Here is a 120,940-nt window from a genome sequence, read left to right as displayed (position 1 = left end):
TTAAAAATTAATAATAAATTAAAATAATAACGTGAAGTATATGAATATACATGAAGTTGAGGGATAAGTAATCTCAACTTGGGTGGTGCTAACCGTCAAACAAAGAATGATAACTTGAGAAAGAGAGAGGCGATGGTAGGAGACAACGCCGAGCACCACTGTCCTAGGAGAGGTCACCATAGGCACATAGATCTATCAACGTTTCTCTTTGCAATCACAACCATGATTATGCTTTATGGCATCATTCGTTGCATCACAACATGATTGGTGGCTATCGAAGTACAATTGCTTCTATTTTTTTCTATATTTTTTTCGTTTCTTTACTTGCAAATTCAGGTATTGATGGTTCCAATGCAAATTGTCCCTGTCGAGATTACCTGCAACCTAAACACTTGACCCTCTCATTAACTCGAATAGGTTCATATTTTGCTTTTATTATTGTAGTTTATTTTAAAAATATTTTATTTCTAAAATGTTGTGTGAGCATTTTTATGAAAAATTAAGCGGTAAAATTATAAGAATGAAACGTCTAATATTAAGAAAAGATGAACTAAAAAAAGAATTAGGATAAAAAGGTAGTTACAAAAGGTTAAGGACCAAAATTAAAAATTTCTCCAATAAAAAAATTTGATAAAATGATGAAAATAGAAAAATAAGCAAAGGAATCATATGAAAATGAATCAAGAAAAAAGAAAATGACTATAACAAAAAAGCATAAAAAATTATAAGATGTAAACGATAAACAAAATAGAAAAATGACTAAAATAGAAAAGGAACCAAATATAGATGACCAAATATATATATATATATATATTTATGGAAGCTGGAATATAAAAAAAGGGTGAGATTTGGGAGGAAATATATGTGGTAAATTTACAAATTCAACTTTACCATCATATTAGTATGTTTGACTCATAATAATACTAGATGCAAGACCTGCGCATATGCGGGCATAATTATGAGACATGTTGAAAAGAATGTACCACTTTTGTAATACATTATAGGCAAATAAAATGTCCATGACAACTTTAAGAGAGGTTCTTGCGCATATATTTTTCCTTCAGAAAATTAATTTTTTTATTTTTATTTTATGACAACATATTTGGTTAAAGTTTATCTCTTATCAATCATATTTTGATTAAAATATTTAGTTATTTTTCATACTTGTTAATAATGTCTTGCAAAATTTCTACTTTTGTATTTTCAACAAAAATTGAAATTTCCCGCGACTTTTAAGGAAAATAAAAAAGCTTCTGTTTTGGTCTTCTAAAGACTATGAGAGTGCACAATTGTTGGGATTTTCTACCTCTTAAAGACCTTTTGTAGTTGACTCTTCCACTTTCATTATTGAATGATATTCGGACTCATAGTACAATAATTTAGGTGGCATTTATCGCGTTGTAATTTGTTTAAATTTCAAAAGCTACTCAACAACGGATACATATGTCTTACGTGGCATTGTCCGAGGGTTTGCTTCAACTTTTCTAGTTGTATATAGGCTAGACTACTTTAGAGTTCATTATTCATAATATTTATATAATTAGTTTTTAATGAAAAGTCGGTGCCATTTATAGGAAATTCAGCGTAAGCACGCAGGGTGGAATGAGAATGTAGTCGAAGAAAGGGGAGGAAAGGAGAAGAGAAAGTTGAAATGATCGATGAATTAAGAGAGATATTAGGAAGCGGTGGGCAATTTATTTACGTTTATTTCTATACAAGTACATAATTATCTTTTATCTAATATTTCTCATATCAGCATTTTTGAACAATTAAAAATGAGACAAAAGGAGCCCTTATGCCTTTATAATTGTAGAGATTCGTATACAGCAGACTTTATGCCTGGACGTAGTGCATATACGATAAATAACTTACACAGGTTTATATTGCCAATAACGACGTGAAACAATTTTACTTTCATTAACATATATGTATATGATGACTAAACCATAAAAATTCGAAACTCATTAGGAGTTTTTTTTCCCCCCTATGTTATCTTACAAATTTATCAGAAATTACGGGGTGGACAGCCTGCCCCGAACTACAAATTTTGGAGGCGTCTGAAAATTCAAACGCTGTCATCATATGTATTAGCATGGTACAATTTATAGCCGCCTACTTGAATTGAAAAATAATTTCATTCTACTCTTTTTTGTAATATAATAAGTTGAAGTTGATTAAAAAAACCTCAATAATGAGGGAGCCCTAACGCGAATCTCTTGAAAACTGCCACGTCTATTGAAAAGACACGTGTAATCAAATGTCGACATGTCAGCGATGTTCCTCTCATAATTTAATCTCGCACACGACTCACACACAGTTCCGTCACCGTCAACTGTCGTTTTTGGCGCTGAAAAGGTGCAATAATCTTCTCCTTTGTCTTTTTCTAAAAAAAATTTTAAAATATTTTCGATGTATAAATAAATAGCGCAATAAAGAGGTTCAATTAGTAACTTTTCCCTCTACGTTCTCAATGAGTATATATTTTTAACTTGTAAGGTCTTGATGAATTTAAAATATTCGTATAAGTCACACAATGCTTCATCGGTATTCTTAAAATCAAAATCTTGACAGACTCAACTAATTGGTTGATAGTTTTAAAACACATGATACGTCTAGAATAAAACTAGCAGATGTATGACACATCTGTCCCAAACGGCCTTTAAAGACCTTTAAAGTTGCATGTCCATCACGAACATGTTCTAAGAAATCTATAGAACACATCTGATTTCACATGTTACAAACAAATATACATGGTTAACAAGAATAATGTACAATGAAAGAGCATGGAACTCGGATCCACAATTTTAACTATTGCATGTACATACATAATGTTAGAGGATCTCATTGCAAATGCAGACCGAAAATTGTGTCGAATAATAGAGTTGATGATATAGAAACTTTTGGATGCAAATCTTCTGGTGGAATTAGGCCAGTCTTTACTTGTATAAGAAGTGCAAATTTGGAGATGCTAGCTTGAAACAAATAGGAATGGAAAAATAGCACCTCATAACACAAAATTTAGGCTATTTTCATATCTTAACACGGTTTTTGAAATTGGCACGCCATAGTACAAATTACCATTCTCCTTCCAAATTTAGCACATCGTTTAAATTCCGTCGAAAACAATAATGGCGAGCTGAGGTGGATTTCAAGGTGGGCCCTCCCTGCACACATAGACACACCACGTGCAAATTATAACATCAAAAAACTATTCAACAAAAACACTAAAAAGTAAAATAATAGTTTTTTTTTTAAAGTTGTTTGGGGGGGGGGGGTGAAGGTGCAGGTCGGAGGAGGAGACTCACCTCATGTGTGGTCGCGCGGAGACCTATAGGGTCTTGACGACCTCCCATGAAAGGGGCAACTGATAGGAGGAGCACCCTCCCCCGATTCACCCTACCCCTATCTCTTCTGAAAGCGATAGAAGGAAAGCCGGTAAGGGGGGTCCCCTCCTCGAATCTGCCCCACTTTGTCTCTCTAAAAAAATAGAGTGGGGCAGATCAAGGGAGGGTTCTCCCCCTCGTCGATAGCCCTCGCTCAAGGCTAAAGGCCTAACTGTTATGTGGCGACCTTTCTTGAGAGGACGGTTGGTGGAGGGATGCCCCCTCCTCTTCTGTCCTCCTCTAGCCTTTTTGTTGAATAATTTTTTTTGTTTCTAATGTTGTATTTTTCACATGACACGCCACGTGTGCAGAGGGGGCTCACCTTGAATATCAGCTCAACTCTTCATTAGTTTTTTGAATGGAATTTAAACGGCATGCTATACTTGAAAAGAGAGTTGTGATTTGTGTTATGGCATGTCAATTTTAAAAACCATACAAGGAGATGAAAATTGCCTAAATTTTGTGCTAAGGAGTGCTATTTTCCGAATAGGAAACTTTGGGGTGAATTTGGAAGACAAAGAAAATTAGGGGCAGAACTGAAATAAGGGTTGAGAAATAGAGGGAAAAAACGGAGGATTGTGAAAGAGCATGAGGGAATCCGTGAATTGCGGATCTGGTGGCGGTGATTAATGGGATCCATGGTGGCGTAAAATCCTGCGGTAAAAAACATGGCCACGTGGACAGATACTATTAACTTGGTCAGAGTCAGACATAGAGCGGGTGGTGGTTTCCTGGTTCCGTACTCCCGCCTGGGGACATCCGCTGCCAGTGGAATCTGCTCAGTGCCTTGTTGACGAAAATACCCTCACGTTGCCCTATGATTGCATCAACGTCATTTGTTTTATCTGGTTTTATCTGGATCAAATAATTTTTTTAATAAATTTGGACTCCTTAAAATTTATAAAATAACAGGCCACACCTCTTAATTTCAAAATTAGTCACATGTCACTTTTCATTTTGCTGATTTCTATTTTTTTTTTAAATTTAGTCAAATTTGATTTAAATAAAGAAATCAAGTAACTGATCGTTTTGTGCAATTTTTTGATATAAGATTTACATGACGAACTGATATTCTTTTTATATCATGTCAGCAAAAAGAGACGTAATATGTGACTAATTTAGAATGTAGTATGTAGCTAATTTGAAAATGAAGAATTTCGCCGATCGTTAAAATTTATTTATTTATATTTTTTTACAGCCTGAAGTGGACTGGCTCACAGCAGTCTATTCGTTGCCTTGTCTCTTTTTTTTTTTTCTAGAAATATGCCAGAAAAGTACTTTAAATTTCTTTTGTCAGCAATTATTCAAACTCTGGCAAAACCGTCCTTCTACGTTTGCCTAATGTTTATTTTCCTGCCTTTTTTTTTCCTTTTATCTTTCAATATTCTCAGTAAACACCACAGGTATTATTGTATAAGTTATGGTGTGCCCTTGGCTGAGGAAGTTACATCTTGTTGTGTTAGCTTTGTATATTTGCAGTTTATCGATGGAATAGAATATGTAATTATATATGCATGGCATCACGATCAGTTTTGAACTTAAGAAATGGCACTAAAAATATTGAAGTATAAGTGCAAGAAAAATTAATTTATTAGAAACACTTCAAATAAATGTTGTTGACGTACGGTAAATGAAATTCAATATTAAAAGTTAATATTTGAATGTACCTTTTATAAATTCTCAGAAAACATGTTGTTTGCCGAGATCGGGTATGAGTAGTAAAAGAATCTTAAATAATTATTTGCATGAATTTAAACATCTCAAGAGTTTCTGATCGCTTGTACACCGCACACCTATATAATGCCCCATGCCTTATTCTATAGATGCAAATTTTTTTCCTTTCGATTATAAAGAAGGCCATGGACATAGTACAATTCTACAGATGTAAATTAACTTCTATTCACACCGTAATATGTAAAAGAAAAGGAGATTTTCATTCAATTCATTTATTAATTTAAATATGCAAAGCGAATATGATAATTTATCAACAAAATCTCATAGATCGTACAGTAGTTGAAAGTTTAATTTCAACATAGACAGCAAATGAAAATTTTGCATCTCAAAAAGATCATGGACTTCATTTCTCAACTTTATAATGGACGTCCCCATTTTATCAAGAAAATAGTTAAATACTCGTGGTGCCTTTCTCTCTCCCCCAATCATCTGATCTGATGATATCCTCATGAGAAGGGATTAACTTAATACCTTTTTAATTACGAAAGTGAGAAGGGCATGATTGTCAATTGAAATGTATTAATGACAGATCTGCTAGCCGACAAACGTGGAGGTCGGCAAGTGTCGGCCGGTCACCGGGGAGACAAAAGTGGCGGAATTTTGCATTCCCCCCTCTTCCCCGCAAAAATCCATTTTTTTTATTTCCTAAATTTTAAAATTATCGATCAAATTCAACAGCAATTTTCAATTTTTCGCACTCACCCATCAGTAATTTTCCGTTTTTCCACCAACGTGATTGATTTTGAATGATTCGAATTTATTTCTTTTAAATAAAGTTTAAAATTTAAATCTTTTAAATTAAAAAAAATTCAGCCGAGAAAATTTTATCATTTAGTTAAACGATTCGTCCTCAAATTGAGAGAAAATTTTAAATGATCCTATCTCATATTGAAGTGACGAAAAAGAATTAATAAAAATTATTTAATGAAAAATAGTTATAGTAATTATTCGAATGATTAGCATCAAATTTTTTATTTCATGCAATTTAAATGGTATTTTTTCACATCGGAGTTAGGGTTACTCAATAAATTCTCACGAGCTGAATTAGTCCCGGCCTATTCTATTTTCAGATATTATAACATACGAACGAAAAAAATTTCACATTTTTCCATCTCAATTATTAAATTCACAATTTTAATTTAAAAAATTCATATATTCCTCTGCCATTTATTGCCCCACTTACAAGGAAAAACAAAAGCTCCATAGCTCTCTGAGCTCCATCCCACATCTTCCCTCTGTCCCTCCACCAGCATGAACCAATCCCACCGAGCGGAGCAACTGATTTGACGCTCTGAATCCACGAAAAGCTTAAGCTTTGATCGGGTTGGCCATCTGGGTGCTCCTGTAAATGCTCTTTTATGAAGCCTCCGTGGCCATTTCCGCATTTCCCGGTACTGATCCACCTCCAAACCCTAGCTTACTGCTCAGAGATTCACTCCATTTCCGGGGGAGAGGATCTCTGTCGAAAATGGGAGCTCCTTAATTTAGTTGTCTTTCCTTTGCCGCGTTTGAGGTTGTTTCTGCTCACGTGGCCGATTCACCTGTTCACGGTTGGATTTGGCTCTCGGGGATCCGATTTTTGTGGATAAATTTTTTGGTTTTTTTTTTTTTTTGGTAATGAGGAATTCAAATGCTCAAACAGGGTGTGATTCCCGTGTTTGCGTCTCAGTTAAGATCTCAGCAGCTGGGGACGTCGTTTTCAAATTCCTCATTTTTAATTAGGAAGCTCCTTAGTTTTTTCTAATCTGCCTAATTTGGATGTGGAACTTTGAATGGTATGTTCCTGTTTTTATGTCCTTTTCGGGAGATTAGAGCTCAACCTGTTTGATGAAATGTTTAAATCAGCATCTCAATTTTCCAATTGTTTATTTATGTAGCATGACGTTTTAGATGCATCGGATTTCTCCCGATGTGATCTTGGAACAGCTGTAGACATCTTCCCTGTTTGTTTGTTTATATTGGTCTTTCTCTGGTTTTAAATTCTCGGTGTCTCCATTTGTCAGATAATTCCATAGCCTGCTGCTTTCTGGGTTGCTTGGAAAGAAAAATATCCAATTTGATATTGCCTTTACCAGAAAATTAGACCCTTTTATTTCCCCCCCCCCTTTTTATGGGGTTGTAGATTGGCAATGGAGCCGAAAGGGTATTGAACTCAGATCAATTAGACTTGACGGGCTTGTTCTCTCCTTTGTGTATGTGGATATGAGTTTTTTGTGGAATTAGTGTTTCTAATCGGTTGACGCAGTTGTTGTTTTCTTGAAATTTGTTGGGTTCTCATAATTGCAAGCCTCTGTTTTGTCATAATAATGTTAGTGCTCCCTCTTCGTTGCAGACTGCATAAGCTCATTAGTAGGGTGCAACGTGAGCGCAAAACATGGACATTGTTGAAGTTGAAGAAAGTCTCTTTGCAGCGAGTGATGCCAAGGTATGGTTGAGAATAATTTGAGTAGATGCAGTGAAGGAAATTTTCCAAGAACATGCCAAAATAAACTCATGAGTCTGGACTAAAAACATGTGAGCAAGACAACAATTGAATAGATTCACCCGATTGTTGGAGATTTTTGAAATGCCATATTTCTGGCTGAATATTAATTTTCTGAGGACCAGGACTTGTGCTCTTGGAAAATAAAAAAATCCCCATTGCATATCAAAGATATGGTGAACTCTATGGCTGCAGTTTATCATTTCTCTTCCTAGTAAAAACTGAGATATAGTGTGTATGTTGCTGGATTGCATGTCAAAACTGTGGGAAGTTTTGATCTACTTTTCGATAGGATGATTTTGCCAATCTTCCATGTGCTGTTTTAGATTTAGGATGTTAATTTATGGAAGTTGTCGCCTTTTCAGTTACATGGAGAGATGTGCAAAACCCTCTCGATAAGATATTGCAAGATACTGGCAATATTCCCTGAGTTGGAAGCGGCAAGACCTAGAAGTAAATCAGGTATTCAAGCTTTGTGTTTATTGCACGTGGCGCTGGAGAAAGCCAAGAATGTCCTTCAGCATTGCGCAGAATGTAGTAAACTCTACTTGGTATGTGTTCTTCCATTTGGTTCATAATCACAATTCAATTTGCTCCACAATGAGAACTAATTTGAATCTTTACTACCTAATGCAGGCTGTAACTGGGGATTCTGTTCTTCTAAAATTCGAGAAGGCTCGGTCTGCTCTAGTGGATAGTCTCAAAAGGGTGGAAGATATTGTGCCACAATCCATTGGTTGTCAGGTAGAATCACCAAAAAAAAAAGAGCGAGCGTCATGTGTGATTTTCTGTTCTCGATATATGATATTTACTATTTTCTTTCAATTATGTGCCTTCAGATCTCCGAGATTGTAAATGAGCTTGAATCTGCTGTGTTTTCGCTGGAGCCATCGGAAAAGCAAATTGGGGAGGATATAATTGCTCTGCTCCAGCAGGGACGAAAGTTGAACGAGTGCAATGATAATAATGAGCTTGAGTCTTTCCATCAGGCTGCTACTAGGCTAGGCATCACATCATCTCGGGCAGCTCTCGCAGAGAGACGGGCTTTGAAGAAACTTATTGAAAGGGCTCGGGCAGAGGAGGACAAGCGCAAGGAATCGATCGTGGCATATCTGTTACATCTCATGAGGAAATACTCTAAACTTTTTAGAAATGAGTTCTCTGATGATAACGACTCTCAGGGTTCTACTCCCTGTTCTCCCACGGTTCAGGGAGCCTTTGAAGAGGGTGGGCCTGGGGGGATTCACGCTTTTGATAGGCAGCTGTCGAAGCTCAGCTCCTTCAACTTCAGGCCTAGTATCAGGAGATCGGGCCCCATCCCACCAGTTCCTCCTGAGGAGCTGAGGTGTCCAATATCATTGCAACTTATGTATGATCCTGTGATTATCTCTTCAGGGCAGACTTATGAGAGGGTCTGCATTGAGAAATGGCTGAGTGACGGACATAATACCTGTCCGAAAACCCAGCAGAACCTGGCCCACTTAGGTTTGACTCCGAATTACTGCGTGAAGGGCCTAATTACCAGCTGGTGTGATCAACACAGGGTTCCAATGCCCGATGGCCCTCCTGAATCACTCGACCTTAACTATTGGAGGCTTGCTCTATCTGATTCCGAGTCTGTGAACTCGAGGTCAATTGATAGTGTCAGGTCTTGCAAGTTGAAGGGCGTGAAGGTGGTCCCGCTGGAGGAGAGCGGGACCATCGAGGAGGAAGGGAATGAGATCGAGATCGAGAACGAGAACGAGAAGGAGAATCTGTATGAAGAAGAGGAGGACCTGGGGCTTAATGGCTTAGAGAGTCACGAGGACCTTCTTGCGGTTCTTAATGGAGAGGGGGATATGGTGAAGAAGTGCAAAGTGGCCGAGCAGGTACGGCGAATGCTGAAGGACGATGAGGAGGCGAGGATTTTTATGGGAGCAAATGGGTTTGTTGAGGCCCTCTTGAAGTTCCTAGAGTTGGCGGTCCATGGTCGGGACCTCGTGGCTCAAGAAGTTGGGGCTATGGCGCTGTTTAATCTTGCTGTTAACAACAACAGGTTTGTCTCTTCATTCCTAGAATCACCAGAAATTTTTCAATTTGACTTCGCCAATTGTATGTTGGTTTTGATTCAATAATCATACTAATGACATCGAAATTAATTTGATTTTCTAGGATTCACTTTTTTCTTAATGAGCTGAAGATGGCTAGTCTTTTATGGAAAGATAACTAATTGATCGATATTTTTCTTGATAAATGTGTCAAAGTTTTAAACTAATTCTTATCTTTTATGTAATTGTTTTCCTTCAGAAACAAGGAATTGATGTTATCAGCCCAAGTGATCCCTCTGCTCGAGGAAATGATCTCGAACCGGAACTCTCAGGGGCCTGCAACGGCCCTGTACCTTAATCTCTCCTGCCTCGAAGATGCCAAACCCATAATCGGGTCTAGCCAGGCCATTCCGTTCTTAGTCCGTCTTCTGAGGGACAAAACTGATCCGCAGTGCAAGCTTGATGCTCTCCACACCCTCTACAACCTTTCCACCTACAATGGAAATATCCCCAGCATACTGAAATCAGGCATTATCCCTGCCCTCCAGTCCCTCCTGGCGACGTCTGAGGACCACAACTGGGCTGAGAAGTCCATCGCTGTCCTTGTCAACCTGGTGTCAAATCAACCGGGGAGGGACGAGATGAGGTCTAGCTCAGAGCTCATCGCCACGCTCGCCACCGTCCTTGATACGGGGAGCCCTGCTGAGCAAGAGCAGGCCGTCCTCTGCCTCCTGGTTCTCTGCAGCGGGAACAACAAGTGCATACAGATGGTCCTGCAAGAAGGGGTCATCCCTGCCTTGGTGTCGGTCTCGGTGAACGGGACGACAAGGGGGAGGGAGAAGGCCCAGAAGCTGCTGATGATCTTCCGGGAGCAGAGGCAGAGAGAGCACTCCCCTCCTCAGGTGTCATCCCAGCGAAATAACCACCAGCCACAGCAGCAGCAGCAGCCGCCGCCGCCACCACTGCCCGAGACAAGCTATAACAAGGCGATGGCGGCCTCAGAGGGGAAGCCGTACTGCAAGTCGACTTCGAGGAGGAAGATGGGCAAAGGGTGGAGCTTTCTGTGGAAGACCAAGAGCTACTCTGTGTACCAGTGCTGAGGATCGTTGTAAATTTTCCCTTTTTTCCTTTTTTTTTGGCTCCTTCCGGCTGTCATATTACCTTTTCCCTCTTCTTCCTCTCAAAGGGCACTGTCAGGTGGTAATAGATATAAGCTCGTAGCTGCCTTTCTATTTGACTGAGGTTTTTGGTTCCTAAGAGAAGTGTACAGTACATACAGAGCTCCCCCCTTCCATGTATGTAATCAAATGCATTTTTGTTCCCCCTTCATCTTTGTCAATTTTTTGGTCTAAGAAACTCGCTGGAAACGCTTAATGCATGAATGGGGATTAATTGTAGCTAGTAGTCACTAGGTTGAGTTGAGGACGCTTGCGTTATTGTCAAAAAAACAAATTTAATTTTTTTTTTTTGGTTAGAATTTGTGGAGAGGTTTATTGGTGTATGCCATTGGGTGCATTTATACTTATAAAGTTGGTTGGGTACATCAACAAAAAGCCCGTCTAGCTCAGTCGGTAGAGCGCAAGGCTCTTAACATTGTGGTCGTGGGTTCGAGCCCCACGGTGGGCGCTTCATTTTTTGCGCGCACACATTTTTTTTTAATACTTATTTCTGGATAAGTTACGTTATTTTTTTTTTTTTATTTTTTGTTAATTTTATTTCTCTTATTGATTTATCATTAGTTATTATTAGACTTTATGTGCACGCCCCTCTATTTATATAATCAAAGTTAGTAATTGGACTGACCCCATCCATTGAATTTCCCATTCTGAAAAGCCAATCCCAACCAATTATATTTGATTTGAAGCCATTCCTCTACTCATCTGGGGTCCATATCCCTCTCTTCAAACTTGACACAAGTAAAAGACCAATACAAGAAACATTAAAAGAAACTCGTCTTTGTTTCGAATATGTACACGCGCATTATTTTCCCCACGGGACTCTGCACTAGAAGATCTGATACTCGCCAACCAAGGTCATGTCTGAGGCGAGTTCGCCAATTACATCTAAAAGATCATGCCAAAAACTATATGCTAATAATGTAACCCGATATAATAAACAGCAGACTTTCCTAGCTAGACCAGTGTATGGAGCAGCTCGAACCATCGGGCTCCTTTTCCCCCCGTTTCACACCGGCTTCTTCATGTGCCATCCCGATTCAAACAAATCCAATATCTGGTCGTCCTTGGTTGAACCCTCCTCGGTCGTCAGAGAGACGACCTTCTCCTGCTCCTCCTCCTTGCCCTCTTCCTTACTGCTGGCGTCTTCTAGTAATGTTATCTGCTCCCCATCATCACCTTCCTTTATTAGTTCGACCTTATGATCTTCTGTGTTGCCTTCATCCAGCAGCACTTCCTTGTACGTGCCTTTCGGGGAGATGTTCGCACAGTTATCGCTGGTCTTAGGTTTGATCAGCAGAGGTTCGACCGACGGGAAGAGCTCTTTTCCCGCCTCCTTGTCGTGTGCTGACCCTGGGCAATATTTATCAGAAACAATTCCTTCATTGGCATCTGCTGATCTCGAGTCCATTGGGATATCCTTTTCTCGTGCGGCGGTATCCCACCCCCATTTAGAGAGCCAACAATCCAACCGTGATGTGATATGGGATGATGCCAAGTTCAGGAATGGGACCTTGTGGATCAATGAGAGCAGTCTGCTGACCATCTGCTCGGCCGTTTCCGGGAAAGTTTCCATGGCCCTGACAAGTTCGTCGACTCTATCAAACACGAAGGTTGATGCAGGGAAGTTTTTCTCAATCCCGCACTCGACAGCCAGGATCTGATCATCCACGCAGGTGAGGATGGACAGGCACCAGTTCTTGATTTCGCGAGCATACGGGTCCACAGAAGTGGTGAGTCGCGCCGACTTTCTGAATAACAAACCCGACAGGCCGTTATATTCCTGGGCTCTGGTGTAGACCCGGTGGGTCGATGAGAGGATGGACACCGCACATGTGTGCAGAGGGAGCTTCCTTGCTCTCATTTGCGAAGCCGGCTGCACGGGTTCCTACAATATCCGAACACGTTAGAAAAGAATCCGAGGAAAATAATTCAGCGTAGGTTTACGTTTATTATCTCGCGCATACACAAAACGAGTAGCTTCGCGCGAGATTACGTACCTTATAGAAGAAAGATGCCGCAAAGTTTAGAATGAACCAGAAAGTCCTCATGATGAAATTGACAACTCTCATGGCAATGGTGAGGAAGACGAATGGGCAGAGGTGAATGAACTTCGAAAGTTTTGTGGTGGCAGAAAAGCTAATCAGAATATCCAAAAGTATTACTGGAAATTAAAAAAAAATAAAAAAAAAAATCTGTTTTTTATTTTAGCAGAATTTGCGGTTCTTTTTGCGGTTTTGGCTCTGTTACCACGTTTATTCGAGTTTGCCATATACATAGGACACGTGGCAACCAGAATTGTCAGACTATTTTTTTTGGGTTGTTGGCTTTTTTTTTTTAGCGATAAAATCCTTTCAATCCATTTGGTTCAAAAGGCTCGACGTTTGTTCTACTTAAGTAAGGTCTCGGATTCGAGTCATTGTGAATACAAAAAATTCACGCTGGATGAGGTTTACCGATTGGATTGGATTAGTCACGGTTCAATTAGATTTCCGAACACCAGAGTTCAGATCAAAAAAAAAAAAAAATCTTTTCAAATCCTTTCCTTGATTGTCTACTGCCACTGGGTAACTTCATCATCCTTTCAGGAGCAGATCGAAGTGAAACGGTTTCGGTGAATGACTATTGTTGATTCATGCTTTCGATTTGTTATTATCTCGGTAATCTTTTTGTTGGTTTGCGCGTGCCTCCGGTTTTTCTACTTGTTTTCATGAATTACATCGAACAAAATTCATCAAGCCTAAGGTTTGGCCTTGTGTAATATATGTGTAGACACGAAAAATTTCATGTGTATTATAAATTGCCACCATATTATTACTAATATATTAGTGCCTAATCAAATAAGGTACTAATATTTCGGGATTCGATGATAGACAAATAAAGCGTCACGTGCCCGAATGATTTGACACATTAATATGTGGATGTGTCATCCACGTAAGAATTCGGTCCTCTCGAAGCCTTGCCGAACCAAAGGACCCCAAGTGGGACACATCGGATTCTAGCCCAAAGGCCCCGGTGGTTCCACGAAGCTCGCTCCCTCGACGAGACCAAGCTACACCAGCCCTCGCTCGAGTCTCTACATCGGATCAAGCCCCAAGGCCACGGTGGTTCCATGATGAACATCCCTTGACGAGACCAAGCTACGCAGCCCTCGCTTGAGACCTCTCATCGGATCCAAGCCCAAAAGCCCCGGTGTAAAAAAACATCATTTGACGAGAACAAGTTACGAAGCCCTCGTTCAACATGTGAAGGAGAATCAGAGGATTTCTATTTACTTGTATTTTCATTTGTAAATTTCCAATTAGAGATTGTACCCACAAAATTAAACATATAAATATTTGTCGGATTATTTATTGTCTTTTGCAGTGACTCAAAATTAGCCGCGCACAATATGTTTTGGTTTTATGTCGAGTGTCTCTGTAGACTAAAAGAGGCAACGGATATTAAGATCAATAAACCAATTCTGCAGTCGCACTTAGATATCAAAGACATTTACTGATAAAACAATCAGTGGAAATAAAACAATACAATGCTTTAGCAGCAAACTCGGTTCCGGACGAGATTCCTCGTCCCATGCCCTTTCTCTATGGACTCGAAGCTATCATAGCAGCACTGCTATCAGCTCTTTCTTCGATCTTTCTTGTTAAATGTCTAGAGTACTTAAGACATCAAGATCGCGTAAAAGTAAAAGAAATCTTTTATTGCCGGTAAAGATGAACTTGGGCTGATGATAGAACCGGTGTTTTGATCATCGAACCCACCTAGGAACTATGACCGGCTTCTGCCTCCGACTCCGCTCTCCATATGCAGCCACAGGTACTTCAGTTCTTCAGCGACCAAAGGCAGAGTCATGTAATCTGCGGCGCCGAGCCTCAAGAAGTTGTAGACCAACGAGGAATGGTAGCCTGTCCACAGCACTGAACCAAGATAATAAAGAGTTTTTAGTATCTTCTTAATGCATTGGATACATCTGCATAAAGCTTCAGTGTTACATCAGTGACCCTATATACTTTGGATCCCATGAAGCAATCGTGCCTCCAGCATTTCTCGTAGCTATCTGAGTAAGGGAATTTAAAGATAGCGCCCCCAAAGTAAATTAGTTATCCATCCTACCCACATACTTTCTATTTATTACATTTTAACCCTTTCTTATAGTCGGCCCATGACAACATCTGACGTATAGGAACCTTAAGAAAGTTCGAGGTGCCGACTACATCGAAAAAAATCGCGTCATTCATCGAATAAATAACTCTCAATCTGCTCAATAACTTTCGACTTATTCGCTTATCTACATCTCTCGTACGTCATCAGCTCTTCCCTCCTTCCCTCCCTCGAGGTCTCCCGTTCAACCTTCTTCTTCAACTGATTCGTAACTAACCTTTAAAATAGTCGACCTATTAAGAGGAGTTTTGAGTAATTAGATGCGCCCGGCACCAAAAACACTCAACTGATGACCGGGATGTGCTGGTTGTCCTTTCGGCTTTGGTCCATAACGTAGTCTAGGATCTTGATGCTCGAATCCAAGGGGCGACCGGCATTGGCGAGCACGATGTTTATGTTGGACCCTTCGGCACTGAGGGCTTCCACTGCCTCCGTCGCTGAGCTTACTACGGCCACTATGAAGCTCAAAGATATGCAGAAAGATTAATGCAGTTAGGAACCATTTCACCCTATTGAACGGCATGGTGGTATATATGCGGTTCAAAAACACGCGTCGGACCCACCTCGCGTGCAAGCGGAGGGCCAAAGTAAGCGAGAAAAAATTGTTCGGAATGTTCACACCCAGAAAAGTTTGATGCTTATGAAGTGCACGAAAATTTTCATCCCAAAAGCTATATATGTGCTCTTATGATGATAGTGTGTGTTCCATCCGATGTGCGTGTTATTATCTTACTATATGCCGACGGTAATCTAATGAAAATCCGAAGTTTTTATATCTGTTAAATAGAAAAATGCTTCCTTATAATCGAAAAAAAAAAGAAGAGAGAGAGAACATAAATAGAGGCGTATCTTGATATTGACAAGTAAGCAGTTGCGCCTTGGTGTTTTGGCGCGTGACAGGGTTGTAGTCGCACAACATGATCTTGATCTTGCTTCGATCGACTGCCGGAGTGACCCAATTGCTTTGATTGCTCATAATCTTCTCATCGGTATTGTCCTCCTCCTCCATCCTTTCAAGCTTAGATTTTCTTTCGCCCGAGTTGGATAATAATCGGAGCAGAAAGGAAGTAGGAGAAAGGATTCGGTAGGCCAGAAACATGGGGCCCACCTGCCAAACATCTTGGAATTGGAACTGATATAATTTCTCAAGAAAACGGCCCAACCAACGGAGTACAGTGCACTAACACGAATTCTCATGTGATATAGATTTAGTTCTTGTTAGTAAAACTTTTACGATCATATTTAATTCTTGTCAGTAGAACTTTTCATATTTGTTGATTTTCATTTTACTAAGTCTATGGGAAGACTTGCAGTTGCAGTTAGCCAGCAATCCGGACTTACTATTCTGCCCATGCCAAATATCTAGCAAGCACAGCTGACTGTGCTTTGCCTAACAATCGGTATGCTGTCATAATCAGCACACAAGAGCATGTAGAAAGGGCAAGCCCAAAGCGGCCTGCTATTTTTCATCCCGAACCCAACATTCCACTCTCTATCGACCGTTCCATTAATCGATCAACATACTGAAACAGATAGAACGTTGCTATGAATCTTTTACAGATTCGGAAAGATTCGGCACGAAAATTAGTTAAAATTGGACGGTGACAGATACAAAAGAGAGATCCTCATCATTAAGTTAATATCCATCCTCATATACCGATAATACCGACCAAAGTGATTAATAATTACAAGGGGACATAAAATTAAAAAAGATAAAGTAAATTATACAAAACTAAGAATATCAGACAGAAGTGGTGGCGAAGTTCAAATGAGACTATTTTCCATCTTTCCATACTTCTCTAAGGAGCTGATACCTCACAACCTTTCGACCTCCCTTTCCCTTCAGCATCCAATCGGGTGGGTCTGAGGCAGGAGAAACCCGGCCATTGTCAAGGACGATCGAGGCTATCGGTGAGTCCAATTCATCGAGCTCGTCGTCGCTCGTGTATGATTTTCGCAGCACTGAGGACTCGCTTTGAGAAAGACTCTGACTACTTCCGATGGTGCTGTAAAGCGTAGCAGCAGGAGGTGGAGTGTACTGAGTCGGGGACGCTATGTATGGGATATTTGATATCGACTCATTATCAGCATCAGGATCGTCCTAATAGATAAGAAAAGAGGACAGATGAGTTGAAAGTAGTTCGAGAAGACAAGGCAATGAACTGATTCTGATATAATTTCTAAGACCGCATCCAATAGGAAGCAATAGAAAGAAAATAGAATGTGCATAGCGAATCCCACTCCGAGTTCTCTCCTGTCCTCAGCATCAAACGAAGCATAAATAGTGCAGTGGCAGTGAAAGGTGACAGGAAAACATTCATATGGTCGGGTCAGGTTGTATATTTATGTGATTGGACTGATTATCGAACCAGTCCAATTTGAGTTTCTTGGTGTCCAATTATTCATGTAAACTACCTGGAAACCGTAAAAATCATTTTTTTTTAGCATGGAAAGGATATTTTTCTAAATCCACAGCTGGTTCCATAGTTGAATAAGCCAGTGGAATTGGGTCGAGATGGTTAATGTGCATAACTATATGCGGTCCCATAGAGCCAGTATTATCAGGGATGGACTTACCTCAGCGTCAAGGGCCTCGAGAACTTGCTGTGGGACTGGTTCAGGGCAAAAATCGTCAGGGACAAAATTATAAAGAACCCTCTTGATCAATGGTACACCAAATGCAGGGCAAACCTTCAAAAGACGATGCACATGTCAATTGAAAGGAAAAAAAAAAAAGGATCATGAAACTAGCGAGAGACAAGCTAGATAATCAGTTGATGTTGTAAGAAATGGAACCTCTCTCCGTGTGCTTCTATCTGCAAGCATTTCAAATGGAAGCATCATGAGATCACTCAGTGCATTAAGCAGGTGAAAAGCTTTAGAAGATGAATCAGAGTCCTGGTTTCTGTTATCGCCATTTGGTTCTACATGAGAGTCGTCTTCATCTATACCGAAAAGATCACCAAGCCATCTGGACCAACTCCCAATCTGGAATCACAGAGACGATAGACTTATCAAACTTTTATGCTGTGACCCCAAAAAATAAATAAATAAGGCCAAGATAGTGATCGAGAAAAATGGATAAAAATGTCATATTACTTGAAAGTTGTATAAACAACTCTCATCCCGAAAAAAGCACATCTTTCAGGCAAAGTACTTTTAGATTTAACAGAGGTATTAAACTTCAGGTTGTTCCTTTCTGAGAAGCTCTCAGGCCCAAGTGCATGTCTTATTTTTTATGACGAGCAACAGCAATAGCACAACAGCAAAATTCCTTTGGCAATAGAAGTATGAGTTAATAAGCACAAGAGATACCAGAAGGTGTATGCCAAGAGAGCTTGGAAAATTATAGGAATGAAAGAAGAAATGGAATTGCTTACTGCATTTTTCAGCTGCGCACCAGCCCCAAAACCCGATTTTCCAGCAGGGATTGGGAGAACTTTAGAATCGGTTATTGGATCAGAAACAGGATCTGTTGGCATCTCATCAGCGGATTCACGAAGTATAGCATTGAACATGGCCACATCTAGCCTACTCACCAACTGCTCCATCACCTATGAAGGCCAAAAAAAGGGGACACCATAGCGTCAGTTTTGCAGGCTTTGGATAGGAATACCAGATTCCAGAATGTTTCCAAATGGTGAGTTAAACATGCTTCTGTAAGCCTTCATGCCCCTAACCATGAATTTATATTTCTAGCAATCTAATTGCTCGCATTACACCAAGTCCAACTCATCCATTAAAAACTGACATGGAATCAATCAGGATTGGCTACTGAATAGATTTGAAACACATGAGAGAGTGCATGGGTCTTGTTTGATAATCTTTTTCAGAGAAGAGGGCCAGGCAGGAAGATGGCAGGGGCATATGCTTACCAGTCGAGCGAGTAAAGACAAGCAAGCGCAGTCATGACCTCCTGCACGAACAGGGCAAAGCCTCTCACAAGCATCCTTGAAAGCTTTCTTCCATAGCTCAATGGAATGGGAACCCTGTTCAGCGTCACCCAATATGTGCTTCTTACCATGAGATTTCCTCGAGTTTGAGCCTTTCGCAGCAGAGCTTTGCATGTGTGGAGTCATTGTCTGGAGGGAGGAGGTAGGGGAACGGAGAGTGAATAATGGTTTTTGAATTTCAAGCTATCCTCTTTATTGGAAAGTAGCTAATCAGGAGAAGAGATATTGACAGTGAATTTGTCTCACCTGCCACCAAACAGACTCTACTATACGGGAAAACATCCAAGCTTCGACCCTCTCCAGTGCAAGAGTGAAAATTTGGGGATTCTCCCAATCATCAGCACGTCCAGACTTACCAGGAGAAGACTTGGTATGGAGTTCTCCATTGCCATTAAATTTGGATTTTTTGGCAGCAGAGGTGGCTATAGCTCTCAGCACAATTGCATTCGATAACCAAAAGGTTAACCTACATAAAAAAGTAAATCTTTTAAGCCCAGACAAGTAATAGATCAGACTGCAAAAAGATTTGACTCTTTAAGATTTCTACAATTTAAACCAAACGTACATTCACATTTTTGAATAAATGAGCAAAATTCTAGGCAACGACCTCCACAAATAGTGAATAAGATTATAGGTGAATCAATCCAAAGAATTAATATTCAAATGACATCAGGGACATTCACTCAGTAATGTCCAGTTAATCCTTGATCTGAGATGGCAGCAAGATGTTAAAGAGACAATTGATTCTCAAAGGAGCTTAATTGTACCTGGGCACATCGTTCCCACATGCCTTGGAGACCAAAGCTAATCCCGAGACCACAGCTCTAGCAGCACTTGCCCTCTTAGCGGGGGAATTGGTTTGGCAAGCATGGAAATAAAATCTAGAAAGACGCCTAGCAGGAGAGTGGATCTTATTTGAGGAGCTTCCATGTTCAGCAACAACTGAATAGAGGCTAACCTCAAGGGCAGCAGCTTCTCTCAGCTCTTCCTCGAGCATAGCAACTTTAGATTCCAATTTTGCTTCATTGTTAGATGCTCTGCTGCTTGTTACTGAACTCGAAGCAGCTTTTCGACCAACTGGTTGAAGAAGGGTGTGGCTATTTATGAGTTCAGCATTTTCAGATGTTGCAGATGGCAAAAACGTGGATTTCGCACGTTTTAGTGCATTGCTCTTGGCAATGTTGCTCTGGTCACCAAGGGCACCTTTCCTTAAGGTAAGCTGCTTACTTGCAGCACGTCTTGAAGTATCCAGGATTAACAATTCATCTTCTGAGAGATGTTTCACTGCCTTTGATGTCTGTGATGAATGTCCATTTTCTTGATGCCCATTTTCATCCTTTTCACTCGAGTGACCACCAGTTAACTCATCACTGCTTGCAGCCTCCTGTGGGCTAATCCTGTTCGGCATCCATGTATTCTTGTAATTTTGAGATGTGCTTCTTGCATATGTGTCATGTAACTCTGGGGTACTTTTTTTTCTTGCATCTTCACTAGCAATACTCTCATTGGCTGCTGTGTGCTGCTCAAGGCTTCTCCTGTAATTAGTGGAGAACTCCTGCTGACCTTGCATACCTGTGAGCGAGGATGGACAAGGTGAATTCCTTGTACAGAGCTTCATATCAAATGGAAAATTTCTACAGGACAAGGCCAAAAAAAAAAAATTAACCTTTTAGGGAGGTGTCACTTTTATGGTTGTGTATTTTTCGGTCTAAAGACTCGGTGCTTGAGAGTGGTAGATCTTCCCTATTTGTCGTTGCTTTGCCCTTTTTAAGTTTTTCAGCGTCTTCCTGCAGGCCAATTTGAGCAGCTCATTTAATATCAAATCAGTGATTTGAGAAATAGAAGGAACTTCCATGGAATAAAATTAGCCAGTTTGACGTGTTTCCATGGAGATAACTATGCAAATCTGTTGATGGTCAAATAGCTCTTTCGACAAAAGCCAAACGGCATTTGCAAAGGCTACAAACTTTTGAAAATAGCAAAGACACCAGCAGCATACAAACTAAAGAATCTCAGAAGACTAAGCACTGCTGTCTGCTCCTTTTGGAAACTAAACTGATATAGCATAAATGAATTTGATTACCTCATCCTTTTGAGGCAGGGAGGCCCCAGCAGTATCAGAAGCAGCAGAAGAAACCACTTGAGATGAATGTGTGGAAACATCATCATCATCGGTGAATGATGAGATCTCAACCTCATCATCACCATCATGACCTAGAGCTGAAACCGATCCACTTTCACCCTTTTCAAGCGAGCCCTCCTTGGATAATCCAACGTTGGGTGAAGAGCTGGAGCTATCTCTATGCAATGGCTCAATGCTAACATAAAGCAGAGGCGGTTGTCCAGCATTCCTCAAGCTCTTCTTGCAGTTCACAGAAGTGCTTATGTTAACGGTTTCTCTACTAACCCCATATTCAGCCAGGTTTATTGCTGCAGATCCCCACAGTTGACCTTTCACCGTCCTGTCCCTTAGAGATTCATACAACTGAAACTCCAAGATATTCTTCTGGTAACTTTCATGGGTGCTTCTTTTCTTCGAAGCTTCCCGGTACAAAGTAACAGGAAGCTTGAAGGATTCCCCCATTTCAATCTTTCCTTCCCCGACACTGCATCTAAAGGATCCCGAACTCTGATCCCCGTTCTCCCATTGGATCAACAAGAACTGAGGCGATTTGGACTGGCCCGAGGGCCAGGGCTTGATCTGTTGGACACAGACAAGATACTCAACCTGGACCGAAACACATTTTCGGCTCTTCGATCGCAAACCAAGAACCATTTTTTTTCCCTGAAAAGGAAAAAAAGTAGGTCGGCAGACACTTCAGTCAATCTAAGTACCCCTCATTGCAGAACTTCTGCATGGACAATTCAATCCTGCAGATCACCCACTGAAATGTCAATATGCAAATACACATATAATGAAGAAAAATAAATTCAAGATGCTCTGTATGGACTCAAAAGCAAAAGTGGATGCAGATAAGCAACCCCAGAAGAAGCTAATTCAGATATGGGTCCCTCTACATAAGAATAGAGGACTATTGAAGAGGCATTTGGGGATAATTGGATTAGCTCATCATAATGATTTATATATGCAAGAAAGAACCCAAAAAAAAAAAATCCAACACTTTTAGATGCACAGGGAAGCAAGATCACCCTCACAAGTTAAGAACCCAACGAGGATAAGAATTAGGAATTAAGAAATCACCTACCATCCCCCCATTCACTCTACCTTGATAGAGAGAGAGAGAGATGTGGAGCTTACAGTGAGGTATTTCAAAAGAAAATGAAGAGTCAAAAGGGAAGAAAAAGTGAACTTGACCAACTCAGCTAATCGAACCCACGGTTTTTCTACGCCAGAAAATATGATAAGGAGACATGGATTGGAGGTAACGAAATATAGAGATATATATATACACATACATACATATACGTATAGAAAACAAAGAATTCAGTAAAGATCGATAAGCCGATTAAAGAAAAGGCCTGACGATCAGTGAATCCAAGAACAGAGAGCAAAAGGACAAGCCACCCACTTTAGCAAAACCATTTAAAAGATGGGAATCCGCAAGCGACGCCTGATCCCGCAGGAAGCTCAAGAACAGAGTCCGAGAGAGAGAGAGAGAGTAGGAAGCAGGGAGAGACGTGCATTATGTTCCTTTCAAGTGAATCGGTGAAGGGCAAAACAGCTGCATCATCGACTATGGCAGATGAGGAGACAGCGAAAGAAAGGAATGAACTTTTTCTTCTTCTTTCTCTCTCCTGATTTTTTTTTTTTTTGGGGTCGGAATCTTCGGGGCTGACAGACAATTCCTTTCACCGTGTCATGTTCTTTTCTTTTCTACAGGTCGCGATGAGTTTTTTAAGAATGAAAAAAGGAAAATCTGAAAAAGGAAAGAAAATGTTGCAATGATGAGGATATTGCGCCAAACGTCGTTGACAAATAATAATCCCATTCATTATCGATACGGCGAACTTTGGGTAAGTTCTAATCCGATTAGATAACTTTGGGTGTGTTTAAATCCGATACGATTCTTAAGGGTCGACTCTACTGCTAAGGCCCGGTTTTGAATCGGGTCTCGTCTCGGGCGATTGATATCATTGCGGAAAACCTTCAATATGTGAATTTATCATGCACTTGAGATTTCACAAAATGAATATATTATTATTGAAGCTTTTTGAAAAAATTATACTTCCGATTTTTTACCTTTACTTATTTTTTTATTTTCATAATTTTTTAAATTTTTTTTTATTTTCGTCTCATATACTCTTCTATTTTTTATTCTACCATGAACTTTTTCATCAAGTGTATAAAGTTGGATCTAGATGATCCGTGTCAAGAAAAATTATCACATTTATATTTTCCTCTTCGTTGGGTTTGCTACAATTCTTCAAAGCAAAAATACTGATTTTATTTATTAATTCGAAAAATCTTCTGTTCTTACTTGATTTCCCAACACATTTTTCTCAACTCCCCTCCGATTAGAACTCCACACAGCTCAACATAGAGAAGTTTTAATCTTTCAATCCTCAATGACTCTTAGCTCAGAGGATTCAAATGTCATTGGTTGGTGATTTTGCAACACTATGGGAGTCTTCTTCTAACTCCCAAATTCGAACAGGTGTTCCCCTTGTCCTGATTACTATTCCCCAATCCCAGTTGAAATGGCACTTGATCGAGGTTTCAATGTTGTTGACTCGAAAAAGGGGAATCTTTATGTTATTACAATTCAAAATTTTTAATCGAATTCACAATCGAGATTTATTCATGCCGAGTGATTTCCGTTTGGCTGTAATCTTTCCATAATCATAAAACTCTCGTTACTTATAAAAAAAAAAAAAAACTCTCGTTATTTAGATGTTTTTTTCACGATAATGGCTTAGCAAATTCTTTTATATACATTTTTTATGTAATTGATCTTGATAATATGAAATAGAAGTTTGGTTGGTGGTATTGTTAATCGGCTTCTTTGATAAGTCAGGGATTATATTTGTTTGGATTAGTATTTGCTTAAATCTTTTTTGAATTGGACAAATTGATTATACATCTCTACATAAGAGAAGAGAAGGAAGCCCTTCACGTTTATGTTCTCTCTATTATTCAATGTTCATCGTCTTCTTCTGTCTTCATTGTCTTCTCTTAAGTGTTCATTAATTATTTTCATTCTTTTGATTTAATTTATTTTTTCACTAACAAATTAATTAAACCAACTAATGAGAGAAAGATGAAGATTTGAGAGACATGTTGAAAAGAAAAAAGAAAAAAAAAAGAGGATTTTGAACAAAATCAATAAAAGGGCCAACTTTGTTCTATTCAATAAGAAAAAATTAATCCAGGTGAATCTTTTTTATGGCGTAGAAAAAATTAATCCAGATGGATCTTTTTTATGGCATAGGTTGCCAACGAGGATCCAACTCATAATACTTAACGGAAAAGTTAACGGTACAACGAAAATAGAAAAAAATTTTAAAAAATGATGAAAATAGAAAAGTAGGCAAAAGTAAATCATCAAGAGTATATTTTTCCTAAGCTTTTTCAAGGAAAACGCGTGTCCCATGATATTTGGTGAAAACATATAATTATGGCAATGGCATAAACAAAAAAAATCTCCCAACATACACATTTCAGAAGAGATCACAAGCTCCTCCCTCGACTGCAAAGCTGAAGTCCATTTGTTTGGTCGGGGTACACATTTAAGGAATTGAAGTGCTACAAAAGGATCCAGAAGCTCGAGTCGCTTCTCCACCCGACAATTCCGGGTTGTTCTCATTCTTATTCCAACAGCATCAGTGCAACAGCTCTGCCTGCTTCAAGAAAAACCAAGTTAGGAGAGGTCCGCTTTGGATTAATCATGTCGTTATGAAAATAAACACTAAAATGCAAGTTTTTGCAAACCAGAATCAAGTGTTGCTATAATGACCGGACATCAAATAGCTTCAGCTAATATAAAGCCAGATGAGAACAATATCGTGTTTTTGTTTCTTTTGACAATTAGTTCGTCATTGGTTGCACTGGCAAGTTTAAAGCCGTTGAACATTAAATTTCAGGATGAATCCAAATTAAAGGCAACATAAGAGAGACACTAAATCCAAATAGCATTTCTACTATGCATCAGGAAAATCAAAAACCAGCAGACTCATTAGAAACCCAACAATCGAAGGCCCCATTAATGACTACATCAGAGCATCGGCTTTATGCATTATTTGAAGCACCGGGCAAAAGATTTAACAGGAAAGATGTAAGAAGCAACCTGAACATAAATCTTAAGCAGCAGCTTCCAGGAGCTCCCTCTCTGCACGCTCCCTGATTCGCCTCTCTAGCTCGGGCCTGAAATGCCGAATGAGACCTTGAACAGGCCAAGCAGCAGCATCACCCAAAGCACAGATGGTATGCCCTTCGATTTGCTTGGTCACCTCCTGCAACATATCGATCTCTTCCAACTTTGCATTCCCGACCTTCAACCTCTCCATGATCGTCCAAAGCCACCCTGTGCCCTCTCTGCAGGGCGTGCACTGCCCACAACTCTCATGCTTGTAGAAGTAAGAGAGTCTTGCGATTGCATCGACAACATCAGTAGATTTATCCATCACAATTACAGCAGCTGTCCCAAGTCCTGACTGGACAGCCTTGAGGGCATCATAATCCATCAATACATCATCACAAATGTTCTTGGGGATAAGTGGGACGGACGAACCTCCTGGGATTACGGCAAGTAAGTTGTCCCATCCACCTCTAACACCACCACAGTGCCTCTCTATCAGCTCTTTCAGAGGAATACTCATCTCCTCCTCAACTGTGCAAGGCTTGTTCACGTGGCCCGAAATGCAGAACAACTTTGTGCCCGAATTGTTTTTCCTACCAAAACTAGCAAACCATTCGGGTCCACGCCTCAAAATGGTGGGGGAAACGGCAACTGTCTCCACATTGGTAACAGTTGTGGGACATCCATATAGTCCTGCATTAGCTGGGAAGGGTGGCTTCAATCGTGGCTTCCCTTGTTTTCCCTCAAGGCTCTCCAAAAGCGCCGTCTCCTCACCACAAATATATGCACCGGCGCCATAATGGATATGTACATCAAAGTCATAGCCAGAGCCACAGGCATTCTTTCCCAACAGTCCAGCTTCGTAAGCCTCCTTCCTGGCTCTTTCTAGGTTCTTACGCTCGTTGACATACTCTCCCCTAATGTAAATGTAAGCAGCAGAGGCACGCATTCCGACACCAGCAATCAAACATCCTTCTAGCAGCTTGTGAGGATCATGGCGCATAATTTCCCTGTCTTTGCAAGTTCCAGGTTCACTCTCATCAGCATTAACAACGAGGTAGGAAGGACGGCCATCGGATACTTTGGGCATGAAAGACCATTTAAGGCCTGAGGGGAAACCGGCACCACCACGTCCCCTTAGTCCAGACTTCTTCATCTCGTTTACGATCCAATCTGCGCCTTTCAGTACCAAATCCTTGGTCCTGTACCAGTCCCCACGTTTCATAGCACCTTTGAGGAAAGGGTCGTGCAACCTGTACAAGTTGGTGAATATCCTGTCCTCATCTTTTAGGCCACCAAAATGGGTTTTCTCCGGAGGAGGAGGAGGAGGCGGCGGAGGCTGAGCCTGAGCCTGAGGACCTGCAGCAGGTTTTGCACCTTCAGTGCTAAATGACCTAAGGGCCACACCCCACCTCTCACCATGCCCCCGAAGCAAGCTTGTCCTCTTCAAGGACAGTAAGCCCCTCATGGTTGCCTGTTGAGAATTTATGCATTAAAATTAATGTCATATAAACAAAAAGGAATTCCATTTCCCATCATGCAACTCAGTGATATCCTATATATGCTCAATCAGCAGTTCCAGATATTGTTATCGTAGATATAATCAGAGGAGTTCTATGCACCAATGACTATATGCGTATATTATCTCATACTGAAACCCGAAAAAAGCATACAACCCAGGTGACCAAAATGGAAGAATGCTTCGACTATAAGGCTTAAATAAGTTATCATTAGACTAAGCATTTCTCATCGCAAAAACTGAACTTGGAATTTCACAACTAAATGAGTGCCGATTGAAGTCTTTAACCCCCACCCTGTAAAATAATATTTTAAGAAAAAGGTCCTTTTTCCAGTACAGTATCCCTAGTCCCATAAGCAAAGGAAGAAAATGTCAACTCCAAGCAAAAACCTATCAATTTCCTTTCAAGCAATCCCCAGGTGACCAGAAATTGCAGACAATTTCAACATCAGAATCAACAATGCCTCATTTCTTCCTCAAACGATCAAAAGAACAGCCACTGACATCTTACATACACTCAGATCCACCAAAACCACAGCTTACGAGCTAGCAACGATCGCTAACACAGCAATTTGCAATCAGCCACGACACAGTGAAATCAGACACGGGAAACAAAACGGGAGCTGAATCAAACCCCAGAAGAGCAAGAGACACAGTTAGGGTCGCGTACCATTGCATGAAACGACGGAGGAATAAGCTCCGATGTGTCCGGCAATTTAGGGAAAGCAGCGCAGAGAAGAAGAATCGAGCGAGCGAGAGAGAGATGACTGATGAAGGAAAGCTACAGAGAAGAAGGGAGGGGATCTCCTGTTCCTCGTGAGCTCCGAGGGCCTCACGATGACGGTCAGGATGCCTTGGTCGGGTTCGAGCTCGGTACAGTCGGTGATCGGACGGTGAATGTTTATCGGATGTTTTAGTGATAATCTCATTGGACACGTTGAAAGGGGCTCATGAAACCTCATGGTCGTACTGGGCTTTTGATTCGACTGACCCATTATCTTAAAGAGCAAGAGCCCATATGATAAATTGGGCTGGGCCCAAATTCAATTCAGGTCCATCATCCTGCCGCTCAGCCTCTTGTGTCTGTGTGATTATGTATAGTAGATAATGACCGATAACAGCCCAAAAGCATGAGACTAATTTAACCATTTACTACAATGTTATTGATGCCTCCCTCGCGATAAATCGTGGCAAGGATCACCCGGGAAAGTTGCTTGTGTGCTTCGCTCTGATCCGTCATGCAATGCCCGAGCGATTTGTCAAACAAAAGCAAATCGAGGCGGGAGTAATTAAAGTTCGTGTTGACATGCACGTCCAGTAATAGAACTAGATGGACACCAGATGGAAAAAAGAGTTTGAAGAACACAGTTGAATGATTCTGACTCCATGACACGATCGGATTCCGATGAAATGGTCAATCATCCAAAGCTATTCCTAAAACATTTTCGCCGAGTTTCTTGAAGGCATGACTGTTGGATTATACCACATATGAACCTAAAGATGCCCTTATTGGTTCTGAATTATTCAAATGTCCACGCATTAGTCTTGGTTTGATATAAAATGAGACAAAAACTTTGTCGAGGACTCTGCCATTGCAGGCCAAGTCCGGCCGTGGTTGAGTGGGCCATGTCTTTATGTATGGCCAATTGCACTGCTTAGTCTATTATTATAACCTTAAAATGTTATTATAGGAAAATAGCATTATTGAAAAGTATTTATAAAACTCATATGAGTGAACCATGACGAGAATTGCCATAAAGACATGTTTTAAAAAAAATTCGATTACAAGGGAGGCCCATCATATTTTAAAATTTATTTTAAAATGTTTGAAGCATCATGTACCCAAAGTCAAAATCACAATTAAATGAGATTAATCTCTTTTTGACAAGTTAAATGGGATTAATAGGAAGAGTATAAGGTGATTGTATCGAAAGAAATTAATTTTTTCGGTATGTATTATATTTTTTGAATATTTTCTAATTAATTTAGTTCAAATTGCGTATGTCATCAAATGATATAATTTTTTCAATCGAGAATTTTCTCCATTTACAATACTCGAATCGAAATTTTATTTAAGAAAATAAGCGTCGTACTATTTCAAGTTCAACCTACTGAAAAACAGATTTAAAAGCTTTTTTGTGAAACTAAAAGCATTTTTTTTTAAATTTTAGAAAAGAAATGAGTTTCCCGCAAATTTTGGAAAGGCCAATCTAAGTGCAGTGGACCCCACATACCAGACCAGAAAATGATGGACTAGCTCCGGCAGCCGGGTTTACGCATGCCCACAATTTGCTTAGTATTTCCAGCTGGCGCCCGCTCGGTTAAAGAAACGGGCTTTCGTACTCCCGGCGTATGCAACATCCACTTTGGCAAAATGACCCTGTCAGGTAGCTACCTTGTCTTCTTACAGATAAATGCACGCCCAGAAGGCATTTCAGCTCCAGCCATGGCGGCACCGGACGTATGCATGCTCCCTCTCCCCTGACCAAATCCCCTCTCTCACGCCATAAACGCCCGTTCCCTCCCCGGAAGCCCTCCATAGACTGAGAACGCGAGATCTCCGGCTTCGGGGTTTTGCCTCCTCAGTTCAGTCAAAACCCATTCAGCTCAACTGCGTAGAGAAATGTCTCTGTTGATCGCCAACTCTGCCCCTGCCGCTGCCGGATACTTCGCCGGGAAGCAGGTGGTCCCGATCGACTACCAGGCGGAGGTGTCGCAGCGCCTCGTCGACGCGGCCCACGCCGGGGACCTGCCCGCCGCGCAGGACTGCATGAGCGATCCGTTCGTGGACGTGAACTTCGTCGGGACCGTGAGCCTGAGGTCGAAGAGGACGGAGATTGTCCTGCGCGGCGAGTCCTCGCACGAGGTGAGGGCCGAGTACGAGGAGTTCAGGACAGAGGTGACGGCTCTGTTCCTCTCTGCTCACGCCGGCAATCTGACGCTCGTGAGAAAGCTGCTGGTAATACCTCCGTTCTCCATCTCCGTCGTCGCTGGATTTGCGTTTGCTGTTATGCCCGTTATTGACTTTCGTATGCCGTTTTCTGTTGGTCGGGATTGTGCGTATGACAGAGTGCAGGGGCCAGTGTGAATCAGAAACTATTTAGGGGCTATGCCATAACAGCGGCCGTGAGGGAGGGGCATGTCGAGATCGTGGAGGTTCTGATCAACGCGGGCGCGTGCCAGAAGGCGTGCGAGGAAGCTCTGTTGGAGGCGAGCTATGTAGGAAAGTCGAGGTGCTCGGAGTTGCTCGTGCAATCCGAAATGATCCGTCCTCAATTTGCCGTACGTGCCCTCATCGTTGCAAGCTCCAGAGGTTTCCTGGATGTGGTTCGGGGACTCGTTGCGGTAAGGCGTGTTATAATGTGTTGTCTTCATCGGAGAACTTACGAATTCTGCCATGGCTTTTCTGTACACTCCTATTGCTTAATACCATAGATTGTCAAAGCTGACCTAAAATACAAGCACCATCGTCGATTGTGATTGATAATGAGCATTTGTGAATAACAGAAATATGATTCATATTAGCTTCCTGTTTAACAAGTCAGCGCTTTGAATGCCACCCTCTGTTTTCTCCCGTCATTGCGACGCGAAAGTTGTTTTCTTTCATATTTTTGTCAATTAGTTGAGTTACATCCCTTCATCGAAAGTGATTTGGCACCATTGTCTCGATTTCTATTAGTTGTAAGTCTAAGTTTTTCGTAAGAACATATATGCGATATGGGATTAAGTTGCTATATCTTTCTCCCGATTGGTGCAGTGTGGAGTTGATGCTAATGCAACTGACAGGGTTTTACTTCAATCTTCCAAGCCTTCTCTGCACATAAACATGGACTGCAGTGCCCTTGTTGCTGCCGTCATCGGCAGGCAGGTTGCCGTGGTTAGATTGCTGTTACAGGTAAACATTAGGCAGATGACTTCTTTAAATTGGATGACATGTTCATTGCTGAGCCAAAGAAAGTTTTGTCTGTTGTGCAGCTTCTCTGGTGAAGCAATCAATTTGGGAAACAAGAACGTTTTTGATATCTTCATAGCATGTTTTCTTCATCTTGCTTCAAGAACGAAGCATTTGTCATATACTTTAATGCGTTCTCTCAGATTTTCACATGCACAAGGACCAACCATCCCAACATTCGGCTTCATCTCCATAGTGTGCTGCCGATTTACCTTTTGGCCTTTCTGCAGGCAGGTGTTAGAACAGACATCAAGGTGAGACTAGGGGCCTGGTCTTGGGATGTAAATACAGGCGAAGAGTTCCGCGTGGGGGCTGGCCTCGCCGAACCTTACCCTGTTGCTTGGTGTGCTGTGGAGTACTTCGAAAGCAGTGGTGCAATCTTGCAGATGCTCCTTCGAAGCCTCTCCTCCGAGTCCCCTCACTATGGGAGGTCCCTCGTTCACCATGCAATCTTATGCCAAAATGGACGTGCACTGAACATCCTCCTAAAGTCCGGTGGTGACGTGGAATGCCCAATTAAAACTGCCTCAAGAACTGAACATCCCATACATGTGGCCACTCGACTCGGAGTCCCTGAGGTGCTTCGGTGCTTGATCTCTGCGGGCTGTGACGTGAATTCCCGATCAGACTCAGATGAAACTGCATTGATGGTCTGTGCAAGGAGCAAGCAGGAGGAATGCCTAAAAATTCTGGCTTCAGCTGGGGCAGATTTAAGTTTGGTCAATTCCGCTGGGCAGTCGGCGAGCTCAATAGCAGAGTCAGCTGAGTGGAGTCTTTATTTCCACAAGGCAGTTTTAGTAGGTTTAGGGGCTCGAAAGGTTGGCCACTCGAGCAATGCGCACCAGAATTTCTCTACTTTGATGCCTCTAAATGAAGCGAATGGTTCCAAGGCTATCAAAGAATCTGCCGCGAAGTGTGTCGATATTTATGTCTGTTCGGAGTCTGATGACAAGTCACACAGTGGACCTAGCTGCACATCAAGCAGCTTACTATCGGAGCCAGACCACAACAGTGAAGTGTTTAACAAGACTGTCCTAGAAGACAAGATCGACGATAAGGACAATGATTCTTTGGCTGTGAAGTCTCTTCATCGTGCAGCCAGGGACGGTGACATAGATCTGCTTCGTGCTCTACTCACTGGGGGCTCTGAAGTGGATACTCTCGATCCTGATGGATACACACCGTTGATGTTAGCTGCAAAGGGAGGCCACCGAAGCGTGTGCGAGCTCCTGATCTCATGCGGTGCGAACTGTGAGATTGAGAATGATAGACATGAGACAGCTCTTACGATTGCAAGGAGATCCGGAACAGTAAAAAATGAGGTGGTGAGGGTCATATTCGATCAGCTTGCCCGGAAACTCGTGCTTAGGGGGGGTCAGGTGAAGAAGCACACAAAATGCGGGAAGGGATCTCCTCACGTCAAAACACTACGGATGGTGGGAGGATCCGGTGTGTTGAGGTGGGGGAAGTCGAGCAAGAGGAATGTGATATGCAAGCGGGCAGAAGTGGGGCCTAGCGCGGGTTTCAGATGGAACCGGAGAAAGAAGCTCGACTTGGATGAGCCTGGTTTGTTTCGGGTCGTGACCACGAGGAACAAGGAGGTGCATTTTGTGTGTGAGGGGGGCGACGAGATGGCCCAGTTGTGGGTGAGAGGGATCGAGATCATGACTCGGGAGGCTATCTTCGGGAACAAGTAAGACGGAGGCTGCTTTGTTTTTGCCATTCCTAGGGATTCTTTCAAGCACTGTAGCTTCATGAGCAGCACTAGGTGGTCTGCGGATGAGCACTGAGGAGGGGAAAGACTGCTCAGTGTTGATCTTACCAACTATTCTTTGTAGCTCTGTTCTTCATGTATAAGATACGAAAATAGTGATTAGAATCGGAGTTAAACTTAATTTAATTTAATTTAGTTTAATTTGATGAGATAAAGAAAAACGTAATTTGGAAAAGTATGTGAAAGAATTTGAAGCAGTGTTATCAGAACCGGACCGGATGATGAACCGGAAGGGGTACGGGGTCATGGGTTTATGGGTCCAACCGGGGGTTCGATGGGTCGGACCGCTCGTTTATTTAAAATAAAATAAATATTCATATTATTAAAAAAATTATGATAATTAAGATAAAAGTATGATGATTTTAAAGAAATATAACAATAGTATAAGAAAGTATCTATATTTAATATTTCTTACTTCAAAATAAATATTTTATTTTAATAAGTACTTAAAAGTAGAGTTAAAAGAACAAAAAAGTGGTGGTGGCTTGGTTGGTAGTATGCTAATATGAAAAGCAAGAGGTCATGAGTTCAAATCCTTATACAACCAACCAATTTTTACATTAAATAGGAAACCCATAAAAACCCATAGAACCGGCCGGTTTAATGAAATTTTGCTTAAAACCGGCCGGTTCAATGGGTCCGGCGGTTCAAAGCTGCCATTTCGGTTTTTAGGCGAACCGGACCGGACTTGGTGTCGGTTCCCGGTCCGACCGGTCGAACCGGCCGGTCCGGTCCGGTTCTGATAACAATGATTTGAAGAATAAGATACAAAAATGATGATTGTATTGTTGAATTGAATAAAAAATGTTGAAATTGATGAAAAAATGTTGAATAGTTGAGAGAATTTAATATTAAAAAATTAATTTAAATAATGAATAAGAAAATGTATGAGTGAGATATTTAAAAAATAAAAAAAAGTAATGATTGTATTGTTAAATTGAGGGAAAAATTAAGTTAAGTTTAATTTTTTGAAAAAACAAACTAAAAATCTCTTATAGTAATTACATAAAGACCTGATTGGCTAATAATATCGGATGGAAATCATATCGTGATTTTCGTATGACCTAAGATTATCAGTAGTCATATTATTTCATTTTAGAGTTTCTATAGTAATAGTGTCACTTGCTACGGCTTCGAAATAGAAAAATTCTAGCACGATAGTGTATCACTGTAACATGCGGTTCCTCTCATTTGGATGCAGGTGGGGCCAACGGGGTGCTGTGGCATTCGACGGTGGAGAGTGTGGTGTCTCAGTAACGCGCTGTCCTGCTAGACTTTGCCTATTTCATTCGATCGGTCTCTTCAACCCACATCAGAGAGGCAGTTTCACTCGTGGTCCATGTTTTCTCAATAAATGATCAGTCATATTATTGATCGAGATTAATCTTGTTGATTTGTTCTTCCGGTCAGGTGAACATCAAATCACCCATATAAAGTTCTCTCTTCGAGTTCCAAACCACCCGAACAATTTTTCAATGTAGAACTCGAATGTGCTTAAACAAAGTTCATAATAATATAAAGGGAAAAAGACAAAAACCTTCCATCGTGATTTAGAATCGGGACAAATCGCACAATGTTATTTTGTTTGGGACAATTAACGTTTGCTCCGTTGAACATAAGGGTTACAGCGTTATTTTTTTCATTTTCAATCCTCAATCTTTAGCCTTTTAAGTATTTTGATCATAATTTTTTTATCATTTATATCATCAACTTTTTATTTTGTTTCATTTTAGTTCTATAAAGAAAAATCGAAAAGAGAAGGGGTTGGGGCCGCCAATCGGTGACCCCAAACCCTCCACCAAGGGCGCCGGCACCCACAGAGGACGCCGACGACCTCGGTGGAGGGGTCGAGGTCGCTGATTGGCGGCCCCGACCGCGAATCAATCGGGGACCTCGAGTCGAAGCCTCCGGTCGATTCGGGGTTGGGGACGCCAATTGGCGACCTCGACCCATCCACCCAAGGCGCCGGCGTTCTCTGTGGGTGCCAACGCCCTCAATGGAAGGGAATCGGCGACCCGACCCCCTTCCCTTTCGATTTTTCTTTATAGGACTAAAATGAAATAAAATAGAAAGTTTAGAATATGAATAATAAAATAAAAAGATTTAGGACCAAAATAATTAAAAGATTAAAGATTGAGAATTAAAAATGAAAAAAATTAACGCCGTAACTCTATGTCTAACGGAGCAAATCATATGAGATTAATTGTCCCAAATAAAAAAAATAATGTGTGATTTATCCCGATTTAAACAAGAGAGTTTTTGTCTTTTTTCCCAATGTAAATAATTTTACGATTTTAGTGGGCCGGTCTAATTCAAACATAATTAGTCAGTGTTTATTAGAGTTCTGGATGTGATATCACATTAAAATAATAATAATAATAATATCCTAAAATTTTCAATAAAGCAACCCATACATATCTATTGGAAAAGAGTTTTAATCAGTTGTCCCGCTCAATGGCGAGCCTACCAATTCTCCAGTTCGAGGAGAAGATCGTTGAGACGGTGGAGCAGAACCCCGTTGTGGTGATCATCGGAGAAACCGGTTCCGGTAAAAGTACCCAGCTTTCCCAAATCTTGCACCGCCGGGGCTACACCAAGTCCGGAGTCGTCGCCGTCACCCAGCCCCGCCGAGTCGCCGCGGTCTCCGTCGCCAGGTAGCTGCTTTGTTCTCTAACTGCTGTTTGTTGAATTCGAAGCCGATGTTACAGAATCCACTCTGCATCATCCCTGTTAGTGAATATTTGCTCGGTGTGCCACAGGCGAGTTGCCCAAGAGCTTGATGTAAACCTTGGAGATGAAGTGGGCTATGCCATCAGGTTTGAGGACAGAACTTCGGGAAGAACCAGAATCAAGTAAAGTTCCCAAGACATTCTCGTGGAAGCTCAGTCTCAATCTTATGCACGTACATATGACAAGGTTGTGTTTTCAGGATTGCTTTTCCCTAAAGGTTATGGCTTTGGTTGCTTAGGTATCTCACTGATGGTGTCCTGCTGCGCGAAAGTTTGTCTAACCCGGAGCTCAGCGAATACTCGGTGATTATATTAGATGAAGCTCATGAAAGGAGTTTGAATACGTAAGGAGCATATGTAGTTACTGGCTTGTATCCAACCTTCCTAGAGTGCTTCTCGATGTTCTATCCTCTGTACTTGGCAGTACTCTTTTTCATTTTTCCGAACCTTATGTACTTCTGACATGGTGCTCTTCATCAACTCGTTTTTGCCCCTTTTAGGGACATATTGCTGGGCCTGATGAAGCGATTAGTCAAGTTGCGTCCATCCAACTTAAGGGTTCTAATCACTTCAGCTACCCTCGATGGCAACAAAGTATCAAACTTTTTCTCAAATTGTCCCATGCTAACTGTCCCAGGGAAGTTATACCCTGTAGAGATATTGTACAGCAAGGAGCGTCCGACGAGCTATATTGAATCTTCTTTAAAAACAGCTATTGGTATATCAGAATCCCTCCTTTACATTTCCGAACAGCTTGAATGATTTACTTTCCTATTATGATTTTGAATTTTTTTTGAGTTTCAAGCGTTATGAGCCCACTAATCCAATCTTATCATAGATATACATGTTCGACAACCAGAAGGTGATGTTCTAATATTCATGACTGGACAGGTTAGCATTCTGATATGTTGAATATGCTATACAGGCATGGCTTAAGAAGCTAGTGGTTAATAATGGTTCTGCATTAAATGTTTTGATGGTTGAAGATATTGACTTAATGTTTTATAGGATGACATAGAGAAGTTGGTGTCTAAGTTGGAGGATAAAATTCAAACCTTGGAAGAAGGGTCTTGCATGGATGCCATAGTCCTTCCCCTTCATGGTTCTTTGCCACCTGAAATGCAGGCGAGTCTCTTTCATTGATCATCATTGCACATATCAATGTGTCTGTGTGGTTATGTATTCTACCCAGTTTGAATTTTGGAACTGTCCCTAACGCCTTTTAATAATGTTTACATGACATTAATTATATGAAAAATTGTACCTGATCCCTGATCTATAAGTGAAACTTTTGTGAACTGAATGGTACCATAATATATTCTATGAGTTTCAGACCTCTCCATGGTGGTTGTAACATAGATTGATTTGCATGATTCGCACATGTCGAATCTTTGAAAAAAAATATTGGATCAACATTCCAGTACTGCATTGGAATGCTAATATATGTTATTATGTTGTTGAGAAAATGCTTCTGACATTTATATCATTTATCCAGATTCTGCCAAAGAGTAGCTTTTCCCCTCTTTCCAAAATTGGAATTCTCTGTAATGTTTACAGTATTTAAGTCTGAAAACAATTTCCAGTTACTAATGGTCTGAAAAACTTGCAGGTGCGCGTTTTTAGTCCTCCTCCTCCAAATTGTAGGCGATTCATTGTGGCCACCAATATTGCTGAAACTTCCTTAACCGTCGATGGAGTTGTGTAAGGAATCCCAATTAATCACTTTTGCTTGCTACTTTCAGTTACTGAGTTATCTATTTCTGAAATAATGACTGGCATGTGTAGTTAATTCACTCATCGTCAGCTTCTATAAGATTAGGAGCCAGTGGATTGCATGATATAATTGACACTTTTAAGAGCTTATGAGCGATGAAAGGCTAGCATTGTGGAATTTAAAATTCACTGGAGGACTGTTTAGAACTCGTGGAACTTGTTTGACCTTGCCATGAGGTGGAATCTGTAGAGGTGCTGCAACACGTGTAATTTGTGATCAATGATGAATATAATAGCTGATTTTTATCCCTTATGAAGTCCATACAATATAACCTTTTGGCTGGGGGAAAAAAAAAAGTTAGAGAAAAATGACACCCTATGGTGCTCAATGATCATATTTCATTGGAATCAGGTCAGTATAGATAGAGGCTTACCATTTGACAAGATTCTTAAAAGGTGCTGAACTGTACACAACCTTGAATAAGGATATCCAGAATTCCACGCCCTGGCAACTTGTAACAGGCCTCCAGTCATTCATGCACTGTCCTAAATTTTCCCGACTTCTTTCCCTATGGGTTCCTATCTCTATTTCTTTCCCTATAGGTGCCTATCTAGTTATTTGGATCTCATGACTAAGATTTTACCGGTGAGTTTCTGACTGTTAATTCTCATTGGTGCTATTGCTTCAACCGTCCTATGTGCATTTAGTTATATTATGTCCTACGTGGCTACGTAAATTCCCTGTTATTGGTGTGCATGTTCTAACACCATCTCATGAAATGTGCATTTTACTTTTGATATTCCTATTGTAATACATGCATTTGATTTCCAATGACAGGTACGTGATAGATTCAGGCTATGTAAAACAACGTCAATACAACCCCACCTCTGGAATGTACTCCCTTGATGTTGTTCAAATAAGCAAGTAAGAATTAACAATATTATATTTATTTTGGATCTGCATTTAAAAAAGCATTCCTAGTACTTCCTGGTCATAATCTGTGCTGGAATTATTACATATTAAGTTTCTAGAGTCTGCAAAGTTCTAGCTTAACATCTCATGATACAGAGACAAATCATTTTGATGCAAAAAGAACCTAAACTGGGATCACTTCCCTCGTTACTTATTGGAGGGTACTTTTGCAGAGTCCAAGCTGATCAAAGAGCTGGACGAGCTGGAAGAACACGGCCGGGGAAGTGCTATCGCTTGTACCCATCCAAAATTTATCAAGATGAATTCCTAGATGCAACAATTCCTGAAATTCAGAGATCTTCTCTTGCTGGCAGTGTTCTTTATCTGAAGTCTATGGACCTTCCTGACATCGATATTCTCAAGTTTGACTTTCTCGACCGTCCATCATGTAACAAGGCATTTGCTTTATTGTTTTGATTTTTCCTTTTCTTTTTCTTTTTGATAAGAAGGCATTTGTTTTATATTTCATCAATTTTTTTAACATTCTTTGAATTCCAAGTTTCCTGGTTCTTTTCATGATTTAAACTTATAACTTGACTTTCTCAATATTCTTGTATTCATGTTCTTAAATTTATTCATCTCCCCACCCCCCCCCCCCTCCCAAAAAAAAAAAAATGATGTTCTTAAATTTAATCTACTTGATATAATCCAGACCCTTTGGTGATCAGCGTCTTTGAATATGCTGCAGCTGATTCCTTAGAAGATGCTTTAAAACAGTTGTACCTCATTGATGCAATTGATGAAGAAGGATCAATTACCAGTATTGGAAGAGTTATGGCAGGTAATATTTCCCATCCATATAATATACATGTTATGAGATACAGTATACTCAGCCCCATCAATATAATGCCATGATTGGTGAATCTAAGAGCTTTTATACATCATTAGGATAAAATAGCTAAGGTTATTATATGCATGCAATCATAGCAATGCCTTGAGATTTTGGCCCATAACTACTGAACAGTGAACAGCAGACACCCTCACTCTGGGAGTTCTCTTCAAGGGGTTGCGTACATTAAGCCTTTTCTTTTGGGCTAAATATATGCAGAACTTCCATTGGAACCATCACTCTCAAGAACCTTACTGGAGGCTAATGACTACGGCTGCCTATCCCAGGCTTTGACTATTGCTGCCATGTTATCTGCGGAGACTTCTCTTCTTCCAGGTCGAAGGTTAATAGAAATGGTTACTTTCTTTTTTTTTTTCCCCTTTTTTTTGGGACTGGCCCTCATTATGCGTGTTTTGATTAATCAATAAATGTTGGCGCTGGACTTAAAAGTGACATTGTTATACATCCTTCAATCTTTGAGATAATAATAGTTTTATTAATGACAAACTGTTGGAAACTGGTTAATTTCTTGAAAATAATAATAATAATAATAATAAATAGCAAAGTGAATGAACTACTTTCAGTAGATAGGAATATTCAGGTCTCTTTGAAGTGAATTCATGACTCGAATCCTGATGCATAATCTGTCTATCTTTGCTATAGCTGAAACCTACTTTATTCATCCGGTGATGTACAAGTATGGGCTATATGGGGGACAATGTGCTAAGGAAAAGTATTTTCTGGTGCTTTAAGAAAGAAAAGAGGAGAGTTTGAATTAGATACCTCTTCCATCCGTTGCATGAGCTAAAGTGAGGGGAAGGAAAAGGACTTTGCAGTGAAAGGCAGACAATCTTATTTCCTGGAATTTGTAGATTTTGTTTTTAAGTTATTATGTTTGATCTTATGCAGCAAAAATACTGAAAAGAAGAGAAAACCTCCTCCAGATCTTCCTGATGGTTCTGGATTAGGTGATCACATTCAACTGCTGCAGATTTATGAATACTGGCATGAAATGGACTATGATATTGGTTGGTGCAAAGAAAATGACTTGCAGGTATTTTTTTGTCTATTTGGTTGAATACGTCTTAGATCCACTCTCTGATAGAATCAACATGTTGACATAATGTTATTCTGTATCATTAAGACAATTAGTTTGTATTAGCAAGCTTTTCTGCTAGCAGTTGGAAAATTTATTCCCTGGAAAGAAGACTTGGTGATTGAGTGTGTAAGCTAGTATTGAAGTGTAGAATTTTTGGTACTGCAGGTTCGAGGGATGCGATTTGTCAGAGATGTTCGAAAACAGCTGTCTCAGATAATGCAGAAAATAGCGAGAGGTTAGTAGTCAGTATTTCATGTTTGTATTCTGATTCCTGTGTCAGCAGATGGTGATTACACTGGCATTGAATATATATAATGCGAGACAAACATGGAACAGGATCTTTAGATGTGCGGCTAAATGAAAGCGAGAGAGAGAGGCGGAGAGATTACAAGAATTTGAGGAATGCCTTGTGTGCGGGCTACGCTGGTCAGCTCGCTGAAAGAATGTCGCTTCATAATGGCTATCGTACTATGGGATTCAAATCTCAACTAGTTCAGGTACTCTCTAATCCTTTGTTGTTAATAGATGGAATCTTCAATCTGGACCATGTTAAACTTGAGTGAGATTTGAAATCATAAGTTTTTTAGGTGCATCCATCGTCCGTGCTGGGAACAGATGACCAGGGAATGTTTCCAGAGTTTGTTGTTTACCATGAGCTCATCTCTACCTCTCGACCATACATGAGAAATGTATGTGCCATCGAGGGGTCATGGGTCATGCCAATCATGAAGAAGCTCGGGAACTTGAATGTTAGTAAGCTCAGGTAATTACAGCTTACTGCCTGAACGATTTTCTGTTTATGCTTCGTACCTTGCATAATTGGGTTGAAAAATGAAATCTTTCTTCTCATGAAAAAACAGTGGAGGGTCAGGTCGCATTGCTGATGGGGAGGAAAAAGCTTCGGACTTGCTCGAGCAAAAAAATGCAGGGACAATCCAAAATGATCAGGAAAGTAGAATCCAGGCTGCAAGAGAGCGCTTTCTTGCCCGTAAAGCAAACAAATAAAGTCATGCATCGCATTTCCTTTTGGAGAACAACCCTGAAATTAAGCCCTTGGGCGTGTCTACTGTCTTTCCGAACTGGCTGGTCTAATGTGAACAACAGACAAACTCTTCCATGGGATTCCAACTGAACAGGCTCTGGGGTGTCTCTGCTCAGCTTTAACAAAATATAGTATCGAGCAACAGCCTCTCGGGGATCCATCTACCATATAGTATTCCATAAGAGAACAAAGTGTAAGGCTCCCGTTAGCAGGATGATCAGAATGAGGCCTTCTTGAAGAGGGATTTGGTTGCCGGTGAATCGAATTTTGTTAGCTGCACACGTCAATTCAAATTTGAACTATTTTGAGTTATATTTGTTTGTCGAAATTCAATTGTTCGCCGCCTTCTGTCCCCTTAAATTGAATAGTTTTACTTGTCGATAAACATGTTGCAATCTTGATTGGAATTGGAGTTGAAATATGCCCTCTGGCGACATAAGATTAAATTGTACACATGGATTAATTAATCCAAATACCTGATCATATTGCATAGTATCGACAAAACTATAATGTCAATACAGTAAAAGTCATAACGGCTCCGAAACTCGTATATGAAAATCACTTGAACTAAGATTTGTGTGGGCCTTCACCAAGAGGCAAGAGACCCTCCAAAAATAGGCGTATGCCGTTATGAGCGGCGAGCACACGGTATTCTTTAGTAAAAGGCGAAAGAATAGTTCGCTCTGTGCTCACCGCACGGCTGCGTGCTTCGTCATTTCCCATCCCCTCGCCTTTTGTAAGCTGCTGCAGAGGCCTTGCCTTCCTCAGCTGAGCGATGTGGGATTCCATTCCACCAGATGGAAATCATAAAACTTACAGAACGATGTCGTATTGGCATCACGTGCCTTTTCCCCTTCCCTGCCTACGCATCGCGTGACCCCGAGGCCCCATAAGAGGTCTCTTGATCGAATCTCCACTCTGCGTTTTCGGCGTATTCCTTCCCATCCATTGATGTCCTTGTTATTACCTCGGTACCGCAAACCTCACTGGTGACCGGAGCAAATTGGCTGGAAGGAAAGCTTGAGCTACATAGCAGATGATCGAATCTGATCGTAGACCGGCCGGCTTAAAATATTTACGCATCACGAATATATAATTGCTATGACTCACGAATTTATGGAGCCATACGCTATCTTATGGAATACCATGTGCTAGTCATGGTATTTAATTATAACGTGAAAAGCACCTCGGTTGACTGATGAGATGCACTAAGAGAGAGAAATTACATCAGCACTCAAATCTGTAACAGTCCATTACTGTATAGCCCTTTAACCGATTTCATCGGACCTTCACATCTGGTGCATCTTTACACCATCCGTCAAGCCGTCATCATCATCTTCCAGAGTTCGCTTAGTGGGAGGAAAAAAGAAAACACAAAGGAAGTGGTCCCCGAGTTCTTTCCTTTCCTAGGGCCATCGTGCGGATGATATTATCCTAAGCCTTTTGATTGCGATTTGTGTGAAGATGAGATCCATGATGAAGTAAAGGCACAAGCATTCCCCAACGTACGTCCCACGTCTGTGGACCTTCTATATATATATATATCATGGACCATACGCGCACGTAGGCGCCCCCGCTTGTTTTCTGATATATAGCAGCCATAATTTCTGTCCTTTGTCCACAATAACCACATCTTTTGCTTAAAATGTGCTCGTGATTTAATATCCCGGCAAGAACTTCATGTTACACGTGCTCGCTCCCCCCCTTCCTTCTCTCTCATTTGCGATAAAGTTAAGTTATTGGGAGGGGAAGATCAAAGGTTGTCTTCGTTTCTCATCCATGTACAGTTGATCTCGAGACCGTATGACGATATTATGGCGATTCCATAGATGGCACGGGAGTATATCTAGTACCTTAGTGGAGTGCGATATGGAGATTCCAGTTCTTGAGCGTTGACCCTTCATTTTATATTGATGATGGGTGTCATCAGTTTCCTAATAAAAAATGATTCAGACCTGACTAAATTGCAGAAAGAGAGGAACGAGGAAAACGCAATGTATAAAATGTATATATATTATATGCGGAGTGAGATCTCAAGGACATGGTCGATGATGCTGGTCCAAGATTCGCAGTTAATGCAGCTAGTCCACCGAAGGGGTGTCATCTGTTCTTGGGAGGGATCTAATTTGGGATTTTGGCCTTGGCACGGGCAGGTGCTTATATCGGCAATTGGTGCGATCCGTCCATGCTTCTATGTCTGGAGTATGGGAGGTTGGGGTTTGGCTTTCGGTTCTGAATATTGTAAAGACCCACGAGACACGACACACTCCGAGAGCAGACTGTAATGGAACACTGAACTTCTACCCCTTCACAAGAAGTCAAAGTGCAACTGTTAGGTGAAATAGTAATCCTAGGATGTCTCAGGGCCCCCCATGTTCGTTCTCATTAACAGCTACATCTGTCCACCATTTCATTAACAGCTAATCCCTCCCGAGAAGAAAGCCATGGCCAAGTCTTTTTCTGAGAACAAACGCATGCTCTTCTTTATCATGCAAATCTGACTTAATTGAAATAAAAATAAAAATCATGGTAACCCCCATTGTGATTGGACTTTTGGATTGGGACGCTGCTTCCGCATGTTCTTTTTCACCATTGAAGACTTCTCCTTCTCTCCCTCTCAGCTCAAGGGCCATGACAGCTTCCGGTTCTTGAGCAATCTCATCAAGTCCCTTTCCCAAAACAAGACAAACCCATCAGTGTACTGTCATCTTTTCACGAGAGCAAACAAGCCCCCACGCATTTCACATTCGACCACTCATCTCTTCCCTGCAACAATTTAGTGGCTTATCTCTGCCCCACGGCTAAGTAGGAGGAGGAAGAGGAAAACCTTGTTCTTCGCTTAGTTTTAGTTTATAGTGCCGAGTTCTTGATCTTGAGGAGATGTTTGCAGTCAAGCCACTCTCCTCCTTGCAGTCAGACCTCTCCCGGGCCGTCTTCCTGAGGCCACCGGCCATCGGGATCCGGCAGGCCCGAGTATCAGGTCGGCAGGGGAGGGTCAATGGTGGTGCGGTAAAGGCGGCAATCAGCAGCGGGGACAAGACCATGGAGGCTGAGAAGGGGAAGGTCCCATACTCGGACACCGATTCTTCTTCTTCTTCTTCTTCTGCTTCTCCTGCTGCTGCTTCATCGGGGATGATCGAGTTAAGGGCAGTGCTTACTGTTAGGAAGAAGATGAGGCAGAGGCTAGTGGACAAGATGGAGGATCAGTTGGAGTCCTTCATAAATGGGATCGGTCAGGGGATCTCGCTTCGGCTTGTAAGTGAGGAGGTTGATCCTGGTCAGTGTCCTTTTTAACTTTAATAAGAGACTTGTCTTTGTTTCCGGGACTTTCTTAAGTTCATCTGTGGCTTCCACTTCATATTGCTTGCTTCAGTTCGAAACAGCTCGACAGGTCTTCAGTTCCCAAGTTGGCTTTACTGATCGGTTCGGAACTTCTTGTGCTTACATGGTGATTATAATATAAGAACTATACTGCTTAATTCAACGGATTACTAATTAGTTCTTCAAACCAGACCTTTTCATGTCGTGCGGACGAACAGTCGGTTTTCTATACAGCTTCATCCATAGGAACTTTCATCCGTAGGAACTTCTGAGCCACAGAAAGAAGAAGAAAGTTGCATAACAGAACTAGCTCAATTATTGAAGTTAAACGTTGTCTGCTTTCGAAAAGCAGAATTCGTCCTGTTCCTTCCTAAGTTGTTTCTTCCCTTTCTGTGTTCTTGAACTGAATCGACCGGTCCTTGCAGTTACAAAGTCGGGAAAGAGTGTGGAATCCACCGTAAGAGGGTGGCTACCGCAGCAATCTGAGCATCCGTACATAGCAGAATATGCAGCGGATTTTTCTGTCCCTGGAGACTTCGGGTGTCCCGGGGCTGTTCTTGTCACCAATCTTCACGGGAAGGAGTTCCACCTATCGGAGATTGTCATTCACGGGTTCAGTGAGGGTCCCGTCTACTTCTCTACTAACACTTGGATCCATGCTCGTAAAGATAATCCCGAGAGTCGAATTATCTTCAGGAATCAAGTAAGTACTGCAGAGTTCTGAGTTACCTAGTTTCTCAAGGACTATCTTTATCTTTACTTACAAAATGAAACCCCAACAGGCCTACTTGCCATCAGAAACACCGCCGGGGCTTAAAGATCTCCGGCACGAGGACTTGCTGGGCATTCGTGGAAATGGGAAAGGTGAGAGGAAGGCACATGAAAGAATATACGATTATGCGCCCTATAACGACTTGGGCAATCCCGATAAGGACGATGAGCTTGCAAGGCCAGTATTGGGATGTGATGACAGACCTTATCCCCGAAGATGTCGAACTGGTCGACCCCCAATGAGAACTGGTAAATCCTAGAAACAGTTGTTCTCTGGAACCAGATGGAAATGTTTCTGCCTTCGAATTTGGTTGTTGACATGTAGCTATTTTTTATTTTTTTTTGGTTCCAAAAAGACCCTCTTTCGGAGAGCAGAATTGAGAAGCCTAATCCTGTATACGTGCCTCGGGATGAAACCTTCGAGGAGATCAAACAGAACACTTTTGCTGCCGGAAGAATGAAGGCTCTGCTCCATAACCTTGTACCTTCCATCGCCGCCTCCTTGTCGAGCTCAGACATACCCTTCAAGTGCTTCTCGGAGATCGATAGGCTCTACATTAATGGTCTTATCTTGAAAGAGGGAGACCAGATGGAAGCTGCGGCAAATCTGTTAATTCCCAATGTGATGAAGGAGGTCTTGACTGTTGGCCAGAAGTTACTGAAGTACGAAGTCCCGGCAATCATATCCAGTGCGTACTCTCTTTTCTCCACTCTTACGGAACCCCATGATGACATTGAACTTAATAGGATTCTTTCCATAAGTTATGAACTCTCGGCATTGAAGGCAGCCATCTTGTTCTTAATATCAGGGGATAGATTTGCGTGGTTGCGGGACAATGAGTTCGCTCGCCAAGCCTTGGCAGGGGTGAATCCTGTTAGCATCGAGCTTCTTAAGGCATGTGCTCGATACTTTCTTGTTTCTGTCTACTTATTTGTTACCTTCCGGCTTTTGAATGAGGTTCAGTTTTCCTGCAGGAATTTCCTATTGTCAGCAAACTGGACCCGGCCATCTATGGTCGACCAGAGTCAGCACTCACAAGGGAACTGATCGAGAAAGAAATTGACGGCATGAGCGTAGAAAAGGTAAATCTTTTTTCACAGTTCTTTTGCTATTACGGTGGCCCTTTTTCTTTGGAAAGGTTTTAACTCTTCTAAAATAATGCAGGCTATAGAGGAGAAAAGACTGTTCATTATTGATTACCATGACATGCTTCTGCCATTTATCGACAAGATCAACTCCTTGCCGAACCGGAAAGCTTACGCCTCCAGAACCCTTTTTTTCTATAACCAATCTGCCTTTCTGAGGCCCATAGCAATTGAGCTCACCCTTCCTGCAACACCGACTTCGCCTCAGAATAAACGGGTCTATACTCATGGGCATGATTCCACGTCTCATTGGATATGGAAGCAGGCCAAAGCCCACGTCTGCTCTGTCGATGCTGGAGTTCATCAACTTGTAAACCACTGGTAAGAGTCGGAATAATGAAAACCTTCTGGACAAAATCTGTAGCTTTAATGGCTCATGATGTGAATTTTCACAGGTTGAGGACTCATGCTTCGATGGAACCATACATCATTGCCACTTACAGGCAGCTCAGCTCGATGCATCCAATTTATAAGCTCCTTCACCCTCACATGCGATACACATTAGAGATCAACGCGCTCGCTCGGCAGAGCTTGATTAATGGAGGAGGGATCATAGAGGCCTGTTTCAGTCCAGGGAGGTATGCCATGGAGCTGAGCTCTGCAGCATACAAGAGCATGTGGAGATTCGATATGGAGGCATTACCGGCAGATCTCATTCGGAGGTAGGAGTATGAACCTAGCAAATTCCATATCTCAGATACATTTTGCTAGAAAAGATCTGTTAATTTTGATTAAGCCGAATGGAATTAATTGAATGGTGTCATGAGATTCTCAGGGGAATGGCGGTGGAAGACCCTTCAATGCCCCATGGGCTGAAGCTTGTGATCGAGGACTACCCTTATGCTGCTGATGGTCTCCTCATATGGTCTGCCATCAAAGACTGGGTCGAGTCCTATGTGGCCCACTTCTACCCGGACCCGAACTCCACTGCCTCAGATGTGGAGCTCCAGTCCTGGTGGGATGAGATCAAGAACAAGGGCCACCAGGACAAGCGGAACGAGCCCTGGTGGCCCGGTCTAGCCACCAAGGAGGACCTCTGCAAGATCCTGACCACGATCATCTGGGTGGCCTCGGGCCAGCATGCCGCCATAAACTTCGGACAGTACCCTTTTGGAGGGTACGTGCCCAACAGGCCGACCATGATGAGGAGGCTCATCCCTCAGGAGGACGAGCCCGAGTACCAGAAGTTCATCCTCAACCCGCAGGCGACTTTCCTGTCCTCCCTCCCAACCCAACTCCAGGCCACGAAGGTTATGGCCGTTCAGGACACGCTATCCACCCACTCTCCCGATGAGGAGTACCTTGGCGAGGCGAGTCAGCTGCAGAGGAACTGGATCAACGACCAGGAAGTCCTCGAGATGTTCAAGAAGTTCTCCGCGAGGCTGGAGGAGATAGAGATGGTGATCAACGAGAGGAACAGCGATCCCCAGCTGAAGAACAGAAGTGGAGCAGGGATACCGCCCTATGAGCTCTTGCTTCCATCATCGGGACCCGGTGTGACGGGCCGAGGTATCCCCAACAGCATATCGATTTAATAAAGAGCACTCCAACAGTTTGATCAGTTAACCACTACTTGTCCGATTTTGTATGTTCTTATTAGAGCACCCGAGTTGCTTCATGAATAAGCCTCGCAAACATGTAAGCAACATCTGAAAAGCAAAATTAACACACGCATGATGGCTGCAATAGGTTACGAGATCGGATGTATCGCGAGGAAACTTGCAGTGCTTCTCGGTGCATATGAAACAGGGATGAACGTGCTACTCATAATAATTTCCTAATGCATATCTTGATCGGTCTGATTTTCACGCGTAGATCTTGGGAGCTCTGATTTTCATAGCGTGTAACACCTTGCGATGATGGGAGCTCTGAACATCTCACCCTCTCCCTTGATAGGCGAACTCATTGCTCCAAACTTTTCTTCACCTGATTCAATTTAATGAAGAATACTCCCAACAGGGCTACGTGCACAACCTGTTTGGCTAGACTTATCTATTTCATGCGTTTGTAGGATGTTTGCATAAGCCGGGATGTTTTTTTGTGTGAACACTAGTATGCGAAAGCCTAATTAGGCCATGACTAATTCAGTCGAGGCAAGTCGGTGCACTAAGAGTAAAGCTCTCATACAGTCCTAGCATGAATTTTCTGTATTCACAATAGTTAGAATTCTAAACTTTATTTAAGCGGAACAAACGTCAAATCATTTGAATCAACCCATGTAGGTCAGGAGCCGGGATTAGTCGGGGGTGAAAAATCATTAATTTAACTGTCCCAAGTGAATCAAATGGACCAAAAGTGGTGGTAATTTTTAGGACCAATTAACTGAAAAATCAGTTATACGAAAAATTTTCGTACTTGATGAATGGCGTTTTGCACAAAGAGACTAATGATTCATACAAAACAATCGATCAATTGATTTGAAGAATAACGTTTTGTATAAGGAGAATAATGTTCCGTAAAAAAATAATCATGTACGAATCAGTTCACTAGTTCTTTTGTAATAAACATTAATCTCCTTGTACAAAATATTACTCTTCAAATATGAAAACTTTTCATACGATTTTTCAATCAACTCGTCCTAAGAATTTCTCCCAAAAGTGAATCGAATGGAGAAGCTTTTAGGATCAAACCGAAAAAGTTTTAAAGGCTGGATCAAAATAAACCTTTTCCAAAAAGGATAAAAAAAAACAAAAAACAAAAACCAGTTCGACTGTCCCAAGCCATAAAAAAGCGGCCGCCGACTCCAAAATTCTTTCCGCCCTCTTCAGTCCATTGTCTCGAGGTTGCTGGTTATGGGGGTTTTTGCTTCCGTTAGGGCTTCCAATGGCGTCTTCAGAGGTGCAGGCAGAAGCAAATTACCCTCATTCGGGTACATTCGAAGACGAGACCTGTCACTCTCTGTTGGCAAACGGTACGGCGACGGTTCGGTGCTTCCAGTCCTGATCGTCGGCGCCGGTCCCGTTGGTTTGGTTCTCTCCATTTTGCTCACGAAACTAGGTATTCTCCGAACCCCATTCTGTCCCTCCTTTTGTTTGTTCTTATCTCTTATTTGTTGGTAGTCGGTCTTCAATTAGCTGCACGAAACGGAAAGACATGAAATTGCAGTCTGCTTTAGCTTATCTGCGGCTTGGAAATGGGTTCGAGTCATTTCTTTGTGTAATGGACTTCTGTAGGGGTGCAATGTGCCGTATTGGAGAAGAACAGGACATTTTCTCGGCACCCACAAGCGCACTTCATCAACAACCGTTCCATGGAGGTTGTTTTTCTTTCTTCTTTAGAGATGTGTTTCAGTGGGCTCTTTTTTGAACCGGGTTAATGTATAGTCTGTGTCGATCTCGAAAACCATCTCAGGTGTTCCGGAAGTTGGATGGTTTGGCGGATGAAATCGAAAGACTGCAACCACCAGTGGATTTGTGGAGGAAGTTCATATATTGCACTTCGCTCACTGGGTCAGTTCTCGGGACAGTGGATCATATGCAACCCCAAGGTGTGAATGTCTATTATTTTTCCAGCTATAGAGTAGAGGAACTTCCAGGTCTATGCATGGAGTTAAAAGTTTCGAGATTGATTGTTGTATCCTTATGAGTGATGTTAATTTGATCGGTTATGTTTGTTGGTTGTATATGACCAGATTTTGAGAAAATTGTTAGTCCAGTCTCTGTGGCTCACTTCTCCCAGTACAAGCTGACAAGACTACTAGTTGAGCATGCGAAAAAACTCGACTTCCAGATCTGTACAACGGAAAGTTTGAAGGGTGTTACTGATGGTGGAGCCATCAGGGGAAGAGAAATCCTAATGGGGCATGAGTGTGTTTCCATAGATACTAGTTCGGATAACTTCGTTGGTGTCACTGTTTCTTCTCTCGTGGAAGGGGAATACAAGCAAAGGGACTTCAGATGCAAAGTACTTGTAGGTGCAGATGGTGCAGGAAGTACTGTTAGAAAGCTCATGGGGATTGACTTGAGGGGTGAAAAAGACTTGCAGAAGCTTGTTAGTGTCCATTTCTTGAGCAGGGACCTCGGGAAGTATATTCTCAGTGAGAGGCCTGGAATGTTGTATTTTATATTTAATACTGGGGCTATCGGTGTTTTAGTTGCCCACGATCTTGAGCAAGGGGAGTTTGTCTTACAGGTATTGCATCATTTGACAACTTCTTAGATTATATCTATTTGATTATTTAATTGTGATCTCATGAGACTCCAATCTTTACTTGGTTTGTTTTAATAGATTCCATTCTACCCACCGCAGCAGGATATCAATGATTTCAGCCCAAAGGTTATGCATATGATGATCGCCTTATAAGTTACTTTCTTAATTCAAAGTTAATTTAGCCTAGTTGGACAAGATATTGCTGTTCATACAGGATACTACATTGATATCATCTTCGAAATTAGCGATGCAAAGTTTGACAAGCCAGTAAAGATTACTTTTTTCTTATGTAGACAATAGGTTTTCTGAAGGATTCAACCTGTTGTAGATATGTGAGGAGATAATATTCAAGTTGGTTGGTCGAGAACTCTTGGACATAGATGTGATTGATGTGAAACCATGGGTGATGCATGCTGAAGTTGCTGAGAAGTACGTTTGCTGTGACAGTAGAATCTTAGTTGCCGGTGATGCTGCTCATCGTTTTCCTCCTGCTGGTGGTTTTGGTAAGCTGCACTACTGTTTTCTCTCACCTTAGGCCTAGTTTTATTCAGCAAAACTGGTCTCCAATTTGAGGTATTAAATGCCTTATTCCATAATCACTGCCTCCGAGCTGACATATCTGAAAATTGCCTTTACCAGCAGTAGATTCATTTGTGCAATTTAAATCAATTTTACATATATATTTGAAAATTTTGTGCATCTTTTTGTGCTTTTGGCAGAGCCACACTTAAGTTTTGTAATTTCCAATACTGCCTGAGAACTATGAGACATGATTTCTTGATTTCATGAGGATGAAAAGTGATCTTAATTTCTAGCATAAAGAAAGGAAGTTGACATAGGAGTCATTTGATAAAAAAGTTGTGCTGCCTTATCTGTTTCTTTGATGTTTTTGAAGGTTGCTTGAGTTTGCCGAACATTAACGACATGCACTTCTTGCTGGCTATAGTTTCATATGAACTTTCAGATTCCAAATCTTCAACTTATCAAATTCACATATTCGGTGCAGGTATGAATACTGGAATTCAAGATGCACATAATCTTGCCTGGAAGTTGGCTTCTGTCTTGGACGGTACTTCATCTTCTTCACTTCTTGAGACTTATGAAGCCGAACGTAGACCGGTACAATATTTTTACCTCTTTTTTGCCTTTTTTGGGTATTGGCCATCCTACTCTTATTTTAAGGCGAATGAGTTCTTGATCGCGTTTTACAATCTCTCAGATTGCTCTTTTGAATACTGCCCTAAGTGTTAAGAACTTCAGGGCAGCCATGTCAGTTCCCTCTGCACTGGGCCTCGATCCAAAGATTGCAAACTCAGGTATGATGAATGAACTACCTTCTGTGAAGCTAAGGCTTGCTTTTATTTTTATTTTTCCTTTTCCTTTTGCTCTTCTTTTCTTATTTTCAGTATTTGGAATGAATTGTTTTTCTTGTTTCTATGTTGGTTTTTCAGTACATCGAGCCGTCAATGTTCTGCCTTCAGGTATTCAGAAGGCAGCGTTGGATGGGATTTTCTCTATTGGCCGCATGCAGCTTTCGAATTTCTTTCTAAATGAAAGTAACCCTCTGGTTTCACCAAGGCTTGAGAAACTGAAGCAAATATTTCGTGAGGGAAAGAGCCTTCAACTGCAGTTCCCTGCTGAGGATCTTGGCTTTAGGTAATACTATACCTGCTTAGGAAAGTCACTCTCTTAGAGGAAAACAATAATGGACCTCTAATCTAAGCAGTCAAACATTAGGTACTTCAAAGGTGCACTTATTCCTGACAAAATTGGTGGGATGGCTCCATTAGAACCTCCCACAGGTCGCCGCAGAGACTATGTTCCATCTGCAGACCCGGGATCACGGCTCCCCCACATGAATATGAGGGTATTATCGAATTCCCCAGAAGAGGTATTTTCCCCTGACCCGATTCTAGTTTTCCACATGACCAGAATCTGAGGTTGTGTAATGAGGCATCCACTTCTGTCTTCCTAGTGGTAATTATGTGTTGTTTTTTCAATAATTTTTCCTTACCATCAACTGAGCGGAAAGGTTCTTTTCAGTTCTAAGAAACAGGAAGATGTTTTATGCTTTTATAAATTTTCCAATTATGAGCAGTGAAAGAATAAGAGGAAAATGTGTTGAATTATCAAAATGGTCGGATTATATGATAATTTTTCTTCATTTCTCAGAAAGAGAACTGAGAACAATCTTCCACGGTTAAAGAAAATTTTAAAGCATTTGCTTCAGTTTTTATAGTTTTGACCTTCTTTTTCCATGTGTTAATATGCAGGAGATTGTTTCTACATTAGATCTTGTACGTGCGGACAAGATCGAGTTCCTTCTCATTGTAGCACCAGTAGAGGCTTCCTACCATCTTGCTCATGTTGCGTTTAAGGTAGCCAAAGAATTTAAAGTCTCTGCAAGAGTATGTGTAGTTTGGCCTTATGATGCTGTTGGGGGGGTGGAAGCATCGAGCAAGGCGGCATTGGCACCTTGGGAGAATTTCATAGATGTTCAAGAAGTTAAAAGGAGCCTTACAAATTCATTATCCTCATCCTGGTGGAGCATCTGTCAGATGAGTGACAGAGGAGCGATCTTGGTGAGGCCCGATGAGCACATTGCATGGCGTGTGAAATCGGGGATTGCTGGAGATCCAGTTCAGGAGATGAAGAGGGTGTTTTCTGCAGTCTTAGGTGTGAAATAGGACAATCATTTCAATACCCATGGGTTTCTCGTCTTTTTCGACTTCATCGTGAAAATAGAAGGAAATTATTCTTAAAAGTGAATAATCTAGCATCCATGATGTTACCAAACTGAGATCAATCTCATAATGTACCAAAGTGGTCTCATGCACTGGGGGAGATTCTCATCTTAGGTAAGTTAGATCGGGTGTAAAAAGATCTTTTTGTTGGATACCATTGCGAAATGAAGGGATTCCTTCTATTGCAAGTACTCTGTGAATTACATTTGCTTGCGTAAAGGAAGTCGAATTCGTATCAAGAAATCAAAACCATCATACTGAGACTTGAATCCCATCAAAAGAAGCCACTTCATACTATGTAATTTATTTTACATGAATCATGCAAGGTCAGGCTCAACTTCTTGCAAACCTCGCATATGAATGTAAAGACACTTTTGAGCTGTTCCACTGTTTACAAGAATGAATCAATATCAGAAGAATGTGACTATGACCTGATTTTAGCACCATCACGACGTTCCAAAACGAGGAAAAGTAATTGATGTCGAAATCTAAAACTATCTTTTGGTTGCACTTTTGTCTTCTGGTGTTATCAGTGGTATGAAAGGGTTTGTCAGCTACAAGCTAGAATGATCAAATGACCGACGACGGCAGTAATAATCCCAAGCAATCCACCAGCGACGACCTGTCATCAGTAATCATCTATAACTAAGACAGATGCAAAAGCTCTGTGACCAAAATAATGTATCGCAAACAAGATAACCTTTAATTGGACACGCGGAAGCATCACATCAAACTATACTGAAGCTTGAAATAAAAATATCGAATCAGAGGCAGTTAAATTGGACATCTCCTCTAAACTTTTTGCTGATCACTTGAAGAAATGTCGTATAATTATACCAGAAAGTTAGTTTTCACCAGTAAGGAGATAAACGGAGCTTGAAAAACTCTTCAAGGACGAGTCTAACCATGTAAGAATCACCCAAAATTCCTTTTTAACCAACCTGAGGAGGAGTATGGCCAAGGAGTTCACGCAATGGCCTGCTTTCAGCAAGAGGATGTTCAGCAGGGAGCTCATACACGATCTGATTCAGTACCTGCAAATAAATTGGTAATACATAATTAAGAGCCATAAGACATACTATGACGCCAGTAAAGGTACATCCTTGATATCGTGATCTGGCACTAAAAAGCTGTCAAATAGGAGTAAAGGCGCGATACCTCTGCCTGCCTTCCAGCTTGCAGTCTTACACCAGTGGCATCATACATCACCTGCAGCAAAATTAATAAGAGAAGGCATAAGCATATCAATTTGCATCAAACATCATAGTCCGGTGCTGAATTGGCCTGTTTCAAACTTGAAAGAAAAAAGGAGTGGAGGACTTCCAGATTCATAGAGTTAATGAAAGAATGTCTTTTTGTGCTAAATTAAAATTCAAAAATCAGTCTAAATTACGGAGGAAGCAGGACATACAACGGCTGCTAAGACAAGCGCAGTGGCAAAGAGAGTCCCCCCGAAGCCTTCTTGGAACCCAATGGCGGCTGCAAGAGCAGTGACCGTCGCAGAGTGGGAGGAAGGCATACCGCCTGATCCGACAAGCTGCTTGAGATCCCATCGCTGTTCCTTATACCTGCAAATCTATGAAAGCTTAAGAATCTGAGTGTATAAGAAGCATAAAGCAGCAAATAACATCAGACACGATACGATAACACACAGAACTGTACATTTACCGGAAATATACTCACGATCTCGAATAACAAGAAGAGTAAGCAATGAAATGATCAATCATATCAGACACAGGATCAATTGCTCAAATCCCCACATAAACATGGGAGTGCCCGAAAGATCAAGAATCAAGAACAGCCCCGGAAGCAGATCCACCGCATCGAGAAATACATCATGAGAGGATAAGAGGGTACCAGGCGGTGAAGAACTTGATGAATTGGGCAATGGCGAACGCGACGAAGGCTGACAGAAGAGGGTAATTCGTGAAAAAGGAGGGCGAGGACGGCGAAGGCGGCGGCGAGGACGTGGCGGGAGGGTTCTGAACCATCAGCATTCCCCCGTTCATCTCTTCCCCGACTATCTCCCGTCTGCCTTCTCCGCAGCTCTAAGCTCCCAATTTGACGGCGGCCAGGCCTCTCAATGGCCAAGTCTCCCGTGCCCTTTAACACGAACCTTCGATTGATTGATCCGTCAACGAGGAGGTAGAACGAGAAGAAGAAGATGATGAATATTCTTGAATAATAATCAACCTTCCGGGTTCCTAATTTTGTCAAAAAAGAACTTTTTTCTTAATTAAATCGAAGGTTTGATCTTGTCTTCCTGATTGGCTCCTCAATTTATATTAACTAACGGTCTTTGGTCCATTCTCTGTCTCTCTCTCTCTCTCTCTGCCTATTTGCGTCATTGTAAGTTGGAAGACATGAATCAACTTTCATGAATATGCCTTCCCAACATATCAGAATATGCCCACCCAATTATTTTATATTCCCTTAATTCCTCCTCCTTTGCTTTTACCCCTGAAATTCTACTTGCTTCTTCTCATTTCTTTCCTCTTCTGCCCCTCCATATGCTCGATAAATCAGTTTACGGCATCTTTAACGTGCTCCTCTGACTGTTCTCTCGGGTTTGTATGAAATCCCGTATCGGGCGCAGGTGCTGTTGTTTCACTAGTCATAATTTTATTCGAAGAGATGAAGCGGACGGTCGCTTTTGGAAATGGATGGTTCTGCTTGGAGGATCGGTGAGACTGTAGTCCTGTATAGGAGGACAATTGAATAGGACTAAATGGAAAGCAATGGGAATTGTTTGAGTGGAATGGGGGAAATTCGGCAATACACGACACAGCATGTGCCGGAGCTCATTTATCTGTCATTACCCACTTGACATGCTTCCGATCATCTTCGCCAAAAGATCTCTGAAGCAGTTAGAACGCCGATATCTGCATCCGAATTTACGGGGCATGTAAGTCGACTGAATCACACACAACTTTCATGCTGCTAAGTTTAAAGTGATTGGTGAAAAGTAGAATCCATCCTTTAATCACCTCCTGATCATTGCATTTCGACCGATGAAAGTGACTTAGTTCTTTTTCTATTGTGGTACTCAGTTTTTCTTGGAGACTTTCATATGCCAAAGTCTGAATAATCATCCGCTTTTGTTTTGCTTTCTCCTCTGGTTGTAAGATGAGTATCGGGTACGTATTTCGCACGGTTTCATGCACTCATTGAAGCCTACTATATTGAGCTGAAATGTGTTCCAGTACCCAGCAGTTTTTTATTGAACTTTCATAAATTAAAGTGGGCAAAAGGTTTCTGCAAATGCAGCTTTTCATTAGAAATTTACATTACAGTGTGTTCATTGATACAGTATCTGATGGAATTGATACAGTGAAGTTGAAAAGAATCAGCGTTACTTCTTCTAGAACATATGTGCACGTCAATAACTAAAGATTACTAGCACCACCATCAGTTTTTCGCTCATTTCCATCTCGAGTTGTACCACCGAAGCAGGCAATGGCCTTGTCTTTCCAGGCACAGACGCTTAAGCGAAGAACCGGTAGTTCTTCGATTGGATGATCATCTGCCTCAGCCCACCGATGGGTCCTATAATCACCAGCATAATGCCGATTACGATACAAGCCTGAAACGAACACGGAGAAAGAACGAGTTAGTTGCAGGAAGAGGGTGTAACTGTCGAGAGTTTGGAGCTGTAAATGATTCTAAAGCATACCCAGTTTGTGAACCAGGACAAGCTGAACTTCTTGGGCTTGCAGATGGCGAGCCACATAATGCATGGTAGCTGTTCAAACGGAAAAAGAGACAAGTTTCAGCTTTCAAGCAACACTGATCAAGTACATAACCTTATCAGAACAAGGCAACGTTTCGCTTACGAAGTAAGTGGTTGGGGCCAGAGCGAATCCTCCAAAGAATCCCAGAAGGCTGCCGAAGAAGGGAACTGCTATAGCCATGACCATCGTGAATGCTGTGAAATAGATTTTAGTGAACAGATTATTTTAGTCATGCATGAACGCCAGCTAACAGTAATACCAAAAATAGTGAGAACTGAGATCGCTTACCAACATATACAGTTCGGGTGATGAAACGGAGCTGGAAACAAGGTTTGAAGTGCATTTTCTTGACAAGGAACGTCTCCATCATGTCAAACACCGGCATTGCATATACCTGATCTCACAGAGCATGGAAACAGAATCTGAATCAGATCATTGCAATTGAATTCCTATAAGGGAAAAGGCAGAAAATGGGTAAAGAAATTATGTCAACGTGAAGCAGCTCAGTACTCATTCCAGGAATTCCAGGGGGAAAAAAAATCACGTATCAGTTGGATTCAGAAGAGGTGTTGGATGATCCTACAGAACATGACCATGCCTTTTCCTCAATTTCTTTGTTTCTAAAGAAGTGGGAAATGTAGAACCGGAAAGTTTTTCCAGGGTTGTAATTTTACCTGGTAGCTCCCGATGACATGGACGACAACAAACATGTTCGCAGTGGCGATGAGCCATTCAGGCTTATTGAGGGTGATGAGAATGTTATCATCCACAGCATTACCGAATATCCAGTACCCAATGAGGGCCACAGGGAAGTAGCAGATGGCCACAACTACGTAAGCAACCACGACTCCCCTCCACATGGCCTTCTTGGACGGGTTCTCGGGAGTCGAAGGGATCGTTGCTTGGATCTCAAGCACCACATTGTGGCCAGCATATGCGAAGGCCACATCTCCGAGGGCGCTGAAGAAGTTGAACATCACGCCAGTGCTGGTCGAGGCCTTGTAGCTGTAGTCCACATCAGGGAGGACACCCTTCTTGAGAGAAGCTGCCCAAGCAATTATTGAGTAACTGCAGAGAACACAATAAAAAAGTATAAGCAGCGGTGATTAGAAATCCAGTAGAGTATGTGCTCATTTCAATGAAAGATTCTTTACTTTAGAAGCAAGTCTATGAAGATTAATGTGGAAGAAGAGTGTTTCTGGATGTTTTCTTGAACATGGAAAACTTCATCACATAATCGATGTTCATACCTCAAGGACATGACAGCAGCGGCCAATGATACGATGGAAATGGAGTTGAAGTTGGGAAGGTGGGAGAGGACAAAGTTGACAGACGCAAATATGATAATGAAGTACGTGGTCTTGATAGGGGTGCAGCTCGGACAGACCGTGTCATGGAACTTCTTAAGGGTCTTGCCGCCTGTGACCATGTACACGATACAGACTCCGACCTCCACGATCAGCTGCTGGGGAACCACGATCCACAGCCCGAGCTTCTCCCCGAATGCATGCTGCCCAAGCTCGTGATACCTGTCGAACCTTTTTCCAGGCACCATCTCGTGCATCTCCACCATTTGCCACAACGTGTACAGCGTAATGATCCATGATAGTAGGAGGGCCGCTACTCCAGGACCCCTGCATACATTACATTTGTTAGATTGCGAAAACTTCAGACTCCTTCCTTATCTTTATGGAGACATAGATAATGTTCGGGAAAAGCATTTGCAAAGCAAGTATGCCACGAAAGAACCAGACATTATTCTGGAAAATGCAAAGAGAACAATCTTCATGGCATAGATATTCGAAAGGTACCATCCAAGTTCAGCCATGGCATAGGGAAGGCTGAGGACCCCGGCCCCAACCATGGCAGTGACATTGTGGAAGGCGGAGTACCACCACTTGGCATTCCTCGAAGAGGTGATAGGGAGCCAATCCTCGATCGACTGTTCCCCCTTTGTGTTGCTCCGAGTCTCTTCTTGAGCCATTATTATTTTCTTCTTCCTATTTAACTCTTAAAAACTCGAAGAAGGAGAAGAGAGCGAAAAAAACATCAACAAGAGAGACTCGGGACCTCCTAACCCCGAGATGTGGTGGGTGCTTGTAGGAATGGGAAGTCGTGAGAGTCATATAGTGATGGAACTCAAGAGAGGCAGGCTATAATTAGCAAAGGAGGATTCAATTCTTTTCTATGTATGTAGACATTGAGAACTGAATCTGTGCAAAACCATCCACTGACTGAACAAATTAGCTGGTTCTCAATGCTTGGGAACTATGCTTCTTTGACGCAGATTCAATTGCTATTCTTGGCATGGATTCTAAAATGAGTGGTGAATCTTGGCCCCATTTCTCCGGAGGGACTTCAAATGTCATGAGAACACCATGTATCTGGACATGCCAGAAATGATTAATTTGAAAGCTATGAGACAGATCAATATCTCGATCTCTCTTTTCTGGAGACAGATCTCTTTTTGAAAAAAGATCAGACTAATTACACCTCCCATGTTCGATATGTGGCGAATGTAAATGTACTTGGGTGCTCTGTCTCTTACATTCTGCTTGAGTCATGCAACACATTCCTGGGGCACTTGCAAATTATGGGCAAAGGCCTAGTCAGCACAATTCCCGTTATTTCATTATGAGGACCATAAACCAAACATCTTGAATCACCTTAACCGAAAATGCATGAAGAGAAGTTCCTATGGATTCCATCATCTACTAAAAGGATTGCATGTAAGCCTAATGCACTAGTAGTAACCAGGTGATATTAAGCAATATCTATTAACCAGAGTGCGAAGCAGCATCCCAGAGACATTTGGCGATCCACATTCAGCGCGGGAGTGGGCGTCTTTCCCCAGGTTCTCCTGAGCGTGATGCTAGCGGTTACTTATACGAGGGCGGAATAGCTTTTTGTCCGGGGCCAAAGCAATTTTTTCTTTGTACCTCCAATGAAGGCAACACCGTTTAGATGCAAATGAGTTATAAACGTATGGAACAATACCGATAAGGACTGCCACTTATCAGCAAGAGACTCAAGGTGAGTCGAAAGACGCCCTCACCTGACTCGGGAGAAAAAGACTTGGGTGCCAAGGAGATTCGTCGAAGGAGATAGTAGAAACTGACTTCTCTATATATCATGTTTGCATTAATACACGGCAGACAGTAGTGTCCTCCGTTGAAATTACTCATCCCTGGAATCTAACACTGTCCTATATGTTGAAATCACTCAGTACTGTATTTCGTTAAAGCCCTGAACCAAAGCAAGAAATTCAAATCTTGAACTGAACAAGAATCGATCTTCACATCTTTACATTCTGCATAACTCACGGTCAGTTTTTTTTTTTTTTTTTTAAAGTTATACATTCATACTACTATACACGCAACAAAAAGCTCCATAGAGATACTTCAAGCTCAAAACATTAGAGGAAAGACCGGAAAAGATTTTACTCAGTTAGTTTGGGGTGGATCGAACATCTACTCAAGATTGAAAAACTAATGCACACTCGCACGCATTGCTCTCTACGGCGCCCGCCTGAACAAGGATGTCCAGAGTTCCTCGTCAATGGGCTGCCCGGCCGCCAGCACGCTAGTGCTAGGCTCGTCAAATGGTCGTGGTATTATATTCAGGCCATGTCTTGCTTGCTAAATGATTCTCCGTGCTCCGATCAAATTTCGATTCAAACATCGCAGCTCCGGCCAATCACGATCGTGGGGCAGAAAACATAATATATTTCCAGGGCAGCGATTGTCACCAAACTGGAGGAGTGCAGCAACCACGTCCGACAACCCAGCCCCTCACAGAACTATCAAAAAAAAGACAACCCAGCCGACACAGTCTTCATTTTCGCCGGCCCAGACAGACTTTTCATCTCCTCGACCTCGTTCAGGCCAGACAAACTGGAGGCCCCAAACATCCATTTCAGCCAATCACAGCCCACAGTTCAGAGGCCCAAACGTGTGGGCTGATGTAGAAGGGGCGGACGTAAAACTATCTGGGCTTTCTGAGGCCCAATTCCGGCGCCTCCTGAGTCTGATGGACCCGGACAATGGCCAATCCGAGCCGTCATCTGGTAAGACCTTTGATACCGGTAAATTCATCCATCGACTGGGTAATAGATTCAGGCACATGACAGGACGCGTTGACCAATTAATTGATGTTGTTCCTGTCTCGGGAGGTCCACTCATACATGTTCCGCATGGAGTCACTCGACCCTCTCATCATCACCCGTTTGGTTTTATAATCGATTTTTAAAATTTTAATTATACTTATTACATAATAAAAATCAACAATACAATTATTACTTTTTTTCTTTAATTTTTTTAATCAATTAATTTAATTTATAATACTAAATTCTCTCAACTATTCATTACTTTTCCACACTTTTTTTTCATAATTCAACAGCACAATCATTACAATCCAATTACATTAAAACTCAACTCTACTTAACTCTAAAACCAAACACACTGTCATATTGGCTAGGCCGACTTTGGTGGTGGTTTTATTCTCAATGGAGTGCTTAGTGCACCTGATTTTAATTGTAATCTCATTTCGTTGGGCCAGTTATATTCGGATTTCTGCTATAGTGTTCACTCTATTTTCCGCTGTTTGTCTGATACAGGACCGTGCCTTGAGAACGGCAGTTAGAGTGGGTGAACGTCGGAGAATGATGGTGAACTCTGGCACAGGCGACTTCGCTATCCCTCGCAACGGATTAGGTTTCAGGGTACTATTGTTCACATGGATGATTCCATTGATGAGCCTCGTGATGTTTGTTGTCATGCAAAATAAACACGTTAGTTTCCGATCAGTTTGAATAAGACCGAGTTTCCGTTTCAGTTAATACTTTGTGACATTTGGGGTCCATATAAAGTTTCTTCTCTCTCTGGCACGAATTATTTATTGACTGTGGTGGATGATTATTGTAGAAGAACTTGGTTGTATCTCTGGCATGAGAAGTCGGAGGCACGGCATCAATTTGCAATTTCGTCAAAAATCAGTTTCTAAGTCAGCTAAAACTGTAAGAAGCGATAATGATCTAAAGTTTCTGTCTCGTGATGTTCGGGATTATTTTTATACTCATGGTATTATTCACCAAACTTCGTCTGTTGATACTCATCGGCAAAATGGAAGAGTTGAGCATAAACATCGACACATCATGAACGTCACTCGGGCACTGCTATTTCAATCCTCGTTACTAGTGAAGTTTTGGGGAGAGTGCGTTTCAACGACAGTGCATTTAATTAATTATACTCTGTCTTCAGTCCTTGACGGTAAGTCACGGTACTTGAAGTCACTTTGCTATGTGCATGATCATCCAAGGGTGAAGGATAAATTCAAGGCTCGATTGAGAAAACGCATCTTCATCGGCTATCCTTTTGGTAAGAAGGGTTGGCGCCTTTACGATCTAGACAACAGGAAATTTTCGTGTCACGGGATATTCGATTCTACGGAAATATTTTTCCATTTGAATATGACCAGCCAGATCGCTCAACAGATGCAAGAATTCAGTTTCTGGACCAAGGGACTCCATTTTCGGGTTCAGGGGGGAGCTCCCAGCCATGCAATCTCCTTCCATTGGGCCTGCTCCTCAATTCAGCCCAGTTCGTACTGGAGTCGGACCCGACGCTGCTGACCCAAACACTGGCTCCAATCAGTCCGGATCCGATAACTCTGACCCGCATGATGCTCCAATTCCGCTAGATAGATCCGCGCCCGCTAAAGCTCCGCACACCGAACCGAATCAATTGGACCAACCCGCTTCGGATTCTGCTGGGTATTCCTCTCCTTGTTCTCGACACTGTCCCAGGGAAAATACTTCCGCCTCGCAACAAACAAATGCCAGTCCGTTATAACGACCATGTTTGCAATACTGTTCAATGCACCAACCCCCTTTCCATCACACCCTCTCCACTGATATCCTTAGGTACATCCCATCCAATTGAACACCTTCCTAATTATGTCGATGTTGATGCTTCCCATATGTCTTTCTTGGCTTTAATTGACTCTGAGATGGAGCCTTGCACTTATAAGCAAGCAGCTAGGGATCCCCGATGGCGTTTGGCTATGGCAGAGGACATTCGTGCCTTGGAGTAGATCGGCACATGGACTATTAAGTCTCTTTCTCTCAGCAAACGACCCATTAATTGCAAATGGGTCTTCAACGTGCAGATGGCAGTGTTAAGCGTTACAATCCTCGCCTCACGAGGTTTAGCCAAGTGGAGGGCATTGATTTCCATAGAACTTACACCTCTATTGCGAAGCTTGTCTCAGTAGGTCGTCTCTTAAAAGTTGTTGTAGCACGTGGCTGGGAATTACATTATCTGGATGTGAATAATGCTTTTTCTACATGGAGATCTCGACAAAGAAGTCCATATGTCTTTGCCATTGGGTTTCTTCTTCCAGTGCAAACAAGTTGTGTCGTCTCCAAAAGTGTTTATACGGATTACGACAAGCTTCTCGCAATTGGCATTGTAAGTTTATCTATCCTGCTCCAATATGGTTTTAAATAAGGAAAAAGTATAAAAATTCCTTTATGATTTGGGATCGGGACAAATTGCTCAATGTGCTTTTGTTAAGGACAATTAGTCCCCATGTGGTGTACTCCGTTAGCCATAGGAGGTTACAACATTATTTTTTTTCCATTTTTAGTCTCAATTTTTAGCATTTTAATCATTTTGGTTTTAAATATTTTTTCTTTTATCATTTCTATCCTCAACTTTTCATTTTAATCCTAGAAAGAAAATCGAAATGGAAGGAAGGGTCGGGACTGCCAGTCGGCGACCCCAGCTTGCAAATTGAATAGGAACTCGGACTTGGAGTACCTGGTCAATTCGGCCCGACCCCTCTACCAAGGTCGTCGGTACCCATGGAGGATGCCGGCGACCTCGGTGGAGGGGTCAGGGCCGCCAATCGGTGATCCCGACCCCTCATTCCCTTTCGATTTTCTTTCTAGGATTAAAATGAAAAAAATGACAAGTTGATGATAGAAATGATAAAAGAAAAAAGATTTAGAACTAAATTGATTAAAAAGCTAAAGATTGATGACTAAAAATGAAAAAAAAACTAACATCGTAACCCTCTATGGCTAACGGAGTACACTACATGGGGGCTAATTGTCTCTAACAAAAGCATATTGTGCAATTTGTCTCGATCCCAAACCATAAGGGGGTTTTTATATTTTTCCCTTTAAACAATCCGAGGCAAATCACTCTCTTTTCACCTTCTCCAGTTGTCATTCTTGTCTACGTCGATAATATGATTATTGCCGCGAACGATTCCTAGTAGTGTGCTAGATTCAAGGAGTATCTTCATCGATGCTTTCATATTAAGGATCTTGGTCCTCTGTCTTATTTTCTAGGAATGGAGGTGATACGACATGTTAGGTTCTCAGCCTGCCTAATTTCCCATGGAGCAGCAACATCAACTTTCTTAGGATGTTAAACCTCCGTTTCTTAACCCCGGGCAATATCGTCGACTTATTGTGAGACTTACTTATCTCACAACTATTTGTCCCGATTTGAGATATGTTATTCATATTCTTTATGCAGAAACTACGACGAGATCATTGGGATGCTGCTATTCTTGTCCTCTGCTATCTCAAGTAGTCCCCAAGACAAGAAATTGTCTTACGACCTTCCTCATTATCTTTAGCAGCATATTGAGATGTAGATTGGCCGTTTGGCCCATGATGAGGCGTTCCTTAACTGGTTATTTGGTTACTCTCGGTAGCAGTCACATCTCTTAGGAAATCAAGAAGCAAACCACAGTATCTCGATCATCAGCGGAGGCCGAGTACCGATCTATGGTTACTATAGTTAGTGAATTATTGTTGCTCCACAGCCTACTAGATTCATTGGGAGTGCGGCACAAGGAACCCATGACCTTATTTGGGATAATCATGTAGCTTTATATATCGCCTCAAATTCGGTACTTCACGAGCGCGCTAAGCACATTGAGATTGATTGCCACTTTGTTCGGCACGACTCTATCATGACTCGCCATGTGTCTACATGCTTCAAGCTCGTGGACATATTCACGAAGGCACTTCGGCATGATCGTTGTCATTTTCTCCTTAGTAATTTGAGATTTTGGAATTCTCATTGTCCAACTTGAGGGGAATATTACAAGTAGATTTTCTTCTTCACTAGGAAATCTTGTACATTAATTTCCGTACTATATTTTTCGGTGGAATTTTTTTTTTCGGTGGAAATTCCGTACTATATTAGACAAACATATTTTAGGACGGATTCTTCTTTCCTTATGTTAGGATTTCTTTTTTTAATACACCGTCTAAGCCTTGTATATACAGAGATATTCACAGTGGATGAAATCAAGTTTTCTCTGCCCAATTCATTCTTCAGAACTAAAGATCACTAGCACCACCATTAGTTTTTTGTTCATTTCCATCTCGCGTTGTATCATCGGAGCAGGCACAGGCACAGACGCTTAAGAGAAGAACCGGTAGTTCTTTGATGAGACAATGATCTGCCTCAGCCCACCGATGGGTGCTATAATCACCAGCATAACACCGACGATTATACAAGCCTGAAACGAACACGGATAAGGAACGAGTTAGTTGCAGGAAGAGGGTGTAACTGTCGAGAGTCTGGAGCGGTAAATGATTCTAAAGCATACCCAGTTTGTGAACCAGGATAAGCTGAACTTCTTGGGCTTGTAGATGGCAAGCCACATGGTGCATGGTAGCTGGTCGAACGGAAAAAGAGACAAAAGTTTCAGCTTTCAAGCAATACCGATAAAGTACATAACCTTATCAGAACAAAGCAATGTTTCGCTTACGAAGTAAGTGGTCGGGGCCAGAGCGAATCCTCCAAAGAATCCCAGAAGGCTGCCAAAGAATGGAACTGCTATACCCGTGACCATCGTGAATGCTGTGAAATAGATTTTAGAGAACAGATTATTTTAGTCATCTGCGAAGAATGCATGAACGCCAGCTAACGGTTATACCAAAAATAGTGAGAACTGAGATTGCTTACCAACATATATAGTTCGGGTGATGAAACGGAGCTGGAAACAAGGTTTGAAGTGCATTTTCTTGACAAGGAACGTCTCCAGCATGTCAAACACCGGCATCGCATATATCTGATCTCACAGAGCACGGAAACAGAGTCTGAATCAGATCATGGCAATCGAATTCCCATAAGGGAAAAGGCAGAAAAATGGGGTAAAGAAAATATGTCAACGGGAAGCAGCTCAGTATCATTCCAGGAATTCCAGGAAAAAAAACACGCATCGGTTGGATTTGGAAGAGGTGTTGGATGATCCTACACAGCACGACCTTGCCTTTCCCTCAATTTCTTTGTTTCTAAAGAACCGGGAAATGGAGAACTGGAAAGCTTTTCCAGGGTTATAATTTTACCTGGTAGCTCCCGATGACATGGACGACGACAAACATGTTTGCAGCGGCAATGAGCCAGGTAGGCTTATTGAGGGTGATGAGAATGTTATCATCCACAGCGTTACCGAATATCCAGTACCCAATGAGGGCCACAGGGAAGTAGCAGATGGCCACAACTATGTAAGCAACCACGACTCCCCTCCACATGGCCTTCTTGGATGGGTTCTCGGGAGTCGAAGGGATCGTTGCTTGGATCTCAAGCGCCACATTGTGGCCGGCATATGCAAAGGCCACATCTCCAAGAGCGCTGAAGAAGTTGAACATCACACCAGTGCTGGTCGAGGCCTTGTAGCTGTAGTCCACATCGGGTTGGACACCCTTCTTGAGAGAAGCTGCCCAAGCAATTATTGAGTAACTGCGGAGAACACAATCAAAAAGTATATTATTGAGTAACTGCGGAGATCGCAATCAAAAAGTATACTCTGAGGTGATTAGAAAGTCAGTAGAGTACATACTCGTTTCAATGAAAGATTTTTAGAAGCAATTCTTTGAAGATTAAGGTGAAAGAATACTGTTTCTGGATGTTTTCTTGAACATAAAAAACGTCATCACATAATCGATGTTCATACCTCAAGGACATGACTGCAGCGGCCAATGATACGATGGAAATGGAGTTGAAGTTGGGAAGGTGGGAGAGGACAAAGTTGATCGATGCAAATATGATAATGAAGTACGTGGTCTTGATGGGGGTGCAGCTCGGACAGACCGTGTCATGGAACTTCTTAAGGGACTTGCCGCCTGTGACCATGTACACAATACAGACTCCGACCTCCACGATCAGCTGCTGGGGAACCACGATCCACAGTCCGAGCTTCTCCCCGAATGCGTGCTGCCCAAGCTCATGGTACCTGTCGAACCTTTTCCCAGGCACCATCTCGTGCATCTCCACCATCTGCCACAATGTGTACAGCGTAATGATCCATGATAGTAGGAGGGCTGCTACTCCAGGACCCCTGCATACATTACATTAGTTAGATTGCGAAAATTTCATACTTCTTCCCATCTTTATGTAGACAGGATTATGTTAGGGAAAAGCATTTGCAAAGCGAGTATGACGTAAAAGAATCAGACATTATTCCAGAAAACACAAAACGAACAAACAGGATATTGATATTTGAAAAGTACCATCCAAGTTCAGCCATGGCATAGGGAAGGCTGAGGACACCGGCCCCAACCATGGCAGTGACATTGTGGAAGGCGGAGTACCACCACTTGGCATTCCTCGAAGAGGTGATAGGGAGCCAATCGTCGACCGACTGTTCCCCCTTTGTGTTGCTCCGGGTGTCTTCTTGGGCCATTATTAGTTTCTTCTTCCTGTTTCACTACTAAAAACTCGGAGGAGAAGAAAACGAAACAACGTCAACAAGAGAGACCCCGGGACCTCCTAATTCCGAGATGTGGTGGGTGCTTATAGGAATGGGAAGTTGTGAGATTTATAAGGTGATGGAACTAGAGAGAGGCAGGCTATAATTAGCAAATGAGGATTCAAATTTCTTTTCTATGTATGTAGACATTGAGATCTGGATCTATGGAAAACCATCCGCTGCCGAAACAAATTCACTGGTCCTCAATGCTTGGAACTTTGCTTCTTTAACAATTTAACTGGTCCCATTTCTCCGGAGGGACTTCAATTATAACGAGAACACAATGTATCTAGACATGCCAAAAATGATTAAATCTGAAAGCTATGAGACAGATCAACGAACCTGCAACAACCAGACACCCATCGGCACTAAGCCAATACCTTGATCTCTCTTTTCTGGAGACAGATCTCTTATCAAAAAAAGATCGGACTTATAATCCTTCCCACGTTCGATATGCAGCGAACATACTTGGGTGCTCTGTCTCTTTCGTTCTGCTTGAGTCATGCAACGCTAGGGTGATGCTAATGGTTACTTGGCTAGGGTGGAATAGCTTTTAATCTGGGGCCGGAGCAATTTGTCTTTGCATCTCCAATGAAGGCAACACCTTTTAGATCCTAATGAGTAATAAACCGAACAATACCGACATGGACTCTGCCAATTATCAGCAAGAAACTCAAGGAGGGTCGAGGATGCCCTTGCATGACTCGGGATAAGTTAAAAGACTTGGGAGCCAAGGAGATTCGTCGGAGGAAATAGTAGAATGGATTTTTCTATTATGTTCGCAATACTCGGTAGACAGTGTCCTATATTGAAATCGTTCTGAGACTAATGAATCACTCACTTTCACTGTATTTCGGTAAAGCCCTGTTCCGAAGCAAGAAATTCAAATCTCGGACTGAGGAAGAATCGATCTTCGCATTCTGCATAACTCACAGTCACGTTTTCTTTTTTTAAGTTATACATTCATGCTATTATACACACAATAAAAAGCTCCATAGAGATATCTCCAGGTCAACACATTAGAGGAAGGACCAGAAAAGATTTTACTCAATAAGTTGGGGGTCTCTCCAACATCTACTCAAAAAACTAATGAACACTCGCACTGCTTTCTACGGCGAGGCTTTGAGCACCAAAGCACAGGTACTGGTTCATCAGTTTCTTATTGAACGACCCCTGTTTCCTGTTCATCTCAAGGTTTCCGCTGTAGGACTGACGAATATCGGCATTCTTCCTTTTATCAGCTGATGCCATAGGTGATGACACAGGGGATCCTGAGTATGAACTGAGATGAGAATCTGCAGACATGTAATGTAGCCTAGGCTGAATTACCCCATGCATGAGTCCCGTCGTGAACTTCTTTCTTGTGTAAGGGCTCGGGAAACTGTTCTGATACGACATTACCCTTTTATTATTCGAAAGGGATGACTGCTTGGCATACTGTTGCCGCAATGGAATTGGAAAATCACCCAAGTTTCTGCTGGCATTTATTGACTGATCCAGAGGATCATTGTCGTCATCTCCCAACTCTGACTTCGGGGATCTTCGGTCTTTTCTTTGCCTGGGCCATTGAAAGAGGAATTTCAGACGGCTTGAGACACTTTTCTTGGAGCCCGAAATCTTATAATTACCGAAAGAGTTGCAGGAGTTGATCTCACTAACTTCGCTCAAGCACCTGCTGTGTTCGACACTCGGTGAATCATAACGGGAGTCTAAAGTGCTCTCGATTCCAGTGTAGAGAAAAATCTCTGCATCAGGGATCAGGAATGATGTCCCAGGACTTCCCCCAAGGCCCTCTTTCAGGTGAGACAATAGGGCACTTCTCGCCTGAGTATCTCGGCAGTTTGAGATCCCTCCAGCAGAAATCAGCTGCTTGATTAGAATCTCAGAAGAAGCAGATCTTGGCCTTTGTCTTAGGAGATCCAGTGGGGTCATGTTGTTGTTATCACGAATGTTCAGGTTGATATATCTCACAGTCATCAGCAGCTCCACGAGAATCGTCTGAATGTTCTCAGACACGGCCACATGAAGAGCCGTCCTCCCGTCCTTGTTCCTGATGTTGATGATGTCGTCCATAGCTATGATTTTACCACCGACTAGCTGCTTCATGAGCTCAATCTGACGGTCCACCCTCCGGAAGCCAGGGGTTCGGAAACCAGCCACAGCAAGATGAAGGAAGGTGTCTCCGTGGTTGTTCTCTATAGAGGCTAGGGACGGAGAGGAGTGGATCAGAACCTCCACGACACTTAAGTAGCCCCTGTAAGCCGCCACGTGTAATGCTGTATTGCCTTGATCATCTCTTGCAGCGATATTATCGAAGGACAATATAAGATATTTCACAACCTGCAACAGAGAACATTACAATTCATCCTTTATCAGAATCGAGATTATTCTCAGGGAATAATGAGCGGTACCACAAACTGCATACAAATGAATGAAGAGTACCTATGCAGAGTTGAACTAGCAAAAGATATATGTATGAATGCTTCGGGGGATACCGAGGAGAAGGTGAACAATTTTAGTGTTTGACATTCCGATCTACTTTGTCCTAACAAGGCATTTCATCTCACCATAACCATCTATCAGTACTTCAGCTCATACGATAATCACATTGGATCACCTAATCAAGCAACACATTCATTCCCAGGCAGTTGTAATAGGTAGAGAAACAATGCAAATTCATATCCTTTTCCTCGTTATGTTATCTTCCGGCGATTTATGGGACTTACGCTACTGGATCAACTATCAAGAATTCTACAAAGCTCCCTGCCTAAGTGATGTTCGGAACATGACAGCGAAAATGAGTAAAAGGAAAGGCTCCTGAGGCCTTACCTCAACCTGCCCTCTTCCAGAGGCTGAGTGCAAGAGAGTAGAACCCTGCAAATCTCGATACATCAACACGTTGGAGCATTCCCCAAGAAGCTCCCTCAAGATCTCCACATTCCCTCCTCTAGCCGCAGCATGGACCGCCCGGTTCATCATCTCCGACTTAAAGCCCGAACTGCCATCACCACCACCCTGCTCTCCTTTATCCGCGTCTCCTCCACCAATAGAACAAGGGAACAAAGCAAAATCAAAGAGCAGCCTGAAGACCTCCGAGTTCTTGCTCCTAGAAGCAGCATACAGCATGTCAGTTACACCATACTCCCCTTCCCCAAACACCAGCAGAGGGTCTCTATCCAGCAGCTTCTTCACAAAATGGATATCCCTGGCCGAGGCGGCCGTGTAGAGGAGCCAGCCTCCGTATCCCGCTCTAATAAGGGAGTTGGGGCCTGTCTTGGTCTCGCTCTCAAGGAGGAGCCTCTGGGCCACCTTGGATCGGCACCTCGCCACGTCCTCGAACTGGGCCTCGTCATCCCACACGGTCTCGAGGCGTCGGATTCTGCGGAGGGAGGTGAGCTTGATGAGGAGGTTGGTGTCCAGGTGGAGGAGCTCCCTGACTATGTTGTACAGGCCATTCGCTGCGGCCCAGTCGATCGGGGACGCGTACCACCACTGGTCCCCGGTGCTCTCCCACCGGAGAGGGAAGTACTCCGGCGGCATCCTTCTTCCGGGCTCGATCAACAGAGCAGGAGAATTTCACAGGGCAAGTACGGGTTGGTGGAAAACAGAGCAAGAATCTTAGGAGTTTACAAGCAAAAGTGTATCAAAACAGGAAACTCCCGGGAAGGAAAGGAAGCTTTTTTGGGAAATGCTGCGATGGTTTTTTTTTAATAATATAAAGGAGATATAAAAAAAATTAAAATAATTAATAAAGTGGTACGAAATGTCCAGTATCCCTAAATCAACAGGCGAAGTCGTGCGATACGCTTTTTTTTTTTTGCTGCAATGTTTTTTTAACGACTCAAGCAGTCAGAACACACCCACAGAGAGAGAGAGAGATGATCAACTGTATGATTGAGAAGGACATGAGAGAGAAGGGTGAGGGGGGGAATGGGGTAATTAAAGAAACCAACCCCATGATTATGAATGTTTTGATAGGTCCACCGGGGAGGAGAAAACGAGGGGAAGGGCGGCCATTATTGCCCACTTAAGAAAGTTTCAGCAGAAAAAGGTTAGAGGATACCACAAAAAGGCATCGTCTTTAATCTGTTCAGCAGAGGATAACAAAACGAAAAACACAACCACTTGATATCCCTAAAAACCAGATTTTTGCTGGGCAAGGTGGGTTTTTTTTTTCTTTCCTGAATAAAAGGTCGAGAGGGAGAGATCAACGTAATAATTCATCTGATATCCAGAAGGGCTTCACAGTTGTTATAGAATATTTCATTCTCCCGAATTGGGAAAAGGCTCGGTGAGACACATCTCACCTAGGTCACTACGATCCTATCAAAATACACAGTGAATCAAAATAATTTATATATAGTAGAGGGCAATGATCTATTACTGTAAACGCTTTCGTATTTAAATTAAATTTTAATAACTTGACTTCTTCTTTAAAAGAAGAAATTCGTTACCAACTAGACTATTATTAGGCAAGGTTGTTTTTTTAAGGTGGAGAGGGATCTCGAAGTGGTTGGTTTAAAGCTTCGAGAACAGATTCTTCTGGTCGGAGATGATGATGAAAAGGATTTAGATCAGATTTGTCTTCTTTGTTCTTCTCTCTCTCTCTCTCTCTCTCTCTCTGTGCAGAGCACTCTGTTTTCTGCTGGATAGGAAAATTTCTTATGGTCATGGATTAGTTGCCAGAAAATGGAAATTCATGTGGACTCAGTCGGATAAAGTTTTCTTGATCCACCTTTTTTCCATGGAGTTTCTGTATTCCTCCATTTTTCCTGTCATCCAAATTTCAGCAAATATCACAGACAATGTCAAAGCATGCCATTTCTTTGGTGTTATTAATGACTAGGACTAATCTCAGCTCTACACATGGTATTAAGTCTCACGACATATGGTACAACAGCCTGATGGCATCACAACTTGTAGTTCGATGCACGTCGGTTCACATAAATCACAATGTAATAAATATGAAAAGAAAGACAAGTTAGGGAATAACTAAATATATATATAGTGTAAATAAATTGTGGTGGCATGTTCCCGGGAACATAAAATATCGGTCACCGGCTCATTCTGACTCCTTCTCGAGTCAAATTAAGCCCAAAGGACAGGTCAGTGAGGTGGCTAAATTCGATCAGATATCATTATTTTATTTTATGATTATGACGAATTAAATAAATAAATAAATACATTACATTGTTTGTCTACCTCATATACAGCTTAGTGTATTTTTGGGCCTTCTGTATATGGCACGGGAGGTGCCGGGCTGTGAAGTTTCTGGCCATTCATTATTCTTGACCCCATCTTCATGGAAGGACGGTGGCACCATCATTACATTACACCACGCCACCAAAAATTAGCCCCTCCGAATCGCAATTTCAACATAGAATTTTGTAGGGCTGGCAATATTTCATACGATACGATAACACGACACGGAGTTAAACGGATTTGGATTGGACATTTTTGATAATCGGTCTAAATGGGTCAAATCCGTTTAAACACGGTTAATAAGCATGTTTTATCGGGTTGAACCGTGTAATCTGATTATACACGATTAAACCTGTTTATTTAAACACGTTTAATCGTGTTACTATAATCATGTAACCCGTTAACTCATTTATGTATTTGAATTTACCAAAATATCCTTATGTAATCCTAACTTCCTAAGTTCCTAACATAATTTTCTTTCCTTTCTTTCACCCAATCCAACACATGTCGTGTTAACGTGTTCGGGAAAACGAGTTAATCGGATAAACATGTCGTGTTAATATATCCGGATAATTGAGTTGATTGGATAAACAAGTTGTGTTAACGTGTTCGGATATTGTTTATAATCGTGTCGCGTATACGTGTACCTATTATGACACGTTTCGATAAACGGGTTTAAACGGTGTCTAAACGGGTTGACACGGATATAAACGTGTCGTGTATGGGTTTCCAAAACCTGACCCGTTTAATAATCGTATCGTATACGGGTTATGACTTTGATGACACGAATCCCTTTAGACACGACACGACATGAATTGCCACCCCTAAAATTTTGTGAAACTGTATTAGCCGGTGAGATCGATCAGATGCCACAGTACGACCTTGCGGGGCCGGACCACAGAGCATTGGATCCTGTCCTTGCTTAGATAGTGTCATGCATAGGATCACGAGTGAATAGAATTGTCTTGAAATAGAGACAATCACATGGCTCTATTGCCATAAGACAAACAAATTGAGTCAGTGGGTCAGAGAAAAGAGAGATCTTTTTACCTAAATAACACCGAAAATAGCCCAACAAGAAGTTGCAGAAGCTCACATAGAGATTCCCTAATCACTTTGAGCTATGACGAGTGAACAATGTTCCCGTCTTGCAAGACTTTCAAAGAGATCCAAGCAACGGACTGTGTTGCCGGTCACCACCGCCTCTGGCAAGATCGCCCGGTTGTTATCAAAGTGGTCTGTCAACTATATCTCTGTATGTATAGTTGTTTGTTTTGTGGACTTTAGTTTCATCATCAGGCCTTCGATTCTCTCAGCAGCATCGTACATGTTCCTCTCCTTCACTTCCTCCAGCAGCAGGCGGCACGTCTGCTGCCTCGGGACGATGTCCTGGCCGACCATCTCCTCGAACAAGAGGTAAGCCCAGTCGCACTTGTTCGCCCTGCAGAGCCCATGAATCAAGAGACTGTAGGCTGACAGGTCGAGACTAATATGGTTCTTGTTAACCATGTGGTCCAGCAATTCGCTCAAGAGACTGTCCGTCTTCCCGCTCTTAAAGCAAGACTTGAGCAGGGGATGGTACGTCTGAGCGTCGGGCTTGCAATTACCAAAGCTGTCCATTTCGTCGAGGAGACTCAGGGCCTCCCGTACCTGTCCATGGTGACAGAACATAGAGACCATGGTATTGTACGTAGACGTGTTCCAGGAAACCCCATTTTCGGGCATCTCCACTCTGAAGACATACGCAGCATCTTCCAACCGCCCTGCTCTTCCCAGGACATGAATCAATGAGTTATAGAACAGTGAGTCGAGTCTGCACCCGACTGATTTCATTCTCTCGCGTATCTGCAGTGCCTCGTCGTACCTCTCCGCCTTGGCGAGATAATTCATGACCGTCGAGTAAGTGACGATGTTTGGGGGGCACCCTTGGCCGTGCATTTTGTCGAACAATTCATAGACTTTAACGAAGTCGTGCAGGCGGCAATAACAGTGGATTATGATGGAGTAGCTGATCACGCAGGGCTGGGTACCATGCCCCTTCATCTCTTGGATTGTCCATAGAGCCTCATCTACCCGATCGAGCTTGCACCATCCATGGATGAATATGTTAAATGTGTAAGCATCTGGGGGGATATGAGGCTTAAGTGCCAAGAATATCTCGCGAGCCTGCTCGACCTTGCCCTCCTTGCAGAGCGTATCAAGCAACAAGTTCATCGTCTCGATGTTCTTCTCCAACCCGAGATTCTCCAGCTCATCGAATAACCGGACGGCATCCCTCCAAAATCCAGCACCAGCAAACCTTCTCATGACCTTGCTCACTGTGTTAAGACTCACAGCACCGCGTTTTCGCATCTCATCTAACATTCCCCTCATTCTCTCCATCTGCTTGCTCTTTCCCAGTATGTCGACAATCGCATCGTACGCTTCCGGGACGTGACAGAAGCTCGAACGCGATTCAGCCCATCGGAACACACCCAATGCCGATTTCCAGTCATCCCGAAACCGGTGGAGCAGCTTCCCTACGAGGCCATGGGAAAGCTCCACACTTTCACAAGCCCCATCATCGATCAGATTCCTACAGACCTCGTCCTCGCTGCTGCCGACCCGGACCTTCGACACGACGATGTGTAGATCCTTGTTCACAGATTCTTCCCGGAACTGACGGTCTCTGCTTCCCCCAGCATGGCGGTAGGGCTCGACCGGAGCATGGGGAAGAGCCCCCGAGGTGAAATGAGCGCTAGGGTTTCTCGACAGTGCGCGAGGGAACCGAGTACGAGTGAGGCTGTGTCGGAGGATGAGGATCATAGCGCTTCCCATCTGGGTATAGATTCGCGAAAGCTTGAAAATTTGTTCCTTTTTCAACAAGCCGACGTGCATCTACTAGCCTGCGCTTAACCCCCGGTTTTTGATGAGATGTTTCAATTTGGGCTTAGCCCCCTGTTTTTGATGAGATGTTTCAATTTTGTCAGCTAAGACTGTGAAGGATATAGTACAGGCGACAATAGTGGTTAAGACACAGACTCGGGTCAGATCCGTGGAACCAAGCAACTTGCCGAGCCGAAAAGAGTGTACATGCGCTGAGCCGATGCTTAGCATTCGATAATATCACGAACCGGGGAACTTGTTTTAATTTGTACGCAATAGAATTTGGAGAATGAAATTCAGGCAGGATCGCGTATGACATATATTGTTGTAATAGAAGAGGGCAAAAGAAACCCACGTAAAAACCATTCTTTCATAGGGAAAAAGACCATAGCCAACCAACATGATACATGGCCTGTATTTTCAAGTCATTCTTATTCGACAAAGTAAGCCTATCAAAAAGGAACGAGATTGGCATAACATAGAGACTCGAGAACAAAACATCAGTAGTATGTAATTGGGACCCGAAATGCCATCCTGTGGATTCAGCAACAACCTTTCACCGAGGCCATGTGGACGATCAAGTCAATAACACGAGAGCTGCAAGAAACACCGGGAAATTGAGAGCAGTCAATGAGAGTGACCAACCAAATGAAGAGGCAGTCTGAGATTCATAATTCATCGACATTGATTGAACATGTTATGTTGATTTGAAGGCGAAATGGCGAGGACAGAGATGAAGAGGAAGGAACGTTTACCTGTAGCCCCACTCATTGTCATACCACGAGACCAATTTCACAAACTGCTTGCTCAAGGCAATTCCTGCTTTGGCATCGAAGATGCTGGACCTGCAGAGGAGTTGATGCAACCGATTACTAAGGCAAGCCTCATACGAGGTTTCATATTGATTGTGCTGAACCTGAAGCTCACATGAAGATCCAGGATAGCATCAAAGGAAGAAAATTGAGCTTGTCCAATAGGGGAAGCAACAGTTTACCTGCTATCACCAACAAAGTCAGTGGAGACGACATCGTCTTCAGTGTACCCGAGAATGCCCTTCAGTTTGCCCTCGGACTCCTCCCTAAAGAAGCACCTTTGAATGTTAGAGAAAACCTTATAGTAATGTAATGGGATGAATGAATGAGACAAAGGTGGTTTTGGTTTGAGGATTCAAAACTCACTTGATGGCAGCTTTGATCTCCTCATAAGTTGCTGGCTTCTCGAGCCTAACAGTGAGGTCCACAACTGACACATCAACTGTGGGAACTCGGAAGGACATTCCAGTTAGCTTGCCATTGAGTGCTGGGAGGACCTTTCCAACAGCCTAATAAAAAACGAATACAAGATTAGAAGAGCAGCTCAGATCCCTTAAGAATTGCAACCGAAGGGCTAAATTTATATGTACAGAGGAAGTCTATTGACACCAGCATCCAATTTACCTTAGCAGCGCCAGTGCTGCTGGGGATGATGTTAAAGGAAGCAGCCCTTCCACCTCTCCAGTCCTTCATTGATGGACCATCAACAGTCTTCTGTGTAGCTGTATGGAGAAGAGTAATGACTATTAATGTTAACCACTTGGAAATAATAAAATGTACATAGTAAACACGGGGAAGGCTAACCAGTAATGGAGTGTATGGTGGACATAAGACCCTCAACAATTCCAAACCTGTCATGGATAACCTGTAAACATATATATGAAGTTTTAAGTAACTCTATTGAGAATATGTATTTGAATATTTGAGGTCGTTTAACAAATCAAGTTAGCTTTGACGCCCAACCTTTGCAAGAGGAGCGAGGCAGTTGGTGGTGCAGCTAGCATTGGAAACAACATCGAGATTGGGTTTGTAATCCTTCTCGTTGACACCCACAACAAACATGGGTGCATCCTTGCTAGGAGCAGAAATGACAACCTTCTTTGCTCCACCCTAATCATTGAACGACTACATAATTTAGTTGAATTCTATGCATAAACATAACATTTTAATAGCCTACAACCAAACATCAAGCTCTATGTGAAACAAAAAAATCCAATGACAAGCTACATAATCAAATAGCAGAACTATGGTGTCGGGGGGAAAGAGAAAGAACCTTCAAGTGAGCAGCAGCCTTGTCCTTGTCAGTGAAGACACCAGTAGACTCCACAATGAACTCGGCACCGGTCTCAGCCCATGGAATCTCCTCAGGGTTCCTTTTAGTGAACATGAGAAATCCAGTTTAGGATCCGATCCATCTCTCCATTCCAAACAAAGAAACACAGACAGGACATTGAACAGGGTTTATGGGGAACCAGTACTAGTACCTGATGCCGAAAACAGTGACTGGCTTCCCACTGAAGAGAATGGTCTTGGAATCCTTGACCTTCAACTCGTGGTGCTTCCACTGGCCGTGGACACTGTCATACTTGAACATGTATGTCTGCATTTAACCATTCAACAACAAGCTCGCAGTTAAAAGCTCTGCCCCTGCATCTAACAAACTCGATATTCCGTAGCTAGTTGGACCCTGAGCCTTAATCTCTAATCATGTCAAAATTCGGATATGTCCGGTATAAGCCAATCAATCAGGCCACACCCAAAAGTGAGTGAATCGCAAAACGATAGATGCATGTCCTTCAAGAAACAACTGCATACTGTCAGGTTGATGTCAAGAACAGTCATACCATGTAGTCGGTGGTAATGAAGGGATCATTAACAGCAACAAGCTCAACATCATCCCTCTGAAGAGCAACCCTTGCAACCAAACGACCGATCCTCCCGAAACCTAACGAATCATAAACAAAGCTCAGGTTTTCAGTACATGAGAAGATGAATCTTCTTAAAACCCAGAAAATGGAACAGACCAAGGTAAGGCACTGACCATTGATACCGATCTTAACCTTCCCTGCAAAACCAAAGCAGACCAACCAAAACCCGTCAGCAGGGCACTAAACAAAAACCCAAAGGGAGCTTGGAACATGAAACTGAAACAGGATTGACATCAAAAGATCGGATTTTTACCCATGACAAGAGCTGAGCTTGGTGACAGAGATTCAGCAAGAAGCAGAGAGGGGTGTGAGGAATCAGAGATGAGCAGATGGAAGAGTGATGTGGTGAGGGAACAAATGGCGAGGGGTTTATATAAAGGGATACCTGATTCTGGAAGAACCAGTGGGCTCTTGCTTTCTTTCTTGGCGAAGACGAAAGCAATTGGGGCCGCTGGTTCTTCCTCGTTAAACCCTGCGTAAGCCAGCCGCTGATTCGATAAACCACAACACATCCACCAGGAACGGTGCTACCCCGCGCGCGTGGGGTTCAGACCTCCTAACTCGCGACGGGTCGTTCCCACGCGCTTCGGGCGGCGGTGGGGGATGCGCAGGCGGTCCGGAGAGGAACATTCAAATATGTTCTTGCCGCTTTGAGCTGTGGATTGATGCATGGACCGGGTGTAGGAGAGCCCGTGAGTCGCATTTCCAGGCCCCCAGTCTCCTGACCGGGGAATCCATGGACCCGGTGCACTGAAGAATGGCTCCCCAGGAGAAATTTGAAAAGGCTTTGGCTTGCTTGATTGAAAAGTCAAAAAGTCAAACTTTCAAGGGAGTGGAAAGTCTGATGAGCTGAACCAATAGAAGCCGACGTGACAACAACCTTTCCTGGGCATGAACCCTGCTGACTCGACCAAATTAGATTTTTAGTTTATATTCACAACAACTTCAATTTATGACTTTTACGCTATCCCGTTAAAGAAATTGGGCCGTATCTCGTTATAATTCTCCATTACGGATTTGATCGAACGTTCAAGAAAGTAGACTTAGAATTTAGATGGGACGTGATCTCCTTAAAATCATTCCAAAAGAACAAGCTAGGTGATGCCAAAAGGTCAACACCAACAGTTGATCCTATAAAATGCTGACAAGCAATTGCAGAACCTCGACAGCATTTCTATCCAGATTGAAGAGTAACACCTTTGTCTCATATCATATCAAAGAGTTTATCATCGGAGCTTATAATAACAGTAATTCGCGTACATAAAGCCCGAAGAGTTACCCTCCGCTCGTTTCCCTCGTCGGAGATCTCCCTAGAATCATCGGCAAGTAAAAGTCTTGAGCATCATGTGGCTGCAGCATTTTACACACATCGATAATATTCGTAAAGATATGATCTTAGGGACATGTCAATTCAGACTGACACTGGCCTAAAGGTCAAAATGGCATGCCGATCAGCTGGCTGCCCTGTCATTCCAACTAATTAATCAGATTATAGAGTCAAGAAAGAGCTGAGCATTAAAAAGGAAGAGAAAGAAGAAAGTCCCAATGATTCATGCGTGAAGGTTGATGTCATGCATTGCTCCAATGGCAGCAAAATCATGATTCATGCCTGCGTCCAAACTCCCCCGATGACATGTCTTGCTGATAAATTGATGGACAGGGTTATATTAATTCGACTGATGCATCTTTTTTTAAAGCTTCTCAGCACTTTTTCATGGGTTCTGCAAGGCAAAAAGGGAGTTGACATATCGTAAATGCCTTCGAAACTAATGGAAGCTGATGATATATATATATATGTGTGTGTGATGATAATGATAGATAGATACAGTAGCTGCACTGACTGTATATAATAAGAAGTAGTTCTCACATGATGTTGGAGAAGAGGCATATTAAAATAAAAGCGTTAGGAGCCCGTGGAAGCTGAGGTCATGGTTGCAGACTCTGGTTGTTTATGGCGTATGTGGTAATCAAGAGAAATCTAATTTTCTAGCTATTTTTACGATATAGAAAAAGGGAAGGATAGTTGGTATTGCTGGATTATACACCCAAAAGAATAAAAATGTCGGGAATGACGGAAAACAGACACGCTTTTATTTTTCATATGAAGTATGAACAGAAGCAAATTCTTGAAAAGAAGTGACCAAAAAAGCTTTGAAAAAATGGCGTCGCCGGACTTCAAATAGTTCCTATGAAGTATGAACTGAAGCAAATTCTTGAAAAGAAGTGAGCAGAAAAGCTTAAAAAAGAAAAATTGGCGTCGCCCGGACTCGAACCGGAGACCTTCAGTGTGTTAGACTGACGTGATAACCAACTACACCACGACACCCTTTTGAAGCTTCAAAAGTTGCATGTCTTACAACACCTGCAGCCATCGGTCACTTGCGCCCAGATGTTGCGATCTGGTGGGCGTTCAGAATGTCTGATCGTTTGCCTCCAAAGTTCACTGCTTTTCCGCTCAACCGACCGTCACCGAAACACCAGTCGCCGGAGCATGCAACGCCGTTCTTCTTCTCCGGTTCTTGATCCAGAAATCTCCTCCGATCCTCCTAAACTTAACCAAAACGAGGACAACCTCTGCCCTTCTGCTGTTTCCTTTTCTTGGGGGACAATCAACAGTGATTACAGCTCACCCCCGAATATTCTGGGAAGCCTGAGCTCTATTGTCTGCTGGTGGGCGGTTGTCCATTTCTGACCTGTCCTTCCCCTTTCCTCCACATGTTTCAAACGTTTTCCCATTCCAATTCAAACACTAATTCCAGCAAAATTGGCAACTTCCCTTGTTTGTGTTTTCCACCTCTATATATACAATGGCCCGTAAAGTTGGAAACTTTGTGCTTCGTATCTTTTTCCTTGCGGGACTTCTGTCTTCCTCTCCAAGTTTTCTTCTTGGAGAAGAAAGGCCCTCTTCCGCGGAAGGTTGTGTCATCTCGTCGCCATCTTCAGCAGCTCTAACATGGGATCCATCAATAGATGGCTGAGGCCCGAGGTTTGCTTCGAAAACTCTCCCCCCCTCACGGCTGTGTCATAATAGCAATCAGTCTCCTGTTGGAATGCCTGTTGATTTGTTCTCGTGGAATTAGTTGATCAGTTGATGTGCTTCTGAAGCATCTGATCTATCATGGATCCGGAGTTTCAATTGTTTTATCTTTTTGTCTTTTGCCTTGTCCTGTCCTGTCGTGCTTGTTTCAATATTTTCCTCGGTCTCCATAGTCCGTTATGATTTGATGTGCGACTGATGTATAACACATGGCTCTGTTGTCGAGAAGTTGATGCGATCGCTTTCGTACGTGTGATCCGATGCTTTGGTGTGAAGATGCTTTGCATAGTATGTGTCGTACCCGACTTGCTTGTTTTCTAGATCAGAGTGATACCTTTTTGCACTCCTTGGTTCAATCACATTGTGTTTGAGATCTTCCAACTGCATTTTATGCTGGGATTTGATGTGTGAGGGATGCATGGTTAATGACTCTTGACATCGTTAAGTGATTTTTTTGATGCCTTGGTATGAATTTACTTCGCATAGTATGTTATCATACCCAACTTGCGTGTTCTCTAGATCAGTTTTATTATTTCCTTCATTTCCCACCTTTTCAAATCAAAAGATGCTACCTTTTGTAGCAAAATTTCTTCCAACAGGAACAGTTTTAATCTTTTCTTTCTTATTCGAAAGGAAAGAAAACGGGTTCGACATTTTTCTTAATACTATCATAATGTTGAATGATGCAAAAGGATGTTAAAATCCCTATTTTTTTTTCCCCATGCAAAATAGGTGTATCCGCTGTTTGCAGCAGTTGGCGTTGCTGTTGGTATCTGCGGGATGCAGCTTGTGAGGAATATCTGCACCAACCCAGAAGTGAGGTACATTTATCGTCTCAAAACCGACTTTCTTTTTCCTGAATCGAACAAAAATATCGTTTTGATTTGTACCAAGAACTACCCAATTTGTCTGTATGTTCTCCTCCTTATGTTTGAACAAAAGTAATTTGCCACTAGATGCACAATTAATGATGATGCAACTGATGCTGTTACTGGGGAGGCCTAATTTTCCGGATGTGAATTTCAGGGTCACTAAAGAGAACAGAGCTGCCGGAGTTCTCGATAACTTTGAGGAAGGTGAGAAGTACTCACAGCACGTTGTCAGGAAGTACGTCCGCAACAAGCAACCTCAGATCATGCCGTCCATTAACAACTTCTTCTCCGACCCAAAATAAAGATCCCTCGCCGAGAAATCTCTAAATACGTGAGCCTGAGAAATTCTTCCCCACCATTTATCATGGCTCCCGAGATCATCAATCGGGTTGTATTTATAATGCAGCAGGACAAAAGATTTTTTTTTTCCCCTCTTCTTTTTTCCCGGGCGAACTGCGAAGATCTGAGGAAGTGGCAGGTTGTGAACTTCTGAGGATTATATGATGTGATCTCAACCTTCAAAAAGAAGAAAAAGACAACAAAGTTTGGAAATTTCCAGATTTGTCTATTCAATTTTTCATTGTTCAGCTCGTTTTCTTGGCAGTTATTTTCAATTGCAAATCCGCTTACAGCAGGGAAAAAATGCATTTGAAGGTCTCAACGAACCGATAACAAGTGAACGAGACAAAATTATCAACCCTGCAGGAGATAAAGGAAGTTTATCTATGGACATGGAATTCTCATTTTTCGCTCGCCCAATGGCGATAATTGAAATCGGTTATGCTTTTCTCAGCTTTATACATCAGCAATGTCCTTGCAGTTGATCGAAGCTCTCAAGCTCTTTTGCTGAAGAATCTCTATGACCTTAAGTTTTTCACCCAATAGCGATAATTGAAAACAGTCATGGACTTACTAAAGCAGTAACTCATGTACTCTCTAGCAGAGACTATCATTGTATTAGTCGATGAATTAGGAGAGCTACAATATTTGTATTCGCAGCTGCTGAACCTCTAATCAGTACTGTGCAAACTGGGTATCCGACGTTAGCTCTGATTTACTCTTCCAACTATCATGAACTCTCGGTCTTGTGCTTTCACGAGAATATTTTTAGCGACTTCTATGGTGGTTGTTTCAATCCTGCTGATGGGCATCCCTACTGGAGACTGCTGTTAGACGATCTTCTCAAGTACTCGGCCACTAACTTCGAGAATGAAGATGACTTATCCTCCAGTAACACCTTTGGAGAGTCATACTCAATTACCTTTCCTGCATCGTGGCCAGATTTTGAGCAAGTTAAATTGTTTTCAAGGAGGATTGTAATTCATTTTCACAAAGAAGTTAGATACCTTCATCAAGGACCAAAACTAGGTCGTTGTCAATAACAGTGGGGATCCGATGAGCCACTGTGAGCACTGTACGTCTTCCTGTTTCACCCCTAATTGTCCTCTGGATCACATTATCTGTAGCGGTATCGATAGAAGCTGTAGCCTCATCCAGGACAAGAATTCTCCTCTTCTGCAAGAGCACCCGAGCTAAGCAGACAAGCTGCCTCTGCCCAACGCTCCAGTTCTCACCGTCTTCAGCGACTGCAGGTTCAAGAAACCAAAAGAAATTAGAACCAAAATCCAAAAGAGCATGGGGTGAACGGTTTTCATCGTTGTACCTGGTGCCTCCAGAAGTCTCATGTCCTGCCTCACCAGCTCCTCTAGGTGGCACTTTTTGAGCACCTGATATTCGAGATTTTAATAAGAGTTCGGTGATCAATTAAAATCGAAAGAGATTGAGAGGCTTTAGTGAGTATAAATGCTATACCTCCCAGATTTCTTGATCTGAATGTTGTTGCAGGGGATCGAGATTCGCCCTGACAGTCCCCTGGAACAATATCGGGTCCTGTGGTATTATACTTAATCTCGATCTTAAGTCCTGCAATCCCATCTTCCCAATGTCCACTCCGTCAATAAGAATTCTTCCTCTTGCTGGCTCCACGACTCTGAAGAGAGCTTGAATCAGAGTGGACTTTCCACTTCCCGTCCTTCCGACAATCCCAACCTTCTTCTCTCTCGGGAAGGTGCATGTGATTCCTCTCAAAACAATTGGAAGAGCAGGCTTGTACTGAACATGAAGGTCCTCCAGCTCAATATTCCCGCCGCTTGGCCACTCGGGGCTTGGCCTGAAATCCTCAATCACCAATGGAGCTTCACTAGGTATGTTTGAGAATTGAAGGATCCTCTCGACCGAGATCATCTTGTTCTCGACATTACAGAGGTTCCATATCACCCATGCCTGTAATACATTGAGGTTCAGCCCATAGGTCGCTACTAATCCTGCCAAGCCTGTGAATAAACCATAATGTCTCAGTTTAAAGAATGAGATCTTACTAGCGGTTGCAGGATGGCACATCCAAAGCGTAACAAAGCATCGTTCGAATACTGAAAAGCTATAGACGCTTACTTGGGTCAATAGCGGACCTTGGCAGGCTCACCAAGATAACCAGGACCACGAAGAAGACAAAGTTGAAGAGAAAGTTTATCCTCACACAGAGCCACTCCATCGCGCCGCAGTTATGAAAGGCCACACGGGAGTAGTCGTCGATCAGGCCAAGGCATCTTCTCAAGAAATGGCCTTGCTGACCAAAACACCGGATTGTGGCTGCTCCAATGATCGATTCAGAGAAGTGGTGAAGAATAGGAGCCTTCCGAATCCCAACCATCCTTGCCAGCTCTCTAGCAGTCGTGATATAATATGTCTGCGTGAAATTAAAATTGCAAATACTAAGTACGTAGCTTTGAAAATAAATAAATAAACAAACAAATAAAGAAGAGTGAGCACTGCTAGATGCTGTTTTAAAGACCATTTTATGTGAAATGTCAAGTGGAGTGTATAACTGATTGGAATGCGGAAAAGAAAATAATGTGATGGTGGCTCTAGAACTGGAAATGGGAAGTTTTACCTGGTACCACATCGAGATGCCGAGAATCACGAGGAAGAGAATGAAAACTTGCCACGCGACTTGGGACATGAGGATGATGATACTGAGAAGCTGAATAAGGGCAAACACCAACCCCGCCAATCTGTAGGGAATGTCTGTGTCTACAACACTTTGATCTGTAGATGCCTGCAGAAAATGTCAGGAGCCAAACACGTGTCAATCGAAAATTCTGGTCTAATAGATTGCAGAGCATGTTCATAGTAAGTACAAAATTCGGGCAACGTATGTATTACTTTTGAAACTGCACCATTTGGTGCAGTGATTCCATTCCATTGATTGATATCAAATGTGACCTACGTACCCGATTGAGGATTCGGCTTGAAGGCGTGGAGTCAAAGAATGAGATAGGTGCTCTAAAGACTGATGAGATCATGCCCAGGAAGAGGTGCTGAGCTGTCTCAATGGCAATGGTGGCTAAGAGAACAGCCCGACCAAGTATGAAGATCGAGCTCCCGCCTGACAACAATGCAAATATGCTGATTAACTGCCTTCTGCTGACTCTTCCTTCTTCTTCAGTCGCCCAGGCGATCCAGTAATTGCTACCCATCTGCAGGCCCTGAAAGAGGACTTGGCAGAGGAGAATGACCGGAACTAGTGCACCCTTATAGGCGTAGGTAATGAATATCGAGTAGACCTTCCATTTTACTCGGCCAGTTTCGCTTTCTTCTTCTGATGATGCCTTATGGAAACTGGAATTCCGAAAGAGCTCAAGTTCTTCTTTGATGGCTTCAATTTGGTTTCCCCGACTGGGCCCGTGGGTCGAAGCGGGCTTGTGCTCTTGTGTTGGTGTCACTTGGTTTAACGATTGTTGGTGAGCAGCCAATTGGCGAACGAGTTCACTGTGCAAGTCCCCGATCAGATCTTCGTACTTCCCTGACTGCACTATCCGTCCATCTTTCATTACCTGCAAGAAAGATACTGCGATTAATCACTAAATAATTTTCCTGAAAGATAAACACCTGTAAGAATCGTGATACTGCAGATAACTTTTAACTTACAAGAACGAGATCAGCATCACTGAGAAACTCCAACTGATGTGTCGAGTAGATTACCGTCTTCTGGCTCAGCAGTTGCATTAGGCATTGCTGCAAGAAAGTCACGGCTTTTATGAATAACGTTATGATAAGTTAATTGGAACAATGGAACAAGGAAATAAGAAGGACTGAAGGTGATGAGGCTTGCCTTGAACAAGTGCGTCCCCGTATGCGCATCGACAGCGCTAAATGGGTCATCAAGGAAATAAATGTCTGACTCACTGTAAACAGCCCGAGCCAACTGAATCCTCTGCTTCTGCCCCCCACTCAAGTTCATTCCTCTCTCTCCGACCACGCTCAAGTCGCCGTTGCTCCATATGGCAATATCCTGTTTCAAAGCACAGCTTTCTAGGACATTCTCATAGAGGGAGGGATTCATTTGCCTGCCGAATAGGATGTTGTCTCTTATGGTCCCAGTCTGAATCCAGGCGCTCTGGGGCACATAAGCTTTCGTTCCACGAACCTTAGTCCCTGCACCAGCCGTCCTGGGAATCTCGTCGAGAATGCTGCAGAGAAAGCTCGACTTCCCAGAGCCTACAGACCCACAAACTGCAACCTTCCAGCCCTTCATTATCTTCAACTTGCTTGAGATCTTGACAGCTGGTTTCTTCGGGTCGTGATCGCCTGAGTTCCAGGTATATTCCCCAGGCTCAATCTCGATCGCTATGTCCTTCGGATCAGAAACATTGTTATGATAAGCTATCGCCCTCTTCTGGTCCTCCTCCTGAACAAACTCTTGGATTCGGTCCATGGAGACCTTAGTCTGCGCGATCATGGATATTAGTTCGGGAAGATTGTAAATAGGTTCTTGAAGAATTCGGAAAGTTGCCAAGGCTGAGAGGGCAGTTCCCGCTGATAGAGGTGTCTTCATTATGATGCAGACACTGAAGGTTGCAACTGAAACCAAGGTTGGGGAAGCCCAGAACAGGAAGGCCACCGCCGAGCACGTATAGAGATACTTCTTGAGCCAGTTACGTTCGGCTTCTCGGAGTTTGAGGATCCTCTTCAAGAAGGTGGGCTCCCATGAATGGAGCTTAAGGACTCTCATGCTCTTCAAGGTCTCGGAAGTGGCCTTAATTCTCGAATCCTTGGCGTCCATTATTCTCGAATGGAGCATTTCCTGCCTATTCGCTAATGGGGTATTACTGACCATTACCAAGACTGTCGATGAGAGAGCGGCGATTGCAGGCGCAGGTCCGAGGTTCCGGTGCAGTATAGCGAGTGCCAGGAAGACCTGGACCGGGAGCAACCATATGCCGTGGATGTACCAGCAGAAGTCCCCTATCCGTTCCACATCCACATTGATCAGATTTACGTTCTTGCCCCCACTCAGACCCAGGGAGTGCTTAATCGAGAGAGACTTCTTGTAGATCAACACCATAAGACCAGCTCTTACCCTTACACCAATCCGTTGCGCCCCAAAGTACCACTGCCTTTGGGTGAGAGACTCGACATTCTTTGCAGAAAATAGCACCAAGGCGAGAACCAGCCCATAAAGATAATCAGAACTTTCACGCTTGGCCGATAAGAATTTCACGAAGTGCGTGATAAGAAACGGGCCCATGAATGAAGCCACGGTATTGATTCCTAAAGCAAAAGACCAAGAAGGCAACACCAATGAATGACAAGAATAAGAACAACTGTATCAGAGACATGACAATGCCGTGGGAGAGAACTGACGAAAAATTATAGAGTTACCTGCAATGACTCCATTAACGGTCATCGATCTCCACACAGCAAGCAATATCGCTTTCGACAATGACGAGGGTCCCGTTTTCTGCTTCCGTAGTGATGCTTCCAGCAACGTGGAGGCAAATTCTGCACTCTCGGACCGAGGAACCCATGGAATGTGCGCCAACTCAAGCTTCTGCACTCGGCCAGTCTTGAAAAGCGGGTTCAGCCATTGGAACGTCAGCCGGCTCCAAACACCAGCACTGTCAAAATCCACAGAATCTCTCCCTGAACCTCTCGCGAGCAAGGGCTGGTCGAGCTCTTTAGTCTCTCGGCGGGTGCAACCGCAAAAGCTGCTGCCAGTTGCAGCTGAGGAAAGAATGATGCACAGAGCGCAGGAGACGATATCGACCACGTCCGCTCCGACCAGGGAAGGAGAGAATCCACCTCCGGATCTCGACCGGGCGATGAGGGAGGAGGAGACAGAGACTACAGACAGAACAGTGGAGTAGGCCCACCAAAGAATGAGAACTAAAGGCCAACCGCTCCTACAGTAAACTGCTATGGCTGATGCTAAAATCCATGGAACAGCTGAAGAGACAGACTCATAGTCCAACCTCTTAAACTCCCAATATTCATAGAAACAGAAACAGAGGTATAACAAAGAGATGGCAAAGTTGCAGACGACAGTGAGCAAAGAACAGACAGTTGAGGCTGATGAAACTCTGTCCCCTGCTCTGTGTCTCCCAGTCCTCCGCTTCAAAATGTCCATCAAGCCCCATGTCAGGAACACTCCCACGAACCCGACATCGACAAGTTGCAGAGGGATTTGCATCCTTAAACGACAGCCAGCCGGCCCCCCCAACTCCACTGTCTAGCTAACTGAACAGAGGCACCTCCTCTGCAGCAATCAGCAGCACCTGCGGGGACAGAGAACAGTAAGAACACAGTCCACACCCAATCAGTGTCCATGGCGATAAGAAGAACACCAGCCAGCCTGACCCACTCATCCAATCCAAACATGAAAGTAAACAATGGAACAGAAACACGTTGGTGATGTTACTTTCTGGGTGGATAACTTAGAATAATATGAAAATCTATGTGAAAAATATGATGAGTGTTCAGCAGACAGCCATGGCTGGGGTTGAGGTTAGACCTGTGAAAGCTGCACGTGGTGGTGCGCTTGAGGAGAGGAGGAGGAGGGATCGGATCTCGTGATGAATCTTTAAATAAAAAAATGAGGAAGAAAACAAAGAGGACGACAATCACCATCATCGTAAGTCTATCATAAACAAATCTTTGTCCCCTTAAAAAATTCATATCCTCGGTCTCCTATATTTTGGCAACTGCATATACACAGACCCATTTATTAAATAAATGTAATATTAAATATTATACTTGTAGAAATCATATATTAAATTGCTGAATATTCTCACATGGGAATCAAAGAGGTTCAGATCCTAGACTAAAGCCATAGCTGCTCGGGCTGACTCTTGGATGTACTTATTCACTCACCGATTTTTGGGAAGTGTATATTGAAGAGTGTTGTTATATTTTTTCCATTAAAAAAAAGTGTTATTATATTCTTCTAAAAATCAACTTAAAAGTCCTGATAATTCAAAATCTTATTCACAACGCCATGAATTGTAATTTATTTAGAATTTAGTATTTATTTAATTTCAGAAATGGCATGCTGAACTCTTTTTTTTTTTTTTGTTGAAATGTTCTGCTGAACTAATCTTACCAGAAATCGGTTCGGGCAGTGTTGGAAAACGGTGCCACTTTTTCGTTCCTGTCCATGTTCATCACTTGCTTGACCAATAAGCTCCTCTGTATCGAGAAAAAATGAAGAAGGGAAGATCGGCTAGTTTGATATTCATACGAAAAATATGAAAATTTATTTGTATAGAACTTTGGATGCATTTTAAAGATAAGAATTTGCACTGTAAACCGAACAAAGCTATTTAAAAAGCTGGAAACTTGAACGGCATGTGGCTTACCAAGATCGAAGTGTGCGAGTTCGATGACCCCAGATGTCGGGACAGTGGAATCTAGCCTGTAGGCAATAGGTTAATTAAATTGCATATACTTTGTATCTGTCTGTGTATATATGGGTAGGACTTGGTAACTTTTTTGGTATGATGGCTGTCAATTTTTCTGGGGTCCAAAGGATGTCTTCATTTTTATGTTTGCTTCATCCGCGAAATGGAGTACTTCGGCCGAAGTTTCTTGAGAAATCCTTCCCTTTCTTTGCCTTTTTTTTTTTAGAAGGTGATATTATATATTAGTTTCTCATTTTCTTGGTTTTCATAGTTAATTAATTAATTCAGAGCTCGCAAAAAAATAATTAATCGATATGTTTCCTATTACCACGATGGGTGGAAAATTTCAACGTGTAATTCTTTTCGACGAGATTTGGAGATGCGTTTTTAGCTAATAAATTGTAACTAGTCCCTAATTGGGCCAGTAACGTTCGTCCGTTGCGGCTCAGCTTTGGCGGACAATTTAAGTATCTACTTAATTTTTTGGGGTGAATTAGGGAACCGAATCCCAATGGACCAACTGTATCAACTTAATTAGATACTTGATTTGGCCAAGCATTTCTGTAATTGCTATGCAATTGCATTTATAAAGAGGTGGCGGGGAGGTAAGAACCTCATAAATTAAGTGACAACTATATAAATCAAAGATGGTGTAATGCACTAGTGCACGGTCTCGCCAGTAACAAATAGGTTCCAAGTTCGATGCTCGTGATGAGACTACACTATTAGGAACAAATCAAAACTACGATACGTACACATATGACTGATTAGACTTCTTAAAACCAACATAAACGGTGAACTAAACCGGAATGGGAATCGCATGCGACTAAGACCATAAATCCAAAAATAATAAAGAGACAATACAGTTCGAGCATGTCTTATTCGAGATAACGGTGCATACAAGAACAAGATCAGAGATAGAGAGGAGATAGACTTCAACTACGTCATCCTTATAAGCTACGGTCTCTTCTTGTTGCTATTATAAGACAGATGAAGATGAAGAAGAATTCCTTCCAACAATTCCTCTCATTTCCTAGGGTTCCATAATCCATACAAGTCCAAGGCCAATTCTTTGTCCTCTTATTCCTTTCCTAGGAAAAAAAATTCATGCAGAAACTTACAAAAAAAAGAAAATAATAACAATAATAATAATAATAATAATAATAATAATAATAATAATAATAACAATAATAATAATAATAACAACAACAACAATAATAATAATAATAATAACAATAACAATAATAACAGCAACAACAATAATAATAATAATAATAATAATAATAATAATAATAATAATAACAATAATAGTGCAAAATATACTTACCTAACCCAAAAAAAATGACACGTTTGGGTCCCTTCTTAAAGTCCCATACTCATGTTATACATATATATATATATATATATATGTATACATGTAGTAATTATGTGTTTGGATAGTGTTCCGAGTTGTTTGTCAACTGGTAATTTATTTACATTAAAGCGACACGTGATTTACTGATTTGATTGTTAAAGAGGTGGTCATAGGTTGTGTTTTATCGAGGTTTATTATGTGCAAATTAAAATCGGTTTTTTTTTTTTTGGCTTAGAGTAGATCTTAAACCTAAGCTATGGTGTCTTCCTCTTGCTCTTATAAGACAGATGAAGAAGAAGAAGACTTCCAATAATTCATCCCATTGCCTGGGTAGGGTCCCATATAGTCCACACAAGTCCAAGGCCAATTATTTGTCCTCTTATTCCTTTCCTAGGAAACAATATTCATGCACAAACTTTCACCAAAATAATAATAATAACAATGATGATGATGATGACGACGCAAAACATTCGTACCTAACCCAAAAAAAGAAAAAAAAAATGGTAAGTTTGGCGAGAATTGAATAGTATAACATAGGAAGATCTTTTATTCATACCGAAAAAAAAATTGGGTCCCATTCTTAAAGTTCCACACTCATGTTTATATATATATATATATTAAAAATATGTATACATATATATATATATATATAAGTTATTACATATTTAGTGATTCTGTATTTTGATAGTTTTCGGAGTTGTTTGTCACTGGTAATTAATTTGCATTAAAGTGACATGTGATTTACTGATTTGACTGTTAGAGAGGTGGTCGTAGGTCGTCTTTTATCGAGTTTTATTTTTGTCTAAGGGCATGCTTGATGAATTTTGTACATACTCTCTCCCTATATATGTATGTACATGGACGGTTGATTAGTACTGTAGAATGAAATACATGTGCGTGGGAATTAATCAAATTGGAGTGGACTGGAGAGCGTCAATCTGTCTGCGGGCACCATGGCTCTTTATATAGCCGCCGATAGTCCCCCAAATTTGAAATAAATGAGAGGATTTTTATAGTCTGTATTTATCAAAATTGAATCGGATCGGTCGGTTCAATCAGGAATCGGAATATTGACTGGTCCGGTTTTGTAATTTGACCCTATGTGTATGCATAGTTGAACTCATGGACTCATAAAATCGATCGGTTTTTAGGTAAACTTACAATGAACCAGCAATGAAACAACCGATTCCTTCTATTTTTTTTTCTTTTTTTAAATAAAATAAATGAAAATGAGTTGGACTTGAAAGGGGGGATTTGAACTGTCAACCAATGAGGGAAATGCTTGACTTGCTAACCACTCCACTATCAATGCCTTTGTGTCATAAGTGTATATTCTTATTTATTTCTTTGTAAATTCAATTTATTTTACATTAATCATCACTTAATATATTAATTTGCTATCATAAACACTTATTAAATTAATTTAGCACATTTATTTATAATTTAATTAAACCTACGGTTCGACACAAAAAACCCTGAACCTAAGCCTCGACCGATTTAACGTCCGGTCCAGTTTTGATAACACTAATATGTATAGCTATTATTTAATAGGGTAAATTTTTAAAAAATCTAAATTTTGTAAAACGTTTCAGTTTTGTCATAAATTTTACTTTGTAACAAAAAAAATCACATGTTTTGATAATCGTATCAGATTTGGCATCTGTTACTATTCCGTTAAGATTTCTGTCTATTTGCCTACGTGGACTTTATGAGACCCATCAAATTTGTACATCATTTGATCATTTTATCTTTTCTTTACAAAAATAAACCAAGTTTTCATAAAAAAATCAATTTTGTTCTAGATTTTAATTTGTAATTTTTAAAAAATGCATATCAGCACTTTGTTTTGGTTCATCGGCTCCAAGAGAGAACATCAATAGCATTCTTGACTATAACTCAGAAACTATTAAAGAAGAAGACCTAGCAAACCCCTAATTACTATTCACAGCCAGGTCAACCATGTCAATTGGACGGCCTCGGGACCAATGCACGGAGGATTGTAGCACAAGGAAAATTTGAAATCGACAACCAACATGATCACAAGTAGAAGGGACAAAATCGTCATTTCTATCATCCATCGGTGGGAAGTAACCCGGTTGACTCGGTTGTGAATAATAACCCGAAGTCTGCTGGATCTTCTTTTGTAATAGTTTCCGGGTTGTACTAAGGAATGTTGTTGATGTTATCTCCTGGAGTCGGTGGACCAAAACGGGGTGCTGACATGTATTTTTTTAAATCAAAATCTAGAACAAAACCGAGACTTTTAGAAAAACTTAGGTTATTTTTGTAAAGAAAAGAGAAGATGATCAAATAGTGTGCAAATTTGGTGGGTCCCTTAAAGTCCACATAGACAAATAGAAACAAATCTTAACGGAATAGTAACAGAGGCAAAATCTTAGATGATACGATTATCAAAACATGTGATTTTTTTATTACAAAGTAAAATTTATGACCAAACTAAGACGTTTTACAAAATTTAGGTTTTTTTGTAATTTTTTCTATTTAATAATCATGAATTTTTTAAAATAAAATTAATATCTCATCACATAGATATTAACATCAAAATAAGTATATATTCATACATAATATAAATATATTAATAGATGGCCTCAAAACACTCGATTTCTGAGTGAAATTTAATAAGTATATATTAGTATATATTTTATGAAAGGAATTTTCTTAGTATTTATTTATTTTTTTTCGAAATAATATTTAATAAAAAATAATTTTTAAAGATATCTAATCGTAAACATAAAGTATTTGAAATAAATGATAAGATTTTATTATATATGTAGGTATTATTTAATAATTTTGAATTTTTTAAAATTAAAATTAAAATTTCATTACATTAATATTAGCATCAAAATAAGCATATATATTAGCATATATTTTCTAAAGGGAATTTTCGAGGTGTTTATTTATTTATTTATATTTTCGAGAATTAATTTTAATAAAAAAAAATTTTTAAAGAAGATATTTCATCGTAAAATCCGATTTCTCGATCTCTTTAATTTTAATAGTTTATATAACATAATGTATTTGAAATAAATGAGAAGATTTTAATTTTACAAATTTTGTAAAATATCTTAGTTTTGTCTTAAATTTTGTTTTGTAACAGAAAAAACCATAAGTTTTCTGAAATGTCTCAAAAATGATATCCGTTATAACTTCCGTCAATTTTTGCCTACGTGTGACCTACGTGGACTGTTAAAGGGACCCACCATCAGCAGCAAAAATTGACGGAAGTTATAACGGAGGTCATTTTTTAGACATTTTAGAAAACTTATGATTTTTTCTGTTACAAAACAAAATTTAAGACAAAACTGAGACTTTTTACAAAACTTGGATTTTTTTTTTGTAATTTGCCCTTTAATAATCTTGAATTTTTTAATAAAAATTAATTTTCATCACATCAATATTAACATGAAAAATAAGTATATATTAGTATATATATTTATACAAAATATAAATATATACTTAATGTACGGTTACGTGGACAACCTTCTATACAAATAGGTAGAAAAAGTATAAATAAATTATATGTTTTTATAGATATCTATTATTAAAAAGTAGATTAGATAATATTTTATAGACATGTATGAATTATATTTTCTTTAAAAAAAATCAAATTTGTTAACTAAAAAAGGAAAACAAAGAAGATTATATTTTATCTAGTTTATATATGATAATTATAAATAAGAATCATCATACACATTCACGTTGGCCTATTCAACTCTTAAATAATACGTTTACAACTACACGAGCTCTTGAAACGTAGGTAGATATTCGATTAAATTTATATTTTGATTTTTTCTCTCCTTATTATTGTAATTTTTCATTTTTATTTTTTCTCTAATTTTTGCTCTTTTTTTTTCCCTCATATTCATTCTCAAGATTGGTGATGTGATTTTCATCTCTCGAAAGGTTATTCTTATACGCAAGCTCTCAGAAATGAAGTTCATCTCCCACTAAACATGAAGAAGATTGTTTGCTATTTTATTATTGTTTTACGTTGGAATCTCGAAGGAATTTTTTTTTAATTCTTAATTATAATTTCTTTTCGGAATGGTTTACTATTCCGTGCAATGCCCCAGCTCCACGACTAGTTCTATATATATATATATATATATATATTCGTTCATTGGACTTCTAAATACCAGATGTACACCGAAAAAGAAACTAAATAGAAATCCACCAAAAAAAAGGAAAAGCTAAATTGGAGGGTGAAATAAGGGAAAGTAATTCTTTATCAGAGTGTAAGTATTTTAATTTTGGGTCCGTACTATCTGGTATCTAAAAACCCGATTATCCCGATTAATCCAAATTTAAATATAGTCGATTTATTAAGGGTAACATTTTTATAATCATGGATTTTCTTCGTTCACAAGACGCGATCTGAAACCTTACTAAAAGGGAAGAAATGACAAATCACTTGAACCAATCCCATTAGTGAGTGTAAGAATGTTTTAAGGTACACTCTTGAAATGAAAATGCCTTCATTTGATAGGAAACTATATGTCCAAAACTTGGCCTGCCATCCCGATCAACTGTCTTTCCACTACTCATTGCGAATCGCAAGGTAATGTCATGAGGGACTTCCGTACTGGTTTAAGGTGTCTTCTGATTGTTATACGAGTGCAACCACATATACCTTATCAGTAAGCAGTATTTCCAAGTAGGCACCACCTTTTGAAGCAAATAATATGAAATACTAGTATTCAATCCCTTGCGTTGCACGAGTTAGTGTTCATATATTTATATCTTGTACGAATAATAATTATCACAGTTTAAGATATTAATTTACTTATTATTATTATTATTGTTGTTGTTGTTGTTGTTGTTGTTTGTTAAAAATGAAAGTTCTCAACCATCAATTTTCAAAAATAATTTTTAATAGAGTTGCGTGAATACTTTTGAATAGTTCAATTATAATTTTATAATTAACATTCTTATTATGTCTTGTAAATTTATTTAATTTCTTTCATATTTTAATTTTGTATTATATATTTTTATATATTTTTATTATTTTATGTTATTTTCAAATTTATGAAATCTTCCTTCTAGATAAAGATTGTTATTATTCTATATAATATCATTTTTTCAATTTATATAATCTTCCTTTGTGGGTAAGGATTGTTATTGTTCTATATAATAAGACATTATATATATTATATATATTAACTCGATATTTATATATTTCTTATTATTTTAGAATTTGTTAAACGATAATCATTTCTATGATTCATAATTCTTATTTTTAACATGTTAAATATTACTTTCAATATGCTCGTACATATATATGTTTAGTTTTTATGATAAATTAAATATATGTTTAATATGACCCGTTTGTTTTCAGGGTTAAAATCACAAAAATTTTATCTTTAACTTTAACTCAACACACTACACAACATTTGTCATTTTCCACAATCAAAATCAAAGTTACTTTAACTCTGAAACCAAACGCACCGTTAATTTTTGTAAAAATATCGAAATTTTTATATCAATTTCTATAAGTCGGGCTCAATTTTTATAATGTCAAATTAAGTTAATTGTTTATATACATTTATCACATATATATAATTAAGAAATTACAACAAAAATTTTCTCTTAATTGTATTTTGTAAGAGATTTATGTACATTTAATTGCATTTATTAAATATTTTTAATTAATAATCTTTGTTGTTTTTATATTTTTTTCCATATTTTAAATTTTGTTTTAAATATTATATATAGTGAGTAGGAAATTTAGATACATTAATTGTATTTATTAAAAATTAAAAATTTATTCATTTACAAGAGTCGAGATCACATGTGAGACTTTAAAGAAAATAAACGTTGAATCACTTAAACTAATCATTTCGTTAGTGGATATAACCGTATTTATTTGATTACGAGTATTTTCGATAGAAGATACGACGAGACGACAGTAGATTCGTACGTCGAACAAAGAACTCTAGGACTGGGAACACGTGGGGGCAAAGGCGTCGGCTCGTGGAAGGCAGAAAGCCGGCGCACTGTGGAGGCGTGGACACCTCGTGGAATCTGATTAGAGAGGGAAATTAAATAGGGATTGTCTGGGCGTGGATGAATCCATTAAAAGAAGGGCCGAAAGTTGTGTCCGCACATCATTACACTTGTTTTGAATCAATGCGTTCCTACCTTTTAGTAATTAGCACATGGGGGTGGGGGGACAGAGGTGTCATATTTCATGGCAAAATCAACCTTGAGCGTGGGAGGTCATCCTCTGGTTCGAGCGACGTCACGAGGTTCGTGTCCATTATCGTGAAAGGAGAGATTCCTAGTGCGAGGAGCAAGTTTGTGGTATGTTCCACCTCGAATTGGATGAAGTTAATCAACAGTGGAATGAGAAGGTCAAGTTGGTGGTTGTATGTCCACTCTTTGCGGTACGTTATATATTTGATAAGATGAAGTTATCGTGTTGTACTATGAAATATATGCTGCGACTCACAGGGCATATTATACTTTTAACAGCTACGATAGTAAAATTAATACGTTCGTACTTTCTGAGGATTTTAATGTCTAGTCAGTTGATATGTGTATTTAAAGATGGCTTTGTGATTAATTAAAAATATTTTCTCAGCATTTGAGATTCGGGGAAATGTTGAACATGACAATAATGACTTGTTAGAACTTAAAAGTGAGGATGAAAGAGGATAAGAAGGTACTTATGTATGCATTGAAATTATGTCTAATTAGGGAAGGGAAAAATTAAATAATAATTATGTAATATATAATAAGAGAAAAAAGAAAGGAACTTTGGTTTGGTCCAAATAAAGTAGCTCCACCTGCATAATGAAATTTGGAGCTTTGTGAATAAAAGCGAGGGGAACACTTTTTCACTTTAATTATCCAAAAAAGATACCCCTTTTTCTTATAGTTCTGTACAAACCTTTTGAATATTTCCTTCTTTTCAGCACTATTATATTTCACACCTCACTGTCTTTTTTTGTTTGTTTATATTATATTATAGTTGCAGAACAATTCATTTTGGCCTCGACTTGGAGACCCAAATTATTTTAATTAGTTACGTTTAGCCTGAATTAAGATCTCCTTTTTCTAATTCCATTGTAGGGACTGTGAGGGACTGCATTGCGTCAACAGTAGGGGTTACGATACGTCGAGGCATTGTCTATCATGTGCGTCTCACATATAATTATATATAAAACTACATGATTCACCGAAATCTTTTACGAGCTTTTCACTGCGCTGAGCTATGGAAGTCACCGCTCTTGGAGCAACTTTAGAGATGCATGGATGACCTGAGCAGACTAATGATAAATTATCATATTAATTCTCACCAACCAAAGGCAGCATTGTCACTTTGTACAGTTTGAGATGGGATTTGACATAAAATAAGATTCTGGTGGCTCGAGGAAATTGAGAAATCAGCACGTGTCGTAATGACAATTCGATTAATCATTAATATTGTCATTATCATTAAAGATGTCATCGTCAAAATGTTAACAAGATGGAGCTATGGATGAGTCCATTGTGTCGACATTTGGTCTCTCTCTCTCTCTCTCTCTCTCTCGTGCTGTGTGGTTTCTGCAGAGTCGACCGACTGACAAGAGATTTCAGAGAAATGAAGAAGAAGAAGCAGAAGGGGAAAGAAAGCATATGAATGCACAGAGGAAGAGGAAGAGAAGAGGACCATTTCGTTCCACCACCATTTTCTTTTGGTGCCATCTCCATGTCTAATCCAATCCAACAGCCCTTTTGAAGATTCATATCATGAGCTGGAATCCATTGGGTTTTTAATTGCTTTGCCAAAATCCCTGATTTAAACCCTTTTTCGAATGGTATCGTGCATGTTTGGCACGAACAAACGGAAAGGCTATCGAGTGCATTGGCATACCAAACATTTGGTATATGCGATTTCATTCGGGTTTCTTTTTTGTCATTCTGTGTCATATTCTTCCATTGGCGTCACACACAATCCGCGACTTCCGTACATATATCGTGATTTGATAGCTATATATGAATTCCAATACGGTCATTGGCTATTGTACGCACTAGTGAGGATACCGGAAATGCTACGGTTCGTGGGGTCGCCTTGTCACTACTGGATGAATGAGCCCGCGTTAACCCAAGTGTAGTAGAAGTTCCCACGAGGGTACATATTGAATATTGTACGTGTATCGATGTAATACATTAACCGGATAAAAATACTCGAAATAGAGCCGTAGAGTTCATTGTCTAATGGGGTACTAAACGTTGAATTATATGCCCAGATCCAAGTTATATATCCAAGAGGGTGCACAACCAAATATATATCGACCGAAAGCGGAAACATCTAGGATTCAATTCTTCTGATCAGCAGACAATAAACTTAAACTACCAATCGATCAAGAACTCGTCCCATTTTCCTGTGGAGCCGACTACGAGGTTAATGTTTGTAGCCCCTCCTGGAATCGAAGCATGTCAGTACTTGGGCATTAGCCGGTGGGGCCGTATGAGCACTTTGAGATCACGTAGGCACATGCAAGCCATATGAAGACGGGGTCCATTAGGTTTTTCTGTTCCATGAAGACCTTAACTCATAGCCCACAAGAGCTTGAGTACCGGAAAACAACAACAGCCCATCAAATGTTTGTTTGGTCTAAGTATAGAAAATACCCACTAAGCCCAAAGCGCGAAACAGTCCCTGGGAAGAAAACGAATTCTCTGGGATCGGTCGCATTCGTATGAACTTGAACGACCGCAAGGATCAGCGATCCCCCGGTAGCAATTATATGACATGAGGGAATGATCGGTACACTGCGTACTGTGGACACCCGGAAAGTTGCTGCATTGCTTTTAGATAAAGGGATCTGATGGGATCTTTCCATTCCCAGTTCTATGGAGCACTTCTGTTTTCCTAACCATGGCTCCATATAAAGGAACTTGCATTATGTTGATGATGATAGTACAAATTCCCTTGTCCCTGTCCACACTGGGTCCTCGAAACTTTTTCATTTCACAGCCTCGAAAGTTTCGTCTCACGGACCTGTTTGCTCAGGTCACTGTTGCACATTAATTGCTCTGAAGAATCAGCTGTTGTGTTTCCTAATTAGAAAAGCAAGCGAACCTTGCCATCAGTCCATGGCTAGATGGAATTGATTTTATGGAGTTCTTTCTCTGATCAGATACATCTTACGACATTCCCATATTACGATTATTACGAGAGCATCGTTCTTTTGAGTTCTTTTTGTAATGTCAGGATTGGTACGAAAGAATCGAAGTATAGTGAGATGGAAGTTCTGCAAATAAGTTGAAATGCCTAGTCTATTCTACGTCGTTGGTTCCAATTCATCCGTGCTGAAATGTGGCCTAAGAGGATGATCCAGTCCATTTGACGTCAATGGTAAAAAACCACTATGCTGAGCAAATAGCCTGGGCCTATGTGAAATAACAATTGCGGGGCGAGGCGTAAGGAAAAAATTTAGTGAGTAGAGGCCCGATCCAATTCGGCTAGCCCGACATTGAATGAGTCCTAGAATACAAGAGCTCAATTGGAACACGCAGCCCATAAAATCCTACTGCTGGACATTTGTTTGTTGTAATTTGGCAGAGGAGCAAAAACACAATTACAGCATACTTTTGTTATGTCGAAGACAACAGCTGTGCTTGCAATACAGTATAATACATAACACTCTGAATGAGTCGAATCCCGTTCATAGTATCATCATTATCCCATGCAACAACAACATTCAAGAGCAACCGCTCGAAAGACAGATCAATACGTACATATCAGAAAGATACATAGAAAGGGTATAACATAATCAGGAGCCTCAGTGATGCGGTGCCGAGCAGCATTCTCCCCACATGGAGCTGACCCTGCGACTCTCCTTCCTCTTACAGAGCAGGCCTTCCTCCAGCAGAACCGGACCAGGTACCCTGTCTTTTGCACAGAATAATCGTAACAGATCCAAGTTTCTCCTCTACTGAACAGCCCAAGACTGTAGTCGGAGACGCAACCAATAATGGCAGCAAGTGATTCCCCAATCTCTGCGATTCAAAATCCTTTTTTTCCCCCTCACCACAAACAGACATTCTCTAGGCACTATCCGACCACAAGAAAACTAGATATCACAAGGAATAACACATTTCCTAGTTTTCCCAATCTATTACCTTTTTAGAGATCGAAACAGCCATTGGTTTTTCCACCTTGCTCCACAAAGAAATAAAAGAACCGTGCACCGTGTGGCCAATTAGCCACTATGGGACACACCATCTTGAGGCTCATTCATAATGGGAGAGTTTGAAGAGTCGCCCTCCTCAACTTGCATTTGTTGGCACTTCAGTCGTTGCTCCAATGAACAGTCTGAACATAACACCTCCAAGCAGAAGGTTTCCTCGTACTCGCCATCATTAATACACCGACCACACTGGACGCACCTCACTATACAGAGCGTGCATGCCCTGCACACTTGAGCGGCGCCATGCTTCTTCCCTTGACAAACCTCGGCGGGGCAATCGTACACCAACCTCATCTTTTGGCATCTTGGACACATCTCAATATCGATTGTACGGTCATCATCGCAAGACAAGTACAGGTTGCCTCTGTTGTAAAAGTGAGGCTTATGGACATTTGGAGGCCCATCACTGTCCATGCCCAACAATTGCTTCAGCTCTTCAAAATGTTCCAGGGTAACACCATAAAGGCCCCCAATCCTTAAGTGCTTCACCCTCAAAGTGCCCATGGACTTGGACATTTTCAACGTCTCAATGATGCCACTGATACTCAACCTTGTACATCCAGGAACACACAACTGTGAAAAGAAACAGAAAAATAGCCGGTCAATTCAAAAGAGAATGCTTAATATCATGGAAAAGAAACTAAGTTACCATCGCATAAAAAAGAACACAGAATCTAAATCAATACCATATAATCAGGCAAAATAAGGTTTCAAGAGAAATTGAGCAATGCCAAAAACATAGTGTAAAATTACAATGTGAAGACCGTGTCAGACAAGCGTCATTGTTACTACAAATGTACAAATGAACGTAATTGGGTTTGTATGACTGATTACATACCTTAGATATCCTCGGATTACTTAGAAGAACATGCTTCAAGCCATCATCTGTGATTCGAGTGCATTCTATGAGGCTCAAACATTGCAAGTGACCTTGAGCCCTATTTGTCAGCTTCAAAAGAATGTCATCGGTGATCTTTTCATTCAGCGGCTGGCCTATATGGATATTCCTCCACAAAAGGGTGTCACTCTGTACTACTGCACGTAGGGATCTACAAACCCCCTCCACAGATAAAAGATCCCGCACACCCAGATAGCTAAAAGCAAAATTCAGAGCTGCATGAGGCATTCCATTTCCATTGGAACAAGTTCCAACGGAACTCTTTTGACAACTTGAAGTTTGAGTTCTCTCAGTAACAAAGCTTCCATGACTCTCGGCTGAGCAGATATCGTACCCTCCCAATGACTGGATCCCCGTTGAACAAGATGCATTTCCAACTTCCTTCATCTGTTGGCCCAACCCGATTTCCCCGTCATTGAAAGAGACCTCGACGCCACCCGTTGATCCAAATCCACCAGCCTGAGCTGACTCAAACCCCAAACAGGCAGATTTAACCCTTCCATCATCGGTGCGAGGGCGCCCACAAAGTTCATTCCTCTGTCCCAAACCGAAATCGCAGGACCCCCTGGCAGCTCCATAATACCCGCCAATCCCACCAGCGAGACTAGATTTGCTGTCGAACCCGATGGGCCCTGGAAAAGTCTGGAACTTCATTGCATTGTTCCATAGAAAATTCAAGCCTGCAAATAACTGATAATCTTCGTTGTTTTCCCCAACCATGTCGCACCCATAACCACCATAATCCATCTCCAAGTCTTCAAGCCACCCGGTGATGGCCGTAAAAGTAGTGCTTATCTCCATTCCGAATGGATCGGATGGCAAAAGATCAAGAATGTCATTCGAAATCGACTCCTGGGAGCAGCCCCCACTCTTGCACATATCTCTCCCATAATCAAAACAATCCTTGACATCCCCATCAGAGAGCAAATGATTACAGAACCTGTCCTCCGAACTGCCCTCGAGACCGCATCCAGCAGCGGGAAAGACCGGTCTATGAGAAAAATTCAAGGCCATGATGTATAGACAATTCTACAGGCTCTAAGATTTCTCTTTTCTATTTTCTCCTTTTTTTTGGGCCTGGCTTTTCGAATGAAATGAACAAGAAAAAAGGGGAATCAGCATAAAAAGAAAATAAAAGAAATTTCTTTGTTTTTTTTTTTGGCGGATTTGTGTAGGAATATAGAACAAGGAAACCCTCAATTTCGGATGGCAAACAAAAACAACGCACCAAAAATCTCACGGAGTTTTCTTGTGGAAATGGGAAAACCTAATAACTGCTGGAAATGGTGCCACTGCCCCCCCACATATAGAGATGGACAAATCAACGAATTTCCTCCAATTTCTCTCCCAGCTGGACCATAGCTAGGGATTCACAGGTGCTACAAAATCCCAAAAGAATGAAACGCATAAAAGAATTGGACAATCAAATCTAGGGAACGGGAAACCCTAATCTCCACCGGCCAAACCCGATCGACAAGCTCCCCTTCCAAGCCGAATCCTCCCCCGACAAAGGGAAAACCAAAAAAATGAAAAAAGACAACACCCACCTCCCTTCCTCCGACAAAAAAATCAACCCGGACGGAGCAGCTTAAAGGGCGATGATTTCTCCTTCTGATAGAGAGATCCCGTGCGGGCGCCTCCTGGTACGAGGATTCAATCCGTAGATAGACAGAGAGAGAGAGAGAGAGAGAGAAGACAGCGTCCGTCTGCCGATCGAGGAAGAGAGGGGCCGAGGAGTCGAGAGAAAATTCGGAAACAAAAGGAAACCCTCTGTGTTTGTGCCGTAGAGAGAGAGAGACAGAGACAGTGAGGGGAAGGGGCTGGGGGTAGAGAGAGAAAAACGGTGATGAATGAATTGTTTAATTTTAGGGGTTGTCGGGCGACACGTGTCGGTCGCTCGCTTAAGGGTTACAGTTTTCTTAGGCGTAAGATGTGGCGGGAGACGGAATCGTATTCCCATTCCGGGGTGGGATTGCCTCTCTCTCGGGTAAAACCCGTACCCGGTTCCCATAATTGTTGCTGTTTTATCCTTTTGTTTTATTTTAATCTTTTTTTTTTATTTGATGGTGATTAGTGTTGTCATTAACATTTAAACTCCTCAAGATGGACGAAAGCGGCTTTAAATCTGAAATGGGTTGCCAATCTGTATGATTTTACTGTGGCGATGATATTTTTATCATAATTTACCATGTGGAGGTATGTAATTTATGGAATTTGCAGCGTAAAGCTCGGGATTCAATTCAATGGAAGTGTGTATGGGAAAATTCCGAGCATTATCATATATTTCAGTTAATATAGATGTAGTTAAAAGGCGACATGTGGTGATGGTGATTTTGTTAATATGGGAAGGAAACTTGTAGAACTTGAAAGTTTTAGAAAAATCAAGTTCATGTCGGGGTAACGAAATTAGACGTTATTGACTTTTATTGGACAGAGCAAACCAATGGGAACCCAGACACTTCCCCCTTGTTTGTAGCAGCTGTCTTTATTTAACTGTCAAACAGAAATAAGGATCCTATTGTTGCCAATACATCTAGTCTATGACATTTATTTACTTCCATTGTTCAATTTCAATGAGATATTGCGCATAGACAGCATGGAAAAAAAAACAAAAGGTGTCCCTGACAAAAGAATCACAACATTTTCAATGATTGTTGATCACTCGGTTATTTGTAATTATGGATTTTGATTTATAACAATCAAATAAAGTTTCCTCTCTCCTCCTTGCGAAGTAATGAGAGAATATAAAAGGAAAATTGATTTGTAAATCGGGGATAAAAATGAATGACTTGTTTAAAACATATCCATTATTGAGAAATATAATTCGGTTGAAGTACATTTTCAGTACTGAGTTAATAATTTTTCAGCTCGATCTAAAAAAAAAAATTAAGAAATAGCATTGGATGATAACCTTGGGATCTTAATATCTGTGGGGTTAATGCATTTTCCAAAGTTGGGTGAGTGAGTCGGCATAGGTTAGATTAGGAAGGTGATTAGCTGCTAAATGCTCATCAGCAATTAATTACACGCATCAATCTGGTTGTGCGGCTTATCCGAAAAGGTAAGAGAAGATGCGGGGCATATTTGTAAATTAGGATATCCTATGGGGGCCCCACCACATCTGGTGTTGTCCTCTGTATTCGGATTCGGGCTCATCTGGAGGAGATCCGACCGCTTTTGAGGCTAAGGGGTTGTTTCCGGCTCCCACGTGCGGAATATTTTCTATTTTATGATAATTTGATTAATTCTTAGGGGTGGTGAGGAGTGTCAACCAAGTAATGCTGAATTTGCTGATTCCATATTCCTTGGGCATCACAAGTTTTCATATTTAGTATGATGGTTCGCGAGAATTTTAAAAAGATCTCTAAAATATGATGTAGCCGTGAATATATTTGTGTCTATGGTGCTGCAGTTTGTATGTATGCCTTCTAAGTCATTGTTTCACATTAAGTGGAAGCAAGAATTATGGAGAATTAACATTGTTATTGTTAGATTAGATGTCTCATAGCTGTAGCATATCTGGGTTAGTCTAGCTTATCAAAAAGGAAAAATGCATCCAAATTTGGAAGTTATTCCAATCTTTTATATGATGTGAATGATCTAAATCGACGATAAGAATATGAATGTATAATTTTTTTTTTTCTGATATGATGATAATTTTTTCCTTTATATTAAAAGAGAGTACAAAATATGGTAATTTAAGGTATCCGTGAATAGTTTGGAGGAAATTTTTGCAGAAATTTTTGGGTCTATACATTGCAAATGGTGCAACATCAATGAATTACATTTTTCTTTTTATTGAAGAATGACATCTTACATGGGAGTAATTGTTCCAGCTAGCACTTGCCAGAGAAGTTCTTGTCCTTAATACACCTGACTTAAGGGAGAAGAAACTGAGCTAAAACTATATAGACTCGATGTAATCCGTATCACTGAATGACCGATACGGACGAATTATAATCAAGTTAGTACTCGTATATCAAGCGAGACAACTTCTTTTTACGGCATGCCGGTGGAACTTCCGAACAAAGGTACCGAGGGGAGAGAATCTATGCCGCTTACCCCCTTTGACGGGCAAAACCTTCGAAGAAGGAGAAACTTATGCAAGAAGTGAAGCATCCGAAGCTATATATGCAGGTTTACCCATTGGACGGGGCAAAGCCGAAGATGGATGATGGAGAACAATCGGCCAAAGCAATCCAAGGAATCCTCCCTAACAAAAGGCACCTTTTGCTCTTTCTGTTGAATGAAATATTCTTCAAATTCCACTTAATCAACAAGGCAATGGACGAAGAGAATGGACACCTATCGAGGCCAGCCAGCCCTTGATCACTAGAGCCCCGGCCCAAAGTCGCGGAAAATAAAATGTCAAAAGTCTCGATAGTTCTTGAACCGCGTACGTTACTGATTCAAATCAGATGTTACGTACAGATGAATCTTTATAATTGAACATAGCCCACTTCAAGTCGAGATTCACGGCATTTTCTCTTGTTACTAGCCTTTTGCATATATGTTGACATACTTATGTCGGGATACACAAATTCCCGTTTGATGGTTAAATTTCAACCCACATGCGCTCTCCGTCTTGCTAATGTTTCATCAGTGAAAGGTTCCACCTAACAACCGATAGGATGAGGAGAGATATGTGAATTGCACTTATTAATGATCATATAATGAACGAAAACGGATTGGAATTGACTTGCTACATAAAATAAAATAACCACATTTTGTAGAGTGATTACGTTTCACAGAAGCATTTGGAAAAGAAAATTTTGTAGTCCTTCCCCCCCCCCCGGGAATCCATCATTTTTTGTGGTGATAATTGCACAATAATACCTCTCAAGATGGAATCCCAGATTTTAAGTCAAAGTAAATTTTCTTTTTTGGTTGAATAAGTCAGACTGGAAATTCGCGGAAATCGGATTGCTTTTGAACACGCGAGGAAGGACCGAAAAATGAGAAGTTTTTTTTATAAAAAAAAAGTAAATTTAAAATCATTATATTAAATAAAAGATTACTATTTTGTTAAAAAAGAAAGAAATTATTACAACTGAAGAAATCAGAGTCAAACAATTTCAAGACAACTGCGATGGGCGTCAATAAAATATAGCCGATGGCTTTCCTCTCCGTCGGTTTATCGTTTTTGACTTGACAATTTTGAAATTTAAATTGCCAAAAATAAAATAACATATAGCAAAGAAAAAAGGAAAAAAAGGAATTAATAAAAAATAATAATAATTTGCCCAAAAAGCAGAATTGTGCAGGACCAGGCGGGCATCGGCCATGGCTTTCGAGGATGCAAAGGGGAGAATTTTTCACTGATTGAATCACCCGACATAACATTGTTTTCCTCAAAAAACCTCTACTTCCTCCTCCTGCAGCCTTCACGAGCAACAACAACAGCAACAGCATCAGCAATTTCTCGACAACGAGGATCTGACAGAAGAGTTCTGAGCAAAGTTTTGAGTCTTTCCTCTGTAAGTGACGCACTCCCTGTCCTTTTCCTCATCTGGGTTTTCCCTCTTTGTTCTCCCCACTTCACTTCAGCGCTTCTCTGAGCTTGCATGTGGCTCGAGGAGGCAAAGCTTCGGTTTTACTATGTTCTGTCTGTTGGGTTGTACTGATTCCAGCTGTTCTTTAGGATGCGGTGTTTACTCGTCAATCTGTGTCTTGTTTTTCTGTTTTTTGTTGATTTGAATCGGAAGTTAGTGGGCATTTTCTCATTTGAGTAGCTTTTGGCTTCCGTGATTTTCTGCAGTCGGGTCGAAAGTTGGGACCTTTGAGCTTCGATTTATGGAGGCGTGACATAAATCTGTTCAAGGGTTTCTGGAAGCTGATCAGGACTGGTGATTTTAGGGCTTGCTCTTCTGACTACTTCTTGCACAACTGCGGTTTAGTTCGATGCAGCAAACCTCGCATTGAGCTGCTCTCTGGCTTCAGGTCATTTCACTTCGTTTTGGGTTGGGTTTTCTTAAACTGGGTCAGGAGAAGACGGCTCCCTGATGGAATCGGAATGGTGCATATTGGTTCTTGTGGGATATCGGGGAATTTAGTGTTGCAGCTTTAGGGAGGTGGAAGGTCCTAAAATTATATGAAGTATGATCAAGCAGATACTCAGCAAGCTTCCTCGTAAATCTTCAAAGTCGGGTGACAGTCGAGACCATGGCAAAAACTCTAATCCATACTTTGAATCGTCTATCAATTCGAGAAGTGGTGAATTAGGAGTCAGTGGCTCGGGGAGCTTTAGCCTCTCCTTGAGTTCATCTAATACTCATGCTCCTGATAAGGGAGCTATTCAGGGAGGCAAAGTTCCAAGAGGAGCTAACTCGAAGTTTAATGGCAATTTGGTGTCTTCTTCTTATGAAGCATTGCCTGGGTTCAAAGACGTGCCAAACTCTGAAAAGCAGAACTTATTCATCAGGAAGCTGAGCTTGTGCTGTGTTGTGTTTGACTTCACTGACCCAACAAAGAACCTCAGGGAGAAGGAGATTAAGAGACAGACTTTGTCTGAGCTAGTGGACTATGTGACTTCTGTTAACGGAAAGTTCACAGAAACCGTAATGCAAGAGGTTATAAAGATGGTGTCAGCAAATTTATTTCGGGCACTCACCCCTCAGCCACGTGAAAACAAAATTGTAGAAGCTTTTGACTTGGAAGAAGAGGAGCCCTCCATGGATCCTGCATGGCCGCACTTGCAACTTGTTTACGAGTTCTTCTTAAGGTTTGTTGCATCCTCTGAAACCGATGCTAAACTTGCCAAGAAGTACATTGACCACTCTTTTATCCTCAAATTGCTGGACTTATTTGACTCAGAAGATCACCGAGAAAGGGATTATTTGAAGACAATTCTCCACCGTATCTACGGCAAATTTATGGTGCACCGCCCATTCATTCGAAAATCCATAAACAACATTTTCTACCGTTTCATCTTTGAGACCGAGAAGCACAATGGGATTGCTGAACTTCTTGAGATCCTGGGCAGTATTATTAATGGGTTTGCTCTGCCTTTGAAGGAAGAGCATAAGCTGTTCCTAGTCAGAGCTTTGATTCCTTTGCACAAGCCCAAGTGCTTGGCTATGTACCACCTGCAATTATCATATTGCATCACACAGTTCGTGGAGAAAGATTGCAAGCTTGCTGATACTGTCATCAGGGGCTTTCTGAAGTATTGGCCTGTCACGAATAGTTCTAAGGAAGTGATGTTCTTAGGCGAATTGGAGGAAGTATTGGAAGCCACTCAGCCTCCAGAGTTCCAACGCTGCATGGTGCCGTTATTTCGCCAAATTGCGCGTTGTTTGAGCAGCTCGCATTTTCAGGTAATATTTATGCTGCAGCATTTCATTTGTTTACGTTGTGATCTGGATCTTGATTGAAATTTTCCTTTATGTGATCCAGCTCCCAGATGAACTAGTCTATGTTCCAGGAAAGAACAATATCATCTTCTTTTTTTTGATAGGTCCTCTTTTATTCTTTCGATAGTTAATAGCATCATTCTCTTTATCTGGATTTTCTATTTCATACCCCAGACTTTTTGTGCAATAAAATGCCTTTTTAGTGCTCGCGGGATGAAAGAAATATTGACTTCTGATCGTAGGCCTGTTACAGTGTTGAGATGGTAATACGAACGATGATTTGATTTTGTCTACGCATATTTACTTCAGATAAAGACAGACCAAATTCTTTGCAGGCATGATCTATTACCCAGTTTGATCCCGTGCTATATTGTTTTTCGCCTGGAGCATTTCTATCATGAGTCCCTCAACATCCTGCATTCTTCAATCATCTAAGATGGGCACAACTTACTTTTACGATGCTATTAGGACTTGAATGAACTATTGACTTCTGAGCATAAGTTGTGTAACTATCTGTCATCTTCTTGAAGATGCTTGTACTCATTTAATTGATTTGTGTTATGTATTTTTTTCACTGTTGGTGGAAGTAAACATTGGTGAAAATTATACTTTTAGTTTCTGATGTTGATATTGGTTTTTGCCAAGCACTTGAGCTTGTAATTTGTACCTCTGTTGGCACATGGTTAAAGGCAATTCTTCTACTTATTAAGGCAGAAACTTGTTCATCAGATTTCTCCCAGTCCCTTAATTATGTTAACTTGAAACAGTTGGCCATTCTTATTTTTTTCTGAAATTTCTATCTCAGGTTTGTATTTCTTTTCTTGTCATTTCCGGGGAGTTCACTGCTATGTCCTATATTGAGCTCCTTAGGTTCTGGAGTTCCATCTCTAATTGGGGGTTTCGGTTCAAGTCACTTCTTTGTCCAATTCAAGTGATGCATATATTTCATTTGTCTATGCTTGTCGTGGTTAATAGTTTGTAATGACCGGTTCAATAGTAAATGGCGATTATCGTGGACTTTTAATGGTGGGACCTCTAAGCATCAATTTTTTTGTTTCTGGGATATCTAAGCATCAACATCTAGATTTCTGGACTACATTGCTAGCTGGTTCATCTTCAAGCTATGTAAATAGGGAAAGTTGAATGTAGTAGATTACTAAGACTTTATGCAACGGGTAATAGAGTTGAGGCTGTTTTGGCTTCTTATTTACTGGTAATTACTTTCTACTAGATAGTGCAATATCGTTATGAGAGCTTGCTCTTGTATCATAAATTTCACTCTGTTGATCACTGATTACTTTTCTAGGTGGCAGAGAGGGCTCTCTTTTTCTGGAACAATGACCACATCGAAAATCTAATCCAACAGAACCGTAAAGTCATACTCCCGATCATCTTCCCTGCACTTGAGAAAAATGCCAGAAGCCACTGGAACCAAGCTGTCCACAGCTTGACCTTAAATGTGAGGAAGATCTTCTACGACCTTGACCCCGATCTATTCAAGGAATGCTTGCTCAAGTTCCAAGAGGACGAAGCCACGGAAGACGAGATCAGAGCAAGACGCGAAGCTACATGGAGACGTCTGGAAGAAGAGGCTGCCAAGGAGGCCACGAGCACTGAAGCTGTGCTTGTCCCTGCTCCAAAATTGTCTTCTCGAACCTCTTCAGGTTAGTAAACTGGTAGTTTCAAGTGGGCTTTGATTTTTTTGATTAGATGCGATTGATCAGATCATACATGGGCATGCTTCGAAGGGTTCGATGCTCTTGGGACTAAAAATGTATATTGGCTTTTACGGAAAGAGCTGCTCACAGATTGAAAACATCATGTGAAATCAATCCGTGTTTTGGGAAATCTTGGATGCCATTTTGCTTTCAAAACACATGGTGTCATGAACCAATGTTCGTATCAGCATTATTTGAAAATGCATGTGGCAATATTATGACTTTGCTAACTAGTTCAGTGCTGGATATATTGAAATGTCTTGGAGAATGTTGGGGCTGATGTTGCTTAATCGATGATACGAAGAGAGAAGTTCTATCTATGGATTGCAACTCTTCTTCTCTGTCTTTCCTTTCAGTTTATGGGTTCAATTTTGCTATTATCGCTTTTTAAATGAATTAATATTGGTCACAATGATCAAAAACTCTTCGTTGGAGATACCGATTACCAGTGCAAGGTTTGGAGCTTATTTTGTCAATTTGTTGAGAATTCTAAAATTTCGGGGTGAATACCAATCTTGACAATGTCTTGTTCGGCCATAGTCACCCAGGCCTCCACTCCATCACCCAACTATGTGCCCATTAATATGGCAACATTCTTGCTAGGCGCGTCAGTCGTGCAAACCCAGTTCGGTTTCCCGAAACCAGATCTGTCTTGTAGAATGAGAAAGTAGTCCAGCTGCTAAATCTGTAAAACTCCAATCTGTCTCCCCTGCTCGTTAACTCCCCTCATTCGTTTCATCGGTTTAGTTGCCTTTAGGATCCCTGCATCTACTTGAATCTCTTCTACATATACAGCGTTGAGCTTTCTGGTCGAGCTCCTCAGATGCCCCACCAGATCATGTAACTCTCCTATTTTGCCGCCTTCTTCACCCGTACTCCACGGCACAATCGCCAGTTGCTAGAGGTTACTGAAAGTGGTAGCAGGCAAGGGTGGTTCGGTTCTCCACCTTAGGTGTACTACGTGGGTCAAAACGGATGACAAGCTCTACCTTTCTGATCTCTCCTAACTTGTGACCATGGCGGACTTCCGCAGAAGGGTTGTCACAGCCTCAACTCGGGTACTACTGGGAACACCTACTTGCGATCTCGGAAGAGCCAACCTTTTGCCTTCAAACACGAACCTCATTGTCATCATTTTTTCGTCGGCCATAACTCTTCTGGGCATCTTTAGGTTGATGTCTATTGGTGGGAAGAGCATCGTGGAGTCCAAATGAGGAGCGAGGCTGATTCCTCCTCGACCATTGCTCGTTTCAATTGCCGACCACATGTTTAGGCACGATGAGAGGGTTGCTCCATCAGCGACCTTGTGTGAGATACACGCCCCAATGGCTAACACTCCCACAGTCGAAAACATTGACCTGAACCGCTGTGATGGGAAGTTCCTCGTGATTGGTACATTGTAAGGATCGAGTGGCATAAGCCTTTGCATTGCGCTTCTGTCTGGGTTTGTCAAGATTTTGGAGAGCTCGACACTGGCTCAGGCTCCTTTGTAGGAGATGCCAGCATCAGCGCACTCGACTGTGGCGTTCCCCCTTAGGGTCCCCACCAGAGGATAGAACCGCGTTAGAGTCTCAGAGGGACTTCTATAGCTGACCAGGTATTGAACCGGGGGGGGTGTGGGGGAGGAGGGGGGCTGTGCCGCAGTCAGTCCCGAAATCTTCGACGGAGTAAAACGGGACGATGGGAATGAACAGGGGAGTGGCGAGTTGGTCCAAGAGGGATAGCTTGAAGTTCCTGAGTTGTTCAGGAGTTGGACGAGATGTCCAGATGGTCTCCGTGGAAACGACCTCAACCTTCATTGTTGGTTCATTCAAGTTGAGAGCTCGATGGTGAAGTGACTTGCTGTGTTCACGTTTGCACCGTTTTATAAACCGATGCTTGGGTCTAAGATGTTACAAGTTCGGGAACTTGCCCGACTGGGAACTAAAAACAAGTACTGGGATTGCTAAATTGTTAATATTCTCTCCATGACAGCTTGCAGTTATTCAGATATGCAAAAACAAGATAAAATCTGGACTCAGTATGTAACCCAAAAAATGGTATGGATTCTGTAGCATATCTAAGGGACGGACAATCGATCACTGTCATAGTCAGCAGTATTCTGACACGAGTAGATAGCGAAGAAAATCATTTCTTGGAATTCAATACATTTGTTCTTGAACCTGAAAATCAGAGGAAAGGGGACCGAGATGAAGGAAATTAGGGATCATTAAAATTTGGGTGGACTGAGGTTGATCAGTCGACTCAGTTTTTGTTCGCAATCAGTACAATTTGCAGCATCTTCCTAGTTGTGGTTGAACACATGTATCGATCAATAAATTGGGATGACTAAATTGCCAAAATTTATCATTGGTCTGGACATTTTTTTTTTATGTGGGTGCTGGCACTGGGCTCGTCGATGATTTCATCAGTGATGTGAACCTGTTTGTTAAAACAAATTTAAATTCGGAGATAAGATCGTTTCAAACTTAAAGGATGGGACCAGCTTGCCGTCATGAAATAGACATAACGAAATTTTATTTGATGGATAGAAAATGACATACACAAAAAAGTCTGTAATATGTATTACGATTGCTGCTACAGTTTGTGCAACCAGTTTGAAGCTACAGAGGGACCATAGCCATGGAGATTAAGGTAGAAATCATCTCTAAAGAAATTATCCGACCATCCGCTCCCACACTGGACCACCTCGAAACCTTCAGGTTCTCGATATTCGACCAGTTCTCACCTGCGGTCTACATTCCTGTTGTGCTCTTCTACACCGGCACTGGCACCGGGTTGGATGCCGTGGTATCCCAACGGCCGAAGACGTCGCTTTCCAATACCTTGACTGACGCAGCGTACACGTGAACAATTGTCACAGATCCGTTGATTCCGCAAAATACCGAAACTACGACATTCAATTCCCTATTGATTCTACGAATTCCTAGGAAATCGACATCCAACTCGAATTGAATCCGAGAATGAGCGAAAGAGCACGGTAGCTCCAAAACTTTATTGATGATAAAAAAAAAACTGTCCTTAGCTCTAGGGCTTGCACATCTTAAATAGGAAAGACGAAATTATAACGAAGAAAATAAAAATATTCTCTAAAATAAACTATTTCCTAAAAATTATAAAAACGCCCAAATTACATAAAATTACCACGTCTGCTGCCGCATCACTGACTCACTTCTACCCTTTTGCCAGTAGAATCAGGGACAACATATGCATCGACTGCAATGACAATGGAGTAGAGTTCCTGGAAGCTTGGGTCTGCGTTGGCACTAGCCTCGCAGACGTCCTTGCCCGGCCTGAGCCGGATGTTCTGTTACGGTTCCTTCCTGCGAGGATTATGTCCTTGAAAGCATATACCGGCAGCCTCCTGCAAGTCCAGGTGAGCTTGTTTGAGTGCGCAGGCTTGGTCATCGGAATCTCTGCGTCGCACAAGCTGGCTGATGCTGCCACTCTGAGCACGTTGATTAAGAGATGGGCCCATTCAGCCTGTGATGGACCTGAAGAGGTAGAACCTCCAGATCTTGCCGCTGCTTCTGTTTTTCCTCCGACCAAGATGTTGACTACGGCTCAGCCTGGTGAAGCGTTGAAACTAAAGCTTAGGACAAGGAGGTGATGTTTATAATATTTCCTAACACTTACTTGAAGAATACTAGTGAGTCGATAATTTACATTCCTAAAACCGATCTTACGGTCAGGTACGTATTTGATGCCAAGAAGATCGCTACTTTGAAGGTGAAATCTACCAGTGAAGTCGTTCCTCGGCCAACAAGGGTCGAAGCAGTGTGCACTCTGCTATGGAAATGCAAGATTAAAGCGTTGGAGTCGAATGCAGAACCATGGAAACCCTCTGTTCTGGCACAAACCGTGAATCTTCGCAAGCGGCTAGATTCTGCAATGCCGGAAGATTCTGTTGGGAACCTTATTGGGTTCTACATGGCAAGAGTGGATAGGATATCAGACGAGGCAGACCTTCCTAGCTTGGTAGCTAAAATGAGGAAGAGCATGGATGAGTACGTCCGTTACTACACGCGGAAGCTTTGCGGGCCTGACAGTTTCTCGATGATCTAGATAGCTACTATGACGGGAGGGGAGTTGGTGAAGGAAGACGGGTTCACCTTATCCGTATTCATGAGTTGGTGTAGGCTTGGACTGTACGAAGCTGATTTCGAGTGCGGAAAGCCCGACTGGAGCTGTAGTTCGGATTTCAAGAACACGTTGGTGTTGACGGACACCAAGGACGGGGAAGGGATAGAGGCATGGGTTACCCTACGAGAAGAGGACATGGAATTATTCGAACAAGACCAGAAGCTTCTTTCATTTGCCTCTCCAAACCTGCGCATACTTGCCAGCAGCAATTTACGATAATAGCGTGAACCTCATCGAATTGTGTTGTTCTGGGAATAAACTTTTACTCATCGAATTGTGGTGTTCTGCGAATTTTACGATAATAGTATATGTTAGTTTCAACTTAAAATTAAATGTTTAAAGAAATAAGTGTTTATTCATTAAGTTGATTTTGGTGGATGAGTAAAGTGCTACAAATTTGAAATTATTTGGAATGTTATTATTATTATTATTATTTTTTTGGTAAATTAACGGGGCCAAGCCCTTCAAGAAATTACACCAAACACAGACGGGGAATAACAACCCCCACTATGCAACAAATTACCTAAGCCATTAGAAACATAATTTAAAACATGAACACCAAACGGAAGAGAGACCACTCACCAAGTGAGGCAATTGGCACTTGAGTTTTCTTCTGGCAAGACATGATGTAACGAGACCTCCCAATCTTGATCAAGCAAACAACGAATATCATCCGCCAGCCTTCGTAAGAAGGAGAACATTTCATCCTGCCAATAATGATATTCCGAGCTACCAAGGAGTCCTCAAGAATGAGTCTTCTGCATTCCAACTCCCATGCATGTTTGAGTCCCGCAAGAATAACCTGAAGCTCCGCCATCATCGAAAAGGTGATGCCAATACTCATCATGAAACAACTAACCCAATGCCTGTTCTTGTCACGGATGATTCCATCCGCTCCCACCAAACCTGGATTCCCATGAGATGCTCCATCGGTATTTAATTTAAGGAAACCTGCTGGGGGTTTAGTCCATTGCACATACCGCCAGGAACGCAAAGGAGCTGAGGCATCAGAAAGGAGGCGCGTCAAAGAGAAGCTTTTGTAAGTCTCGATTACATGAGATGCTGCATTGTAAGGTCGATTGAAACCAGGAAGATTTCCTTATTTCTCTATTTCCACGTAAGCCAACACTCAACCCAAAGATGATCGACCGGTCTAAGGAATCAAAATTTAAGATATTGAGATTGACCTCGTAGATTGCAGAATAACCATTCCCGGAGGGGCTGGGACAAGAAGCGCTGGCGAGACGAGCTGCTAAGGAGCTTCTCCCAGCTTACTCGAACATAGACACAGTCCCAAAGCACAGGAAGCATAGATTCACCTGTTGCATTACACCGATGACAAAGAGCTGTAGAGGTAAGACGACATTTCACACGATACTCATTAGTGATGAGATGACCAACAAGCCAGAGGAATTGACCGACACGTTGCGGACCAGGCCATGACCAAATAACCTTCCTTAGCGGATCAGAGAAAGTAAATCATATGCCGAAGAAACTGTATATTCACCTGACAGAGAAAGTCTCCAAAAAATGGTATCGCAACCAGCAACAGAAGGAGGAGGAATAACTCCCGCAATACGGAGTAGAGTCGAAACTGTCAAGAAGAGGACCAAACTGAGCCCATAACCAGCTACTATAAACAGAAGTGAAAGAGGTCACCCCCCGATTGCGAGAATCTGCCGGGGTGTTCGGCACAGAATTCATAAGAGGATGGAATGTTATTTCACTTGATTGTTCAGTAGTTTATTAATTTTCAATTTAGACCCTATACCTTGATTTTTATTTTCGGTGTACAAGTCGGAGCCGAGGCTCTATACCTTGATTGTTTTTTATTTGTTATTACAAAAATAAAAAGTTGACATTTTGTAAGCATCCTGGGCCAGTGACCATCTAATCTATCACCTCCCGCTCTCTGCTTTTGTAAGAGATGTAATTGGTCCAGTTAGCTATTTTGTTTGTTTCTCGAGAATTACTATTTTACTTACGAGCAAATTATATGGTGCTACCATTGTAGGGTGGGTGCATATGGACGGACCCATGTTCGGTAAAACAGTCCCCGTGCTATATTTTCTAACACGGCTTCAGGCGGCTTCACTTTTATTTAAGGGAAACCGTTCTTGAACTGACCGCTGTGGAGGACAAGCAAGGGAAGGAAATGGAGGTGAAAGTTCACATCGTCAGGAGAGAAACCATCAAACCGTCTTCTCCTACCCCAGCTGAGCTCGGAAGCTTCAAGCTCTCGCTCTTCGATCAGCTCAACCCGGATCTTTACACTCCTCTGCTCCTCTACTACGCGGACTGTCGCGACCGCGACCAGATGACCGGGAGGCTGAAGTCTTCCTTGTCCAAAACTCTCATCCACTTCTACCCACTTGCAGGGAGGATCACGAACAACTTGTTGATCGAATGCAATGACAAGGGGGCTGAGTTCATAGAGGCTGAGGTTGGGTGCTGCCTCTCCGACATCCTTACACGACCTGACACGACTGTCCTCGAGAGGTTTCTTCCGGTTCAAATTTATCACGCGAATGCTCGGGATGCGCCCCTGCTCCTCGTGCAGGCAAACTTCTTCAAGCGCGGAGGGCTCGTGATCGGGGTTTGCGTTTCGCACAAGCTCACTGACGCAGCCACCCTCAGCACTTTCATCAATGCCTGGGCGGGAGAAGCTCGGGGGTCGAGGGAGATCGTCCTTCCTGAGTATCGTCTCTCGTCAATGTTCCCGCCAGTGGACTACTTGAGTTCACTACCCACAGTGGATATGCCAAGAACGAAGTGCATCACGGGGCGGTTTGTCATCCAATCCTCAAGGATTGCCGCCCTTAGGGCCCGAGCCGCCAGTGATTACGTCCCACGGCCCACTGCTGTAGAAGCTGTGACGGCCCTTGTATGGAAATCTGCTGCCACGGCTTCATGGAAGAACTCCGACCTCAGGGCAGGTCCAAAACAGATTGTCCTGGCACAAAGGGTGAACTTGCGGAAACGGGTCAGTCCGCCACTGCCAAACAACTCTGCGGGGAACATGGTGACATACTTCCAAGCGAAAACGGAAGAGACTGAGCTGAAGCTTCAAGCATTAGTATTTCATCTGCGGAATGGAATCCGAGAGCACCAGCAGCAGTATATCGAACAACTTCTAGGGGAACACGGGGTCCCTGCAACATTGAAAACAATAAGAGATTACGGGGTGCTGCTGGCAAATGAACGGGTAAAGTTCTACAACTGCAGCAGCTGGTGCAAGTTCCCGCTGTACACGGTGGATTTCGGTTGGGGGAAGCCCACCTGGGCGAGTGTCGCGAATGCGGAGTTCAAGAACACTATCTTGCTGATGAACACTCCGGATGGGGAGGGGATCGAGGTCTGGTTGACCCTGAGCAAGGCGGACATGGCCTTGTGTGTGCATGATGAAGAGTTACTTGAATTCGCAGCCATGAATCCGAGCGTTGAATACTGATGCGCAGCTGTGCGAGCCTCGTAACTCCACAGTTGAAGTTTAAGCACAGTTGAATGCATGATGAAGAGTTGCTTGAAAACTCTCGTCTCTATACAAGCCTTCGTATTCTCAAAGGGGAAAATGGTATATCTGTTTTAGGGTGTAAATGAGATAATATTATTTGTAAATGGTTCAGGCTCGGCTCGACAAAAGTTCAAATTCGGCTCGCTCTCATGGAGGTCGAGCCGGGAATCAGCTTGAACTCATCAATTAAACTTGCCAAGCTCAATGATATTCGCGTGGGCCTAAATAAGCTTTTTTTTTATATTTAATTTTGTTACAATTATGTATATGTATCTATAGAATGTGTATATGTACATGTTCTAGTTTTATGTATGGCGGGTCCAGCTCTTGTTTATTGAAACAAAAAGAAGGAAGAGAAAATAAATGCACTAGCCCCCCCTACCATTTGTTTTCCATTCTCCCACAATTTCTTTGTCCCACGTCGGTTTGGAAACAGGAAAGTGGGGCCTATCGTTTCGATAAATTGGGGAATGTTTTTCTCTATTTTGCTCTAAGTAATTCGTTGAGTTGTTTATAAATAAAATTGTTCTCTTTCGTGATTTTGACTTATGGCCAATCACGTTTATTTTTATATGCTTCTCAATACTCCTTCTCCTATATTAATGTTGCCTTTGGTTTCATAGTAGAATTTTAAAATCAGATTTTGATTTTGAAAAAGAATGGTATAAATGGGGCCCACCCTTTGACTTTGTAAGAGTTATGTTGTTTTGTTGTAAAAAAAGTGATATAAATGGGGCTAACCCTTTGACTTTGTATGAGTTATGTTGTTTTGTTGTGAAAAAAAGTGATATTAATGGGGCCACTCTTTGACTTTGTATGAGTTATTTTGTTTTGTAGTGGGTAAAGTTACGTTAGAATTATGATTCTAAAATAAGACTATGAAACCAAACGAGGCATAAATTTCTAAACTTCCCCTATAATGAAAGCAAAAAAAGAAAAATGGCGCATTATTTTTTCTTTTGGGTGAAAATCTTTTTTTTTTGTTTGTTTGCAAGACCTTTGACTTGTCCATGAGACCAAATTGGATACTGAGTGTGCTTGTTTCAACTTAATTTTAAATTTTTAAGTGTCTAGTGAAATAAGTGCTTATTCGTTTGAGTTTGTGTTTAGTGAAATAAGTGCTAAAAATTTTAACATCCTAATCACATAATGGCCATAATATTTTCCTTCTTTCAACTTTTATCTACGATTAACTTTTTCTTTTGAATTTTTTTTTTTAAAAAAGAGTCGAGATCTGTAGGAGGAGAAAGGGAAGGGGATGATGGCCCCCCCAATCTCGGCCACCACCGTCACAGACGAGGGTGCCGACAACCTCAAGGGCAGCTGGCAACCTCGTTTGGGGTGGTGGTGGCCTAGATCGTGGCCACCACCGCCCCTGATCTCCCCATCTCTCTCTTTCTCGATTGAATCGAGAGATAGGGAGGTAGTCGGCGACCTCATCTAGGGCGATGGCAGCTGGGACTGAAAACAGAGAGATGGGGAGATTAGGGGTGGTGGTGGCCCCAATCTCGGCCACCACCGCCACCATCGGGGTTGTTGGCGACCCCTGCAACCCCAGGAGGTATGCGACGACCCCGATGTTGGCTGCGGTGGTCGGGATTAAGCCATCACCACCCCTACCTCTAGATCGCCATTCCCCCTTTTCTCTCTCTCTCCTGTTTTTTCCCATAACATACAAATGGACTGATTTGAAAATTTCTTAAAAGTTCAGGAGTAATTCTGCAATACAATAAAAATTCTCCCAACTGAGCGCGTTCAATAGAAAAATAACTAGAAAATTTTGACATAATTTTTCAGTGCTATTTTTGACTTAACTTAATCAATTAAGTCAATTTCAATTTTATTTACCAATAAAGCTGAATTAAATTAA

General features: G+C 41.6%; 21 protein-coding genes, 1 long non-coding RNA gene, 2 other non-coding genes and 2 pseudogenes across 32 annotated transcripts; 10 read left to right on the top strand and 16 right to left on the bottom strand.

Annotated features, from left to right (window-relative positions):
• Positions 1-6,286: 6,286 nt before the first annotated feature.
• Positions 6,287-10,955, top strand: LOC116210913 (U-box domain-containing protein 6-like). Its single transcript, XM_031545052.1, has 6 exons — positions 6,287-6,508; positions 7,450-7,542; positions 7,965-8,150; positions 8,236-8,343; positions 8,439-9,634; positions 9,886-10,955. The coding sequence occupies exons 2-6, from the start codon at positions 7,492-7,494 to the stop codon at positions 10,724-10,726; spliced, it is 2,382 nt and encodes a 793-aa protein (XP_031400912.1). The 5' UTR covers positions 6,287-6,508; positions 7,450-7,491; the 3' UTR covers positions 10,727-10,955.
• A 224-nt stretch (positions 10,956-11,179) lies between these two features.
• Positions 11,180-11,252, top strand: TRNAK-CUU. Its single transcript has one exon. It is a non-coding gene; the product is annotated as a tRNA-Lys (tRNA).
• Positions 11,253-11,454: 202 nt separating this feature from the next.
• On the bottom strand, positions 11,455-12,949 carry LOC116210914. The gene is made up of 2 exons (XM_031545054.1): positions 12,802-12,949; positions 11,455-12,689 (listed from the first exon to the last, which is right to left on the bottom strand). Exons 1-2 carry the CDS (start codon positions 12,871-12,873, stop codon positions 11,811-11,813), a joined length of 951 nt encoding a protein of 316 aa, XP_031400914.1. The 5' UTR covers positions 12,874-12,949; the 3' UTR covers positions 11,455-11,810.
• Positions 12,950-14,244: 1,295 nt separating this feature from the next.
• Positions 14,245-16,014, bottom strand: LOC116210394. Its single transcript, XR_004157493.1, has 2 exons — positions 15,180-16,014; positions 14,245-14,718 (listed from the first exon to the last, which is right to left on the bottom strand). It is a non-coding gene; the product is annotated as an uncharacterized LOC116210394 (long non-coding RNA).
• A 555-nt stretch (positions 16,015-16,569) lies between these two features.
• LOC116210752 lies at positions 16,570-22,703 on the bottom strand. 3 transcript variants are annotated; one of them, XM_031544786.1, is made up of 10 exons: positions 22,446-22,703; positions 20,999-21,700; positions 20,582-20,702; positions 19,683-20,487; positions 19,162-19,381; positions 18,838-19,044; positions 18,343-18,516; positions 17,759-17,950; positions 17,540-17,653; positions 16,570-17,063 (listed from the first exon to the last, which is right to left on the bottom strand). In XM_031544786.1, exons 2-10 carry the CDS (start codon positions 21,689-21,691, stop codon positions 16,737-16,739), a joined length of 2,853 nt encoding a protein of 950 aa, XP_031400646.1. In that variant the 5' UTR covers positions 21,692-21,700; positions 22,446-22,703; the 3' UTR covers positions 16,570-16,736. The 3 variants fall into 3 exon arrangements, with proteins under 3 accessions (XP_031400646.1, XP_031400644.1, XP_031400645.1); XM_031544784.1 differs by having other exon boundaries at positions 20,999-21,786; positions 22,446-22,702; XM_031544785.1 differs by having other exon boundaries at positions 20,999-21,786; positions 22,559-22,700.
• A 1,708-nt stretch (positions 22,704-24,411) lies between these two features.
• Positions 24,412-27,518, bottom strand: LOC116211291 (NADH dehydrogenase [ubiquinone] flavoprotein 1, mitochondrial). 2 transcript variants are annotated; one of them, XM_031545608.1, is made up of 3 exons: positions 27,362-27,518; positions 25,161-26,646; positions 24,412-24,717 (listed from the first exon to the last, which is right to left on the bottom strand). In XM_031545608.1, exons 1-2 carry the CDS (start codon positions 27,362-27,364, stop codon positions 25,174-25,176), a joined length of 1,476 nt encoding a protein of 491 aa, XP_031401468.1. In that variant the 5' UTR covers positions 27,365-27,518; the 3' UTR covers positions 24,412-24,717; positions 25,161-25,173. The 2 variants fall into 2 exon arrangements, with proteins under 2 accessions (XP_031401468.1, XP_031401467.1); XM_031545607.1 differs by having other exon boundaries at positions 24,412-24,714; positions 27,362-27,517.
• A 1,610-nt stretch (positions 27,519-29,128) lies between these two features.
• On the top strand, positions 29,129-32,548 carry LOC116210269 (serine/threonine-protein phosphatase 6 regulatory ankyrin repeat subunit C-like). The gene is made up of 4 exons (XM_031544119.1): positions 29,129-29,650; positions 29,761-30,036; positions 30,449-30,586; positions 30,874-32,548. The coding sequence occupies exons 1-4, from the start codon at positions 29,315-29,317 to the stop codon at positions 32,338-32,340; spliced, it is 2,217 nt and encodes a 738-aa protein (XP_031399979.1). The 5' UTR covers positions 29,129-29,314; the 3' UTR covers positions 32,341-32,548.
• Positions 32,549-34,840: 2,292 nt separating this feature from the next.
• On the top strand, positions 34,841-41,155 carry LOC116211307 (probable pre-mRNA-splicing factor ATP-dependent RNA helicase DEAH4). 2 transcript variants are annotated; one of them, XR_004157646.1, is made up of 16 exons: positions 34,841-35,071; positions 35,177-35,269; positions 35,386-35,490; positions 35,647-35,864; positions 35,985-36,037; positions 36,155-36,271; positions 36,756-36,847; positions 37,698-37,784; positions 38,006-38,220; positions 38,521-38,613; positions 38,881-39,004; positions 39,571-39,715; positions 39,926-39,995; positions 40,097-40,257; positions 40,340-40,523; positions 40,621-41,154. XR_004157646.1 is itself a non-coding variant. In XM_031545626.1 (16 exons), exons 1-16 carry the CDS (start codon positions 34,872-34,874, stop codon positions 40,763-40,765), a joined length of 2,094 nt encoding a protein of 697 aa, XP_031401486.1. In that variant the 5' UTR covers positions 34,844-34,871; the 3' UTR covers positions 40,766-41,155. The 2 variants fall into 2 exon arrangements, 1 of the variants encoding a protein (XP_031401486.1); XM_031545626.1 differs by having other exon boundaries at positions 34,844-35,071; positions 40,348-40,523; positions 40,621-41,155.
• Positions 41,156-41,393: 238 nt separating this feature from the next.
• Positions 41,394-41,504, bottom strand: LOC116212555 (annotated as a pseudogene).
• A 1,910-nt stretch (positions 41,505-43,414) lies between these two features.
• Positions 43,415-47,854, top strand: LOC116210795 (lipoxygenase 6, chloroplastic). The gene is made up of 9 exons (XM_031544849.1): positions 43,415-44,079; positions 44,549-44,826; positions 44,906-45,143; positions 45,251-45,583; positions 45,704-45,789; positions 45,870-45,977; positions 46,060-46,361; positions 46,436-46,702; positions 46,816-47,854. The coding sequence occupies exons 1-9, from the start codon at positions 43,683-43,685 to the stop codon at positions 47,573-47,575; spliced, it is 2,769 nt and encodes a 922-aa protein (XP_031400709.1). The 5' UTR covers positions 43,415-43,682; the 3' UTR covers positions 47,576-47,854.
• Positions 47,855-48,733: 879 nt separating this feature from the next.
• Positions 48,734-53,124, top strand: LOC116211117 (2,4-dichlorophenol 6-monooxygenase). The gene is made up of 11 exons (XM_031545343.1): positions 48,734-49,037; positions 49,214-49,296; positions 49,392-49,527; positions 49,672-50,171; positions 50,268-50,315; positions 50,518-50,692; positions 51,196-51,308; positions 51,409-51,505; positions 51,641-51,845; positions 51,927-52,080; positions 52,463-53,124. The coding sequence occupies exons 1-11, from the start codon at positions 48,833-48,835 to the stop codon at positions 52,874-52,876; spliced, it is 2,130 nt and encodes a 709-aa protein (XP_031401203.1). The 5' UTR covers positions 48,734-48,832; the 3' UTR covers positions 52,877-53,124.
• A 78-nt stretch (positions 53,125-53,202) lies between these two features.
• On the bottom strand, positions 53,203-55,294 carry LOC116211119 (uncharacterized membrane protein YuiD-like). Its single transcript, XM_031545346.1, has 5 exons — positions 54,791-55,294; positions 54,345-54,501; positions 54,092-54,142; positions 53,875-53,967; positions 53,203-53,555 (listed from the first exon to the last, which is right to left on the bottom strand). Exons 1-5 carry the CDS (start codon positions 54,940-54,942, stop codon positions 53,484-53,486), a joined length of 525 nt encoding a protein of 174 aa, XP_031401206.1. The 5' UTR covers positions 54,943-55,294; the 3' UTR covers positions 53,203-53,483.
• An 877-nt stretch (positions 55,295-56,171) lies between these two features.
• Positions 56,172-58,742, bottom strand: LOC116211118 (lysine histidine transporter-like 2). The gene is made up of 7 exons (XM_031545344.1): positions 58,476-58,742; positions 57,915-58,298; positions 57,339-57,732; positions 56,953-57,058; positions 56,767-56,858; positions 56,607-56,675; positions 56,172-56,516 (listed from the first exon to the last, which is right to left on the bottom strand). The coding sequence occupies exons 1-7, from the start codon at positions 58,646-58,648 to the stop codon at positions 56,418-56,420; spliced, it is 1,317 nt and encodes a 438-aa protein (XP_031401204.1). The 5' UTR covers positions 58,649-58,742; the 3' UTR covers positions 56,172-56,417.
• A 5,990-nt stretch (positions 58,743-64,732) lies between these two features.
• Positions 64,733-67,501, bottom strand: LOC116211280 (lysine histidine transporter-like 2). Its single transcript, XM_031545589.1, has 7 exons — positions 67,202-67,501; positions 66,646-67,029; positions 66,038-66,431; positions 65,655-65,760; positions 65,458-65,549; positions 65,296-65,364; positions 64,733-65,205 (listed from the first exon to the last, which is right to left on the bottom strand). The coding sequence occupies exons 1-7, from the start codon at positions 67,372-67,374 to the stop codon at positions 65,107-65,109; spliced, it is 1,317 nt and encodes a 438-aa protein (XP_031401449.1). The 5' UTR covers positions 67,375-67,501; the 3' UTR covers positions 64,733-65,106.
• An 835-nt stretch (positions 67,502-68,336) lies between these two features.
• LOC116211279 (ankyrin repeat and sterile alpha motif domain-containing protein 1B-like) lies at positions 68,337-71,454 on the bottom strand. Its single transcript, XM_031545588.1, has 2 exons — positions 70,270-71,454; positions 68,337-69,780 (listed from the first exon to the last, which is right to left on the bottom strand). The coding sequence occupies exons 1-2, from the start codon at positions 70,978-70,980 to the stop codon at positions 68,527-68,529; spliced, it is 1,965 nt and encodes a 654-aa protein (XP_031401448.1). The 5' UTR covers positions 70,981-71,454; the 3' UTR covers positions 68,337-68,526.
• Positions 71,455-73,593: 2,139 nt separating this feature from the next.
• LOC116211991 (pentatricopeptide repeat-containing protein At3g04130, mitochondrial-like) lies at positions 73,594-75,664 on the bottom strand. Its single transcript, XM_031546558.1, has one exon. It carries the CDS (start codon positions 75,517-75,519, stop codon positions 73,888-73,890), a length of 1,632 nt encoding a protein of 543 aa, XP_031402418.1. The 5' UTR covers positions 75,520-75,664; the 3' UTR covers positions 73,594-73,887.
• Positions 75,665-75,802: 138 nt separating this feature from the next.
• On the bottom strand, positions 75,803-78,774 carry LOC116211992 (glyceraldehyde-3-phosphate dehydrogenase, cytosolic-like). The gene is made up of 12 exons (XM_031546559.1): positions 78,501-78,774; positions 78,361-78,384; positions 78,164-78,264; positions 77,804-77,919; positions 77,593-77,692; positions 77,283-77,429; positions 77,124-77,184; positions 76,944-77,041; positions 76,686-76,828; positions 76,502-76,585; positions 76,263-76,352; positions 75,803-76,104 (listed from the first exon to the last, which is right to left on the bottom strand). The coding sequence occupies exons 1-12, from the start codon at positions 78,757-78,759 to the stop codon at positions 76,050-76,052; spliced, it is 1,278 nt and encodes a 425-aa protein (XP_031402419.1). The 5' UTR covers positions 78,760-78,774; the 3' UTR covers positions 75,803-76,049.
• A 1,725-nt stretch (positions 78,775-80,499) lies between these two features.
• TRNAV-AAC lies at positions 80,500-80,573 on the bottom strand. Its single transcript has one exon. It is a non-coding gene; the product is annotated as a tRNA-Val (tRNA).
• A 490-nt stretch (positions 80,574-81,063) lies between these two features.
• Positions 81,064-82,743, top strand: LOC116211993. The gene is made up of 3 exons (XM_031546560.1): positions 81,064-81,233; positions 82,017-82,105; positions 82,311-82,743. Exons 1-3 carry the CDS (start codon positions 81,201-81,203, stop codon positions 82,456-82,458), a joined length of 270 nt encoding a protein of 89 aa, XP_031402420.1. The 5' UTR covers positions 81,064-81,200; the 3' UTR covers positions 82,459-82,743.
• Positions 82,744-82,865: 122 nt separating this feature from the next.
• Positions 82,866-89,934, bottom strand: LOC116211990 (putative ABC transporter C family member 15). Of its 4 annotated transcripts, XM_031546552.1 has the most exons (12): positions 89,851-89,919; positions 89,595-89,680; positions 87,878-88,770; positions 86,328-87,766; positions 86,144-86,230; positions 85,447-86,049; positions 85,107-85,271; positions 84,608-84,902; positions 83,969-84,489; positions 83,820-83,883; positions 83,503-83,742; positions 82,866-83,422 (listed from the first exon to the last, which is right to left on the bottom strand). In XM_031546552.1, the coding sequence occupies exons 3-12, from the start codon at positions 88,683-88,685 to the stop codon at positions 83,310-83,312; spliced, it is 4,335 nt and encodes a 1,444-aa protein (XP_031402412.1). In that variant the 5' UTR covers positions 88,686-88,770; positions 89,595-89,680; positions 89,851-89,919; the 3' UTR covers positions 82,866-83,309. The 4 variants fall into 4 exon arrangements, with proteins under 4 accessions (XP_031402412.1, XP_031402417.1, XP_031402413.1 ...); XM_031546557.1 differs by lacking the exon at positions 89,595-89,680 and having other exon boundaries at positions 89,851-89,934; XM_031546553.1 differs by lacking the exon at positions 89,851-89,919 and having other exon boundaries at positions 89,595-89,748.
• A 10,910-nt stretch (positions 89,935-100,844) lies between these two features.
• On the bottom strand, positions 100,845-104,183 carry LOC116210999 (F-box protein SKIP14). Its single transcript, XM_031545179.1, has 2 exons — positions 102,284-104,183; positions 100,845-102,018 (listed from the first exon to the last, which is right to left on the bottom strand). The coding sequence occupies exons 1-2, from the start codon at positions 103,355-103,357 to the stop codon at positions 101,458-101,460; spliced, it is 1,635 nt and encodes a 544-aa protein (XP_031401039.1). The 5' UTR covers positions 103,358-104,183; the 3' UTR covers positions 100,845-101,457.
• Positions 104,184-107,586: 3,403 nt separating this feature from the next.
• On the top strand, positions 107,587-111,733 carry LOC116210889 (serine/threonine protein phosphatase 2A 57 kDa regulatory subunit B' theta isoform-like). 2 transcript variants are annotated; one of them, XM_031545011.1, is made up of 3 exons: positions 107,587-107,820; positions 108,076-109,659; positions 111,002-111,733. In XM_031545011.1, the coding sequence occupies exons 2-3, from the start codon at positions 108,442-108,444 to the stop codon at positions 111,362-111,364; spliced, it is 1,581 nt and encodes a 526-aa protein (XP_031400871.1). In that variant the 5' UTR covers positions 107,587-107,820; positions 108,076-108,441; the 3' UTR covers positions 111,365-111,733. The 2 variants fall into 2 exon arrangements, with proteins under 2 accessions (XP_031400871.1, XP_031400869.1); XM_031545009.1 differs by having other exon boundaries at positions 107,590-107,820; positions 108,102-109,659.
• A 683-nt stretch (positions 111,734-112,416) lies between these two features.
• On the bottom strand, positions 112,417-113,212 carry LOC116212275 (salutaridinol 7-O-acetyltransferase-like). Its single transcript, XM_031546837.1, has 2 exons — positions 113,008-113,212; positions 112,417-112,853 (listed from the first exon to the last, which is right to left on the bottom strand). Exons 1-2 carry the CDS (start codon positions 113,210-113,212, stop codon positions 112,417-112,419), a joined length of 642 nt encoding a protein of 213 aa, XP_031402697.1.
• Positions 113,213-114,009: 797 nt separating this feature from the next.
• LOC116212274 lies at positions 114,010-115,839 on the top strand (annotated as a pseudogene).
• Positions 115,840-115,911: 72 nt separating this feature from the next.
• Positions 115,912-117,526, bottom strand: LOC116210891. Its single transcript, XM_031545013.1, has 3 exons — positions 117,064-117,526; positions 116,744-116,875; positions 115,912-116,555 (listed from the first exon to the last, which is right to left on the bottom strand). The coding sequence occupies exons 2-3, from the start codon at positions 116,865-116,867 to the stop codon at positions 116,101-116,103; spliced, it is 579 nt and encodes a 192-aa protein (XP_031400873.1). The 5' UTR covers positions 116,868-116,875; positions 117,064-117,526; the 3' UTR covers positions 115,912-116,100.
• Positions 117,527-117,555: 29 nt separating this feature from the next.
• LOC116210890 (BAHD acyltransferase At5g47980-like) lies at positions 117,556-119,463 on the top strand. Its single transcript, XM_031545012.1, has one exon. It carries the CDS (start codon positions 117,712-117,714, stop codon positions 119,005-119,007), a length of 1,296 nt encoding a protein of 431 aa, XP_031400872.1. The 5' UTR covers positions 117,556-117,711; the 3' UTR covers positions 119,008-119,463.
• The last annotated feature ends 1,477 nt before the right edge of the window (positions 119,464-120,940 follow it).

The sequence above is a fragment of the Punica granatum genome, chromosome 6 (genome assembly GCF_007655135.1).
Source record: "Punica granatum isolate Tunisia-2019 chromosome 6, ASM765513v2, whole genome shotgun sequence".
Lineage (NCBI taxonomy): Eukaryota > Viridiplantae > Streptophyta > Magnoliopsida > Myrtales > Lythraceae > Punica > Punica granatum.
The sequence above is the reverse complement of the archived record's forward strand: the minus strand, read 5'-3'. Positions and strand labels throughout refer to the sequence as shown.

Bases quoted from the DNA above. Each gene is read 5' to 3' on its own strand.
- LOC116210913 (XM_031545052.1), top strand. From the start codon at position 7,492: ATGGACATTGTTGAAGTTGAAGAAAGTCTCTTTGCAGCGAGTGATGCC. The intron at 7,543-7,964 runs GTATGGTTGAGA...TCGCCTTTTCAG, and splicing joins TTGCAGCGAGTGATGCCAAG to TTACATGGAGAGATGTGCAA. The intron at 9,635-9,885 runs GTTTGTCTCTTC...GTTTTCCTTCAG, and splicing joins CTTGCTGTTAACAACAACAG to AAACAAGGAATTGATGTTAT.
- LOC116210914 (XM_031545054.1), bottom strand. From the start codon at position 12,873: ATGAGAGTTGTCAATTTCATCATGAGGACTTTCTGGTTCATTCTAAAC. The intron at 12,690-12,801 runs GTACGTAATCTC...CGGATATTGTAG, and splicing joins CGGCATCTTTCTTCTATAAG to GAACCCGTGCAGCCGGCTTC.
- LOC116210752 (XM_031544786.1), bottom strand. From the start codon at position 21,691: ATGGTTCTTGGTTTGCGATCGAAGAGCCGAAAATGTGTTTCGGTCCAG. The intron at 19,382-19,682 runs GTACAATTAAGC...TTTTTTATGTAG, and splicing joins TGTGGGAACGATGTGCCCAG to GTTAACCTTTTGGTTATCGA. The intron at 18,517-18,837 runs GTAAGCATATGC...TGGCCTTCATAG, and splicing joins TGTCTTTACTCGCTCGACTG to GTGATGGAGCAGTTGGTGAG.
- LOC116210269 (XM_031544119.1), top strand. From the start codon at position 29,315: ATGTCTCTGTTGATCGCCAACTCTGCCCCTGCCGCTGCCGGATACTTC. The intron at 29,651-29,760 runs GTAATACCTCCG...TGCGTATGACAG, and splicing joins CGCTCGTGAGAAAGCTGCTG to AGTGCAGGGGCCAGTGTGAA. The intron at 30,037-30,448 runs GTAAGGCGTGTT...CGATTGGTGCAG, and splicing joins TGGTTCGGGGACTCGTTGCG to TGTGGAGTTGATGCTAATGC.
- LOC116211307 (XM_031545626.1), top strand. From the start codon at position 34,872: ATGGCGAGCCTACCAATTCTCCAGTTCGAGGAGAAGATCGTTGAGACG. The intron at 35,865-35,984 runs GTATATCAGAAT...ATCTTATCATAG, and splicing joins TTCTTTAAAAACAGCTATTG to ATATACATGTTCGACAACCA. The intron at 40,258-40,347 runs GTACTCTCTAAT...TAAGTTTTTTAG, and splicing joins TCAAATCTCAACTAGTTCAG to GTGCATCCATCGTCCGTGCT.
- LOC116210795 (XM_031544849.1), top strand. From the start codon at position 43,683: ATGTTTGCAGTCAAGCCACTCTCCTCCTTGCAGTCAGACCTCTCCCGG. The intron at 45,790-45,869 runs GCATGTGCTCGA...GTTTTCCTGCAG, and splicing joins TTAGCATCGAGCTTCTTAAG to GAATTTCCTATTGTCAGCAA. The intron at 46,703-46,815 runs GTAGGAGTATGA...TGAGATTCTCAG, and splicing joins CCGGCAGATCTCATTCGGAG to GGGAATGGCGGTGGAAGACC.
- LOC116211117 (XM_031545343.1), top strand. From the start codon at position 48,833: ATGGGGGTTTTTGCTTCCGTTAGGGCTTCCAATGGCGTCTTCAGAGGT. The intron at 50,316-50,517 runs GTTATGCATATG...AACCTGTTGTAG, and splicing joins TCAATGATTTCAGCCCAAAG to ATATGTGAGGAGATAATATT. The intron at 51,506-51,640 runs GTATGATGAATG...TTGGTTTTTCAG, and splicing joins TCCAAAGATTGCAAACTCAG to TACATCGAGCCGTCAATGTT.
- LOC116211119 (XM_031545346.1), bottom strand. From the start codon at position 54,942: ATGAACGGGGGAATGCTGATGGTTCAGAACCCTCCCGCCACGTCCTCG. The intron at 53,968-54,091 runs GTATCGCGCCTT...ATTTATTTGCAG, and splicing joins AAGCTGGAAGGCAGGCAGAG to GTACTGAATCAGATCGTGTA. The intron at 53,556-53,874 runs GTTGGTTAAAAA...TACTGATGACAG, and splicing joins TTGGCCATACTCCTCCTCAG to GTCGTCGCTGGTGGATTGCT.
- LOC116211118 (XM_031545344.1), bottom strand. From the start codon at position 58,648: ATGGCTCAAGAAGAGACTCGGAGCAACACAAAGGGGGAACAGTCGATC. The intron at 58,299-58,475 runs GTACCTTTCGAA...TAATGTATGCAG, and splicing joins GCCATGGCTGAACTTGGATG to GGGTCCTGGAGTAGCGGCCC. The intron at 56,859-56,952 runs GTAAGCGATCTC...TCTATTTCACAG, and splicing joins CACCCGAACTGTATATGTTG to CATTCACGATGGTCATGGCT.
- LOC116211280 (XM_031545589.1), bottom strand. From the start codon at position 67,374: ATGGCCCAAGAAGACACCCGGAGCAACACAAAGGGGGAACAGTCGGTC. The intron at 65,550-65,654 runs GTAAGCAATCTC...TCTATTTCACAG, and splicing joins CACCCGAACTATATATGTTG to CATTCACGATGGTCACGGGT. The intron at 65,206-65,295 runs GTATGCTTTAGA...TGTTCGTTTCAG, and splicing joins TATCCTGGTTCACAAACTGG to GCTTGTATAATCGTCGGTGT.
- LOC116211279 (XM_031545588.1), bottom strand. From the start codon at position 70,980: ATGCCGCCGGAGTACTTCCCTCTCCGGTGGGAGAGCACCGGGGACCAG. The intron at 69,781-70,269 runs GTAAGGCCTCAG...TCTCTGTTGCAG, and splicing joins CTGGAAGAGGGCAGGTTGAG to GTTGTGAAATATCTTATATT.
- LOC116211991 (XM_031546558.1), bottom strand. From the start codon at position 75,519: ATGCACGTCGGCTTGTTGAAAAAGGAACAAATTTTCAAGCTTTCGCGA.
- LOC116211992 (XM_031546559.1), bottom strand. From the start codon at position 78,759: ATGTGTTGTGGTTTATCGAATCAGCGGCTGGCTTACGCAGGGTTTAAC. The intron at 77,693-77,803 runs GTACTAGTACTG...GTTCACTAAAAG, and splicing joins GTCACTGTTTTCGGCATCAG to GAACCCTGAGGAGATTCCAT. The intron at 77,185-77,282 runs GTTGGGCGTCAA...ATATGTTTACAG, and splicing joins GCCTCGCTCCTCTTGCAAAG to GTTATCCATGACAGGTTTGG.
- LOC116211993 (XM_031546560.1), top strand. From the start codon at position 81,201: ATGGGATCCATCAATAGATGGCTGAGGCCCGAG. The intron at 81,234-82,016 runs GTTTGCTTCGAA...CATGCAAAATAG, and splicing joins ATAGATGGCTGAGGCCCGAG to GTGTATCCGCTGTTTGCAGC. The intron at 82,106-82,310 runs GTACATTTATCG...TGTGAATTTCAG, and splicing joins TGCACCAACCCAGAAGTGAG to GGTCACTAAAGAGAACAGAG.
- LOC116211990 (XM_031546557.1), bottom strand. From the start codon at position 88,685: ATGCAAATCCCTCTGCAACTTGTCGATGTCGGGTTCGTGGGAGTGTTC. The intron at 84,490-84,607 runs GTAAGCGTCTAT...GTTTATTCACAG, and splicing joins AAGGTCCGCTATTGACCCAA to GCTTGGCAGGATTAGTAGCG. The intron at 83,884-83,968 runs GTATAGCATTTA...CTCGAATATCAG, and splicing joins CAGATCAAGAAATCTGGGAG to GTGCTCAAAAAGTGCCACCT.
- LOC116210999 (XM_031545179.1), bottom strand. From the start codon at position 103,357: ATGGCCTTGAATTTTTCTCATAGACCGGTCTTTCCCGCTGCTGGATGC. The intron at 102,019-102,283 runs GTATGTAATCAG...TTCTTTTCACAG, and splicing joins GTAATCCGAGGATATCTAAG to TTGTGTGTTCCTGGATGTAC.
- LOC116210889 (XM_031545011.1), top strand. From the start codon at position 108,442: ATGATCAAGCAGATACTCAGCAAGCTTCCTCGTAAATCTTCAAAGTCG. The intron at 109,660-111,001 runs GTAATATTTATG...TTACTTTTCTAG, and splicing joins TGAGCAGCTCGCATTTTCAG to GTGGCAGAGAGGGCTCTCTT.
- LOC116212275 (XM_031546837.1), bottom strand. From the start codon at position 113,212: ATGAAGGTTGAGGTCGTTTCCACGGAGACCATCTGGACATCTCGTCCA. The intron at 112,854-113,007 runs GTCAGCTATAGA...TGACAAACCCAG, and splicing joins CCCCCCCGGTTCAATACCTG to ACAGAAGCGCAATGCAAAGG.
- LOC116210891 (XM_031545013.1), bottom strand. From the start codon at position 116,867: ATGCTTCCTGTGCTTTGGGACTGTGTCTATGTTCGAGTAAGCTGGGAG. The intron at 116,556-116,743 runs GTCAATCTCAAT...CTGATGCCTCAG, and splicing joins GTTATTCTGCAATCTACGAG to CTCCTTTGCGTTCCTGGCGG.
- LOC116210890 (XM_031545012.1), top strand. From the start codon at position 117,712: ATGGAGGTGAAAGTTCACATCGTCAGGAGAGAAACCATCAAACCGTCT.